At 38.5% G+C, this 144,179-nt stretch overlaps 2 protein-coding genes and 1 long non-coding RNA gene across 5 annotated transcripts; 2 read left to right on the forward strand and 1 right to left on the reverse strand.

The window, feature by feature from the left end:
* The first annotated feature begins 1,412 nt into the window (after positions 1 to 1,412).
* Positions 1,413 to 3,038, forward strand: LOC121906190. The gene is made up of 3 exons (XR_006098569.1): positions 1,413 to 1,606; positions 1,883 to 1,938; positions 2,207 to 3,038. It is a non-coding gene; the product is annotated as an uncharacterized LOC121906190 (long non-coding RNA).
* A 26,801-nt stretch (positions 3,039 to 29,839) lies between these two features.
* On the forward strand, positions 29,840 to 57,072 carry LOC121906422 (sodium- and chloride-dependent transporter XTRP3-like). 3 transcript variants are annotated; one of them, XM_042425296.1, is made up of 11 exons: positions 29,840 to 30,091; positions 44,074 to 44,214; positions 45,221 to 45,312; positions 45,433 to 45,660; positions 49,276 to 49,386; positions 50,425 to 50,666; positions 50,872 to 51,034; positions 53,258 to 53,459; positions 54,527 to 54,686; positions 54,856 to 55,021; positions 56,185 to 57,072. In XM_042425296.1, exons 1-11 carry the CDS (start codon positions 29,968 to 29,970, stop codon positions 56,350 to 56,352), a joined length of 1,797 nt encoding a protein of 598 aa, XP_042281230.1. In that variant the 5' UTR covers positions 29,840 to 29,967; the 3' UTR covers positions 56,353 to 57,072. The 3 variants fall into 3 exon arrangements, with proteins under 3 accessions (XP_042281230.1, XP_042281231.1, XP_042281232.1); XM_042425297.1 differs by lacking the exon at positions 29,840 to 30,091 and adding an exon at positions 43,615 to 43,665; XM_042425298.1 differs by lacking the exons at positions 29,840 to 30,091; positions 44,074 to 44,214; positions 45,221 to 45,312; positions 45,433 to 45,660 and adding an exon at positions 47,700 to 48,116 and having other exon boundaries at positions 50,513 to 50,666.
* A 7,101-nt stretch (positions 57,073 to 64,173) lies between these two features.
* On the reverse strand, positions 64,174 to 88,186 carry LOC121905571 (phosphatidylinositol-3-phosphatase SAC1-B). The gene is made up of 20 exons (XM_042423897.1): positions 87,952 to 88,186; positions 87,340 to 87,437; positions 85,789 to 85,863; positions 85,508 to 85,635; positions 80,340 to 80,489; positions 80,070 to 80,129; positions 76,261 to 76,294; positions 75,602 to 75,703; positions 74,874 to 74,959; positions 74,396 to 74,482; positions 74,239 to 74,307; positions 73,557 to 73,636; positions 73,374 to 73,472; positions 73,151 to 73,289; positions 70,220 to 70,289; positions 69,993 to 70,065; positions 69,178 to 69,271; positions 67,594 to 67,686; positions 67,452 to 67,509; positions 64,174 to 67,269 (listed from the first exon to the last, which is right to left on the reverse strand). Exons 1-20 carry the CDS (start codon positions 87,978 to 87,980, stop codon positions 67,133 to 67,135), a joined length of 1,761 nt encoding a protein of 586 aa, XP_042279831.1. The 5' UTR covers positions 87,981 to 88,186; the 3' UTR covers positions 64,174 to 67,132.
* Positions 88,187 to 144,179: the final 55,993 nt, after the last annotated feature.

Raw genomic sequence — 144,179 nt, forward strand, 5'->3', positions numbered from 1 at the left:
TGTCTGATGTTTGTTGTCCATGTTTTGACTGTAGAATGAGCAAGTGTTTTAGAGGCATAGTGGTGGGGTAATGTGGTTGGGGGGGACACCAATTCCTAATCTCGCCTAGGGCACCAAAATGACCAGAGCCGGCACTGCTAGAATGTCAATGGATGGGCCCAGCAATCTGTTTATAACCACAGGTCTGAACATGAACAGACAGACTGTGCTGATTGTGCTATGCCGATTTATCTTGACTTCCTCTGCACAAAAAACATCACGTTACCAAAATCTTACTGTCCCAACCTGAAAACGAGTGCTCTCCCTCATAGTTTGAGTTGTTATTTTAAATCTTACTGGTTTATAAAAACAAGTTGGTGTACACTATAGCTTTAGGACCAGCTGATTCATTTTCTACCTGCTTATAGCCAATTGTCTTCTTGTGGGAAACATCCAGGGGCTTGGAGGCTTGCTGTAAGAGGGCACTGGTCTATTCAGCCCTGTTTAACATCTGTGGCGCACTGGTGAAAGAAAAAAGTTGGCCAGGCGCACTGCATACAGAGACCCAACAGCCACAGTGGTAAACCACCAGAGGGCCCACAAACACTGCTCTTCCAGTTAGGCCCTTAAGACTTAAACAGTATAGCCCTATTACATTGAGAGGTTTACAGCTTATAAATCTTGGTATTTTGTGGGGCCAGCACAGGTGGGGGGGGGGGGGTGCCTATCCATTGTGATGGATCTATCACCTTAGGCTTGACAGTGGGTATTTCATATATGTAACAGTCTTCCTGGTTAAAATAGTAGTTTCAAAATGTTTTTACAGCTACAAAATCTGTTCTGTAGAATAATGCCCTTGCCTCTTGGGTTTCTCATACACTTAGGAATCAAATGCTGTTATATGCTAGCTTGACAGTGTGAATATCTTATGTACTATCACCTGCTGAGAAAGTAAGGGATGAAATTCTCTGCCGAATAATGCATCCACATTGTAATTTTATTTCTGAAGATCTATTCAGTTTATTTTATCAGCATATTTTTTGGGCCATTTGGCTCAAAGTGTGAATTTCATACATTTAATGACCTCGCTGAAGAGAGAATGTATTATTCTACAGCTACAATTAGTTCTGCCGAATCCAACCCTTAACACTAAGTAAGGATATCTAAAATCAAACTCTGATAGGAATCAAATGGTGTTTTTGTCACAGACATTTCAGTTGAATATATGTGTATTTATTTTGGATTGATCTTGTTTTATAGTATTTGCAAACATTTTGAATTATCTTTTGTGTATGTAATTTTGATTTAATTTGCATGTTAATTTGCTTTGTACATGTATTTTATGTTAACCTGCCAGTGTTCCCCACACTGATCACCCACACCTGTGAACGTGTGATTTAAATTGAAAGAACCGATCCCTGCAGAGCCGGCAAGCAGTGGACCAATGAGGCGGCTGCGGAGGCGGACCTGTCGCCCCCTTGCAAAGCATAAGTAGCCTAGCCGTCAGCGGCGGAAGGAAGGAGGGCAGAAAGAGGAAAAAAGAAAAAAAGAGGACAATAAGGGGTCTGGGAGGAAGTGGGGAACAAAAGAGCTGGGGAGTAGCACTACACTCTGGCCTGCAGTCCAGGTAAGGATCAGGTGTGCTGGGTTACTGATGGCTCTGTGTGTCTGTAAAGAGACAGCTCAGCAGCACCACACTGTGGCGGCTAGGAACTGCTACAGAAATGTTGTCGTCCATCCCCCTTAAAATCGTCAATAGAACTTTTAACTTTCTTCATTTGTCTTTCAAACTGTTTTTTTAGACATCGAAATTCTGGCATGTTTTGTATTTTAACTTGAGTTTTATCTTTTGAGTATTGTGATTTCATTTTAAAGAAGTGCAATAAATTATTCTTTTAATCAGGTGACGGTGAAAGGATGCCATGGCCTGTCACTATACGATGCCTGTATGCTGAGAAAGTAAGAGAACATGTTCCACATTGTTTTGGTCTTAAACTGGCCCCAGCTGTCCCCTTCTTTGGGGGTGAATGTCTGAAAGGCCACTATAGTGCAGAGAAGCTGTTCTGGTTTATTGAAACAGGACATAGTATTGACCTCCCTGAGAGTTGGGCCCTTTAAAATTCTGTGTCTGTTGACAAAACATGTCCCATCAGCCCCCCTCCTCCAGCCAGGCTGTTCTACACCATCCCTCTCTAGAAATGCTCTCCTCACAGATTTTTTTTTCCAGGCCTCTTATCCACCCAAGCAGAGCTGTGACGAAATCCCAAATAAACACAGCATCGGAGACAGAGGGATGTATCTAGGACGGAAAGCTGTCCTGTCTGTGGGGAACAAGGCAAAACAGATTCTTCTCTGCTGTGCAGCTGCAGATCGCATTCATAGCATCACATGGTCTCCAACAGTGCAGAGCAGAAGGCTAAACATTGAAGACAGTTTCCTGCCACACAGACCAGCAATACAGTGCAGTCAAATGTTCATTTAGAATTAGAAGTTTCCTATCTGTCATTTGATTATAATTATTTCAATAACTGCCATGAGAGGCAGCCAAACTCAGGTGAAGGGAGATCAGTGCTTCTTTTCCAGTCCCATCTAGACCACTGATATACTTGCTTTTAATTACACATTCATATGTACATAATGGCTATCCCTACTATCCTGCATATCTTTTCAGTGTTGACTATGCACATCCTCAAGAATGATCTCAACAAGTCTGCGAAATGCAATTAAGCACATGAACAGTGGGCAAATTATATCAGGATGAGAAATAAGTTCACCAGCAGACTGTAAATAACAAGATCAATGACATTACTGACTAGCACCCCACTCCTGACCATAAAACCCCTACAACGTGGACCCTCGTGGCAGCCCAGTTTATGCAGCAAGCATAAACTGGGCTATCCTTCTCCTGCCTGGTCCTTTCAGCAGCCTTCAATAAACATCCCTTTGTCTCCTTGATGTTTATTCACATCCTTAAAGTTAGGTGACTTTTGCCATCATGGCTACAATAATTAGGGGGCAATCACTGTACGTTTCTGAAAGAAATATCCCGACTCACGGTTAGAAAAATGAAACAAGCAGTGGTCTCCTCTGGCAAAGTCCACTTTTGGGTTAATGCCTCCATCCACCCCTCCTCCTCTGAATGAGGAAAATTGTCGACATACAGTGCTGCTTGAAAGTTTGTGAACCCTTTAGAATTTTCTCTATTTCTGCATAATTATGACCTAAAACATGATCAGATATTTACACAAGTCCTAAAACTAGACAAAGTGAACCCAATTAAACAAATGAGACAAAAAAAATAATTTTTTTCATCTTTTTATTTATTGAGGAAAATTATCCAATCTGACACATTTATGGGAGGCAAAAGTACGTGAACCCTTGCTTTCAGTAACTGGTGTGACCCCCTTTTGCAGCAATAACCTCAACCAAACGTTTCCAGTAACTGTTTATCAGCTCTGCACATCAGCTTGGAGGAATTTTAGCCCATTCCTCCTTACAGAACAGTCTCAACTCAGAGATGTTGTGGGCTTCTTTGCATGAACTTCCTGCTTCAGGTCCTTCCACAGCATTTCTTTAGGATTAAGGTCAGGACTTTGACTCAGCCATTCCAAAACATTATCTTTCTTCTGCTTTAACCATTCTTTGGTAGAACGACTTGTCAGTTAGTGTTGTTGTCTTACCTCATTACCCACTTTCTGTTGAGCTTCAGTTCACAGACAGATACCTTGACATTTTCCTGTAGAATTTGCTGGTACGACTCAGAACTCATAGCTTCATCAATGATTGCAAGCTGTCCTGGTTCAGAGCAGCAAAGCAGCCCAAACCATGATACTACCACCACCTTGTTTCAAAGATAGGATAAGGTTCTTATGCTGGAATGCAGTGTTTGCTCATCGCCAAACAGAATGCTTCTCATTCAAGCCAAAAAGTTCAATTTTGGTTTCATCCATCCACAGAACATTGTTCCAATCACCTTCTGGCTTATCCATGTGGTCTTGAGCGAACCATAGACGGCAGCAATGTGCTGTTTGGAGAGAAGTGGCTTTTTTCCTTGCAACTCTGCCATGCACACCATTGATGTTCAATGTTCTCCTGATGGTGGACTCATTAACATTGACTGTGGCCACTGCAAGAGACACCTTTAGTTTCCTAGATGTTACCCTGGGGTCCGTTGTGGCCTCCTGGACTATTACACACCCTGCTCTTGGTTTGATTTTTGTTGTTCAACCACTCCTGGGGAGGGCAACAATGGTGTTGGATGTCTTCAATTTGTATATGATCTGCCTGACAGCCGACTGCTGGAGTCCAAACTCTGCAGAAATGGTCTTGTAACCCTTTCCAGCTTAGTGAGCATCAACAACTCTTCTTCTAAGGTCCTCAGAAATCTCCTTTGTTTGAGCCATGACACACTTCCACAAACCTGTGTTGTGAAGCTCAGAGTTTGACAGTGAAGACCCAGATTTCTCTTCTTTAAATAAGGCAGGGTCTCCCAGACTCACACTTGATTGTCATCCCATTGATTGAAACACCCAACTCTAATTTCCCCTTCAAATGATTGATAATCTTAGGGGTTCACATACTTTTGCCACGCACAAATATGTAAAATTGGATCATTTTCCACAATAAATAAATGAACAAGTGTAAAGTTTTTGTCTCATTTGTATTGATTTGATTTATTTATTTATTGACTGGGACAGATTGCAGTTTGAAACATTGAAGATGCACTGCACCAGAGTTAGCTTGAAGCTAGTTTGCATCTGTAGTCCCCAACAAAAAACAACAGCACAACAACAAACAGTACAAAGCAAAAAAAAAGAAAATAAAAAAAAAAAGAAACAGAACACACCATACAAAATACAAAACTACACACAGCACATCACATACACCCACAATGTCAATTAGAACTTGTCAAATTTAAATCAAGACCATAGTTGGAGGTTAGACTCAAGTTTATTTGTTTAACTGATGTCTCTTTATCTAGTTTAAGGACTTGAGTGGAAATCTGATCATGTTTTAGGTCATATTTATGCAGAAATAGAGCAAATTCTAAAGGGTTCACATACTTCCAAGCAGCACTGTATGTACGTATACTAGCCGCTAGATGGCATCTGTCACTCAACATAACTATAGGCCGTTTTTGAGCAACTGGCATCACAACTTATTGTGTTGTTTTTTTTTGTGAGGACGGTCTCAGTGATTTAGGTGTGTCCTAATGCAGCAACTTATTTTCAGCATTGCTGTTGGAAAAATAGCACACAGTAAAACCACAATCACTTCTGATAGCAGAATGAAGAGACTTTATCAACAGCCTTTATTGTTGAGCCCCTATTGACCCACCACCAAACCAAACACAAGCCTGGTTATCCAGCCTTGTAAATACAGTAGGTGATCTAATTTACATACATTTTACATTCGTTTTCCTACATTTGTGATACTTAGTGGACACACAAAGTTAAGTGCCTACATCTTAAAATGTTTTTAAAAATCAAAAAAATAATTTAAACCTGCAATAAGCAATATTTTTGTATTTACAGTGAATCAAATGACTCTGTCTAATGTGAATGGTTGCTAATAGTGTTGAACCAACTGAGAACATCACCCAACTCTGCAGCTTTACACAGCTTTAAGCCCTGCAGCCCTGTTGGGATATTTGTGAAAGTTCCTGTTAAATCTCTGCTTTGAGTTCTGAAAGCTGCCACCCAGTCATAATTTGACAATGTTGAACTGTCAAGATATGTTTGTCTGAACTGGAATCAAACAGCGGGAGAAAAGTCTTCATTCTGCATGAAGAGTCTGTCAAGAGCGATTACTGAAACCCAGATAATTGAATTCTTTTAGGGCTTGCTCTGTATGTGTCTATTCAGTGGATAAAACTCTGCCTTCAACCTATTGAACCCTGATTTCCCCCTTAAATTTTGAATGATGGTGTTAAGTACAGGGTTTTCATCCACACTGTATGGCTATATTGTGTTTGGCCCATGGGGGGCCAATAGGCAAACATGGTCTCTCGTGTGGGCTGGACTCAACAACAGTTAAGTGGGACACAGCAAGAAACCACACATAGGCCATTACACAACCAGCTGCATCACCATCCGAGAGTCATGGTGACCTGTGTGGAAGAGAGTCACACAGTTTTCATTGGAACTATTTCTCCAGTAGAGAGAAGCCCTAATGAAAACAATTCATAGTGAGGTCCGTGGATTATCCAGAGCACCATAGACGTTGTTTCCAAAAAGGAATTTTGCTTTTGAGCTTTTCAAGTATTTTTTATGCTTCAAGCACTACAAAAGGAATTCCATTCACATCCATTTGAATTGTGGAGGAGGAAAAAATAAATGGATAGATACCAGTGGTGCACTGGCCATTGGGCATACTGGGACAAATCCATCAGTTGGCCGGTGGACTGTCAGAAAATCTGTTTTACTGGCCCTGTCTGTGTCTTCACCAGCCCTTTCTGTGTGCTGCATGCTGTATGCTGTGTGCTGCATGCTGCGTGGGTGTGCATCACTGGCCAATCACAGCCCCACCCCACCCACCCCCACCCTCCTTATGTTTATTTGTTGTGTGCTCCCCCTCCCCTGCTCCCCACACTGCTAGATTTTGACAATTTATTGTGGTGCTAATTTGTATTTTAAAGTTTGGAGACCTGCTTGTCATTTTAAAAAAGAATATTACTTATAAAATTTATATCTGTTTTTTTGAATCACATATCAGTCCAGTGTTTGTCGAGCATGTGTGACCTTTCTTTTTTTGAGTCCCAAAGTGGTTAAGACTCAAGAATTTCCTTGAGGTGAAATTCCCTGAGGTGGCGTAGTTGACACTGTAAAAATAACTCTCCCTACTCTTGCCACATTCTTGCCCCTTCCCACCCCTGGGCAGATAAGTCCAGGGCTGAATTTCTTTCTCAGTACACACCCCTGATAGATACCAACAGAGGGAAATTAGAAGACTTGGGTTTTTTTTGTTTGTTTGTTTTTATGAATGACTCTTTGAAAAGGTAATTTCATCCAAAAAAAAAAAAATCTTCTGATGGTATCTCTCCTTGCAGATAGTTTTGGCTTTATTTGTCCAGGTTTTGAGATATCTGACTCTGAAATCTCTGCCTCCACAACAATACACTGGAGGTGAATATAATTTCCAGAAACATCAAATGATCATCATGCTGACACAGATATGATAGTAACTTGTGTGTACTCACGAATAAAGAACTATTGTTGGATTCATCAGTATTTTCTTTCTACAAAATGTTTGTAGATAAGAATAACATTAACGAGCGGTAAGGACCACTGTCATGGCTTGTGGCAAGTTCTAGGCCATGAAACAGCAAATGAAACACAAATGATGATGGGAGGAAGTCACTATCTAAAAGTGAAGTAGTTCAAGTATCTAAGAGTTTTATTCGTGAGTCAGAGTAAAATGGAACACAGGTGTCAACAGTAATGCATACAGTGTACCAGATTGTCAAGGTGAAGAGGGTGCTGTGCCTGAAGCTCTCAATTTACCATGGAATACCACTGGGAAGACAGTGTTCTCCATCACCATCATCAAAACATCAAATGAGGGAATATTTTCTGGTTCTACACACTTCAAATCTATGACAAGACGCACTGAAATTGTTCTGGAGGCTGGTGGTAGAATAACAGCTTACCTACACACTTTATCTACAGTAGAATGTGCAAGCATATCTCTTTGATGAAGAGAAGGGTTGGGAGGGGGTCATGGGAGGAAAGGGGGAGGATGAAGTCAGATTTATTGTTTTTGACAAATTACTAAATCAAAAGTGTATAAAACAGATGGTTGGGATAGGGTCAAGCCAGCAGGTGGAGGTGGATTATTTTGTCAGTGTTGATAAAAGGGTCCAGTGTGTTTTCAGGCAGAGAGAAGGCTCCCAGACAGGAGCTCACACACATTATTCATATCCTGGTTTATGTTCAACCTGTTGTTTGTTATTTTTGAAGACGACTGCCAAGTCATCATCTTTGATTTGAAGAGGGTGTTGTCAAGAAGAATTAACTCATTAATTAATGGTTAACCAAAAGGAGCAAACCTTGACTTATGGATGTGTGGCTCTGTTCTACTCTACAGGCGCTGTGAGCAGCAACCTAGATTAGTTTACACTCAATAGTAATAGTATCTATACTGTATACTTCTGATGTTTATTGAGTGGGTGACTATACTTTCTGAAAGAACAGACTCTTTTATGGGGGACATATAATGCACATTTCCAGGTCTATATTTATATTCTGTTTTATTCTTTACTGGTTTATCTTTGCATTTATTTTATATTGGCCCTTTACGCTGCTCCTCAGTTCAGCCTCTGTCTGAAACAGGCTGTTTTAGCTCCTGTCTCTTTAAAGCCCCTCTCCCAGTAAGCCCGCTCTGTTCTGCTTGGCCAGCTCTCAGAGGCTGCCACCATGTTTTGGAACTTTGACTGTGTTAACATAGATATGCGACATATAACAGTATATTAATAACAGAAAACCACAGAAAGCATAATATGTCCCCTCTGAGTGTGTGTTTGGCCATACTTATGTTGGAAAATCTGCGCCCCCTGCTGTGCATTTAGCAGAGGTGTTTCTGGTTGACAACTATGGCTGCCCATAGTAATGATCCCTGTTTAGTGGGTAATTAATTTAAATCCTTAATTTATAATAATTCCACCTGCAGGTGGATCACAGACTTCCTGTCCGACAGGAAGCAGCATGTGAAGCTGGGGAAGCATGTCTCCCATGACTCCGTGACCATCAGCAAATCAAGGCTGCATCCTTTTTCAACATCTCTTCTCCCTGTACACCAATAGCTGCACCTTCAGTCATCAGTCTGTCAAGCTTCTGAAGATGGCACCATCCTCATTGGGCTCATTGAGATGAGACCGCCTACAGATGGGAGGTTGACTATCTGGTGACTTGGCGGAGACAAAACAGCTTGGAGCTCAGTGCTCTAAAGACAGTGGAGATAGTTGTGGATTTCAGAAGGAACACAGCCCCAGCCGCCCCCATCACCCTGTGTGACTTCTCAGTCGATACTGTGGAGTTCTTACACTTCCTGGGAACCATCATCACCCAGGACCTCAAGTGGGAGCTTAACATCAGCAACCTCACCAAGAAGGCTCAGCAGAGAATGTACTTCCTGCAGCAGCTTAAGAAGTTCAATCTGCCAAAGTAAAATGGTGCACTTCTACACCACCATCACTTAGTCCATCCTCATCTCCTCTATTGCTATCTGGTATGCTGCTGCAATTGCCAAGGATAAGGGCAGACTGCAGTGTATCATCCACTGTGCTGAGAAGGTGATCAGCTCCAAACTGCCATTCCTCCAGGACCTGCACACCTCCAGGACACTGAAGCAAGCAGGTAAGATCATGGCTGACCCCTCCCATCCTGGACATAAATCTTTTGAAACATTCCCCTCCAGCAAGAGGTTGAGCTCTGTCAAGACCAAAACCTCACACCACAAAAACAGTTTCTTCCTGTCTGCAGCTGGCCTCATCAACAAGGCCTGGGACCCCCACTGACATGGACTCTATCCCTCCCATGGATATTACACTTTATATTAACGTAAAACCCCATAACCTTATATTTGCACATCTATGATCTTGAATCTAATATCGCGCCTCACATGAATGCAACTTGTATTATCATTATTATTAGTAGTAGTAGTAGTAGTTGTAGTAGTATTGATTGCATACTGCAAATACTGTTTAATCCTGGTTAATATTTTGTACATTTTATCTCATTCTTATGTCAATATGAGTGTTAAGGAATTGCATACTAATATACTTTGGTTGGTTTCTTATTTTAGGGCTGCAGCTGTGGATCAGAGGTAGAGCAGATGGTCCACTAATCAGGAGATTGGATGTTCAATCCCCGACTCTCCCTGTCCGCATGTCAAAATGTCCTTGGGCAAGATCATGAACCCGAAATTGGTCCCCAAAGGCTGTGCCACCAGTGTGTGAGTGTGTGTGTGAATGCGCATTAGAAACTCCTCCTTGCATGGCAGCCTCTGTCATCAGTGTATGAATGTGTGAATGTTGGCATGTATTGTAAAGTGCATTGAGTGGTCGGAAGACTAGAAAGGCACTATATAAATGCGGTCCATTTACCATTTACAGTTGTTACTAATTTCTGATGTGCATAGACTAATAAATGGTAAATGGACTTTACTTGTATAGCGCCTTTCTAGTCTTCCAACCACTCAAAGCGCTTTTACACTCCGAATCACATTCACCCATATTCATACACTGAATGGGTACAGGTGCTACCATGCAAGGTCCCAACCTGCCTGTCAGAGGAAATCTAATCATTCGCACACATTCACACACTGATGGCACAGCCATCAAGAGCAATTTGGGGTTAAGAATCTTGCCCAAGGACACATCAACATAGGGACTGGAGGAGCCGGGAATCAAACCACCAATCTTCCGATTGGTGGCCGACCTGCTCTACCTCCTGAGCCACAGTTGCCCCAAAATACTGGTAGAGTTAACATTTTGAGTTCCACAACAATCCTGTTTTAATGTGTTATGTATCTTATATACATGTGTTATGCAATTCATTGTTCTTCAAATAGGCTAGTTGTCTTTTTCTTAAAAAGACAAATATACAGCTTTAATTTGAAGGATTACATTGATTGTAACAAGCAAAACATTTACTGGGAACAAGCTGGCTCAACAGAGGCCTCCAATTATTTTAAATACAGCTTTATTTGAGTGTTGCTGTTTCTTTTTGTAAATGAAAATATTATATTATATATGTCTAAAAATGAAAAACAAAACAAAAAAAGTATTATCATGGACAATGTACATTTTACTGTAGCCTACTCACAACCTATTCATACCCCTGCTTTATTAGGCTACATTCTTTTCAATACAACTTCATTTACCTGTTACTGTGTCTTTTGGCAAACACATCCACAAAATCATCAAGATTTATGGCCCTAGCCCTTATTGACTCTACACTTAACAGCCCAAATTACTCAATTGCTGGTCACTCATTGTATTTCTCAAGACAGTCTTGACTAACTTTAGCACAGATAAATGGCACTCACATGCTGCAGTGCTCACAGGTAATGCAAGTTTAATTTTGCAAAGTTTAAACATCTCATGGAACATCTTCCTATATGGCTTAAGGAAGACTGTGAGCTCTTTTAAACAGGTTGGTGTTTCCAAGCCACTAGTTTGCTTCCTATCGAGAAATTGCTTAAGCTGAGAGATCTCATATTCTAGATCCTCAGTGCTGCAGTTGTATTGTGAGGCAAATGGAAAGACAACATTTTCTCACAAAATGTGGGACTGCAGGGATTCAAGGCTTTTATTCCTTCCAATCACCTCAGAGAGAAGCACATCAACAATTGGAATGAATGAACCCACCCGAAATGACTCCATATCTGTTTTGACCTGTCTTTGAACTATTAAAGTGAAAATGTAATACCCTTCAAGCCTAGAGCTTGGTGTGACCTGATGCCCTGGATGGCCTGGAGGTGCAACACTGATGTTTTCTTTCACATGAGCTATTATGAAAAATAAACATTATAAATTTAAATGAATAGTACCTAATGTAAAGTATCAGATAGAAGCATATTATGCATACTTGGAGGCCTGATGACCAAAACTTTGCTCTGCGCACCATATGAGTAGTTAACATTATGGATATGATTTGGATTGTAACATAAAAAGATAAGCTAATATTAAATGGATCATGATCCTGTCATGATATTGTTGCACAAAGCACAGATACTCTGACTTACACTTTAAAAGGGGAACCGTGGTTTGAATAGAGGGGACACTGGGCTATTAAATAGGATTTTTTTTTAAAAATCAAATGTTTATTCATGTAACTCTATTGCTTCCATAAGTCCATATTAACAGTCTGATTATTTCAAAGGGCCATCAGACACTGAGCCATGCTCAAGTTGATCATTCAAAATCTTCAGTTCTAATTAAAAACATCATTAATAATATTCTAAACAGAAAATACATTATTTTAAAAAATGCAATAAATGTACTATTGCTACTACTAATAATGATAATGATAAGAGGAAGAAGAAGAATGTTATTATTATTGAGAAGGATATCATGGACATCATTGCCAATATGAGAGATTCGGCAGCTGGTCATGGTGAGATCTGGTCATGTTTGGTCATTAAAATTAGCTCCTCAATTATCAAGCCATTTGACCTATATATTTACCAAATCTCAAGGAACTGGAATAATACCTAAAGACCTTAAACTTACTGAAGTAGTTCCTGTGTTTAAATCTGGAGACTGAAGTTCATTTAACAGTTACCGCCCTATTTCTGTCCTTCCATGCTTTTCAAAGATTTTGAAAGTTGGTTTATAACAGAATGATGAAACATTCGCAGGAGTGGAACATCCAGTATGAACACCAATATGGATTTAGGAGAAATTATTCTACAGAAATGGTTGTGCTTCAACTGGTTGACAAAATTCATACTGCTTTGAATAACAATGAATATGCTTTAGGAATATTTCTTGACTTACCTAAAGCTTTTGACACTGTTAATCATGACATCTTACTCCAAAAACAGTTACACTATGGTTTTACTGGAATCACTTATAAATGGTTTTACAATTATATTCATAATTGACAACTGTTTGTTATCATGAATGGTCATCGGATAGTGCCATTTTAGCATGTGGGGTCCCACAGGGATCGATTCTAGGACCATTCCTATTTCTTATTTATATTAATGACCTGGCTGCAGCATTGTCCTTGTTCGCAGTACTTTTTGCCAATGATGCTAATTTATTTCTCTCACATACTAATTTCTCCGTACTTATGGCCAAAGCAAATTCTGATTTAGGAAATATTTCCAAATGGTTCAAATTAAACAAATTATCTATCAATGTCAAAACATCCAATTTTATCATATTTACATCAAAAAATAAAAAAATATTGTAAATCTAATTATTGTCTCTCCATTGGAAATAACTCAATTACCCAGGTCTCATCCACAAGTTTCCTTGGAAATGACTTTTGTATTTGCTTATAATGTGTAATGAGGTGAGATTACTACCATAAACCTCTAGGGGTTTTCTAAATCTCATCTGCACAATTTGTTTTTCTTTTGTTGTTGTGTTTATGGTACTTTGTTTTTACTGTGCAATAAAATTTAAAAAATAAATAAATAAATAAAAATTGAGTGAAGTTGTGATGGGAAAAAGTTGTGTAAACATAAGTTTAAACATGGGTTTACTGTGTTCTTATTGAATTGTTGCCTGTCATTTTGTCTGCATATGTTTGGTAATTGCAGTGTTTGGTTGATATTCTAGTGTCAGCCACTTGGTGGCGCTGTTCAGACAGCAGGTGGTTTTGTGGAGTTGAGAATACGTAGAGACAGAAAAACAGAGAGAGAGGAGAGAATTTGGGGATCAAAAGAAATGTAATGGCAGCATATTGCGTTCTGTGTTCGGACTTTGCTAAAAAGTTATGAGGAAAACTCAAAACATATTGAAATGTTTTATTCCCTCTCATACACCTGCATCACTTACATTATTATTATTATTATTATTATTGTTGTTGTTGTTGTTGTTGTTGTTGTTGTTTTAAAGGTAATAAAAAATGTACAGTAAAGGTGTGTTTATTCACCCATAAATAGTTCACAATAATCAAATTCAGACAACAATAAGTAACTTTATAACTCAAGTTATAACTGCAAAACACACTTAAAATGGACAATGGCACATTTAAATTGAGAGATCAATGCTTAAAATTAAAATGCTTAAATTCCTAAACTCCAGTGAAAGCAACTTGCGCAAGTCCTATTTAGACAAATGAAATGCTCAGGCTGTGGCACAAAGCCTACTGAAATATACCACCAAATAAATCCCCCAAATAATTTCATTAAACAAACTTATTGTAAAAGGTACAAAAATGCAAAAAAAAAAAAATTAAAAAAGGTTTTGAAAAAATATTGTTTTAAAAAAACAATAACGATTTGATTCCACTGGGCCAGAGCTGATCACAGCCACTCTAGACAACGCTTGTGATTTCACCAGACACGCCACAGCACATTTCAGAAGCATCCCAAAAGTGGCTCTCCTATCTATTTTTGATGTCAAGCTGCACAGAGCAGAGCAGGAACAGGGCAGGAAGTCACAGAAACAGCATAGAGCATCCGGTCAATTCAGAATAAAACACCCTCTGCAGACTACCAATCATACATCAACAATAAACACAATTAAGACAGACAAATAAAGAAACCATTTAACTGTGCAGCCTACTTACCCATAGTTGGGGCGGCTGTGGCTCAGGAGGTAGAGCAGGTCGTCCACTAATTGGAAGATCAGCGGTTCGATTCCTGGCTCGTCCAGTCCACATGTCGATGTGTCCTTGGGCAAGACACTTAACCCCGAATTGCTCCTGATGGCTGTGCCATCAGTGTATGGATGTGTATGAATGATTAGATTTCCACTGATGGGCAGGTTGGGACCTTGCATGGTAGCCCCTGTACCATTCAGCGTATGAATATGAGTGAATGTGATTTGTAGTGTAAAAGCGCTTTGAGTGGTCGGAAGACTAGAAAGGCGCTATACAAGTACAGTCCATTTACAAAAGTCAAGGAAAAATGACCAAATCAACAAAATCTGAGCAAGTCAACAAAATCAGGCAGTTCAGTTGCACTGCTACTGTAGTAATTACATTAGCTTAAAGGTATTTGTTCAGCTTTGCCTTTAGGCTACTGTAATTATTGTAGTAGCAGCGCATCTGGATTTAAAAGGCAGCTAGCTTGTCTGCAGCCAAAACACTCCACTTCTGAGGTGCTCCTGGTGGGAAATTAAGCTGTCCGGAGGATAGAACAAAACCGCGTCGCAGCCGGAACGCATCAGCATTGGAATGTGACGTAGCAGAAGGAGCTGGAAAGAGAGGGGTGGGGTTTTACCAAGTCACCACTGCACTCCCTGTTGACACCCTCTCTCAATGGAAAAACCAAACCAGAACAGAGCTAATAAAGTCAGTTAATGTGCTGGGGCGAACCCTGAAAGTGGAACTGCAGAGCAGTGTACACATACCTGTGCCCCCGACACCCCCACCTCTGTCCACATTGGGATGACCACAGTCATCCTATCTGCCTCCACTGCGGCCAGCTTGGACATTTTTGTAGAGAGTGCCCTCAGTGCCAACCAAGTCAGCTTCTGTTAAACTGCCAAACCTGGCCACTGTAGGGGAAGTGGAAGGGGAACCAGCAACTGAAGTAACACAAAAGCCCTCCTTTGTTGTAAATTGTCCAGCTGTGGAAGTGATAGCTGGAGGAGTGACCATTCCCTGCCCATTAGATGCTAGATCGCAAGTGACTATTTTTAGAGAAGCTTTTCTAAAGAATCTTTTTAAAATTCACCATACTGAAGAAAGGCCAATATAAGCTGGCTAAAACTAAAAGCAGCCAATGGTCTGCATATCCCTCATGTTCATTCTGTGATGTTGGATTTTAAAGTTGGGGGGATCAAGGTTCCCCAGGGGGAGGTCCTAATTGTGTCTGATGACTGCATGGGGGTCACACGAGGGGCTGCTGGGAATGAATGTCACTAGGCCTGTGTGGGAGAATGTTACTGGTGGTGGACATCCAGGTCTACAGGCTTTCAAGTCCATCATCTATAAGGACTCACATAAGGAATGGGAGAGAGCGTTTGCTTGCTGTCAGAGGGTCATGACCACAGGATCCTCAGAGGATCAACCCATCGCTGCCCAGCTGACCAAACAGCAGCCTGTGATAGTGTCCTCGCAGAGTGAGATGATGCTGTGGATACAGGTTCTTGGGGATTTGGGTAAAGCAAAATTTACTGCTTTGGTGGAGTGAATGGACACAGAAACCGAGTGAAAGTAGCCCATATGGTGGTCAAGGTTACTGAAAATAGGGTAAGGGTGCAGGTGGGAATCCCCCATCACCAGTCATTAGCTAAGGTGTGTCAGAAATGACCTGAGCAAATCCATGCAAATGAACTTGTGTTGCAGGAGCTGTCAGATGGGGAGCTGGAGATGGTGGAGCTGGAAGTCCAGGTACTAGCAGAGGACAACACTGCAGGAGGCCGTCCTCAGTGTGACAACCTCACTAAAACACAACAGGAGAGAGCAGCCCAGCTTCTGGCTAAATGAAGATGTGTCTTCTCCCAAGATGAGGATTTTGGTTGCACCACTGCTGTGTTACATCAGATACCCACAGATACACCCAACCTTCTAGAGAAAGATATTGGCCTGTTCCACCTAGTCTTTACCAAGAGATGAGATCAAGACACATACAGAGTATGCTAGAAAAAGGGGTAATTAGGGAGAACAGCAGTCCATGGGCAGCCCCAGTTGTATTGGTTAGGAAGAAATGTGGGTTCTGGAGAGCGGAGTGGTATTCAACCTTAGACCTTGGCAAGTAGAGGGACCCTGCAGACAAGAAAAAGGGGTGCATTTACCAGCCCCTTAAGGGCTCCATGAGTTCAAGAGGATGTCTGTTTGGACTCTGTAATGCCCCAGCAACCTTCCAGAGATTGATGAAGTGCTGCCTTGGATCTCAGGTAAATGGCTGATATCATCGTATATTCTGAAAGTTTTTACATGCATCTGATTCACCTGGAGAGTGTTTAAGAAACTTCGTGAACATGGACTGAAGCTTCATCCCAGCTCCCCTACATGCCCTCATCCATTGGCACTAAGCAGTTGAGCTGCAAGAACCAGCCAGCCAATTGACTGGGACTCAAGTTGCCAAGAAGCCTTGGAGAGACTAAAAAATGTTGGTGAGTGCCCCAGTCTTGGCCTATATTGACTTTAGATTACCATTCAGGCTTTACTGATGCCTGTTTTGAAAGTCTTGGTGCAGTTCTTCCTCAGGTGCAGGGTAGTGAGGAGTGTAATGACAAGAACTATGGCTCCCTTAAATTAGAACTTGCTTTGAAATGGGAACAGTAATGAGAACAGTAATGCTGACGCTATGTCACAGAGACCACTGGAAGAGCCCCTGTCTGGAGTGATGGTTGCCACAGAAGATGTAAAGGACCAAGAGGAGGCCTGAAGATTGGGCACACACAAACACGAGGATTCCACATTAAGATTTGCAATGATTATGGTACGACAGGGTAAACAAACATGATATACACAGGGGCATGGGACAAAACTGTTGAAGCTTTATGCTAGATGTTGGGCCCAGCTATGTGTAAAGAGGAATCTCCTCTTGAGAATATGGGAAAAAAGAGGTTAAATTAACTGTTTGAATAGATTGTGGTACCACCTGGATGGAGGAAGCTGGTCTGGAAGAAATATCAAGAGGCTGCTGGCTATCTAGCAGGAGCAAAAACTGTTTGCTGCAGCAAAGATTCTATTGGTCAGGACAGGCAATGATATCCATCAATAGTCTACCAACTGCTGTTATTTTCTGTCCCAACAGTCACGTTTCCTCTAGAACTAGTGGCAGTGGATTACTTGTCCCTGGGGAAGCATACAGACACACACTCCTATGTCTTGGTTGCTGTAGATTTATTCTCCAGGTTTGCATGGGCTGTCCCTACAAAAGACCAAATGGCTACATCAACCTCTAAAATGCTGTGGCAAAATGTGTCAAGTGGCAACTAAGCAGGTGAACCCAAGTACGAACAATGACAGGCCAGAGACAGGATTGGAATGAAACAGTGTTTATTTTCAGAATGGCAGGGCTAGTTAGCCAGGTGAGGCCCAGGGAATGGTTCACAGCAGAGCCAGGTGGAGATCCCAAGGTGAAGAATGGAGCTTGGTGGGTCCAGGTTAGGAGAATGAGGCAGACAAGATGAGGCAAGGTCCAGGAGACAGGGGCCAGAGGGTGGAGCAGATGGAACTGCAGGGAAGAGGGAATAAGATTCAGATTGTATATAAGCAACAAACAACTATCAAATAAGCTTAGGCACAAACAGCTGAGAGCACAGTACTGAGTCAGTACTGTGAGTGAGTGGATGTGGCAGAGCTGAGAATATATAGGCAGGGTTGATTGCAGGATGAGGTGCAGCTGGTGGTGCTCTGCCCTGACTCCGGCACACCTGTCTCCACTCAAACAATCAGACACACACACACACACACACACACACACACACAAGGAGAAGAGGGAGAGAGCCACTGGAGAAGTGACAGTTAGGAAGACATGGAAGTAGATGTGTACGGAGTGTCAGGGGAGACAGTAGGCGCAGATGTAACACCATGTGATACAGCCTTTTGGTTGCACAGAGAGAGAACATTCTGATCATGGAGATGCGTTTGAATATGCTGTTGTTTCAGAATTGTGTCACCTGTTTGGAACCTGAGAGAGCCATACTACCCCTTATCATATCCAGGGTAATGGCTCAATGGAGATGTTTAACCATACCTTGTTGACCATTTTGAGACCCTTTGTTATGCACATTTGAGCTAATGAGACAGTGGCAAGGCACACCCAGATGGTCCTCATTAGAAACTTTTGTTGGAGGGCCCAAGGGAAGTTAGTGCCCAGGTGGGTCAGGAAACCATTTGTTGTAATTTCTACTTCTTTTTCTTGACAGCCCTGACAACCTGAGACCTTATCCATATTCCTCTGGACAATAAACACAAGAGGTAGAACCTCCACAGCCTTGCACAGAGGTGAGTGGGTATTCCACTGACACTCTCTATTAGGCCCCTAGGGATCCCAGTGCAGCCACAGCCAACAGTGGATCCATCAATTACAGGTCCTGGAGAGTCACCTCATTTGTTGTACCACCTGAACCTGGTGAGTCATCCCAGGAAGCTGTATCAGCCATCGCCTGTGCCCCAGCTCCTGATCAAAGTCTTAAAAATCAGTCCATTCCACAAATCAACTTGTGTGAACTTTGGGGTCAAGCCTGCCCGGTATTGTATTGAATAGAAAATGTTGTCTGGACAACAACTGATAAAGTTAGGGGGAGTGTCACAAAGTGCAATAGAGACTTTTATTATGTTTATTATATTTGATCTTTTTGGCTTGGTTTGCTTCTATTTTATCTGTTTTAGGTTGCTGTGTTCTTCTCTTTAGGCAGCACGTACATTCCTTCACTGAAGGACACTGATTGATCCACACCTGTAGATAGTTTCAATCAGTGTGCTCCACCCAAAAGAGCGGATTGAGCAGTAAAGTAAGCAGGCAAAAGCTGACACAGTGGAGAGTGGACATAAGGGACTGAAGAGCTGACAAGGGGACTACAGCGGGGCAGTGGGCATGGAGTCCAAACCAGAGAGAGCAAAGGAGACAACGGCACCAGACAGCCAAGACATTGAGAAAGGTGCTAGCCCACAGGGCTACAAGGCAAGTGCAACTTCCACTTCACATGCCATATACTACACGTGCCACACTGGGGTCCGTCTGACTGAGACGGTGTAGGAGGAGGCATCGACGCTATGGACAGATGCAGTGCCAATTGTGAGAGAAAGCCATATTAATAGAGTGACACATACTGAAAACAGTCAGTTTTAGATTTTTCTTTGCTCAATGCATTGTCGATTGCCACATTCAAATTGTGGCCAAAGCACTTGAGCCGTGGCCAGTATAGGTCTGATAACAGTGTCTGCAGTGATGTTGGCCTTGTTGTCTGTCGGATGCTTTTTTTTCTCCTCTATTCCCAAGGCTTGCAGTCCCTCTTGGAGCACTCCAGCAAGTACGTCAGCAGTGTGACTCTCCAGGGCAAAAGTGATCCCAAGGCATTTGGAATTTGATGTGCGTCCTCAGAAACATAGTGAGCTGTTATGGGCATATAGGGAGACATATTAATGCTGGACCACATGTCTGTAGTCAGAGCAATAAAGTGGGTCTCTTTTAAGTCACTGGCAATATCCACTGTCAGCTTGTTGTAGAGATCAGGGATGGCGGTGTTTGAGAAGTATTTTCATGCTGGCAGCTTGTACTGCCTGTTCAACAAAAAAAAAAAAAATGTTTGTTTCAACACCTCAAAGTCTCTAGCACTCTGGTACTCAATTACCTATTTCCCGTGACTCAATATCTGGTTGGTTTGAACTGAGTTTTAATTGTTTTATCGTTTTAATCAGCTTTTGCTTATTTTAACCAGTTTTCATTTTGAAAACAAAGACCTAAACACTAATGACATAACGAGACGGCACTCTCTAAGTCAGTGTCAGACAGCCTGCTGACAGCTTGGCAATCACCACTCCAGCAGTAACACAGAGACTTGTCACTGGAGTTTGGACAGCAGGATTTACTATTATTCCAAGAAGCTGACTCAGGCTGAAACTTACCAGAGCTGATACATCCGCAGCAGGCCAGTACTAGGCCCTCAATGGTAAGTTTCTCTTCCCGGATTGGAAATCCACCATTTCACTGCTGCAGGCCACTACGGAGCTCACATGAGTACGTTTTCTCACTGCTCCTCTGGTGTACTTACTGCAGTTGAAAGTTTCGCGCGGCTCTCTGTCTGTCCCTGTTGTTTGCTGGCTATGGTCTCTTTTACAGCTCAAACAGGGTGTGAAGCACACACATCCAAAAAACTTTCACAGATCAAAAATCACACTAAAGGCAAGAATCAGACAAAAAATCGGCACACTGTACTAGTAGCTCCCAGCAATTTTAATTGAGCAGCATTTCAATCTACCAGAGATCTTCATCAGGCATTGTCAAATCAGCATCATAAAGCAAGACAAGCAATATGTCAAATTTTTAAAAATGAGACAAATTTTTTTTTCGTTTATTTATTGAGGAAAATTAGCCAGTCACATATTTGTATGAGGCAAAAGTATGTGAACCCCTGCTTTTAAGTAATTGTTGTGACCCCCTTTTGCAGCGATAACCTCCTCCAAACATTTCCAGTAACTGCTTATCAGCCATGCATATCAGCTTGGAGGAATTTTAGCCCATTCCTCCTTACAGAACAGTCTCAACTCAGGGATGTTAGTGGGCTTCTTTGCATGAACTTCCTGCTTCAGGTCCTTCCACAGCATTTCTATAGGATTAAGGTCAGGAGTTTAACATGGCCATTCCAAAACATTAACTGTCTTTTGCTTTAACCATTCTTTCGTAGAGCAACTTGTGTGTTAAGGCTCGTTTTACTGCATTATCCACTTTCTGTTGAGCTTCAGTTCACAAATGGATACCTCCAAAATTTTCCTGTAGAATTTGCTGGTACAATTCAGAACTCATAGCTCCATCAATGATTATAAGCCGTCCTGGTCCAGAGGCAGCAAAGCAGGCCCAAACCATGATAATGTCACCACCATGTTTCACTGATGGGATAAGGTTTTTATGCTGGAATGCAGTGTTTGCTCATCGCCAAACATAACGGTTCTCATTCAAACCAAAAAGTTTGATTTTGGTCTCATCCATCCACAGAATTTTTCCAATTTCCTTCTGGCTTATCCACATGGTCTTGAGCAAACCGTAGATGGCAGCAATGTTCTTTTTGGAGAGAAGTGGCTTTTTTCCTTGCAACCCTGCCATGCACACCACTGATGTTCAATGTTCTCCTGATGGTGGACTCATGAACATTGACTGTAGCCACTGCAAAAGAGGCCTTTAGTTTATGTTACCCTTGGGTCCCCTGTGGCCTCCTCCCCCTTGTGGACTATTACACACCTTGCTCTTGGTGTGATCTTCGTTGTTCGACCACTCCTGGGGAGGGTAACAATGGTGTTGGATATCTTCCATTTCTACATGATCTGCCTACAGTCGACTGGTTGAGTCCAACCTCTTTAGAAATGGTTTTGTAACCCTTTCCAGCCTGGTGAGTATCAGCAATTCTTCTTCTAAGGTGCTCAGAAATCTCCTTTGTCCGAGCAATGACACACTTCCACAAACCTGTATTGTGAGAGTTCTTGTATCACTAGAACCATAAGGTCAAAAGAGCACTTGTTGGTGATTTCACACCACTTGTCACAGAATGTGGGATTAGTCAGACCGGCATTCAGGGACTTCTGAATCCGGAGGCCACAGGAGATCCTTTTTTGTCACAAATAGTCACTTAATGTGACTGCATGTAGAAAAGTCTTGTTTCACAGTTGTATAGGTTCTTCAAGATCTTCTTTGCATCTTCTTTGTCCATGAGGATGTAGTTGTATCCTCAGAGAGAGACTCTTTGAAGATAATTTTCTCATAGTCTCTCATAAATTGAAGTGTTGCTTTGCAATGTCATATTCAATACTAATAAGGGACTATGCAGTATTTATGAGAAGGAGGAGGGTGGTGCAAAACGGGGAGGCACGTCAAATTATTTTTTAAGCCCTGGGCAGGGACATATGTTTTTTATTTTGGCTTAGGGGAATGACATACAACTTTAAATGGCTGCATTTTGTATTTATTTTAAATACGTTTTTCTTTTCAAAATAGTGTGGAAAAAAAGTGTCTTACTGCTGTATGGTGATGGGACTCAGAAAACATATATAAATTTACAGAGGGCCAAGTAATTCAAATGACAGTTGAATTGACCAATCATAACCATATCTTCCCTTCAAATGGGTGGGCTTTGTTGTCACTATTTTATGACAAGTTCAGCCTGCTGTGTAAATGGGTCCACACCATTACCATACTGGTACATTTGTGGTGCACCGAGTAGGCAGAGTCTGCACACCATTGGACGGTTATTGTACTCGGCAGATACGCCAGATCTGCCACCAAATTTCAGTGGCGAGAGTGGTGTTCATGTCACCACAACTACATGGCCCATACAAACACAAAAAATCAAGGGAGACTGATAAGACAGGGAACTGATTAATGTCATTTAGGCTTACATAAAATCATATTGTGAATGTTACTGTCCATGCTGGCAATTATTTGTCAGCTAGGAAAGCTACCATGGCTTTTGCCCTGTAGACCTACATTGTTGTTTGTTTTGTCAGCTGATATTTACGTGGTTGCTACCGCTGGATGACAGATTACACTCCATTTGAACACATAGTTTAAACAGTTTTCCTGGCCTTCACCATTATGTGTTGAGCAGTGCACCAGCGCACTGAAATGGAGTGGACACAATCACAAACGGTAGAGTGGGTTGTGCACTAATCCGAAGATCGGCTGTATGATTCCCGGCTCCTCCAGTCCGCATGTCGAAGTGTCCTTGGCAAGATACTGAACCCCAAATTGCTCCTGATGGCTGTGCCATCTGTGTGTGAATGGTTAGTTCCCTCTGATGGACAGGTTGGGACCTTGCATGGTAGCACCTGTACCCATTCAGCGTATGAATGTGTGTGAATGGGTGAATGTGATTTGTAGTGTAAAAGCGCTTTGAGTGGTTGGAAGACTAGAAAGGCGCTATACAAGTAAAGTCCATTTACCATTTATTAGTCTATGCACATCAGATAATTAGTAACAACTGTAAATGGTAAATGGACCGCATTTATATAGCGCCTTTCTAGTCTTCCGACCACTCAATGCACTTTACAATATATGCCAACATTCACCCATTCACACGTACATTCATACACCGATGACAGAGGCTGCCATGCAAGGAGGAGTTTCTAATGCGCATTCATTCATTTAGTGTAAAGAAGCTTTGAGTGGTCAGAAGACTAGAAAGGTGCTATACAAGTACAGTTCATTTACCATTTAATAATGACAAACCAGGGGGAAAAAAACAGATCAACAAGCCGGGAGTAACCACGGCTATTGAGGATTATCCATGTCTTTTTCAAGATTAACTTTTATGAAAAATTGGAGTTAATCGGCAAAGGAAGACCTACACCAGAGATAATTTGGTGCAGAAAACCAAGACTTTCTTCAACTCCAGGATTTTGTTTTCAAGTAACTTCCGGTAATGCGATCATCAAAGGGTACGTTATTAAAGTCTAATAATGGCCGCCGTGCCAACTGATATTTTTCTGGCCGCTGCTATTTATTTATTTATTACGGTTAATTTGGGAAAACGGTCATTAATATGCACATGTTGCTAATGTTGGCTGTGTGCACACTGTGATGTATGTGTGTGTGTGTGTGTATAGGCTTATTAAATTTTGTTAGTTTTGTTTGGTAGGAGGGGTGGCTGTGATGCACCCATATTCTGGTGAAGTGCACACACAGCTTGTGTGATGATACGATTATTTGTAAGGAGGATTTGCATTTTGCTTAAAAAATTAGCTGTGCGTTTTGGTGATAACTCTCACTCCCTCCATTTGCTCATTCCATTGGTGTCCTATTTTTGTGTCAGAGCTGGAATTGTCATGGGTAACTTTTGCAGTGCTATAGGAGAGGCCACAGTAAGTTGGGCTGGTAGTCTGCTTTTTTTCTGACGAGGGAATAGGCGTCAGAGGGCCATGGTTTAAGAGTCATGGTTTGCTATTAAACATACCCTCATACCTTTTGTATGAATATAATAAAATATGGTTATTTATAGTGGAAGGAGGGGTCTGCATTTCCCCCCAGTCACTCACTTGTTTTCTGCTGGCCGCCCAAAAGCAGCAGCCCCAGAGCTCACTGCTAACCCATGCCCAGCAGCAACACTTCATTACCAGCCCATGGCCTGGAAGTAGCCGCCCCACGCCCCAGCAATAGCAGCAGCAGCCTGGCACCCAGCTTGCAGCCCTGTAGTGGCCAGCCTGTGGCACAGTAACAGCAGCTTCAAGGCCAGTTTGCGAGTTGTTTGCTGTTTATTCAATACCAAAGACTAACACCACGGTCAGCATAATGGTGTCAGCCATTGAGCTCATCCATATCAAATCTGAGTTGCAATAAATAAAAATTTTGATTGATGAACTCCCTCAACGTAAGGCTCAGCTGTGCTCCACATTAGCTGACATCCAAATAGACTTAACTGAGGAACCAGTGAAACCGGTATGATGGCCCTGGACCTTCTCACAGCCTTACAATATGGTCCTCAGTGGTAAAGGGAGAGAGAAGACTCTCCATCCCCCTTTTCGACCCTGAGACTGAACTCCCCCTGAGAAACACATTCACTCCTCTGGCTGAGCTTGATAGCTCATTTCCTCCACTTGCAGCTAGTAGTGCTAGTAACCAATTCATATCATCTATGAGGAAATGTCCTGCCTCCCCTCCTTCATCCAGTGGTACAGGCTCTCCACCTGACCCATGGCCTGAGGCCAAGCGTCCCCAGGTAGATCATCCTGCCCGTAAGCCCAGCATAACACCTCCACATAGCTCTCCTGCACCTCTGTCTTCCCAGCCTGCATCTGCCCTATTACCATCTACTGTAGAGGATGAGGGACCTGATACAGCTGCTAATGCTGTGACAGTTCTTGTAAATCATCCTAGCAACCTAGTCATCTATGGTGGGGGATGTCTCAACGGTCAGCCTGAGATCTTTTTGATCGGCAATTCTATCATTAGGTTTGTCAAACTTCCTGGTAGCATTACCTACTGTTTCTCTGGATTTAAAGTATTTGATGTCATTGAACAAATTTCTGCTATACTTGATCTTTACTTTGTCCACATTGTTATGTGCACGTTGGAGCTAATGATGTAATGTTTAGACAATTGACCAAACTTCAGTCTGACTTTGAGTCTCTGACAATAACTATAGAGAGCCTTGGGAAAACTATATCCTGTCTGGCCCCATCCCATCCTTAGGAAAGGGTTCAGGGCATTTTAGACACTTTTTTAGCCTGCATTGCTGGTTACAGAACTTCTGTATTGCTACAGGATATTGTTTCATAAGTGACTTCGATTTATCCTGGCCCAGGGAGGACCTGTACAAAAAGGATGGTATTCATCCAAATGGACTGAGGGTAAAACAACTGACTTTCAGGGTGTATTAATTCTATAACATCACTGGCCTGACAATTACCTACTTCTGAAAACAGTTTGTCAAATCGTCATTGCCCTGTCTTTGATCCCCTTATATAACTGAATCTGTGCCTGCTGACTTTCTGAGCCTTAATTCTGTTGTCATTCCCTGTAATTCTGATCCTTCTCTGACAGACTGAAGCCTACCCCAGTACCAGAAACTTGATCATGTGAATTTATTAGTCTCTCAAGCAGACTCTCTTTCAGAGACACGGCTTAAGAATGGCATTAGTGTTTGTGAGGTAGCCTTAGATGATTATAATCTTTTTAGAATTGGAAGAAGTGGCGGGGTGGCCATTTATGTCAAATCTTGTTTTTCTGTGTCTATTCTACATGCTGTTACCATGCACAAATGTTTTGAATTCATTGCCCTAAACACAAATAGTATGTCTAATAATTCAATTGTTGTAATTCAGATTTATAGACCTCCTTCAGCTTATGCGAGGTCTATTGATTATCTGAGTTACTCTCTCAGTATACCAACTGAGAAATGATAGTTCTGGGAAATTTTAATATTGATTGGTTGAGTGTTGCTTCTTAACTTAAACATGGTTAAAGCAAGACTATGTTGTGCTGGTAGTTACAGGACACTGGCACATTCAACTCTGTTTATATCTAACTACTGATACTTCTAAAGAGAGGGAAACGCAGTTTGATTGGGAGTGGACTATGATACAAGAACAGGACAGAGAGGGACAGAAACATGTCTTCAGAAAGTGTGAAACATTCAGCCCCTTATTAATGATTCATAATCATTTATAACTGCAGGACTGATGACTTACCAATGACTGTGACTATTAAGTAATTATTAACTATTTACAACACCCAATATCTTACAACTAAATCTACTTTTGAGTGAAGCTAGAAGACAAAAAGGCAAAATAGCACATTGAATGTTTTCAGTTAGCTAAAGTAAAACATCTGTAATAGTACCGATCTAGTATTACCACAACAACAATTATAAATAGTTTTTTTTAACAGGGTGCAAAATGCTGAGACTGCATTCACAGTTCCTGTGCAAATGACCAAATGGACCATCATAACTGATTATGAATCATTTAATAAACGTGTTCTAAATTATCAGGCTTACAGTTACTTATTAATTTAATAAGCCAGTAATGAAAATAATTAGAGTCTGCATTTATAACTGGTCATAAATTGTTAATAAATATATCTTTATCTGAATGCCCTGCAGCCCTTTCTTTCTTCTTTGTGCAAGAGCAGCAAGAATTTCATTGTATGACATTCCAAGGTGAAAATAAAATTTGATAAGCTGAGTTCTCTTCAATATATGGTGGCTGTCTGTATCTGAAGTTGGCAGACTGTATGTTAGATAAGCATATGAATTTTATTGTAAATTATCATGTTCACACAAGATCCATAACTTGTTTGCACAACATAATAACTTGTTCAAACAAGATGAAAAGGTATCACCTTTCAGGACTTTATAGGCCTCTGTAGATAACTTTGTTGCATGTCAGTATGGTATGGAGATGCCACTGGAGTATGCCACCAGAAAAAAGTACTGATTATCACAGTGATGTGTAGTACAAACCTAAATTACGAACATATTGTCTCATACTCTGCAGTGTAGAGCATGTGATACAGAGTTTAACAAAAAGTCAAAGATCTCAGTTACGTCGGGTACATCATTAGCTATCTGTTGCACATAGGCAATACTACATAAGTGAAATATTAATTTGATTTGATTTATTGAACAGGACAGTATGCAGTATTAAACATAAATGATGCACTGCACTGGAGTTAGCTCGAAGCTAATTTGCATCCGTAGTCCATTATAATCAAAACATAAGCAAAACAAACAAACCACAACAACAAAAAACCCCACAAAGAACACACCATACAAAATACAAAGCTACACACAACAGCACATCACATACACCCACAATGTCAATTAAAAATGAATAATGTAAACTAGTCTCAGTGGTCACACAGCTGATTCGTCCTTAGTTGATTTTTTTATTTGGCCTTGAATGCATTGATAGAACTGCAGTTCTTCATATCATCAGGTAGGGCATTCCACTGAGTGGTGGCTTTCACACAGAAAGCTGAATGCCCAAATGCAGTGTGACGAAATGGTATGGTACAATCTTGTATAGAGGATATTCTGGAGGATCTAATAGAACTTACTGAGTGAGTGTACACAAAGTCACATAGTGGAGGAGGGGCCAAACCATTTAAAATTTTATAAACTAGGCACAAATTGAGAATAATCTAAAATTGTCAAAGCTCAGTAAATTGTATTTCTCCAGTACCCTACAGTGATGGAAATGCATTGGCTTTTTGTCCAGAGTTTTTAGAGTTTGTTTGTATAAGGACTCAAGAGGTTTTATGGCTGTTTCTCCAGCCTGCCCCCAACATGTGATACAATAAGACATATGGGAAAGAATGCAGCAATACATTTACCAGAGGGCAACTGAAATGGATATATATTTTCATGAATATTGGACATTGCTTGTAGGAGATAACTATCACTTCCTGTGTCCACTATTTGGCGCTAGAGGACACCCACTAATTATATGTCATATTGCTGTATATCATGTGTAGTCCACACCATCTAAATTTTATGTGAATCGAATTATGTTTGTCACATAAGGCTGATTTCCTGTTGCCAGTAGGTGGAGCAATGACTATGACTCAATATTGACACGTAGATGTGTTCAGGCCTGAACTCTCATCAAGCATGAGAAATGTGGGGCAGATTGCAGTGTTACAACAACTTCCTGTTCAATGCCCCAAACATGTTTTGGGCAAAATTAATGGCACATCACGCTGAGTGGGTTCCTTGAAAACTAAAAAGCTTCATAATTTAGCATTGCAAAGGTCTTTCGATATCACCTTGCAAATTTGAAGTCGCTAAAAGTCGCTAAAGTCGTCAAATTTTCTAGGAGGAGCTCCTTAAAGTACAACACCTTTAAATTACTTCACTTTCCAAAAAAAATGCAAAGTAGATTCAAAATGGCTGACTTCCTGTTGGACTTTGGGTATAGCTCCAAGAGGCTTTTTTTAAAGAGATGTTATATCTGCCTACCAAATTCCATACATCTATGTCAAATTTAAAGGTGGGGGCTTTGACTTTGAAATTTTCTAGGGGGCGCCCTTGAGCCATTTTACCACACTCAAACCCAAGACCCACATCATATATCAAGTTACGCCACTTCTGATGCATGTGCAAAGTTTCATGAGTTTTCGAGCACCCCTGGAATTTGAAAAATGCTAAAAGTAATTAGGGGACGCTATGGGGCCGAAATGCTATGCCCAAGCCCAATTGTGACACTAATTGATACTAATTGATTTAGCGCATCCTAAAGGTCTCAAACGTGTTTGTAAAATGAAAATTGACACAGGAAAGCCAAAATGGCTGGCTTCCTGTTGGGCAAAAAAAAAGAAAAAATATGTATTATGTCAAAAATGATGAGAGCTATGAACCCACCGAATTTCATGAATATCAAAGAAACTTTGTTTCTTTGTTTGAGTTTTCAAGCATCCCAAGCCCCTCAAAAATGCAATGGCGTGGGGGTATATTAGTAATAATAATAATAATAATAATAATAATAACCTTTACAAAAGCAATAGGTTCCTTGCATTTTCAGTGCTTTTGTGTTCAGGCTCTAAAAAAGTCTGCTTCAGCATCAAAGCTGTAGAGAGGTGGGTTAGTTAATGAAAAAGTCTCTTTTTTTTGTCAGCTCAGGCTCTGGTGCAGACAAGGGTAAACTGGGACTTTCCACAGAAGACGGAGTGCTGTTGCGCTGTGCAATTAAACATTCACCTGGATTATCTCGCCATGTCCCACCCACCTCAGGGTCACTGTGACAGGCAACACGCTCCGTCTTAAAGTGGAGTTATTTTTGCAAAGAGAAATAAATCCATAAGCATAAATGTAAAATGTGGTACTGAGACATTATCTCCATATCAAAGCTAAACACGTCTCTGCAAACATATTTACAATGAATACTAGGATATGTACTGTAGCCTTCTTGACAGTGATTTTTGAATAGCTTTTCATTTGAACAGATATATCAATAGGGACTACACGTCCCAAGAAGCTTTGACAGCGCTCTTAAGTAACAGACTCATGGGCGGTGTAGTTATTTGGAAATACAGAAAATAATCATTTTCCTGTTGGAAGACCCTCCTCCAGCGAGTGACCACGTTACAATCACGGTGAGCTTATAAAAGGCTGACAGGACGCACGGTAACACACTGCGCACTGACTCCACGACGTTATTGTTTTATTGACTCGTTGAGAAACAATCTGGAAACGTTCACGCAGACATGGAAAAAGATGCAAGGCCCAACTGGGACAACCCCATGCAGTTTATGCTGGCATGTGTATCATATGCAGTCGGACTGGGAAATGTGTGGCGGTTTCCATATCTCTGTCAAATGCACGGTGGAGGTAAGTCACTCTAGACCACTTACATAACGGTCGTTTTTAACCAGATCTGTGCCTTCAAATAGCGTGCTTGTGAGGCGCCAACAGATATAGCCTACACAAAGTCCATTTTAAATAGGGAGACTATTTCATCATGGTTGATTCTGTTAGACAGCTGGACCTGCATTACAAGCATTTTCCATTCACTTTTATATTCCACGCATTTAGGGTTATCTTATTATACGGGTGTATTTTATTGTATTGTGTCAGTGTAAATAATGTAGTATTATCCTCGGGTAGTTTCTGCTTTTACATGAAAAAATTCTTTTTCCAAAGCGCTATTTACATGATAAAATAGAATATATAGAATACTGTTTATTGACTTGTTTCCTATATCATACAGATCATACAGATGGGCTGTAAATTTCCAAACGAACCTTATCAGACTGAATGAGTTATTGTTAAACAGTCAGTTGACTCAAAGTTGAAACTGGCAATAAACTAATTGCAGGTCATAAACTAGAATGAATGAGTAGAGAGTTATACAGTCTGTAGCCTCTGTACAGGCTTTACACTTACTGCTCCTAAAACACCATGTAGTAGAGTGAAGTGATAAGAGACAATACACACTTGTAACACAATAACAAAATATCATTAAAGGCAACACAAACATGACAAGAGAAAAATTATGTACGAAAAATAAAACTGAAAAAGGAAAATGATAGTCTGTGATTAGAATTCTGGTTTTCTGGAGATTCAGCAGTAAATTTGGTCTGGCAAAGATTATCTGCTTGTACACCTCAAGGATGGCAGCTTTGTTTATTAATTAAAACACAATATTTTGAATACAATATTTGTATTTTAATATAGTCACCTGCTTGACTATATTGAACTATAATATTATACTATATTAAACTATAAAGTTTAATTATTTCTCCACAAGGAGGAATACATTAAACTAAACTTGTTGCACAATTGTTCACCACAAAGATGTTCATTGCTATTTACACAATGAGAGTTGATGATATTATTGTCCTATGTTCTAACCACTTCTTTGAAAATTTGATTTTGTTTCTTTAAAGCACTATTTGTTCCAAATTACACTCATAGTACAATACTGGTATTTTACTTTTTATCCAAAAAAAAGTACAAAAGGTGCCAAAGTAATATTTTGTTAGTTCTGCTCTCAGTACATGTGTACCAAGAAGGATAACACAAGTAAATACAGCTGATAAAGGGCAGATATGCTGTACCTGTTGATCACAAAAAAATAATATTTTATATAAATGACAATGAAGTTCTTTTATACTTTTTCCTCCCCATTCCTTCGTGGCAGAACCATAAAGATAAAAACAGTAAGATAAACGGGGGCTTTGGCAGAGATCTTGATGAAACAAATCATAAAATTGTACAAAGTAGATATAATGTGGGTCGATGGGAGAATTGTTATGTCTTTATTTTTCCTATGTACAGATCACTTAACAATGAGCACACATCTACTGTGATTACTGTCCTGCAGGGCTGGACTGGGACAAAAATTCAGGCCGGGAATCTCACACCTACCCAGGCCACCTCATAGACTAGGGTTACTCAATAGGCAGACTCTGGTCCGGATCCGGACCCAAACACAAATAATCCCGACCGAGACATAAACCTGCATGATTATTATTAACCTTCCACATATGTAGGCTACTTTTTAAATTAGCATACACAGTTAAGTTTCCACACTGCTAAATCTTCAAAGTGGATCATGAAAGTGCTCTTTTTTCATCTCCCAGTTACAACAGCAACATCACAACTACAAAATTAAAATGACTGACATCATCATATTAAGCTACATGCAGAATAATACTTGAGTCAGCAACACAGCAAGAGCAGGCATAAAAAAAAGAAATTTTGATGTTATTTGACCAAAAACTATGCATTTTCATATCATTCTAAAATAATATTATTACTATATATTTATATATTTTTTTGTTTTGTTTTGTTTTGTTTTTATGGTGCACTGTGTGCCTGACACCTATAGAGTAGGGATGGGTATAGTTAGAATTTTATCTTTATCTTTTATCTTTATCAATACTTTTAATGGTTCTTTTTAATCACTAAAGATTTTTTTTTAATTATCATTTTTTAAAAATAATACATTCAGAACAGGATTACAAGTGATTTATATTTTAAATAAAACTAGATATTCTTTCTAGAGCAGCAACAGTAATGTTTACAACAATATCTCACTGGAAACAAATCTAACATGTCAGCAAAAAAAAAATATTCCTGACATCAAAATACTGAGTGAACTTTAGAAAGGATGAAGAACACAGACATCAGTCAGTATCAGTCTTTCCTCCTGTCCTCTGTCTTCCTCCCTCTGCTGTTGATGTGATTCGCTGCTGCAGGTACCACTGGTAGAGAGAGGAGAGGTGCTGTCTCTGCCAGTAGCTAAGTTTACAAGAATTTGACAAATTTTAATATAACACCACATTACAAACTAAACTTAACAGCTAGACTATATACAGACAGTTTTCGTTTTAGCTTGTTCATAACAATTAGCTATGAGCATGACCAGCTTACTTTGGTTGTATAAAACATACTGGCAGTGGGTGGGACACTGCGGGCAAAACAGTTGAAAATATCACGTTTCTATATATTTATGCTTGTTGAGCAGGTGGTTTGATTAATTACATATTGGCTTCTTACTTGTGATGGTTTTATTGTGCTTACAGTAATAAGCGTAACTGTCGTCAACTCAAGTAAAATGTGATCTTCACTTCACTGTGTTTGTGTGTGTGTGTGTGTGTGTGTGTGAGCCCCACCCTCGGTCAAACACAGAGAGCAGAGGAGAGGACAGAGAAGCTAGTGTAACCATAACTTACACCAGAACGTGGTAGAGAATTCTCAGCATAGTTTTTGTGCGTTCATTTGGCTTAGGTACTGGAAAAAAACACTTAGGTGCTGTGCCAAAGTGTTATAATACTAGGAAAAACCCTGCATCACTGTGTTCTGTGCACAGACTGGAAAGTTTGCAGTCGATGATGTTGTTGATGCAGGAGGATACGTGCGTTGGACCAATCATGTGTCACAATATGCATGGATCTTACCATCAGGTCAAAAGAGATGAAAGGGAGGGGGGACTGCATGCCTACAGATGTGAATGAATGTGGTTGTCTTGTGTTGTTTTTGCTATGATTTACCTTATTAATTTTGTGTTTTGACACTGGCCTGACACCCCAGGCCAATCAGCAGACGAATCAGGCAGGCCATCGAAAATTGTCCCGATGCTTCCAATGGTCAGCCCAGGCCTGCTGTCCTGGATGTGTAACTTTCAAGCAGGAAGGCAGTGACAACATGTGACAGCCTGCTCTCACAGTTGGATGGGGACAACTAAACAAACAAAAAGTCAAATCATTTTGTGCACAGAAACAGCAAGTGAAAAATACTGTAATATGACAAGCTATATTCAGCAATTGCTCACATGAGGCTTTGACAGTGGCTGGGGTTCATGGAAAATACTACAACAAAATAATGATCATTTTAAACTGTTGAGGTTTTCAAATTTTACTGACCAATGATAAAATATGTTCACAATACCATAGAGCTCCAAGGGAAATGTTTTTAATTATAAAGCGCATATTAACGATGTTCACCTCCAGTTATTGAAGGTAAAACACCTAAATTTGTTGCTGGGTAATAATTAGTCTGCAGCCCAAATAAAAAGAAAAAAATCAATGTTCAGCAGTAGTCTAATACTTTATTTTACGGGTCTGTAATTTTCTAGTCATTTCCTGTGACATTTCCTGTAAAAATCTATGTAACTTCTACATTTAAACCCAAGTAAATATTCAGCCATCATTCATTTACTATTGGAATTTTCCATATACTGTATATATGTATGTACTGTACTGAACTATATGCTGCCTGTTGAAATGATCACATTTTTCATGTTGACCTGACCTGCTTTGTACTGACTAAAAGGCTAGCATTTAGTTGAATGAATGGAATTAATTAATTGGAGGTGTGTTCATTGAATATTGTCTCCATTTTCTCTATGCAAACTACCAAATTACAGAAAATGTCCAGGAAGTCTCTTGACAGTTATTTGGAAATTACAGACTGGTAAAAAAAAGTGTCCCTATCACTGGATATCGAAAACTATTGTACTGACTATAGTATATGTAGTAAAGGTGGCACCGAATGTGTGGTCAGATCAGCTAGTTCCTGATTTAAATAATAATTTTTAAGATTTTAGACCACCTTAAATTTAGACAAAGTCCTTGTATATATTTTTTTCTACTGTTTAGCATTTCTTCTAAAACAAGTGATCAGTATTGATCAAATGTTACATTTTATCAATTTCAGTTATATCATTTCTTTTTCTTCTTCTTCCTCTAGTTTTCCGCATACTACACTTTTTAATGCCATTAGTATTATCTTTCAGTATTATGCAAAATGAGATTAAACATCCTGAGTGTAGATTAGGGTAAACACACATGCCAGTTCAGGAAGGGAATGGCATTCGCACAGGGTGTCGATCAGAAAGCAAAATAATCCACGCATTGGATAGGGTCAGTGTCTTTTATTTTCAATGAGGATTATGTTTCTGAAACATATAATAAACAATAACATAATACATTCAACTCTTTTTTTCCTTAATTCCATTAATATATAATAACCAATGTTAAATACTATTGCTCAGAAAATACTCGCATTTATACACAATATGACTGATAGCAAGTGCAAATAAACATATTTATTACAATTCTCAGAACAGAACAGAACATCTGATTAACTAAATACTGCATATTATGAACCATATAGGTCATCTCCACTCCACACAGACCAGATGAAACAGTCTTTTGCAGTCCTATGTTGCCACCTAGTTGTTAAAGGAAACACAACATTCTGCATGGTCCTCCATGTTAGAATTAAAACATAAAAAAGAAATCTCAGCATTTATGCTGGTCAATTGATTCCTAACCAGAAAGACTCAATATCCTGTCCCAACTTCCAGTAGGTCTGTGTACGCCTCAGCCAAATAGAACCCAGAACTCTTAACAAGCCATCAACTCAACCAGCCAAACTGTCCTCCAATGTAACAACTGTAATACACGTTGGGGGCCTTTTCTACACTCAGTGTGGCAATAGTTTACTTTGCTTTAGGTTTTATGGAGGTATCTTTGAATGCTGTATGAACATACAATGCAAAATGTATGAGACATACTCTTTGTTAATCAAGTCATGTGATTAACAGTGTAGTATAGTATTTTCATTACATGTTTTACTTGCATGGGATTTAATGTCTACGTATAAGTACCACATGTTTGTACAGATGGGTGACAAATCAAAGGAAAAACCAACATAAAGTGTCTTAGTAAGGTGTTAGGTTACTTCATGCCACCAGGACAGCTTCAGTGCACCTTGGCATTGATTCTGCAAGTCTCTGGAACTCCTCTGGAGGGATGAAACACCATTCTTGCAAAAGATATTCCCTCATTTGGTGTTTTGATGATGGCGGTAGAGAGCAATGTTGTAGTCTAGTCACTAAGTCTCGAGTCCAAGTCGAGTCCGAGTTGAGTCCCCATTACCTGAGTCCGAGTCCGAGTCATTAAGGTTGAGTCTGAGTCGAGTTCCAAGATGGGCTTTCTGTGCGCTGTGTGCGCGACTGCATGTTGTGTGTGTGTGGCTACAATGTCTGCGCCGCAGCTGCTGCTGTGTGTGTGACATGAACCAAAGTGTGGCTATGTGAAAATTTGACCAGCAAAAAATCGGATATATATTACTTCTTTATCAATTAACAAGTCTCGTCCTCGTCTTCAACTTCCGAGTCCGAATGCAGTCAATGCTCAAGTTCGAGTCCGTGTCATCAGTGCGCAAGTCTGAGTCATCAGTGTGCGAGCCCAAGTCGAGTCACGAGTCCTGGAAATCAGGACTTGGTCCGCTAGTGGAAACAGTCTTTTGCAGTCCTATGTTGCCATCTAGTTGCCAAAGGAAATGCAATATTCTGCATGGTCCTCCATGTTAGAATTAAAACATAAAAAAGAAATCTCAGCACTTATGCTGGTCAGTTGATTCATAACCACAAAGAACTCAATATCCAGTCCCAACTTCCAGTAGGTCTGTGCATGCCTCAGCCAAACAGAACCCAGAACTCCTAACAAGCCATCAACTAAGCCAGCCAAACTTAGTTCACACTTAATAGATCTTTAGTTAAGGAATGTTAATTCACAGTTACTTCATACATTAATTGATGCGACCAAATTACCTGGATTCCTCTTACTAAAAGTTTATTTGAGGACCATGCATATGCTAAGCCTCTCTGATAAAAAAAAACATAGCTCCATATTTCTATGAGAATAGATCCAATGGTATTTTTCACACATTTATAACATAGTTATTGGGTTTTTTTTATTATTACTATTATTATATTTGTGTTGTTGTTGAAAGTAGTGGAGTGCAGCACGGTAGAGAAAGATGCACTAAAACCAAAATCATTTAGCAGGTAAATTGACAATTGACAAATTAGAGGAGAATGATCAGACATGTTTAAGCTCAACAGAAGTGCCTCAGACCTACCCAATAAATTGACAACTGAGTGTAAAAGACACGTGAAATGTTCCTCATTACTTAATCATTACACCATACATGAGGTCACCATTACTTACCTGACTTGTCTCCCCCCAAATAAAGTCATGTTGTGATTTTCATTTGTAAATGGTAACATTCACTAAAAGGAAGTTTTTGTTTTAAAATTTTCACATATTAATTCTTGATTCATCATTAAGTCTATTATTTCATCATTTGTTCACTAATTTGTATTCCTTTGAAAACTGAATATTCAACAAAAGAAATCAAATGTCAACCAAATAAAACACATTTTTTTCAAAATGATGCATTTTATTAACAAATAGCTAGTGGCCTGTTCTATTTATCAACATAAAAACAAAAAATCACTTACACTTTACTGTACTGTATGTACTGTAAGGTAAGGCCAGAAACAAAATGCCAGCAATCGCATATTGCTGGCTTTATGCGATGAAAAAAAAAAAATTATGTACATTATATCAAAAAGAAAATCTTTCTTTTTTTGATCCTCATTGAGGCTTGTCTCGGGTTCCCCAACACAAAAAGAGTAGCAAAGCTTAGCAAAAGAAGCAAGACTGTTATGGACGGCTATGTCTCAGGAGGAAGAGCAAGTCATCCACTAATCGGAAGATTGGTGGTTTGATGGTCTGCATGTAGAAGTTCCTTGAAGTCCTTGGGCAAGATACTGAACCCCAAATGGCTCCTGATGGCTGTGCTATCAGTGTGTGAATGATTAGATTCCCTCTGATTGGCAGGTTGGGACCTTGCATGTTAGCCCCTACCATCAGCGTATGAATGTGTGTGAATGGGTAAATGTGACTTATAGCTCTTTGAGTGGTCGGAAGACTAGAAAGGCGCTATACAAGTACAGTCCATTTACCATTCTTGTTTAGTGTTTTTCTTATATCATATTCTTATATCTTATATAATTTTTCTCTGGGTTTACAGCAGCAAGTTCTGCAATAGGTGCTTGATTCACTATGGTGTTACAGTCGACATGCATGATCCAGTTAAATGGTAAATGGACTGTACTTTTATAGCTTCCGACCACTCAAAGCGCTTTTACACTACAAATCACATTCACCCATTCATACACTGATGGCACAGCCATCAGGAGCAATTTGGTTAAGTATCTTGCCCAAGGACACATCAGCATGTGGACTGGAGGAGCCGGGAATCGAACCACCGATCTTCCGATTAGTGGACAACCCACTCTACCTCCTGAGCCACAGCCGCCCCACAAGTTACCCTCTGTCTTGCTTTTACCTGATCTAAGTGAGTGATTTACTATGTGTACTTGTTGCCTTGTCCTCATGCTTCTGAATTATTAGGCACTAATAAATGTATAAATACATTTAAAAGGTTTTGTATAATTTTGTATGCACATGAACCTTTAGAACTGCCAAAATCACTAAAATAATTTAAACTTTTCTGCTTTAAAGGGGACTATTAGGTTTTTCCTTATTTTCAGTCATATATATAATGATACAATGTCGGATATTCATATTAAACGCAGCCAAAGTGTCAAATAATGAGGTAAAAGTATGTAGAAGTAATCTCTGTGAGCAAGAAGCACCAGCTTTAGACTGCTCTGAACGCTGAGTTTCCAACAATCCAACAAGCTGACATCAACTTGTGATGGATTTCCTTATATGGTCATCTGCTCCACACACAGTACGCAAGTTCACTGCTCTGTGCTAACATTATGGCATTTTTCCATTGTTTTCTGAGTAGTCACACAGAGCCATGACATGAGTGGAGCTGGCACGCTGTGAGTTTTTCCATTACAATGCACGGCAAAGTAAAGTAAGTAATTAACCTGTTGGAGGTGTGCTGGTCATCTCCAGCTCTTCATCAAACACCTCACTGTGGCTGTTTCTGCTTGTACTATACCCCCCCTTTCTAACTTTCTAACCGCTAAACAAATAGCTCCAAATATCTCCATATCTCCTTGTTCCAACTGGTGTTTAGCACCACTAACAAAGCTCTGTGAATTTAGTGAGGAGCATGTTTAATTTCCTGTAAATTCTTCACAGTAAAAGTCTCCCATTATTTAGTCATTTAAAAGCTTTTAATATGAAACAGTAACCCAGGAAATGTTATGTTATCATCAGCAGTAACTTAACATGACTCTGATACGACTGCCCCTCAGTAGGCTTCTGAAAAGCTGGCCAATTAGTATCATACCAGAGGCTTAAAATTATCGTATTTTGAGGAAAATTATTGTACACAAGTCATAATCAAAAGAACAAATAGGTGTAAATGTGTAATTTCAGAAAACATGTATTTATTTAGACAAATTACTTTTTGACACTACCTATAAATCTAGCCACATTGTTTTAATAAAAAATTTAAATTGCTGACATAGTTATGTGATGCGTGGAGGGGGGTAGTCTTTCAGGACTCATTCAAATAAAAATGTTCCAACATTGAAATCAAAAGCATAGCTCGTGCAAACTCTCTTCAAATAAGCAAGTCAGCCAATCATGCTTGTTGTGATGATGAACAAGCATGTGAGAAGAGATGCATAAACACAGATGTAGGATCCATATTTTACTATCCTGATGTGTTGGGAAATGAATTAAAATGAGATAGCCTAGACTGATTACAACTACTACGACTAAGTGTCACAAAATGATCAAATTATGGTACATTATGGGACTTTTGGCATCATTGATCGTACATTATACAGAGGGAAAAATAATCATAAAAATATGATAATTATTTTACATCTGGCAACACTGTGGTCAATCAGAACAGATTGGGCTCATCAGGAGGGGGGCCTTAAAGAGACAGGAGCTAAGACTGCCTGTTAAGAGACAGAGACTGAACTGAGGTGCTGCATAAAGATAAAAAAAGAGTTTTTTAAACTGCGAATGATGCAGCGATACTCTAGTAGACTCCCAGAATAAAAATACAGAACTGGAAGTGAGCAAAATAGGCCCCCTTTAAGTTTAATGATTACTTCTGATAAAAACAACAGAAATAAAAATAAAATAAAATCATTTGAAAATTAGGAGGTCAAAAGGTACATGTATGACACAAATGTTTTTTTTTTCCTTCCCCTCTATTATGTAAATGAGAGGTCAGTCAGTAACAGGCATGATACAATTTGGACTAGTCTAGCTCAAATTGTACCACTGTAGTTGAGGTCATTATACAATTATAATGGTCTCATGACATTATAATGGTCTCAATGGTCTTTTGACAGTCAATGTCAAAACCAACCACATATGACAGTTTAATGTCATATGTTAAAGCTATGATATGTAACTACTCTGCCTTAAAATGTCTAAAAACAACTAGACCTATGTTATATATTTTGTTGAGCTATGTACTCAAATTATCCCAAATGTTTCCAACAATTTTCAAACCCAGAGAAATCTGTAATTTTAATCAAGGTAACAGTCTGTTTCATTTGGTTGCCTGTAAATGGCATCATACCCCCTCTACCAAAGAGTATTTGTGCACAAGATGCATGCATTGGCGTTGTGTCTGTCCACCACAATTGCGTCTACCAAAGAGAATACACCCATAAGATAATACATCAGCTTTGTGGCTGTTTGCCACAATGGCGTCTACCAAAGATCATACACCTACATACACGTCTAGGGAGAGACAGACATAGTGGAAACACATATTACTGATCATCTACATGTGAAAAAAATGCAATCTCAAGCACACATCAAGAATTGAAAATTGAAATGGGTTAGCTATTTCTGTCTCAACATTTAGAGCAGGGGTCGCTCTTTGCAGAGGCTACACTAATATTAGCAATTAAGCTAACACTAACTGCAGATATGAACCACAGGTAAACACATACGTGGTTGTGTTGATCACTCTGGCACAAACAGCACGCCCAAGCTGAGTGTTCGATGGGGTTGAGGTCAGGACTGCTGGCAGGCCATTCCATCCTCTCCACTCCCAAATTCTGGAGGTAGTCTCTGATAAACCCCGCTCTGTGGGGGTGAGTGTTGTCATCTTGGAGGATAGAGTTCGGTCCCAGACTGTGGAGATATGGGATTGCCAATGGTTGCAGAATCTCTGCATTGAGATTGCCTCCAATGATGACATGCCTCATTTTTCCAGTGAGGGAGATGCCGCCCCACACCATCACACTGCCTCCACCAAAGGATGTTACTCTATCGGTGCAGCAATCAGCATAGTGTTCTCCGTGTCTTTGCCACACTTTGACCCTATGATCCAACTGCCATAGGCAGAATCTGGACTCATTGCTGAGCATAATGTTCCTCCACATGTTCAGGTTCCAGTGCACGTGTTGCCGAGACCAGCGCAAACGGGCCTGACGGTGAAGGGCAGTCATGGCAGGCCTCCTGGTAGCCCTATCATGACCAGAGATTGGCTGCGTGCAGTCTGTTCCAGATTGTCTGGGCAGAGAGCTGTCAGCAATATCGTCCTGCAAACCTTGACTGCAAATCTGTAGAAGACAGCCCATGGTACCTAAGTGCTGACAGGGCGAGGAAATGGTCTTCTTGGGGTGTCGTCTTCTTGGGATGCCCACTTCACGGCCAGTCTCTGACATTCCCCGATATATGGAACTTGGCCTTCACTTTGGAGATGGTACTAGGGCTCACTCCAAATAATGCCGCAACTTGGTTTTGCAGAACACCAGCTTGAAGTTGCCCTATCGCATGGGCCCTATCCAGATCAGTGGCATGCAATTCTTGGAGCAGACACCTACTGACCACTGTCGCAGGTGCTGCCAATCAGGCACCTGATTTGCAGCTCAATACAAGAGCCAATAGCAACAGCAAAATAAGCTGTTTGGCATTGACAGAGAAGATTTGGCAAATTTTTCATGGGTGCAACCCACATACTCAGCTCTGCTGCTCATCCCACAAATGCATGTTCCTTACAAATGTGGTACCATTTAAAAGGGAAATAAACAGGCTTTCCAACTGCATAAGATTTATTGCCAAGAAGCATTGTTACAACAAAGAAATAATCTACTAAACACAAATTTCCTTACTTTTTGTGCTAAGTTTAGTTCAACAATGAGATTATACTGGATGTCATACTAACACCAAAATATAACAGCCAAGAGTTAATTAAATATATACAGATTGTGACGACCCCTCCATCAGTAAATTGTAGTGTCTACCGATAGCCTGCATCTCAGGCGTCTAGGGAGCATCAGTAAATTGTAGTGTCTACCAATAGTCTGCATGAGAGGCATTTAGGGGACAGGCACTTTTCTCTCTAGGTATTGAGAAATTGGCCCGTTCCAAACAAGCATGTTTTGAATGGGCACTGCACTAGTCTCTCTATATAAAGCAAGGAATCTCTGTCTCTGTCTTTATGTATGTATGTATGTATGTATGTATGTATGTTTGTGTGTTGTTTATGTTTTATGTTCATCCGATCTACTTCACACTTGGTGGGTGTATTGTTGGGGACACAAGGGAGTGCAATTTGGTGCAACTTGAACATATGACACATTTAATATTAATAAGCTTGGAATAAACAAGCGATCAGTGAGCCGCTTTGCTTTGCTTTGTCAGGATCACAACTGGACAACCCTGCCATGAGAGATCTGAGAGGAGGACATCTCTCTTTGTTTGATAATGTTAAATGTTAGTCTTTGTTGTGGGTTTACCAACTCATTTTAAAAAAGACGAGAAAAAGAGAGAGAGAGGGCGAGAAAGCTGAGAGGATGAGGGAGCGACAGAGAGACAGGCTGGTGAGGAGGGACAGCGGTGGAAAACTTTCTCAGAGAGAGAAATCCTGATAATGACAGAAATACGTTATTTTCTGATTGTTTCATGGCGGTTATGCTCTGAAGCACAAACAAACAAATATCAAACACTCAACATGGCAATATACTGTGGAGACAGACGCTCTTTTGCTGCAATTTGGACATGTGACACATTTAAAATTAATAAACTTTGAATAAACAAGCAAACAGCAAGCCACTCAGCTGTGTCTGTGTCTGTGTGTTGATAAACATTTGTTGTTAATAAATCATGCATCATTGCATCATTTTTTTAAAAAGTACTTTATTTGGATGACAGGCTTTTGCTGAATATTCAGTTTTCAAGGGGATACAAATTAGTGAACAGATAATGAAGTAATTTCTATGTGAAGAATTTAAAGAAGCAAAAACTTAGAACATTAGTGAATGTTCGTTAAGTAACCATTTAAAAATGAGAATCACAACATGACTTTACTTGTGGGGACATAAGTCAAGGAAGTAATGGTGACCTCATGTGAAGTAATGATTAAGTAATGATTAACACTTAATGTGTCTTTCTCACTGAGTTTATTGGGTGGGCCCACAGCACTTCTGTTGAGCTTAAACATGTCTGATCATTCCCCTCTAATTTGCCAATATACCTGCTAGATGATTTTGGTTTTAGCGCCTCTTTCTCTACCGTGCTACACTCCACAAACACAACACAAATACAATAAAAAAAATATATAAAAAAAAACAAACCCAACTGTGGCTTTGGCTCAGAAGGTAGAGTGGGTCGTCCACTAAAGATCAGTGGTTCGATTACTGGCTCCTCCAATCTGCACGTCGAAGTGTCCTTTGGCAAGATACTGAACCCCAAATGGCCCCTGATGGCTTTGCCATCTGTGTATGAATGTGTTTAAATGGTTAGTTCCCTCTGATGGGCAGGTTGGGACCATGTATGGTAGCCCCTGTACTCATTCAGCGGAATGTGTGAATGGGTGAATGTGACAGGTAGTGTAAAAAGCTCTTTGAGTGGTTGGAAGACTAGAAAGGCGCTATACAAGTACAGTCCATTTACCATTTACCAACTCATGTTCCATCCACTATGTTGTAAATGTGTCAGAAATATGATTGGGTCTATTCTCATAGAAATATAAAGCTGAACAAATGTATGGTCCAGAAATAAACTTTTATATAAGAGAAATCCAGCTAATTTGGTCGCATATCAATTAATGTATGAAGTGCATTATTAACATTCCTTAACTAATGATCTATTAAGTGTGAACTAATCACATAAAGTCAGTGACTTGATCATTTGTTAATGGTGAGCAACAGGTATTCATGAGACATCCTGCATTAATTCATGCATTAAATTATCATGAGTCAAGCATTAGTTACGCATTACTTATAGTATATAATTTGTACCCTAATTATAAAGTGTTACCGGTTTAGCTAATGAATTGGTAACTCATTGTATAATACATGTGATTTACTGAGTCTTTTAGAGAACCTGTGGGAGCTGGATACAAAATGCATTCTTTGCTCCTAAATATTTTACCCCCCATATAGAGACTAGACAAATGCTGAGGCTAGCTTCTTGGTGTAGGGCAATACTCCAGACTGCATCTTTGAGCATCTTGAAAAGCATTCTATAAATAAAAGGTATTGTTATTATTGTTATACTTGAAACTCAGAGGTTTTGATTTATTTGTGTTTTTATTTCCACCTTCAGGGGGGTTCTTGATTCCATATTTTATCATGCTGTTTCTGGAGGGGGTGCCCTTATTCTACATGGAGCTTGCCATTGGTCAGAAGATGCGTCTGGGTAGCATCAGGGCCTGGACTGCCATCAGTCCTTATTTGGGTGGTGTGGGTAAGTGCTGACTCAATGAGTGTTCAACGATCACCCGTGGCAGTTACGAAATAAATTCAAGGGGTTGTACCTCCAAGGTTGGAAACCATTTGCTTACCTTGCCAGAGATGCCAGAGTTTTAAGGTTTGTCCAAAAGTGGTAGAAAGTAATGTAAAATATTTAACCAGATAGGAAAGAACATACACACAAGATTATATTTACTTTTTGAGACTTTAATCATTGCTGTTTTTATTGTTATTCACTGAATTTGCCCTCTAAAAACTCCAACATCAGTTCAAATCTTGTTTGAACTGGTCACCAAAAAACATGATGTTGAGTCTGCTGTAGCATACAGTCATATGTATTACACCATTTGTGGTTCAGAGTGAAAATTGTATTGACTTCAGTGATCAGCCCTTTCCTCTTTCACCACCAGCAGGTTAAAGTTTTCACGTACTCAGTGATGCATCTCAACATCTGTGGATTGGCACAAAATTTGTACAGACATTAATGGTTCCCAGGCGATGATTTCCAAAGACTTGGTTATATTGTTTTTTTTTATATTATTATTTGATAGAGTTGATGGACTCTACAAACAATTGGATAAATTGCCATGGCATTTGCAACAGATATAATGACTTTGATGATCCCTTGACTTTTCATCAAGGACCAGTACTTGTCCAGTACTAGTTTTATAACTAAATACCTGCGAATTAATTAAATTACCATCAGCCTCAGCTGCAATTAGTGTTTAGTGCCAATTAGTCAATGTTAGCATGCTAACATATTAAACTTTGCTAATGCTAATCAATTAAACATTGTTGCCTTCATCTGGAATCTTTCTCTTTTTACTTGAATTTTTTGGACTAACTCAAAAACATGGGACTTGATTTCTAGGTCATAGAGCTTTGACTCACATATGACTTGGCAGCATTACAGATTAAAAGGTGGATGTAGGATATGTAAAATGGGAAACACATTTCGTAATGCTTTTTAATGTATTTTTTGTATAATCCTCTTGTTTTAGGTCTTGCTAGTGTTGTGACATCCCTCTATCTGTGTCTCTATTACAACATCATCAATGCATGGAGTTTCTGGTACCTCTTTCATTCATTTCAAGTGAGCTGCTTATTAACAAATTACTGGAATTTTTTCAAAAGCAGATATATATACACAAAATATTGGACCTCATTTGAACACTAAGATGACAAACCTATACTGTATTGTGTTCATTTTTAGTCAGTCCTTCCCTGGGCAGAGTGCCCGATCAATTCCAACCGGACAGCACCTATAGAGGAGTGTCAAAGGGCTACACCCACTCAGTACTTCTTCTACAGGGAAACACTGGACATCTCCTCTTCTATTGAAGAGAATGGAGGCATTCATACAGGCCAGGCATTGTGCCTCCTGCTTGCCTGGGTGATTACCTACCTGTTCATTGTCCGAGGAGTGAAGTCAACTGGTAAGGTAAGAGAGGGAAAAATTAAAGGGGGCAATATATAATTAAATATATAAATCAGAACAAACTTTTGATATGATAACAGATACATTTTATCAATATTTTTTGGAATGTAAATATCATGGATGCCGGGTTATGTTTTAAAATGGGGGAGCAAACTTGGAAAGATACATAATTGGCAGAGGGGTCTGGGGGTCCTCCCCCAGAAAAAATAATAAATACAATTTCCTGAATTTCTACTAGGGGTGTGCCCGAATCCAAATATTTTATTCAGCAAAGTACAAATAGTGGATTTTTTATGAACATTTATTTTGTACAAATATTTCAAAAATGATGTGTTTTCAGGAAGAAAAATAAAATATGTCAAATACCAGCGTGCAGGTCGGTTACATCGCTATCTCAGGCTCTCTTATCTGCTCCGCTGTTAGGTGTATCAGAAGGTCTCAACAAGGGGAGTCACATCCACCTGCTACATGACACACATTTCCTTTGGACATCACTCCCGGAGTTGGGGGTGTTCCCCAGAGATAAAGCTGAGCTACTGACACAAGCAAAGTGCTCTCATGGGACTACCCATAAGCTGTTGTTCCCCTTCTCCTGTGAGGGTGTAAAAAATAGGCAGTAAATGGAAAGTGTAAAGCAAGAATCGCCTTCGAAGTTCTTCTCTACACATTACACGCTGTGCTGTCTCTGTGTTATAAGTGTATAAATAAGTAGAGGTCTGTCTGCATGTTGGTAATGCATTCAGTTTAACTCAGTAGTCAGCGCAGTGATCTATGATCTTGGAGACTCAAGTTCGAGACCCGGAGACTTCATAAGCTAGTGTATTCATAAACACTTTTTTAAACACTTTAATATCCTAAAATTAAAAGAGTAATAAAAGCACCTATTACATTACACCTATTTCCACTTTTAATCAAATACAAATACATATATAAATAATTTTGCTGCCTCAACAAATATAGATACAAATACAAATACTGGACTCTGTGCACATCCCTAATTTCTACACCACCTAACCTCTTGGATTAAGTCAAGAAACAGCCTCCTGCACTAGTCTAGATTAGTTAGATTGAAGGTGCTAAAATGCATTAAGAACAGTATATAATTGGGTGGATCAGGACAGGAAGAATGGCTATTTCATATTTAAAATTATATTTATAAAAACATTATTTATCTTAAAATGTCTATTGCAAGAAAGTTTCAGAGCAACAGAGACACAGAGCTTCTCCGTAACCATAGTAATTTACTCTCACTCCTGCCTGCATTTACATGGTGCAAGAGGAGGGAGGGATGCTGTGTTGCTGACTGAGATTACTCTGAGCAGCATGCATGGGAATAAATTACAACATAAGAGATTTGTGTATATTTCTCACTTTCCCCCTGATGGTCTGAATATCTTGCTGCTGCATAGTGCTGCTGTTGCGCTGTGCTGCTCTGTCTTCTCTGCCCGTGCGCTGTCAATGACCTCTTTTCCTTCTCTCTGTCTTTGACAATTTGTTTTTTACTGTGTGAGAAAATGGATGTGTGCATGACGCCTTGTGAAAAGTGTCAATTGCATGAGTCTCATGGTCAGTGCATGAGAGTTAGCAGTCATGTTAAGAGCCACGTGTAGTACTGAATTGTGGAGTTAGACCATTAATCTGTTTTTCATCATTTCTGTGTTCAGAGTTTTTTGGGCGTGTCTAAAATGAGGGGTGATTATCATGCCCCCCCCAAACACTATATAAGAACTAGAGCACCTTGGCATCGGCTGGTTGTGTAGTCTGTTGTTCATTAGTGGCAGCATGCAATACTTCCATTGCAAGCTTAACGTTAGCATCCTTATGTATGCTCCAGTCACAACAGTACATGTAAACTCTCTGGAAAGATAGAAAGGTCTACACTTAACTATGAGATATTCAAGGTTAGCAGAGCAGTGCCTCTCATTAACGGCATTGTCCGAGCACCAAGCTTTGTTAATATAAATGCACAGTTCCCCACACCCCTATGGTTTTACCGGAGTCATTAGCTGTTGTATCTGCCCTGAGGATGTAGCAGCCCAGTAGCTCAATGGCACTATCAGGCACGCTGGTGTTAAGCCATGTTTCCGTAAAAATCATAAGGTTGCAGCCCATAATCATAATGATAGATGCCGGTGTAGTGTTAGCTGTTACTTGTGAATGGGGCCATTTTCGGTCAACAGTAGCGTTCAAGGAGTTATTTCAAACCCAGCTGAAGCGTCCCTTGACGGGTACAGTCGGTGTTAAAGCTCCAGTCCACCAAAAAGATATTATTCATCACCCGCTGCTCATGTGGCACTGCTGTTGGAGTTGTGCCTGTGTAGGCCCTCTGCCTCTCTGTCCAGTCTCACCCTTGCTGTCTCAGGCTGCGTTGCGGATGCTACTCCGGTGCCTTTGCCGTCACTACAGACATACTCCTGCGGCTGCTATATCTTGCCCTTCGCCATCACTTTTACAAAGAAGTGAGTAACGTTGTAACCAAATTTCACTGATAAAAACAACATTTTAACATAACTATCATTGGTGATGGATTGCTTGTTAATTACTCATTTAAGTCACATTTTTACTGAAATAAGTCCACATTTACCAACAAAACAGGTGCCAAATTAAACACTGGCTCCTAGCGTTACTTTATTTTTATCCATGTTGATTGTCTTAAACCCACAAACAAGGCCTATTTTAAATTGTATATTTTTAAGGGAGTTCAGCCTGAGTGTAGTTAAGTTCAGAGGCTTTGACTGTTCAGTTGGGGGCGCAGTTTCAGCATGTTCAGCGGACATGCTCCCAGCGTTTCAGAGCTCAGCTGCTAGCAAAGTTAGCTTAGTTAAGAGTTAGATTGATGTTCAATCGGTTCGGCATTTCGGCCACAGTACAATCCTACTTTTAGCTGATTTAAAGTTTGGCTGGAGTCAGTGGGAGTCAAGCAGGTTCATTCAGTACATGCTAGCCTATCTTTTCCTATGTTTATTTTCAGTCAGTGATCACAGTTAAGCTAAATGGCATGTTTCTAACCTTTGTAAATAGTCAGACTCCTGTGTGGATCGACAACCAAAGCATGCAGTGGCAATGATCAGTGACAGGTTTGACTCAACCAATTCAAAGGGTGGTTCAAAAATGTGTGATTTGTTATTACTTATTTTTGTCAGTTGCTGAAAATAGTAAAATGATCATTGATATTGGCTGTTTAAATATAATTATCTGATTGCAGGGGCTTTTCTTTTCTTTTTTTTTTCAAGTGGGGTATCAAAACCACAACTTTGCTCCCCTTAAATTAATAATGGGGGTGCATTTGCTCCACTTGCTTCATTGCTGAGGCACCTATGGTTAATATAACATATATATTTGTTAATCATATAAAAGGTCTTTGGTCATACAATCATGTACAAACTAATTGTTTACATATTTCATGAACCTGAACACCCTGAACATCCAACCAGCTAACTGAAAATGGACATTTAAAAAATTGTGTATCATGCAGGTGTTTTTCTTTTGTCCAGACTAGAGGGCGAATTGTGGGGATATGACTGGTTGATGAAGTTGTCCAACAAACCACTCCATCATCACGAATTCACTCTTATATTTGAACTTTGACCATAATATGCTGTTTTGCTCCATCTGTAGGTGGTGTATTTCACAGCCACATTTCCCTATGTGGTCCTCTTTATCTACCTGATCCGGGGTGTCACTCTTCATGGTGCCATCAATGGTGTCAAATACATGTTCACACCCAAGGTAAGGTTGAGTTGATTTGGCAATAGCCATATGGGTGCCTAGTATTACAGCCTAGGGTTTACCTTACAAACTCCTGACTCTCTGTATTGTGTATTAATAGTAGAAGTATAAGATACTTGCCGTATGTGGTTTATGCCATGGCAAGGACCACGACTGCAGCTGGCCTCATCAACAAGACACCTACTGACATGGACTTTATCCTGCCCATGGACACTACACATTACATTGACGTAAAAATAGTATTATCTGCACATCTGTGAACCCACTACATCTAGCATGGTGGATTATATTAATGCAATACCGTATTTGTTAGTATTTGCACACTGCATATACTATTTATACTATAAACATTTTCCATTCTCTTCATTTCAAACTCTGCAGCTCTTTTCAGTTTTAAATTTATTTTACATATTCTTATTGTAAAGTTCTGTTTACTTCATTTATGAGTTTTTGACTTGTGGTACTTGTTTTTTTTCTTACTTTGTATAGGTATTTACCTTGTAGATTGTTATGCACCACAACACCAAGGCAAGTTCCTTGTATGCGCAAACTTACCTGGCAATAACCCTTATTCTGATTCTGATGCTTGATTCTGGCCATACATTATTTTTAGGCTTCTTGTGATGTCTGCACAGTGGAGTTTGTTGACATTTTCCAACATAAAGTTTCTATTTAAATAGTGTTCTGCTCCAAAGCACTAGTAAATTATTTTTCAAAACGTGGCAAGAGCCCATTTTACAAGTAGAATAATCCACTGAGTGTTTGCAGTTTCTGTCTTAAATAACATACAGACTATGAACCCTAACAGCGCATGAATCACCTTATTATGCTTATGTATGTATGCCTTACTATGACATCCAGCAGGTGCTTTTCACCTGAAAAGCCTCTGCAGAATTGTTTTGGGCTTACATGTGCCGTGTGTGTGTGTGTGTGTGTGTGTGTGTGTGTGTGTGTGTGTGTGTGTGTGTGTGTGTGTGTGTGTGTGTGTGTGTGTGTGTACCTGTGCCCATATGTGCATGTGCCTTTTTCTGATTTTAGATGGAACAGCTTGCTGACCCAACTACATGGATCAATGCAGCCACTCAGATCTTTTTCTCTCTGGGTTTGGGTTTCGGGTCACTCATAGCTTTTGCCAGCTACAACCAGTACAACAACAACTTTGAGCGACAGGCCATCGTTGTTTCCCTTATCAACAGCGGAACCTCCATCTTTGCCAGCATTGTCACCTTTGCCATCTATGGGTTCAAGGCCACCGTCAACTACGAGGACTGCCTAGAAAGGTGCGTGCGTTTTGTGCTCATGTGAATATATGAGTGCACACTAAATGCAGAGTAGCAGGACACAGGGTTAAGGTTAGATACTGATGTGGTACTGAACTATACTCAGGAAGTAGTAAAGTAATTGCAAGTGTTTAATGTTATGGGTGAAAGTCAGGGTTAATATAGTGTACTCTTCATGTAACAGTCATTTTATTTCCTCTTCCAGGACGCGCTTGCTGCTGCTGAATGCCTTTAGTCTAGCAGAGGATAGCATCACTTTGGACAATGTCTTTGAGTGGATTGAGAAACTAAACACAACATACCCGCAGCAGTTTGCTGAACTCGCCAACAAACTGGAAAACTGTGACCTAGAGAGTGAATTGGACACTGTATGTATAAAACAATACAATAAACACACACACACACACACACACACACATATATATATATATATATATATATATATATATATATATATATATATATATATTGTCATAGAGTGAGTTTTCATTGATTTATGTAAGAAAAGCACTGGAAGAAGCAAGAAGTGTAAAGCACTGTGTTAAGGAAATTCATTGTTAGAAGGCAATACAACCTAACTAGGAATTAGGTGGTTTAAGGACAAACTTCTTTTGTTGTATTTTTTGTCTGAATAAGAATTCATTTGGCATGACATGAAACAGAACAGACATGTGGGATAATGTGCAACAAATATGTTGAGTGGACTCAATAACAGCTTGTGGTCAGTGCCTTAAACCCAAACACCACCAGGGCGCCTCTTCATTTGGTTTTAATGAAACTCGAGGTTAAAATAATAACACTGGCTCAGACAGAAGAATTAAGAGATGGTGAGTGCACATATTTATCCACAAATGGCCAACGCAAACAAGAGTGGTGGCTCCTTTATTATTAAGACTTTTTGTCCACCCAAGATTTTTTTAATTTATTTTTTATTGAGACAAATAATGTAACAAAATGGATGAAAGTTCTGGATCAGTCAAAAACATATAAAAAACATAATACAGTTTTAAAAAAATGGGAAACAAATTATATATACATACAACATACCATGCACATATGCATATACAATGGGCTAGAAACCACCCCCACCCTTCGTACACGCTACTCCCCATGTAAAATGGACCAAAGCCACACACACTATGAGTTATTGTGTGTAGACTGTCGGCAAAAAAGCAAATCCAACCCACCTTGACAAAAACCATAACAAAATGTAAAAAAATAATTAAAAATGCATGCAGGCAAATACCTCCTACATGCACACATATACAACATGCACAGGTATGTACTACTTACACATACATATATACATGCATAGATGACAGAGACATGTACAATATTTATTTATTATCCATAGAACATATACAAACAGTACAAACATGTATACCCACTCACTCAGCTTAGGTGAACAAGGCCAAAAATAATGAAGACATCAATGTATTAAGGTCTTGGCCAGGCCAGACCAGGACCCCTGGGCAAAGAACCAGCACTGTGGCATGGGGAACGTAGACGGGCACTAATAGTGAGGTCTTAGAACTGAATAAGGATACTATGCAGCTTTGTTAATTATTATTTTTTGAAAATGCCAGTATTGGGTGTTTAGTATCTGTCCAGAATGCATTGAGTTGGTTGAGGTTGGTTACTCTAGCTGAAGCTGCTGCTGGGCCAACTACACAAGTGGCACACTCACTCTTCTAGTTTCATTTAATGGGCTGCTCAAGCGACCCACATAGTGATTGGGGATTTCTCCCAGTGTGCCATTGGCCAGTCCGACTCTGAATTTAAGGAGGGCTTAGCCTTCTCTAGCCCGCATTACCCACCACCCTGCACCCCACTGTAAAGTGAAACTTGTGATAGTATCTCAGTCGATGTGGTGGTAGCCAAAGTATATAGAGCATACCTTTAAGTGTCTGAATCCCCATTTCTGTAGAGTTGTGATTAATAGTTTTCTGTTGAGAGCTACAATAAGTGGAATAATTTATGAGTATTGGTGAATGAAGAATGAATTAACACTCATTCTTGTTTGTCAGAGCCTTACCACTAACAATGGGCCTTATGCAAGAAGAACTTGTCCAAACATATTTGTTCTTAAGTGGCACAGATATATATAAAACAGAAATCAACAAAAAGTAAAACATACAACTAGACAAACATAATGCAAAATTAATAATTTGTTCACCATTTCATTGTCACCATGGCTCCTACTTTACTGAGAGGTTTTTTAGATTTGATGATTTTTATTGTCATATTTCAGCACAACAGCTTCCACATTTCAGTAGTTGTTGGAAACAGCTGTTACAGCTGTTAACACAGCCCTCTAGAAAAATTATATTAAACATTATGACATTAAATTACCACCAATTTAACTTTGAGAAATGTAAAGCATGAGGCAGAGAGACTTATTTGTCCCTTGACAGTAGTCCCGGAATGTGGTTTGAGTGATGTGTGCTAACTCTTGCCATTTGTCACCTTTACTTTGTAGTAAAAGCCATCTGAATGCAGTAAACTCATGCAACAAATAGGTCAGAGTCATAATCCCTTGTATGAATGAACTCTCTCTGTCTGTGTTTCTTTCTTTGTCTCATCTGTTTCAGGCAGTAGAGGGGACAGGTCTGGCCTTCATAGTGTACAGTGAAGCCATTAAGAACATGCCGTTGTCTCAGCTGTGGTCAGTGCTGTACTTCTTCATGCTTCTGCTGCTGGGAATGGGCAGCATGTTGGGCAATATCACTGCCATCATCACCCCGCTACGAGACTTCAAGGTCATATCCCGCATGAGCAATGAGATGTTCAACGGTAAGATCCAGGATGATGTTGATTGAACATTTTGCCATCATCATCCTTGTGGACATCAGCCTGTCCCAGAGGATTATATAGGCCTTTTAAACTATAGCCATATTGGTGCTATTCATACTGGTTCTGGTTACAAACAAAATCTGATTATGTGTCCTGTTTACACACTCCACATTAAAGATCAGCACCAAATCTAACTATCCTCAATTGGAAAACTATTGAATATGAGCTTTGCTGTAATATCAGTTTCATCAGAATATAATACTAGTAAAATTATTGAATTTATATGAGCTTTGTCTTTCCTTAACTTGTAAACATCACCTGGTCAAAGATGGGAAACTATGGAGGACTGACATGTCTCTCTAGAGGAATATTTATGACTTCACTCAACTGAGTTAGCTTGTACAAAAACAGAAAGTAATAGTAATAATAATAGAATATTTACTTTACAGATTTTATCTTGTGACCAGATTAAGTTTTCAACCCCCACTTTCAAATTGAAAGGAATTTCTGTCAGAATGATTCAATTTATTCTGAACGTGCCCTTATTTGGATCGTTAGCGGAATGCATTCAAAGTTGGTACTTGGGATTCCCTAGTGGGGAAAAATGTGCAATGACTCTACACCCGCCAGGGGTCCCTGCTAGAACTCACTAGCATTTACTTTTTGAAAAGTTGCTTACAGAATCCAAAAATCTATAAAGAGGTTCTATGTTTATCAGGGGGAATTGCTTGCATTTGTGTCTGGATTTATGAGATGCTCCTTTTGGCAGAACAGGTGAATTTATCGGTTTTCTCCCATCACTGAGCCAAATTTGTGATATGTGATATTGGACTATATTAATAAAATTGATTTGACTTGACTTGTGCAGCCAGACACTAAACTGTGTACGTTCATGAGTTTTACTAGCATTTGATTAAGGTGAGAATTCCTTATGAATATCGGTCAGACGGCAGGGTTTGTCTGCAGGTCACTGCCACATAGTACGTGTTGCTATGTAGTGAATGTTAAAGGTTACTAATTGAATGAATGAATGGGTATTGTGACTGAGTACTGTGTTTTGCTTGCAGGTTTAGTGTGTTTGTTCTGTTTGCTGCTTGGCCTGGGCTTCACCACCACATCAGGGAATTACTGGTTTACCATGTTCAACGACTATGGAGCCACTTTCTCCCTGCTCTTCATCGTACTAATTGAGGTCATAACTGTCAGTTACATCTATGGAATCAAAAGGTTTGTGTATTTATGTGTGGTGGTCACCACAATTGTTTACCTTCAGGTCAGCTTTTGTCTTGGCTCTACTAGTGGCTAGTGCCAAATGTGTAAAGTATAAAATAATCAGCACTCTTATGCAAACTATATAGAATGAGATTATTGTTGTGCTTTTATCTATTCATTTTAGATTTGAAAAAGACATAGAAGACATGCTTGGTCATCGTCCCCACTGGTACTGGAAGATCATGTGGACAGGAGTTAGTCCCCTTCTCCTCATCGCCCTCTTCATCTTCTACATCATCAACTACATCCAGGGAGGGACACCCACCTACCAAGCATGGAACAAAGAGCTGGTGAGCCAGCTCAATCTCTTTCAATATCATATTACATCCAGTGTCACGCTCACATCACCTAAGCAAATGTCATGCCCAATAAGAGGATACCACAAAGCTACTCCTTATATATATATATATATATATATGTAATGTGTATGTAACAATATAATCCCTGCCATCAGACTGTTTGTAATCAGCTGACAGGCACTTAAAGAGTCTGGGATCAGACAAGACTCTTTCTTAATACTCAAACATGGTAACCAGCATCATAGAGAGCTGAAAGGGTACAAAGAGCATTAGTTCAGTCTTATTGTTACACAACATTACCTCAAGGCTATATGATTAATAACCTTAGGTAATAGAAGACCATGTTTAACTTTAAAATGTACAGGACAATGGCTATGATTACTTTTGTGGCTTTTGACGTAGCTTTAAGCCAGCAGATTGACACTGATACAAAAGTCTACATCAACAATGAAAGCCTTCCCTGACTGGTATGCATCAACAAAAACAAGCAGACAAACAAGCTATTTAATGGTTTATGTATGTGGACTTGATACTTAAATTTGTGAAGCCAAGCAGCTTTGTGTTATAAGTATTGGTGTTTGGTATTGGTGAGGAACTGTACTGGCTTAGAGACTTTGGTGATGTGACAGATCTAGATGGGCTGCGTACATTGATTATATATTATTGCTGATTAATGAGTTAAAGTGCTTCATTGTATTTTCATTTTATTTTAGTTTAGAATTTATTTATTTTACTTTTATTTTCTCTTCTGCAAAATTCTTGCCATTCCATATGTTTGTTTGTTGTGTAACGAGTCTGACAGGTGTAAGTTATCACAAGAAATTTAAATTTGATTTGTGCAACCAGATTCAGTAAATCACCAGTGTGAGCTAACTAAGATCTAAGTTTGTGGGTCAAGTGAGGACTTGTCCAACCAATCCAGGAAACCTGAACAGGCTTTAAAACTTTTTTCTTTTTTTGACACTAACAAGTTGTTTATCTGGTGATATGTTCCCTCAGAGCCTAGAACAGTGTCTCAAAATGTTCAAAACACAATGTAGTCCTAAGACACATAAATGGCTTTATGTGGTTGCAGCCCAAAGTGACTGACTGATGGGAACCAAATTCAAGAAATGATTTTTTTCTGGAGGCAGTAACTGTACCTGTTTTTTCAGGGAAAGTCAGTGGTGACCGAGTATCCTGTTTTTGGTCAAGTCTTCATTGGGCTGCTGCTGGTGTCGTCAGTCAGCTGTGTTCCCCTCACAGCTCTGTCTGTGTACTGCAGGAAGAGGAAACATGGCCATCACAAGAGGCAGCGTACTGTCAGCACAGTATCTGCTTAGTGAGCAGGTTATGACAGAGCACACATTTACTGAGACTAACCTCTGACCATCACTTGCCTTCCTGGGCACACATCTCTGTCCTCCAGTTGAACACACAACACTCCTTCACTTCTCACTTATAACAAGGGACAATGGAAAATAGTTGTCTTTGTCCACGCTTTCACACACACACACACACACACACACACACTCACACACACACACACAAAACTTGAAGACAGGGATATCAAATCCACATAAAAATCAGGTCAAACCTTTTTGCTCCTTTTTTAATGTGGGTTTTTTCAGTGAAAACCATTAAAAAACAAAAAATCATGAGCCTTAACAATACTCTTACACGTATATGTATTGTATAATTTCTCTCAGTGTTTAAGTCACATCAATACTCTGTACATTGAAAGAGATTCCTCACATTCCACATAGAGTGAAAATAATTCAGATCGCATTTTCCACAGTTCAACTGTGGAACATGTTATTAGTGTAGATATAGTTTGTTTAATTTCCAAACATTTACAGCAAATATGGTTGTCATAATATGTCGTATGACACTAGTTTACTAAACGGTCATAATATGATGAATGTATGTAGATACGTAGTTTACTCAATGAGTTATGAGAAGTAGTGTTTATGTCTGTAATTATTTTCATATCTTATACACTGCAAAAATGCCTTAGTTGTTTCATGTTCAGCCTTAAATATTAATATGTATTAATATGTTCAGTGTGTGTGTGTGTGTGTGTGTGGGGGGGGGGGGGGGGGGGGGGGGGGGGGGGTAATTCAGGGTAAAGTCAAGTCAAGTTTTTTTGTAGAAATACAAAATCCCACAATGGGATTATAGTCCAGAAATAGGATTATAGAAAGTCCAGCACTACTGGGACTAGTAGCACTTGTTATTGCAGTTTCCCCTGTGTTTAGGAATTTTCTAAAAATGAGTGTCAGTATTTTGAAACATGAGAAAAGGAGGCAGTTTAAATCAGTAGTAGGCTACTGACAAATTCTAGAAAAAGAAATTCTAAAATTCAAGTTTGCAAAAAAATATCAAACCACATTGGCAGATTTTTTGGGGGGGAGAAAATAAGATGTTGGACTTAATAATAGACTGATGAATTGAAGATGTAGGTTGTTAAATAGTCATCTAATAATTGCTTGTTTTGAGTTGTCTGGTCAGTGGATTTATATGTGTGCTCTTTGTAAGAAGGCTGTACAAATTCAGTTTTTCCTACATATAAAGTATTTTTGATAACTAGGTTTATATCTGTTTTAAAGGGCTGGCGCCTGCTATCATACTTCCTCTATAAGAGATGTATTTTAAACAGAGAGCACATAATGACACTTGTATGAACCAGCAGCAGATCTATTGTGCCAAATATAATTTTAATACTGATATCTGTGCTTGTATGCCCTCAAATATGTAATATAAAATGTGTACATACTGTAGATATGTGTGTCATCTGATGATCACTCAAGAAATATATGACTTTTGTTTCTTTGTGCCATTGGTGAAATGATCTATTAGTAACCTCCGACTACCATAGACACTGCATGCCATTAACAAGATGCCATTAAATCTAGTTTGATATCAAATTAAAATCTAATGAAAAGTGTCATCATTTGTATCTAACCTATCATTAGTAGTAATCTAACTCTGTGTGTGTTTGTCGGTGGTCTATGCCACAGAGTAAAACTGTGAAATAATAAATGTGTATTTTCTAGCGAATAGATCCTGTCCCACTGTACCTTTTACCTATATACTCAGGTTTTCCTTGGTGAGCTACCTGTTAAATATACAAATAATCAAACAATTGCTTACAATTATCACTGCATATAATATTCCTATTATTTTCTCCCCTGTTTGAAGCTAACTTGTATGTGGGATATTTTAAACCTTGATGACTCTGCCTGACATCTGGTATTAGTACATGGCTGACACTTTCACCAAACCACACTGCTCCAGTATTAACGGCTTCATCCAACACATCAATAACATCAACCCACACATCAAGGGACTGGGAAAATGTCAAAGACCAGTTTGGTCATGGACCAGTTTTCAGTGGAAAGCCAGAGAAAGACCAAGGAAGATATTCACGTCCGACGCCCGAGACCAGAGACAGGAGCTCTGATCCCACCATAGTTTCATACTGATGAGACAACTCCATTCCAGACTGATATGTAGTTGAAAGCTTTGTAAAACATTTGTTAGTGGACCTTGAGTTGAGATTATTTTGTCAAACTGCAGTAAACTAGGCTGATTCGACAGACATAGAAAGTACAGTCAGTATTTGTTTTGTGCTTTCATGCACATCTTACCATGATTTTTTATTTGAAATTGTCAGTCATGAATGAGTAATACCCACATTTTTGGTTTATGTGCTGTTTTTGGTCTACTAAAACCCTTTACTGATAGCTGCTGCAGCATCCCAATTCCCCCATAGGCTTTAATAAAATTCTATTCTTTTTATGACAACATTTGGATATAGTCCTTTATTGAATGGAGTGAAATTCCTTCATGTCTTGCAGGTTTGACCTGTGGCAGCTCACCCAGCAGGTCTCTCTCTTCCTGCTCACGGAGGCTAATCTGAACCGGCATTTTAAGCTTGTTGTTTCCTCATCATCTGATCCCCATCCCAGCAAATAATCCTGCAAAACATTATGGTATTGCCAATGGTAGAAAAAGTACTCAGATTCTTTACATGAGTACAAGAATTAACGCCACAGTGAACTAAAAGACATGCATTCAGTTTATATAAGTAAACAGGTATTAAGTATTATAAGCAAAGGAGTATTACCGGTCAAATATACCACATCATAAGTAAAAGTACCACTTGTGAGGAATGGTTCACAGTTATTGATGCATTAAGCCATTGAAGTATACTCTATACTACTATACTATAAATTGCTGGTCTTATTGCCTATAAAAGCCAAGTGGCTTGCGCAGGGGGGTTGGTGTGGAGGTGTACAAAAAGAAAGATTAGAAAATTATATCTGTCATTGGCTGGTTTAACTGTGCATCACATTTGAAGAGTTTCACAAAAGTAAATAATTAAAGGAAGCTGATATCTTCCAAAGTTGGCAGTGTTTTAGTACAAGATGAATATCAGGGGCCATAGCAACAGACATCCTGATTGGTTGCAGTTCAGTTCAGTCAGTTCAGTTCAGATCTTTATTGTCCCACAAGAGGAAATTCTTTTTGCAGCAGGGCAGCATAAAACACAAAATCATTCAAACATGAACACAATAAAAACACAAGATAATAGAAGACATTAAAAGTGCCAGTGCTATACACACAATTCAGACAATAAGGATGTATGTTAAGGAAAACAGGAAAACAGCAACAAGGAGAATAAAGGTAAGGAAGATAAAGTGCATGAGCTGTAAAAGCACTTATTGCACATGGGATAAATGAAAAATTGAACCTGTTGCACCTACTTTTTGGAAACCTGTATCTCTGACCACAGGCTTACGTGATGACTCATTTCCACAAAGTAGGCAGACAACAACTGTGTCATCTGCAAATTTAAGAGTGCGCCTGTCCTTGTACTGACTTCTGCAGTCGTTGGTGTAGAGAATGAACATTTGGGGACAGGATACAACACTGTGGGGAGCCTGTAGAGGACAAATGCTGCCTAGAACACCATTTATTCTGATCTACTGAGGTCTGCAAGGAAGTCCATGCAGTGGGTCCAAAACTCCTGCACTCCCCCAAGACAGGAGAACCACAAGTCCAAACCTTGTGTCGCTCCACATGGAGGCAGATATGAGACATCCTCTGAAACTTGTCAGTTGGCTTCTTTCAATATGAAGGAGCTTCCTCCAGATGTCTGAGCTCCTAGGCTGAGTCCAACCACCCTGTTAAGAAAATTGGAACTGAAAGATTGCAGATATAAAAGGCTGAAACTAAAGATCCACAAGGTCCAAAGCTCATGGTAAATGGAGAGACAGCATCGTCTTTACCACCAAAGATTGCACTAATCCAGCAGTCAATCACCTGCCTATCTCTGGTACCCTATTGAAATCATGAACACCTCTTAGGGCTGCTTCACACCTGGCTGCAAATAGCTCCAGTGCACACTGTAAATCACAATCTGGTGAAGCCAGCAGAACCACATCACCTGCAAAAAGCGTAGATTGAAACCTACTCCCACTGAGATGAGAATACAAAGACAGCTCTCTGGTTATTAAAGGACTGAATGGATTGCAGTGGCTCAACCAACCCATACTCGCACAGTACCTCCCACAAGATACCCTGGGGGAGATGGTCATGCGATACCATTACCACTGTAAGTGGAGCACACCCTCCAGTCCCCTTTTTTTGAAATGAGAACCACCACTTATGTCAGCCAGTCCTTAACCATTGTTCCCTACCACCAATCAACACTGCAAAGGGGTTTCTAAGACAGCTAAACAATACCCAGAACTTTCAGCATCTGCATCAGGGCAAAACTTATCAACTCTGGCACCTTGTCACTGCAGAGCTTTTTGGCTATCGCTGCCAAAAAAGGAGACAAGGCTTCCACTGAGACCACCAACTCTGCCTCCTCCAAGAAAAGAGTGCCAATCAAGTTCAGGAGTTCCACCCCACCATCCTTATGTTTAGTCTTGCAGGTGATGGGCCCACAAGATTGCTGCCCATGTCGCTGTTTTAGGATGAGCCTGCCTGAGCCTCTAGTCCTGACTCCAGGAGGGGTTTGGCATTCTCTAATCCCAGCAAGGTAGCTTTGTGCCCCTCCAAAAAGGTTCTTAAAATGGCTTGTAGTCTGACCCTTCACCAGGGGCCAGCTTGCCTTGGGAGACCCAACCAGGAACTACTGACCAGAGCAACACAGCTCAGAGTCACTGAAGAGAGCAAACCTCTCAACCATATTAAGGTGGCAATTTTCAGAGAAGTATGGAATTAGAAAGATTTATTTCTTATTTCATTTTTGATGGAGTAAGGGTTCAGATTCCATCTTCAACACGATCACTGGTCTTCAACCTTCAGCTGGGTCATTTAAATAGGCATCATATAATAGTCTAATGATAAACAGTTTTTATAGCAGACATTGCTACAAAGTACAAAAGATAAAAAATTTCAAGAGACTTAAAAAACATTAACAATAAATGTCATAAAAGAAATAAAAACAATATCATAAAATACCTGATACAGATACAGAGAAGTGAACAGACTCAGAAGCAATAAGTGTACAATAAAACCATAAACAGAGGAAACAATATTGTGCATCATATACTGTAAGATCAAGGCTGAGCAAAGTACTGCTGTCATTGCTGTTAATCTGATAACTAACATAATTGTTAACAGCTTATATCTGGTAGAACATAACATAACAGCTGTATTTCTATATTTACTTCACATTACTATCAAACAACACACCAAATTCCAATCCTCATGAAAGTAGTGCCAGTTTCAGCACTGACTTTGATTTCCTGACATTGTACAGGTACTGGTACTTTCTTGGTCAGCTGTGGAAAGTATTTTGATGTAAGTAAGCAGCTGGGTGTGTAAATAGGTATTTGTTTGTCAACACATTCACTATAACAAGGTGATATGTCAGATGTTGCTTGTCAGCTTGTTCTTCTGCCCCCATGTGGCCAAAAATAACCCCAAACAATTAATGTTTATTAAGTATGAGTAAATGCTTACACTCCACCTCTGAGCTGACAATTTTCCACATCATGATGACAACAGAGGACAAAGAAAAACTAGGACATTACAGTAATCATCTGCTCAGTTTATTACTGCACTACTACAGCTGTCAAAGGAAGCATGCCATTGGCAGTCCGGACAGTTTTTTAGTGACAAAAACATCAGGCAACAAGATAAGCACTCATATAATTACATAATACCTTTTTACATTCAGTTCTCAGTTCTGTAGAGGTCATACTGCAGAGGTCATAATGACAATAAAGAGGAGCTTAAAGGGGCAGCTGTAAATGATTATATACAGTCAGACAAATGTTCCCTCATTAAGGCAGCAGTCTGGCCTAATGGATAAAAGACAAGCAAAAGCAAAGCTGTCTGGAGGGGCAGTGAGTAAAGAAAAATGCGAAAAGGAAGGGTGAAAGCACATATACAGTATATGCAGACAGTCTCCTACAACAATCAAAGCAGGGTCCAGTGGTGCCTCAGTGGAAGCAAACTGATGCTTCCCTCCACACATAAAGTATAGTCAAAAGTCTAAATTCCTCCACACCAACATGATGTGATCTCAACAGAAACACTGTTGGTTTGCTTCAATTCTGATCCTTTTAGCTGTGTTCGGGGTTTTTTTTTTCACCCATGGCATATTCCATTATTGTGCTTTTTTTATATGAAACTGTTTGGCTGACACTTCCACTGTTTGTGCTCACACAAGTGGTCTCTTTGGTGCTCTCATATTTGAAAATTGACATATTAAAGTGCTGCTTGCCAGGTCTCTCTCTGTTATCTAGTATAATGTACATAATGTTAACCTTTAAATATAACATATTGCCAACAAGTATGAGTAAACAATATATATATTTTATATTTGTTACAAAACACTCAATGCATTGTGTTTTATTTTTGGATAAATGCACAGCTCCTCCTGAATTATCCATTTTAATAATGGTTGTACTGTCATTAAAGGATCAGTCTGGTGATTTTATATTTTTCTTGTTGTTAACAAATCCTCTGTAAAGACCCAAACCAACAATGAACTGATCTACTTACTACTACTTAAGTATTGTGAATCAAAGCCTGATATATCTTATTCCTCTGTGTCATAGAGCTCCATTGTTGTCCAGAAACTATTAAAAACACATCAATGAGTCACAGTGTCAGACTGGGTGACATGTTCCATCATTACCATGAACACATACACTGTAGTTCATTTATTTATTTATTTTACTTAATCCCACACACACTGTCCTGCTACCAGAAATACGTACTAGCACACCAAATGTGAATGCTGCTGTTGAAAACAGGCTTCAACAAATGCACTATTTCCTCCTGTTTGAGTTATTTGAGAATTTTTTATAAATGAAACTACGTATTTGTGATCTGTTTTTAAAGACTCATGTCTTCAGAAGGAACCAATGGACTTGGGGCTCAGACACGGAAGGTAGAGAAGAGGCTATTATTGTTATTATTATTACTAGTCATATCTCTATTATTATTGTTGGTATTGTTATTGTTATTATTATGCTTGTCTGTGTCTCTCCCTCCTCTCCCCCTCCCTACTTCCTTCTTTCTCTCTCAACCCAAATGGTCAAGGCAGATGGCCGCCCACCTAGAGTCCGGTTCTGCTTAAGGTTTCTTCCCGTTAAAGGGGAGTTTTTCCTTGCAGCTGTCGCCAAGTGCTGCTCATGGGGGAGCTGTCGGGTCTCTGTAAATTAAAGAGTATGGTCTAAACCCACTCTATGTGAAAAATAACCTGAGAAAAATTTTGTTATGATTTGGCACTATATAAATAAAACTGAGTTGAATTGAATAGGTAAGTATTGAGAGACTAAGACATTGTTGATTTAGGGTTTTTTCATGATTTGTTGACAAAAACAAAATATAGAATGACACCAGACTGATCCTTCATATTCGATATTTAAGACAAACACCAAATGATCCTGTAGAATGAAGATTTCTCAGATTTACCCAGAGGGCCTGAAACCATAATCTTCATTCTTGACACTTAACTGATTTGACATTTTAAACCTTTTAAATCTGTATAGTAGCTTTTACTGGAATAGATCACATATGTAGTATAGTCATATATGAAGTGTACTGTTAATATAGAGAACTACTTCTCAAAGATGCACAGTGAAAATTAGGATCCTCACCTGATATATTATTTCAGAGTAGTTACACTCAGATAATATGGGGAAATTACCAAAAAACTTTTAATCAACATGTCAGACATACTCATAAACACATTCACATTAAAAGCTAAAACAAGCTGAATGTCTTTGCTCCCAAAATCTGATATTACTATTTTTCCAGAAATAGACCAATCAAAAGTGCTGAGGAAATTTCCTTTACGTAACTCATAAGAATATGAATATATAATTTACTCAATTACTATAGTTATATGGCACTGACATTGTTGAAAACCTGATTCATATTTCTCTACAGCAGAATACAGAGTCTCCAACATGCTAAATGTACTGTTTTTAGCATTTTACCATAATCCACAATACATAGATATAACAACCATACAGTAAATACCAAAAAACTGTTTGGTTTCAGCCACTCCTTACAAAGCCAGACTCCATGTAACAATCTAAACACCTCTTAAACAACTGATGGAGATAGAAAATGAAGCTTGGCTCAGAAACTACATGGACCACTGCATGCTGTCACAACCAAATGCCTACTGAACCCTACAAGACCAGAATGACAGAGGACAACACTGCAGAGTTCCCACTCAAGAGTAAGGGGGAATATTATAGTCCAAATGGCCCCAATCCAGGTGTTGCCTCCTATAGTAACCTTCAGAGGACTGAAGCCTTGTGGCCTGGACCTGCACCTCATGAGCTACGACTTAGGGCAGTTTTATGCTTCTCCATACAGGTGTTGCTGTCTTGTTGCTCTCGATCACAAAGTGAATGAAAGAATTTATGCATAAATACTATGGAAAAATAACAAATACACATTACCAACCATCTGTGTTGCAGTGGTGGTACAGCGATGAATGGGTACCTCCACACACTGAACTGCAAATCAGATTGTACACTGCAGGTATCACCATCCGGAGATCATTCTTCGGGATCATATTAATAAAGATACATAAATCTACTTTTTAAGAGACAAAAGTTAATGATGTGCTCCTCCTCAACTCAAAAAGTTGAACATTCTTACCACCAGAATAACATCATTTAACAGGCAAAAATCTGAGGTATATCCACAAAACAAAAACCCATTAAATCAATCAGTCATTTAGATCAGATTTTCTGTTACTGACCAGTAACAACGTCCAGTGTAGCATCACATCTGTATTCAAGAGGGTTGACAGGACAAGGACAATGTGATAACCAACATTATTATGTAGGAAATACATTAATGTTAAAACTTTGTTAACAATATTGTTTAACGATATGTTCTGCTTATTCATGCCCACAAGTCATTCACAAATTAAGTAAACAGAGAAGACAAATTATTTTTCTGCACACAAATTTACTTTTTGTGGAAAATAAATAGGTGTAAACTCCAATTGGTGAGTTCCATGATACCTAGATTTACAGTAGCCTATGAGTTGTAATGATACACTTTAACACATGATGATTGACTGGCATGACATGTTTCCAGGTTATTGGTGAATAGACGAGGGACGTGTGGAGTAACTATCAGAAAATGTACTGTAGATTTACTAAAGTATCGAGTCGTGCCTCTTACTGTTTAATGAGCTGAGGTACAGGTGTGTGAGCGGACTGCCCATAAGGGTGCCTATTACAGTTGAGGGCTACAAAACTTCTGCTTTCAACAGTAAATAACATTTGTTATATAAAACATTTGCTTGAATTGTTAGATATGTCCAACACACATTTATGTTGCTGGAAGCTGGAAGTTGTGCCACTGTTTGCTGTGTTTAATACTTTGCTGTTGTACATTTTGTCTGGCAAATCATTGAATAGCGTGAGACAGGAGTGGCAGCAATTTTAAACAAAATCACTATTTTGTATTAGGTAATTTATAAATAACTGTTTGCTTAATCAAATCTTAAATTTCCAATGTACTCTGATTTTGCATTGAATATAGGTCATGTCAGTAGATAAAAAAACAAACATTTTATCACAGAAGAACATCCACTGTATTTTGTAAATTGTGAACGATTAATTGACTATTTATTGTAAATGTGGCTGACTATCATTTAAAGAAATTGCTTAAAATTTGCATCCCTAATCCAAATATTCTAAAAGCTGTACATGTATTGCTGAACAGGCTACTAATAGGAACAAACAGTGGAGTTTATACCTGCCTTCACAGTATGATTTACATTCTGCAATGGCTTTTTCATTGATCCACTTCATATGATGGGTCTACCAGTGACTGATGACCACCTCATCGCAAACGCCTTCACATTACATGTTATTAATACAACTTGGTCACCTAATATATTTCCTATATATGACAATATGAAGTGATAAAGACTGCTCAAATGCAGTTTTCCAGTTATACATTCCAGGATACTGAGGATTTCCAATGATACACTGTTGTTATTTTAATTCTGGCTAAATACGGCAGTACTTCTCTGAGCCTTATCGACCCATTCGTGGTCGTCAGAAGCAGATAGGTAGCGTCTGACTTAGGACAGAGCTACTGTACATAGATAACCAAATCTTGGCAACGGCAAACCAGAAGAAAAAGAAAAAAGGCAAATTAACAGTACATACTGTAATTCATTTACAGCTGTCCTGTGACATCACAGCAGCTGTTCTGAATCTGATCCCAATGCATCCCATTCAGGGAATGCAGTGGGACATGTGAAATCTTACATAGGTCCCACAGAATTCCTCTGAAATCAAGAACGATGACATCCAGTTAGAGCAAACTCCAGAGGTTCAGTGTACAGAAAAACCTATGGACAGACAGTCCTGTCCACATGAGTGTCGCTGCAGTGTGGACAGCAGCAGGCCTGTGCACTTCCAGTCTCTGTCTTTCCACCTTTCTTGTACACAAGGCCAACCCTGCTACCCCCCACCCTCCACCACTCCACCCTCTCTGCTAGTAAAGGCTCCAGGCCTGTTGATACTGATGGTGGGGGTAAAGTGATGAAGAGGTAGATGATGAGGTGGTGAGCTCACCAGGGCCTAGCTGCTTTCCACACACACACATTCAGTCCAGCTTCTCCTTCTGGACCAGCTTGGGAGCATCTACGAAGTCCCGTCCATTAAAGAGGATGAGGCCACTCGTCACCACACTCGCTATTCCCCAGAACAGGACATATGCCAGAGTCTCCGTCCATGTGTCACCTGATGTGGAACAGAAAGTCATAATGAGTATTGAGGGAACTTTCCAAAAATAGTAATGAGTTCATACATTTTTTGAGCCTGATATGAATTAACCTTTAGGATAATTAACCCCTGATGCTGTTATGTTGTTATCTGTAAAAATGCCTGTTTATTAGAGTTTATTCATTTCCAGTTTATCTTACCAGCCATTAGCAGGCAGATGATACACATGGAGAACGCTACCACCATGATGATAGGCAACTAGAAAAAGAAAAGACAACTGATCACATTAAAGACATGGGACAAAGAAAAACATACTAATCTATCTTCTTGAGCCCTTCTTACCGTCAGAAACTTCCAGTCTTTTAGGTCATGCAGTGGAGTGGTCCAATCAGCTTCATCCACAGCATAGTTCCCCAGGAACAGATCGATGGAGTCCTGCATTTAAACCAACCATGTGGTTCAAACTCTTCCAACATTTACTTTCTGCATTGATGATATTAAATACTTCTGATACTCAAATCAGTTCTGATGACTGATGTTTGAGTTGGATGTATGAATGAGAAAGAGAAATGCAGAGGAGGAAAATAAAACTGAAACTTAAGAGCGTCTGTCTCCACAGTAAATCATCTGCTGAGTGTTTGACAGTTATTTATTTCTTCTTAAGGCAAGGCAAGTTCATTTGTATAGCACATTTCAGCAACAGGGCAATTCAAAATACTTAACATAAAACATTAAAGCATTGAGATAAAGTGCAAAATAAATACCATAAAAGGACATTTAAGTACAATTAAAAACAGTCATTAAAGAGCTAAGAGAATAGAAAACAAAAACAAGCTAAAATAGAATAAGACTAGTATAAAATATGAGAATAAAAGTTACAGTGCAGTGTAAGAAATTACTAATTATTTGATTTAATAAAAGGCAGCGGCAAACAGAAAAGTCTACAGCTTTGATTTAAAAGAACTGAAAGTTGCAGCTGATCTGGGATCTGGGAATTTATTCCAGAAACGTTTTGTATAAAACCTGAATGCTGCTTCTCCATGTTTAGCTTTGACTCTGGGGACAGAAAGACGACCTGTCCCAGACCACCTGAGAGGTCTGGAAGGTTCATAAAGCGGCAGAAGATGAGAAATGTATTTTGGCCCTAAACCACTCAGTGCTTTATAAACCAACAGTATTCTAAAATCAATTCTTTGACAGACAGGAAGCCAGTGTAAAGATCTGAGAACTGGAGTGAAATGATCCAGTTTCTTGGTCATAGTGGACTTGAGCAGCAGCGTTCTGAATCAGCTGCATCTGTCTGATCTTTAGAATGTAACCGCCATGAATCGCTCGCACTCTCCCTTGTTCTCTCACTCTTTTTGAAGTCTGGAAGTTAACAACAAAACCTAACTTTACTTTTAACATTAAACAATGTGGTACACAAGTTGAAGCAGCCACAGTTTCTGTGTTTAACCAATCAGCGGTGGCCAGCCCTACAAACCACGTCCCCAAAGTTCCTGTACTTTTGGAACGTAAACCCCCCTGAAATGTTCAGTGAAATCCTGCAGTGCATTGAAAAACTGTTGGTTGGTCAAAGTTGAACCATGAAGTAGCTCTATAGAGGTTGTTGCAGAAAACAACAAACAATTACAACAGAAAATCTGAGTACTGACTTCAAAGATACACTCCCTGATTTTATCATAGTGCCCTGTAGAGCCTCAAAATGACAACTTAATATGGTGGACTCATTTGTAGTTTGGTTACCATGTGGACCATGTTGGGATGGTGAAGTCACCCCAACAGCAGACCTGTCCTTTCAATCCAAGGTTTATTTAACCTTGCACTGGCTAACATGCCCCTAATACTTTATATATTCATTGTATTAATATAACTATAAAGCACTGATCACTAATCCACACAAGTACTTTGAAGGTTTGGACCCACCTGTCTAAAACCATCAGAGAAGTTGTTTTTGTAATATCGGATCACAGAGTTCCAGCCGTCCATCAGCAGCCCCCACTGAGTCCTCTTCCCTGTCCTGAAAGATCAACATGTAGTTGAACCACAAAAATAAATAAATAAATAAATAAATCACTAATGTCCCCACATGATGAATCAAAGGAATTTTGTGATCCCTGAGCTTTCCTCTTATACACCATACAAAATAATCAAAATCTAATGGATTACATCAGAACATGCTCTTCAGAGAATAAATAACCCACTCCATTCTGGACACTTCATGAGTTTTCAATTTACACTACACTCAGGCCAAAATGTCAGCGTAACACTGTACAATCATAATCTTGACATATATCCTCCATATTGACTATTATTCCCTGTAAACCTGCTTATTTTACACTAACTTCACACTACAGCTTGCTCTGGTTGAAGCAAAAACTGGGTCCAAGAGGCTCGATACATTATGCCAATAGTGACTGGTCAGGGCACAATCAAATTGGAAAATGGCTCGAAAGATGGCAGTGTCAATTTCAAGCAGAAAAGTTGCAAATGAACTTGGACGGAACAAATCCCCATTTGATTTTGGTATTTCTTGTTTATATGTTTTTCCAGCTGGATCACCAAAAATCTCAGGATTCATGTCGTATGAACCATGATATCCACAGCACATCTTATAGGAATCTGGACATTATTTGTTAAGCTATATCAGCGTCTGGACAACATCTCCAACTCTTCTGTCATTAGCAGGTAGATAGTGTATGTTTAACTGTAGGATAGCTGTTTGCTGTGTAAAAACTGACCTGGTGAAGTCAGTCTTCAAGGCACCAGTACCAGCATATTGCTTGGCACAGGCATCTGCATTATCTGCCCAAGCTGCATGTGAATGAAACAAGGGGAGGGACAGAATATAAAAGAATTAGAACAAGAGGAAACAGATCATATTAGCATCCATGACCTGAAATGTGGCTGTGCCAGGAGTCCTTTCAAAGAAACTACTGAGGTTATTGTTGTGTGAGGGAGAGCCCACCGTTTTTGTACATCTTCTCAAAGTCTGCCTGCTCTTCAATCTGCTGGCTCATGTGGAGGACTCCCATTTTCTGCAGGCACACACACATTTGAGTTGAGAGGTAAGTCCAAAATGAACTATTCGACTCCTTTGTCAAAAGCTGAGAAATATTTTCTGGTGAGAGTCGTTTGGTACATTTTTCACATACTGTAAATTCATAATAGTATAGGTATAACAATTTTCCAAATCCACGGTTCAGTACAAACCAAGATTTTTGAGCCACGGTTTGGTTCACACCTGTGTTTTTTTGAGGTGGGGGGGGGGGGGGGGGGGGGGGGGTAACGAGAAAAAACACTATGAAGGCAGATTAGTAAAACTAAATTACCGTATTTCCTCCAATACCGTCTCAGGCCTTTATTGGAAGCAGGCTTATATTAAAGAGAGGCCTATATTTCTAATTCCCTCTTTTTGATTAGTATATTTGCTCGGAATTTAGTACAAAGCCTCCTTGTTTTCTGATCTGCTTCCGTTTTCTCTGTTAATTTTTTGTTACTGTGTTACCAGTAATTATGGCAATCTTCACCAACGACTGCCACCAAAAGAGACAGCTAACTTCCGGTTAGCCCTATGCTAACTTGAATGGGGATAAAATAATTTAATTGTGCGGCTCTTATAGACTTTCCAAATTTTATTGGACCGAATGGATCAAATTCTAATAGTGAAACAAGTTATTTCGCAGGGGTTGTGTGAGCTTTGTTACATTAGTAACGTAATGAGAGTTTGACCACGGGGGGAGACTGTGACTCCTATGACGAAACCCTGTCTCTTGTTTCAGGATCGTGGACATTTGTGTCACCTTTTCGGTCTCAGTTTCAGAACCGTTACACTCATAATAAATAGTGACCCTCACAGAGAACCAGGACTTTATTTAAAACAGGTTTATATTTGAAACATGCCTTTATTCCAATTTTCACCTGACTTAAGAGTTCATCTCATCATAATTTAGTAAGAAGCCTCCATGTTTTCTGATCCAATCCATTAGCTGTTTACCTGTTATAAATGAACTCAGTATGATGTACATTTCCACAGCACTAATTTTATTAGTAGAACATCAGAGTCATGTCATACTTACCAGTCTGCTGCTAAGTATCTTTTTAACACAAATACTGTTTTCCTTCATTCAGTTACAAAGTGTGGTAAAGTGGACAAGGCTGCAGGAGTGGTTAGAGACATTTCTGTGTTTTATACTTCTTCCTCATGGTGAAAACATATCACCACTGGAATTGTAACTCAAGCTGAGCACAGCCACTGTTCTCTATGGAGAACAAATTACCAACAGTTCAACGACCATTGTTCATTTTTTTTTTTTATTATTGTGTCCACCTCCTGTGTGATTTGTTCATGAACTGCTGTTTTGAAGGCACGAGTTTGGAGATTTGACCATCGCCATCGTGGATTTGACCATCGCCATGTTTGCTTTTTGGAGCCAGAAGTGGCTCAGTTAACACAGTGCATTTACAATCTGGTGACAGGACTCACAAAACATTTCTGAGGAAATAAACTATTCAAACCTGCCTATTAAGTTTGTGTTGGAATGTGACTGATTCATGAAAGAAGCCCCTTTTGTCAGGATTATCAGGATTTTGCATCTCCACAGTTGCTGGGGAGAAAATACTGCTTTCAGCTCTGTGATTGGTGGTCCAGTTATAATGTACATACATACAGAGGGCCCACTAATTCAAATGATAGTAAAGTTGACCAATCATAACCATAACTTCCCTCTAAACGGGCTTGTTGTCACTACTTTAGGACAAATTCAGCCCTCTGTGTGCTGTCTGACTGGGTCTGCACCATTACCACGCTGGTGCACCTGTGGTGCGCTGGGTAGGCAGAGTCTGTACACCATTGGACAGTTATCGTAGCCAGCAGATACACCAGACCCACTGCCAAATTTCAGGGGCGAGAGCAGTGTTTACATCACCATGACTACATGGCCCATACAAACACAAGTCAAGGGAGATTGATGAGACAGAGAACTGATGAATGTCATTCAGGCTTACATAAAATCATATTGTGAGCATTACTGTCCATGCTGGCAATTATTTGTCAGTTAGGAAAGCTAACTTGGCCTTGCCCTGTAGGTCGACATTGCTGTTTGTTTTGTCAGCTGACAATTATGTAGTTGCTGCCACTGGCTGAGAGATTACACTCCATTTAAACAGTATTCCCAGCCTTCGCCATTAGATGAAAGGGTGCACTGGCGTACTGAAATGGAGTGGACACTTTTTCAAGATTAACTTTTAATGAAAAGTTGGAGTTAATCTGCAAAGGCAGACCTAGACCAGAGCTAATTTGGTGCAGAAAACCAAGGCTTTTTTCAATTCCAGGATTTTGTTTTCAAGTAACTTTCGTTAATGCGATCATCAAAGGGTAAGTTCTTAAAATCTAATAACAGCAACCATGCCAACTGATATTATTCTGGTGCTGCTGCCATTGTGGTGTATGTTACGGTTTATTTGGGGAAATGGTCATTCAAGATTTAGTTTACTGTCATTTTCTTCACTGAAAACACACTGAAATAGCAGCAGCTACACCTATACTCTGTGAATCTGAGGTTACACCATGGTTACATTACATAATCAATGTTGTCGCAGTGGTAGCGACTTGTCAATCACAACATCTATTTTACTCTAAATGGGACCATAATTTATAAAATGAACATCATGATGTATTGAAGAAGACTTAATACTAGCGCTTGAGACCATGAACTCATTAGGAAAGTGTTTACTGAAATAATAAATCAAGTGAGAAGTAGGGTCATTTTCTCATAGACTTCGATACGATCTCACTTCTTTTTGTAGCCCCCTGCTGGTCATTAGAAAGAATGCCAGTTTAAGGCACTTCCGCATTGGCTTCACTTTTAAGACCGGGAGCTACCCGCTTGCATCCTACCCGTAGCTGTGACTGCAGCGAGCATCGGGCCAGCAAGCTCTGGATGACATTGGTACGGTCCAGACAGTCCATGCAGTTACTGCGAAATGTCCCCTCCTGGTTTGACAGCACCTTCCCATCTGCATCCACCAGGAAATACCTGCATCCACATACACAACATTACTTCTGATGTTGGGTATGAAGAGACATATTGGCACACACACAACGCAGAAAACACACTGACCCAAACTCATCCTGCATTTCAGCAACCATGTCCAATAAGATCTGCAGCCGGTGCCACCTCATCCGACTGCATTCCTTATGGAAGTCAAACGCTATGTACCTACAGAGAAGCAAGCCTTTAGGAACTGAAAGAGAAATGCCATATGTGAGGGGTAAAAGATGGTGGTGATGGTAGTAATCTTACTTGATCATGCCATTTCCCAAGCTGGTCACCATCTTGTCAAATGCTAGCTCCAGTGGCTTTTCTGAGCCATTTTGGTTGATCTGTGAAAAAAGGATGAAAAGAACTCAGGGCCAGAAAATTCCCTGCCTCTAAAAAGCAGGGGTAAACAGAGTGCAAATGGGATGTACAAGAGACACAAGGTTGTGGTGGGGAAAAGAAATGTGTATTACAGTTAATATAGGCTGCTCCGACCCTTTTGTCTTCTCCTTTTCATTTTCCATGAACACGCTTAATTCTCCCTAATTAATATTTATATGCTAAAGATTATATCATCATATTTTTTGGGTAATAGCCCCGGTTTATCGCTGGTGGAGTTGAACCACAACCAAAGTCTATATTTTGCAATGAAGACCACATATCATTTATTTTCTGATCTTATGATCTAATAGAAATCCCACTTCTGAATCGCATCTATGAGCTCTCATTCACTCAAATGAGGGAATCCCAGGGCACATTTGTATGGCACATTTGCACAATTTCATTTTCTAAGTAAATTTGGCTGTCAGTGTACTTATCTAAAAATACTGCAAACAATTATAAATGAGTATCCTACATTGTCATATTGGCACACTGATTTCATAAAGTGAAAGTAATAAAGATAGAATCAATAGATGTGATAAATAATAAAGTTTTTCCATCTTACCAGGTTCAAAATTACTTGTCTTCCATAGAGAATAATCTGTGAGTCAAAGTGTCTCTGGAATCCATCCAACTAAAGAGATAAACAGAGAAAATAGGAAAACTGCATGAGAAAATGAAGATAAATAAACGTGTCTAATGTAAGTGTAAAGACAGCTTACATGGTTGACTGTTTTGCTGATCTGTGGCTTTGGCTTGTACTTGAGATTGGGCCTTTGGGACCAGTAGAAGGGGATGGAGCCTCTTGTCTGTGAAGAAAAGCAGTATAATGCATAAAAATAACTTAATCCAGCTTTCATACACTCATTTTTTGTACTCCATTACAACTGTCACAGTCATATAGCCAAGTCCATGTTGGAGTCTACATTCTAATGTAGATCTCATCACTGGGCCACAACAGGAATGTGGACTGTGAGGAAACTGTGCATGAAAGTGGTAGGTATACATAATGTAAAATTAATTTAAGAAGAATTTTATTTCGAGGGTTAATGCTGTATAGTATTTACAGTGTGTGGTGTTAAGATTGAGAATTTTGGACTTACTGTTCCTCCACTGAATTGAATGATGATTCATTTCTTCCTTATGGCCAGTAAGAACATCACACAAAATCTGTCCTGCAGCATTATTGCTTTTGCTCACCTGAACAAATGAAGCCTTGGCACTGTTGTACTGCACTATCTGTTCTGTTTCCACATAGTTAGCAGCATGCCCTTCTGAATCAATGCCTTTAGACAAAAAGACAAATAACTGTTTGAAAAGTTAGAAATGTGATGGCTTGAAAGTCCCAGTGACAGCTTTTCATTGACTTAATGTCCACTGGATGTGGCTGCATATCGTTCTGGTCTTGTGTTGAAAAACTTCACAGCAGCTGCTGGAGACAATCTGCTGTCATTCCAGCCAGTGTGCCAGTGCCATTGAATACATCGGTGGAACATCCTAATCGCAGATCATGTAATGCTCTTCTCTCTACTAGACTATCTTTACACATTGGGTCAATTTTTGCGCGTCATGAAATTCACACATGAATGCATAAAAATGCCTACATTTACTGTCAACTGCCATGAAACTAATATGTATCTATGCATTTCATTTGTCACTGATTTTCTCTTTCTATACGTATAACATAACTAGTTTTTCTGTCATAAATGAGCTGCAAATGTGTTCTCAATTTGTTTGTAGAACACAAAAAATATTGGCAAATCATCACTGAACAATATTGGAAATGTGTCTGTTGAAGAACAGACTGAAGACACTTCAGAAATATTTCCAGTGGACGTGTGAGCTGTGATGGACACGTGAGCAATCGGAATGTGATTCAGTCACAACCAGTGGACATGAGGGGTCAGCTGAGTGGACAGCAGTGTTACCTCGGACATGGTAGCGGACACCAGCTCTGAAACAGCTCCTCCTGGAGATAATACTCCAATCAAACACCTTTCCATTGATGCAGCTTGACTTCATGATAATGACTAGTCAACAAATGTGTTAAGAAACCAGAACTGGCATGGAAGTTGAGAGTCAGCACTACACACAGTAACAAATAAGAATATATACAAAAAGTTCTATGCACTGTAATGTGCTTTAAAGATAAACAAAATATTATTCTGCTATACATTTACTGATATGCTTTAACTGCTGCCAAACATACCTGAGGCCAGCTGATTCAAAGTCTTTGTTCTGTTGGATCAGTGTCATAAAATCTTTATAATACTATAGTTCCTTTGTACACTGTGCTGTAGACTTGTTTTTCCTCATCTAGGGAATTAACAGTCATCCTGGTAAAGCACAAGACAACATTCCTCTGTCAACACATTTAATAATATAAAGCACATGGGACAATTTTAAAAGTCATAAATCTAAATATAAAGCCATAAAGGTTTCAATAAACCAGACACACCTTATTCAATTATTTAATGCTTCAGACAGATAACATGTTGAGATGGGCCCAACATTAAAGGTCTTACACTAAACACTTTCTGAGAGGAGGAATAAACAGTGGCAGTCAGACAACAATAGGAAAGGATACAGCCATGGACAACAGGATACACAAACTTGTGTAACTGTAAGATGAAAGCAGTGTTAGATTATGAAATGCTTTACTGATGCAGGTTTAGCATTCCGTGTACAATTCTTCTGAAAGAAAACTTTAGGTTACCTAGGAGAATGGGATGTCTCACAGTCAGATAGCCTGTCAAAAGTTTGGACACACTTTCTCATTCAAGAGTTTGACTGGTATTGTACATGCCACCATATTGGTCCTGGGCAGTAGCCCCTCTGAATGCATGCAAGTATATTGTGGGAAGAGGTTTATCCACTGCTACACCTTTTGTGTAATACAGAATACTTTGTCTATCATAAATGATGTTTTCACACCAAAATACCTCTGTTTAATGCAATGTAATAGTAAGGTAATATGGCCTATATGTGTATATATCTATGAGTTACACTCAAGCGGGTAACACCCAGTCTGAAAGGTGAAGCCAATGTGGAAGTGCCTTAAACCTGCATTCTTTGTAAAGGCCAGCAGGGGGACTCCACTAGCTACAAAAAGAAGTAAGATTGTATGGAAGTCTATGAGAAAATGACCCTACTTCTCACTTGATTTATTACCTCATGAAACACTTTCCTGATGAGTTTATGGTCTCAATCACTAGTATCAAGTATTCTTCAATGCATCATGATGTTCATTTTGTAAATTATGGCCCAACTTAGAGTGAAACAGACAATAAAGCAGCATATGCTTTAGGGCGTGGCTACGTTGTGATTGACAAGTTGCTACCACAGCAACAACGTTGATTATGTAACATAACTGTGGCATAACCCCAGAGTTACAAAGTATAGGCGTAGCTATTGATATTTCACAGTGTGTTTTCAGTTTACGAAAGTTAATTGTAACATTTTGGTCGCCTAAAAAAGTATTGTTCAGCATTTGGTTGTGATAAACGACCCTCTAAGGAGTCAGATGTTCAGTTTTTCCGGTTAGGACATTTTGTTTTAATGGTTTTAACCTGTTTTTTGCTGGCAGAAATTAGCATTAGCATTATCACTGTTAAGCATAGATTGTAAATGCACTGTGCTAACCAATCTAGCAGCTAGCACTATGGTCAACTCCACCCTCTGGTCCAAATATGGTCACTTCAGGAAAAATCAAACATGGAGATGGTCCAATCCAATTTGGCAATAGTCAAATTGCTAAACTCAAGGCTTCAAAACAGCAGTTCACAAACCCATGGGTGACATTACGGTGACTATGTCCATATTTTTTTTTACAGTCTACGGTTACATCCCTGAAAAAAGGCTGTTCTGATGAGACATCTAAATCATGATACTCACAGCACCATAGGGCTGTGCGATATGACGATATATATTATGTGACTAGAGAAAAATCGTCTATCAAAAATCTATCGTTTAATTTATTGCTCTATCGTTTATATCGTTGTGACGCAAATCCCACTCTTTACAGTAATTTTTTTGTCATTTGCAGTCTGTCCATCTTTTGCACAGATTACATTAATAAATTACTCTTCTTGGCTTTTTACTCACGCAGCTTTTATTGCACTTACAGTAACATAACGAGTTTAGTTGTTGTCAACTCTCTGCCGCTGTCTGTCTCTAGAGACTGTCTTTATTTGTGTTATTTACCAAATTTATGTACGCTCTTTTAATTTCAGCTTAGTGTATGAGAGTCTCTGCTACAGCCGCAGTGTTGAGCGGAGGTGTGTTGGGGTGTGGGCGTGTTTGTGCTTTAGAATGTAACCACTGTCAAAAAAATCTGAAAATAACATTTTATTGATCTGATTCACCGGCTTTCTCACTACCAGCACTCCCTAGCTCACTTGACCACAGCTGCTCTCTCACTCTTTTTCTCTCGTCTTTTTTATAATGAGTCGGGAAGCCAACAAAAAAAGTCTAACTTAACTTTTAATGTTATCAAACGAAGAGAAATGTCCTCCCCTCCTCCTAGTAACGTCTTTGTCCTCCCTCATGGCAGAGTTTACAGCTCTGATCAGTCTGATCTCCATCACACCTCTGAATCCCGAACACTTGCATGCTATGTAAAACACACGGAAGCGGCTTTATGCCAGCAAGGGGACCCAGAGGGGATGGACCAACTATTTATTCAGTGAATTAAAATGTGCTATATCGGTATAGATATCATTATCTGGATATGAAATAACCTATATCGGGATATGAGATTTTGGTCATATTGCCCCGCCCTACAGCACCAGGGTTATACAAGCAACCTAAAGCTCTTGTTCACAGAATTCTTTTAAGTGTACTACTGTGAGATAGGGGGAATCCCATATTGGTGGACAAGCTTATCTTCAAGAGTGACAGCTAGCCCCCTCCACCAATTACTGCAGATACCACCCTTGGGAAAGTCTGAGAAGGGCCTTAAGTAGTGGCACCATCAGCTGAAAGGAGTTTTTTTGCCTAGGCACTTAAATATATTGTATACTTAATAATCATCGCAATAATCCAAATAATCCAAAAAAACAGAATGGAATTTAAAATTATTATACTCACCTACAAAACCTCAATGGTCAGGCAACATCATATCTTAATAAACTCATAGTACCCTATTACCTCACTAGAACACTGCGCTCCCAGAATGCAGGCTTACTTGTGGTTCCAAGAGTCTCCAAAAGTAGAATGGGAGGCAGAGCCTCCGGATATCAGGCTCCTCTCCTGTGGAACCATCTTTCAGTCTGGGAGGCAGACACCTCCAACATTTCTACGTTTAAGAGTAGGCTTAAAACTTTTCATAAAGCTTAGCTAGGGCCATCACAAGCTGCCATAGACCAGCCCCTAGTTATGCTGCTATAGGCCTACACTGCCAAGGGACTTCCAATGATCCACTGAGCTCCTCTCTCTCCCTTTTCCTCTCCATCTGCACACATTCATGTACCATTGATGCATATTACTAACTTGACATCTTGCACAGAGTTTTGTGCTTTCTCGTCTCACAGGTGACCTTCGGTTGTGGACCGCCTGCTGCCTGGGGCTGCAGACTACCTACTGTCCCCTTGGTCCAGCTTGATGCCCACTGCTACTACTATTATTATTAGTCATATTTCTATTATTATTGTTGTTTTTGTTATTATTGTTGTCTGTGTATCTCTCTCCCACTTTCTCTTTCAACTCAACCGGGCAAGGCAGATGGCTGCCCACCTAGAGTGCGGTTCTGTTTGAGGTTTCTTCATGTTAAAGGGGAGTGTTTCCTTGCCACTGTCACCAAGTGCAATTTAAGAGTACAGTCTAGAACTGCTCTATGTGAAAAGTGCCCTGAGATAACTTCTGTTGTGAATTAGTGCTATATAAAAAAATCTGACCTGACTTGACAATAGTATCATACTTGTGCATGTGTGACATGGAACTGACAAAGCTAAAAGGTTCAGTAATCATTCTATCTAACTGTATTAAGGACTGGGGATGCTTGAAACAAATAATTTATACCATGTGTCGTCCAAACACGTCTAGATGCAAAAGTGTGCTGTCACAGATAGAAGCAGTGAACTGCTCAAATGAGGAAAATGTCACACAATTAAGTCTCTCCTCGAAAGACATTCCTGCTCAAGAGGAAGCTTGAGAGAGAACCAACCATCAAACCCTGCCCACTTTCACTCCTCCACAAACTCAGCCAATTACTGCGGAAAGTGAGCATGATTGTCTGATTGTCTGTATTTGGAAAACATAAAAATGGCCACAGCTCCTCCAATTCAAGTCAAGTATCCTTCCTATGGAGAAGGCAGCTGAACCCGAAGACAGCTCCACATATCCAATAGTTAGAAGTCAAAACAAATGCTATGAAAGAGAAGAGAAGTTTTGTCTTACCTCTGGCTGTGCAATGAATTCCCTCAACAGGTGGCCGTTCCAGACAAAACGCTGATCTGCCTAGAACACGGACAGTTACCATGTTAATGCATAGCCAAATACATGGACTAGGTCACAAAATACTTAAAATAAAGTGTTTCTAGATATAAGAAATACAACGGTACATTTGGAATTATTAGTTGAGATAGGAGATGTTTCTACTTGTATGTACATTAAAATTGAAGTAACTATTCAATTGTTTATGTGTTATGTATGAGGTGCTCCCCTTACCCTCTCTAGAAGGCTCATCTCCTGAAATTCTGGGCTGGTGTTGGCCAGGCGCTGCAGAGTGTGGGTCAGGTCATAGTCTGTTGCAAAGTAGAAGCCATCTGTATGAAGCACATTTTTGATCATGGACAGGAAAGTCTTGTTGTCTTGCATCTGAAACAAGAGACAAAGATGAGAGATAAAGAAAACTTTCAGACAGCAGATGCACATATGACACAGGTCCACTCAAAGTGTGTTGGACCTGCGTTGGACCCATTTATGAGACAGCTGTCACCCTGCTTCACATTGTTAGCTGAGACTGCAGTCTGCTGTGTAGTTCACACGGATTCTCTGCTTTTTCACCAGGAGTCGGTGGATGATCAGAGAAAGGTCAAGAAGAACATTTACATCTGATGACAGAGACCATCTTTGACCAGAGAGAGGTTACCATCTCCCCCCCATATACAGCCACCTGTATCATGTGAGTTTCATATTTAGATCACTTGATGACACCTAAGCGAGTTTTATTCCCTGATAAAGACTGTGAGATGCAGTTGAAAGTTCCCGAAAAGCTAGCAAGTGAACTTCTGAGTGGAGATTATTTTGTCCCCAGGTCAAGAAGTCTGTTTACAAACAATACAAATTTTGATTGTCTGTGAGCATTTGAGTCACAGTGATAACCAGGCAGTCAGCCAGAAGCAAATATCTTGCAAATTTTAACCGTATTTTCAGAAAATCTGAAAAAAATGTGAATTCATGCACATTTCCATCCACTACTGTTATGCGAATATCAGGAGTTGGTTCATAGAGATAAGCAGCAGTTGGTGCGCTAATTCTCCAGTCAGGTGCCATAATACCACTGCAGAAGAAGAGGGTGCAACAAAATACACAAGTGCCAGTCAAACCTCAAACGGTGAATGATAAAATAGAAAACATGATGGAAATATGGCTATCTTTATAATCTTTAATTCAAACTGTCAACATATACAGTATCAAAAGGAAACACAATCACACTCATACCATAGGCTCATACAGAGGAAACATCAGTCATGTGAGTAAAATGTTCGCTACATTAAAACTTACTTGATGAAGGTGTTTCCATCTACCATTTAGTGCATTAACACTTTTCTGAAAAAGGCAAAAACCACCACAAGAGAGCGTAAAAACTTTTGAGAATTTTTTTGAGGTTTTTTTTAATTTTGCCATTTCTATCAATCTTTTCTAATGCGTACTTCAAAATGTGTAGGAATATGTGCACTCAAAGAGTTTTTATGATTTTAAGGGGAGTTATTATTGTACCGAACTCTAACATGAAATTATTCATCCAGCAACATAACTCATATAAAAGTAGACATAATTGGGAAATAGTCCTCCTTGTTGCCCCACAAGGGAGGTCAGTTAGAATTATGATTGCTATTAATCATAATTATGATTTTGTGAGGGTATAGGTCTTTTAAGTTTAAGTGACTGAGCAAACACAAGGAAACACCAACAAGTTCCCTTTAGTTACATACACATTTATTACTAATACTACAGCAACAAGTACTAAACACTACAACATTTTACAAACAAGACACCTAAGTGAAAGGGATGGCTAGTGAATGAATGAAATGAATGATGCAGAGTTATCTATTGTGTAGTTTATATGAGAGACCTGATCAGATGGAGTCAAATCAACAGTACAAGAGCTAAGTTCTGAGTTGCCAGTTGAAGTTACAAATTATGAGAGCACTAGGGCTTACGCAAGTTGATTAAGGTTTTGCAGATAACTTGCTTGCTCCTGGCTTTTTGCGGAGAATGGAGTTTGATGTGCTGGGGTGAGAAGCTGGACTCTGGATCTTGTAATGATGAGTAAGCCGGCCAGTCCAGATTTAAAAGTTCCCATTGGAAGAGAGCTCCTGGTTTAGGCTCTCCTAGTCTTGATCCTTAACTCATGACTCTAGCTTCTGAGGTTTCACTTCCTTTTGTTCTGAATCACATCTTCAGACTAGCAAAATGCAAGCTTTCCACCAGCATGGCAAAAAGCAAGAAGAAACCAGCAAGAAATACCAGCCTGAAGTCTCAGATAAGAGACTGTTTTTAAAGTTTCGGTCTGCCTGCCCCGAAGGTGCATCCTGACCCATCCCAGGGAATCAGTCCCCTCCTGTCCACGGACAGGCGGGTACAATTCCTGAATGCGGTTATTCTTTTAAATCAAAGTATTTACAATTTAGCAATTGCATGATTCCTAATTTTCTAATTTTGCATTTTTGATAGTAGCTTTAGTATTCTGGGAGTGAAACAAGCAGAATGGTACTAAACAAGAGGTTAGTGTTATCAAGGATGATGGAATTATGTTAGTGGTAAATTTCTTGGCTTAAACGCAGTGGAATAAAAGTCTAACTGAAGCACATGATAACACATATATGATATACACACATATCAACATATAATATTAATTGTCTTTACATAAGTCTACATTTTAGAGTTTGTGTGTGTGTGTGTGGGGGGGGGGGGGGGTTGTTCTGGTAAATGTCTGTATGTGTCTGTATGTCACTGGGACATGTTGCGCAGCAAGTTCTCCCTGTTGTTGATGGTGTTGACTTGCAAGCTGTCTGGTGTTCTTCACAGTGGGATTAAAGTTGGTGCCAGTTCATCTTTGTGTTACTGGCTCTTGGAGGTGAGTTATGATAGCCAATGGTGAGGGTCTTTTATCCTCACCATTGGCTAAGGTGGTTTGGGTCAGTGGTCTGGTTTAGTGACCATGGGGACCAGGGGTTCCTTATCTGATCCTTTCTGTTTGCAGAATGTTGTTTAGATGGTCTGGTCAGTGAGGAGTTTGGAACTCTCACTTTTGTGTTATTGGCAAGAATTCCTGGGGAGTTGAAGAAAGAGCTGGGGCCTGTTTCAGAAAGCAAGTTAAGCAAACTCTGAGTCTAACCCTGAACTCTGAGTTGATGAACCCAAGATGAGAAACTCAGAGTTTTCGGTTTCAGAACAGCTGATCAGAGTCAGTTCAATCAACTCTGAGTATGTTCACTCTGAGTTAAGCGTGTGTGTGATGAATGAAAAAAGCCATCATCAATGGAGCTCAGATACTACGAGTCACTATGGCAACAGGTAAATAAAAGGCAGAGTCTCCATTTTAATCCAGTGGCGAGAGATATTAATGCATGTGTGTGCGGACGCTGCACATTTACCTTTTTAAAAAAAGAGCCTGAGTCAGAGCGGGAAAAGTGTCAATAAGTTAACAGAATAAGGTTTTATTCAGTGTTGTCCATTAATTCATCATTTACCGAGCTTACATTTCCTTAATGATGATAAAGTGGAATCTGACTGACTGTGTATCAGGGTGCAGCTACATTACATTTTCAATATATTTGTTCAACTTTAATCCGACGGACAAAACACAGGAGGCAGAACTGAAGATGAAAATATAGTCAAAGATTTAAAACATATATAGATCAAAGACATAGAGACATGACTGTAAGCTCACAGTCTGATCCAGTAATAATGTGTTTGGTGATTTGCACTTGAAAAGGTGTCGAGGTTAAAATACAGAATATTCTAAATTTTTAGACATCAATTTGTATCTCGGCTCAACAGCATTCAGTGACTTTATTTCAGCTACTTCAACAAATGTAGTAAATTCAAACATTGTCACTGAAATGCTGTTAAAACATGTTAAGATTATGCTCCCTATTTAACAATCTCACTTTCAAACTACATTCTGCAGCTTCATCAAAATCCTGCTCACTAAGCATATTAACATATAATCTCCAATATTATAGGAATTATGTTCCATCAGTGTGACATTCATTGATCCTATGTGTCTAAAGCTTCATACTGATTGTTTAAATTTAAACTGAGATAACACATTATGTGCGATAAACATTTCAGTGCAAGAGCTGCTCTAACAAACTGAAACCTGTGTTGTGTGAATTCAGGCTGTGTAACATTTGAATGTAAGAGAAAAAAAAATGCTGTTCAAAAAAGAAGAAACAACGATAACTTTAGATAGTCCTGAGTAACAAACTAATATCCAACCAGGATTTAGATTCTGACAGATAGTAAACCTCTGCTAATTAATGCACTTTCATACGGATCGAATGAATGAGGAAATGAAACAGCACCTTGGGCTCTGTAAGAGGGAGGAGACAGAGAGAAACTTAAGGTTTGTTGAAGAAAACCTGCCAGCGAGCAGGTTAGCTTCAGAGTCAGTTACTGCAGTAACTGACCCCAAGTTTAAGTTAGCTCTCTTTCTGGAACTGAAAACCCAGTTCCCTCATCCCTCATCTCAGGGTGAACAAACTCAGAGTTTTCACTAAACCCACTTTCTGAAACAGGCCCCAGGTCTGTTGTTTGAGGCTTGTACTGTCTGCCTTCAAAACATGCAGGGACCATACAGCATAAAAATACATTGATGGAAATGTGGCTAGTGTGTATCAGGCAGAAACACTGCAACAAACAGGTATTGTGAATTTGTAAATTAAACATTCTCATTATATTCTGGATTATTACACAATGAAGGTTAGTCATTTCTGCTAAATCACTACTGAATCATGATGATATGCTCATATGGCATAATCATTTTAGAAAATGTTTTGTGTGACGAGTTCTGTCTGATATAATACATAACAGTAAATCACATTTGACATTTATTTGATTATCTTATGTGTGATTTTGCATATATTTGCCATACTGTAAAATACGTATATCAGTACTGGCAAACATTTATTATATTGTTGATATTGCTTTCAACTGTAGTGCCCAACCCTACTATATTTTCACCTTGAAACATTTAATGTGACCCAACTTCAATAAAACAGCCTTATTGAGTTCATGGATGAAGAGCTGCTCCTGGTGTCTAATATAGTTGGACTGTCTGAGCATGTGAAAACTCAGCTGAGCATTCTTCATTGTGTAGTCTTCATTTGTAGCAATTTAATTTATAGGTTTGGAACCATGTAATTTATAGCCAAAACTAAAGAGTTTTGGCTATAAAGAGTGAGATAGCGGAGCAGAGTTTTTAGCTTTGGGTACACGTGAATACAACACCTGTAGAAAAGGTGTTCAGAAGCAGAGCTTTTGGATGATGGACAGACAAACGTTGCATTTTGAGGCCCCACTGAAAGCCAGGAGATTATCAGGTAGAGACTTTCCCTGCCACAAGTACAATCAGGAGCCATAGCAGTAAAAGACAGAAGGTCTACCTGGTTGTCTGTCAGGTGTAGTATTGTCTTCTTATAGGAGATTATGTCAAAGTCCAGAGCCTTCCACACAGCGTGGCCCAGCAGATCCCCCACCTTCTTCTTCTTTGTGATGACAACCAGGTACACACCTAATATACAGGTGATTGGAAATGACAATGCACAGCAGAGCACTAGTATAGCTATACATAGCTAGAATCCCTCAGTTCTCTAATAGCTGATGGTTCCCATACTTCCCAGGTCTTGCTGAAACGTAAACTTCCTGCATTACATACTGAACCTACCTGCCACCAAACGTATGGTCCCCATGAGTCCACAAATCGGCCTGGTCTCAGCAGATGCAGGGATGTCCCTCCTCACTGAGGACCATAGAGGGAACATAACACTGGTTAGTGACAGTGTGCTCTAAAGACAAACGGCTGTAGAATCATCTGAACTACAGCTGGAGCTAATGGCACTATTTTTGTTATTGATGAATCTCTAAATTATTTTATTAATTAATTGTCTATTTGCACTCCTGATAAACTTTGATAAAGAGTTGTCAGAGACTAAAGTGATGCCTTAAAACTTTTTTAATATGAGCTAAAAATCAGATGAAACAGAGAAAAGCAAGCAAAGTCCTCACATAACTGAATAACTAGATCTAGTACATGTCTGGCATTTTTACTCACTAAAGGACAAACACAATTAATCAGAATTGTGACAATCCCAGCATGTGTCAGCATGCATGAGGAGGCTTTATACCTATAAAACAATATTACGCAGAACTCTCTCCCAGTCCGAGAGTTTAAGAGCAAAAGCAGTGTTTCCCCTAGGTTGACTGCTTTGGCCTGGATGCGGTGCCAGGGGGGTGGGGCGGAACACATTTCTCCATTCTCTATTTCTCTGTTTAGTGTCGTCAGGTTAGGCTAATCCTTTGTTGCTAGCTTCGGGGTTAACCCCCTTCACTTTTCCAGCAGTTGGGGAAAAAACAGACATGACTTTTCTTGGTCTTGAGAAGCTGCAGTATTTATTAACTGACACATTGTATCCTGTACTGTACATTTACTGCCAGATTGACACCTTACTGCTAACCGCTTCCTCTGCTCCGCTTCTTTGATGTTGTACAGTGTCCTGTATAGTATCTGAGCAGACGAGTGCGGCAGGAAACTTTGGACAAGAGTCAGCCTCTCTTCACTTCCTGCGTGAACTATATACTGATGTTCAGCTGCAGTTTTTGAACCAATGGCAGCACCTGAGAGTTCTGATTCACCTTCAAATTGTGACTGCATCAGTCTTTCAGTCTGTCAGGACTCTAACATGCCTGTGCCCAGTGGCCCATTGTCTCATAATCTGCCTGTGTACATCTGCGATTGGAGTGGGAAAACTGCAATGCTGGATGAACAACTGAGCAACTCAAACCTAACATCAAAATCCAGTTTGATGACCTTCATTGTTTCTGCTGATCAGTGTTGTTACTTTGTAACATGTTATTCCCCAAACTGCTGATGTTGTGCTTTTGTGACATGTTGCATATTCCTCACTGAGCTTGTGTTTAATCAAACTACAGCACAGCATGAGACACACTGCACCAAGGGGGGAAGAACAGGCATAATAGAGGCCCAACAGTTCATTTTTGCCCCAGGCCCCCAAACAGGTCAATCCAGCCATGTTACTGTACCTTTATCTATACATTTTAGGTTGTCTGGAGGAACATACGTACCTTTACAGTTTCTTTACATGCAGCTGAGCTGACTACTGTTACACTACTTTGAGCATGGAGCAGTGCCTTTATATCTGATCAGCATGTTCTTACTACACATGTACTGGAGCTCAGTCACCTAACCTGTGCTTACCTGTGAGAGTCATCTCAGTTGACACCCTGTCAATAGCCAGGACATCCACAGAGCCATCATCACAAGCCTCTATGTAAAATTTTTCTGGTGTGGTGCGCCTGGTCAGACAAAGACAAGAGCTGTTTCAAAAGCAGGTTGACAGAAACCAAAGCCGTTTTTGTAATCACATCAATCAAACAAAATAATGTGATCATGAGCCAGAGACAGCTGGAAGGAGGTAACAGAACTGACAGGAAATACATATTAACGTTAGCTATTTCAGCTAATGTGACACTGCTGAAGCAGCTGGTCACTGTTTAGCACTGCAAATGCATCGAAACTGAGTTGTTGTGCAGACTTCCATTCATTGAGTCTCCTGAAACCTAGCTTCACTCAGAGGAACAGGATCCCGTTAAATAAAGTAATGTGAACCATGCCATGCTATCATAAACTGTGTGGAAGCAAACGTAGCGTTAGCTGCAGGACAGTAACACGATGCAGCGTTGACATGTTTAGCTGATGTACCGTTCAGACTGTTCATATGAAATCCTTACAAACACTCCTCGCTATTTCATTCTGTAGCAACACAAATCAAAGCGATGTGATGTTACTATATTGTTTCACAAGACTTACAAGTTGAAACTATCATAGGTGCTCGCCATCTTTCCTCCTGTATGACCTCCGTGACGTGTCAGAGTCAACGTCAGGCAACGTCAAACACCGGCTTCTTCTGGCTTCAGACAAGAGCCTCCTCCTCATGGATGTATTATAAGAACTGGATACCGGACCAAAAATGGCGCCCGTTCAGTCCAATAAGAACTGCTTGCCTGCTTGTCATACGCCAAAAAATGTTTCTAGCTTCCGGGTTTGCTTCCGCGTTGTGCGGCCCACTGAATGTGCGCGGTAGTGTTTCCCCCGGTCAGCCCATAGACTTTACATTGTGATGACGTAACGGATTTTAAATCACTTTTCTAGGCTTGAGGAAAGTTTTACAAATATAAAACCTCCATGAATCAATAGTTCATAATAGAAAGAGTCACAACTGACGTTGTTTGCAGTTCGAGGTGTCCTGTTAACAGTTTTACAGACGTCTGTTTTACAATGTCCTCTGTCTTAATACTACAGAGGACTCTTATGTTAACTTTAGTCCCTCCCAAATTGATAATCTTGTTGATAGTGCTGCAGGCTCATTTCGAATAACACTCAACTCCATCGCCCTCTTAAAAAGGAAAATAATAAAACATAAGAGGTTAACTCCATGGTATAACTCCCAAACCTGCAAATTAAAGCAAACATTGCGAAAATTGGAAAGGATTTGGTGTTCCACCAAAGTGGAAGAATCTCACTTAGTCTGGCAAGATAGTCTTAAAACATAAAAGAAGGCCCTCTGTAATGCCAGAGTCGCCTATTACTAAGCATTAATAGAAGAGAATAAAAACAGCCCTAGGTTTTCAGCACTTTGGCCAGGCTGACGAAGAGTCATAACTCTATTGATCCATGTATTCTTATAGCTCCCAGTAGTAATGACTTTATGAGCTTCTTTAATGATAAAATTCTAACTATTAGAGACAAAATTAACCACCACCTGCCCTCAACAGGCACCGTTTTCTCCCCAAACACAGGCACCTTAGAAACAGCTGTAAATCCTGACATATATTTGGACTGTTTTTCTCCACTCTACTTTTCTGAACTAACTTCAATGATTTGCTCAGCTAAACCATCAACCTGTCTCTTAGACCCCATCCCAACTAGGTTGCTTAAGGAAGCCTTACCCTTAGTTAGCACTTCTTTACTAGATATGATCAATCTGTCTTTAGTAACAGGCTATTTACCACAGTCCTTTAAAATAGCTGTAATTAAACCTCTTCTTAAGAAGCCTACTCTTGATTCAAGCATTTTAGCCAATTATAGACCTATATCTAACCTTCCATTTCTCTCTAAGATCCTTGAGAAAGAAGTCTCTAATCAGTTATGTGACTTTCTACATAACAATAGTTTATTTGAGGATTTTCAGTCAGGATTTAGAGCGCATCATGGCACAGAGACAGCACTGGTGAAAGTCACAAATGACCTCCTTACTGCATCGGACAAAGGATTTGTCTCTATACTTGTCCTGTTAGATCTTAGTGCCGCATTCGACACAATTGACCATCAAATCCTTTTGCAGAGATTGGAACATTTAATTGGCATTAAAGGAACTGCATTAAGCTGGTTTAAGTCCTATTTATCAGACCGATTTCAGTTTGTACATGTTAATGATGAATCCTCCGTGAAGGCAAAAGTTAGACATGGAGTTCCACAAGGTTCTGTACTTGGAACAATTCTATTCACCTTGTATATGCTTCCTTTAGGTAATATTATTAGGAAACGCTCCATAAATTTTCATTGTTATGCAGATGATACCCAATTATATTTATCAATGAAGCCTGATGAAATCAATCAGTTAAACGAACTCCAAGCATGCCTTAAGGACATAAAGACCTGGATGACTTGTTACTTCTGGGCTGGATTATTGCAATTCCTTATTATCAGTGTGCTCTGACAAGTCTCTAAAGACTCTCCAGCTGGTCCAGAATGCAGCTGCATGTGTACTGACTAAAACTAGAAAAAGAGATCACATTTCTCCCATTTTAGCTTCGCTACATTGGCTTCCTCTAAAATCTAGAATAGAATTTAAAATCCTTCTCCTAACTTACAAAGCCCTTAATGGTCAGGCACCATCGTATCTTGAAGAGCTCATAGTACCGTATTATCCCACTAGAACACTGCGCTCCCAGAATGCAGGCTTACTGGTGGTTCCTACAGTCTAAAAGTAGAATGGGAGGTAGAGCCTTCAGCTATCAATCAATCAATCAATCAGGCTCCTCTCTTGTGGAACCATCTTCAAGATTCAGTCCGGGGTGCAGACACCCTCTCTATGTTTAAGAGTAGGCTTAAAACTTTCCTTTTTGATAAAGCTTATAGTTAGGGCCGACCAGGCTCACCTTGGATCAGCCCGTAGTTATGCTGCTATAGGCCCAGGCTGCTAGGGGACCTTTGCAGTCCTGTTGGCATCCTTCCCTGGCTATTGCTACTGCTGTTGCTGCTGTTATTGTTTTTGTTATTGTTATGTTTGTTGTTATTCTGTAACTCTCCCCCCCCCCCCCCCCCCTTCCCTCTTTCTTTCTCTCTCTCAACCTAACCAGTTAAAGCAGATGGCACCAAGAGCCAGGTTCTGCTTGAGGTTTCTACCCGTTAAAGGGGAGTTTTTCCGCTGTTGCCAAGTGCTTGCTCATGGGGGAATCGTTGGGTCTCTGTAAATTAAAAAGTATGGTCTTGACCTGCTCTATGTGAAAAGTGCCCTGAGATGACTTGTTGTGATTTGGCGCTATATAAATAAAAATTGATTGGTTGATTGATTGAAAATCTAGTTTCCTTTTTGTAATTTTTTTCCTAAGTCATGTACAGACTCACATAAAAAATTATTAAAGACAGAAGCAACAGTAAGATGATCTTCATTTAATTTTCCTTGTACTTTGAGTTTAAAATCTCCTAAAAAAATTGGTCCCTCCTTGTGAGATTATCAACGTTTTTCCAGATTAATTTACTGTTGCCTTTTGCCTCATTCAATATATTGAGATAAAAACGAGATTTAGCTTCTCTTAGCTCTTGGATAACTTTGTTCTTTAAACCTTTATAGATCAGCATGTCAGTGTCTCTTCTAGTTTTAATTGCCTTCCTTAGTGCAGCATCTCTAGATTTCATTAGTTTCCACAAATTTTCATTAAACAACATAAAATTGTTTTTATTTTTAGATTTTATCTTTATCCTCAAATTAAATCTTTCCCTCACAGAGTTGATTCTGTGAGTAAAAGTATCATAGCCGTAGTCCAGGTCATCAGAGGACAGACCATCATCCCAGTTCAAGCTGTTAATTTAACTGACAAATTCATCTCACTTAGCTCTGGGTATGCATTGAAGGATCATTGTCTTAGTTGCCGTGGTCCTAAATCTATTTTTAGTCAGTTTTCTCGCACATAGGGTTAGGTTATGATCTGATAAGCCACTGATTAAATTATAACTTTTAGTTATTCTTTCTTGTTTGTTAGTAAATATCAGGTCAATTTGTGTACTAGAGCATTTTGCAATCCTAGTTGGGCCTTTTACCAGTTGTTCTAGTTGGAATTTCTCTGTGATCATTTTTAGTTTTTTTCCTCTTCGATTTATCCTCCCAGTTCACATTAAAATCACCCATAAGTGATAATTCCTTGTTGAGTTTGCACTCTTTCAAGACTCCTGTGAGTTGATCATAGAAAGTGTCATCTGCAGAAAGGGGCCTATAGACACCTATGATGTTAAAAGACATTTGTTGGGATAACATTATTTTTATCTCAACATATTCTAAAGTGTTAGCCGCATTGTAAACCACACGCTCACATTTGATGTTGTCTCTCACATAAAAAAGCACCCCTTCTCCTCTTCCATCAGGTCTGTCTCTTTTGAAACATTGGTATCTGGACACCGTAAACACACTCGCAGGAGTTATTTGTTTCAACCATGTTTCAGTCAGACAGAAAGTCCAGATTTGAGTCAGACAGAAGATGAGTTAGCTGATTGATCTTTTTAGTAATGCCTCTGATGTTAAAATGTCCACCAAACAGCCCCCTCAGTTTCAGCTTTGGGTCCCATAAGACTTTTGTATGATTGACAGTTTGGAAGGTTTTCAATAACCTCTGCCTCCTGCAGGGTTTCGACACACAGTGGTGTCAGCAGCAGGTTTTGTGAGAGAGACACTGGACCTATCAAGGTCTTCACAGCCCAGTAGTGAAAAGTTATTCATTGAGACATCATGCCTGGTGTTAACAAAGTTTAGTCTGTTAAGGGAGAAGCCCAGCTCAGAAAGTTGCTGCTCACTCATCACTGGCACCAGAGGAGTCCCAGACACACTCAGGAACAAATCAGCACCGAAGTTCTGCAGCGCTCTGAAATGGGGTGGCAGATGACCAGTCCACTGGATTGGTGATTCGTTCTAGTACCTGGGCTCATCCATGCCGCAGGACAGAGGAATAGATTGCAAAATATCCCAGTAAGTTATGATGAACACTCACTGTAGGAGCGTCAACTGGCCATGAGCCAGCATTTGTCCCAAGCTCAATCATTCAGTATCCCAGCTGTTTTCCATCAACGTTGATTGCTCTGGCCAGATAGACATGTATAGGCAATACAGCAGTGAGTACCAACAGTAGTCCGAAAAGCACTCCATGAAACACAGCCCAGGTCTTTTTGCTGATTAAACACTGCTTTGAACTTAAAGCAGTTTTTGACAGTCCTATGCAGCAATCCCATCCAGGATCCCGGTGACCCAAGGGTAGAAACTTCTCTTAAGCCCCTCAGCACTGGCCCGGTGCATCCAGAACCTCCTTATGACCTCAGCAGGGAGAAAAGGGTAGAAACTTCTCTTAAGCCCCTCAGCACTGGCCCGGTGCATCCAGAACCTCCTTATGACCTCAGCAGGGAGAAAAGGCCGCCATCCGGGCGGTTAGGATCCCCTGAAGATACATGTGGCCAGGACCGTTTCCTTCGATGTTGAAATGGATGTACAAGTGGTCTTGCTTGATGTTTAATCTGATGTCTACATTTGAAAACCTGGACTGGCCTCATAGCAGAGTTGGCAGGGGGGTGAGCCTACCACCTCCCCATTCCATCACTCTCCAATAAGTCCAATATCATTCACAAAAAGTTTACAGAAGAAGTTTAGCGAAGCTGAGAGAGAGGCGACTGGATAGGTTCGTGCCTTCTTACCATCCCGGGACATCCAGCTGACCAACAGGTTTAATGCCCTGGATAAACAGGAGTGTCCTCCACTTAAGGAATGCCCCCAGTCTCCCCTATCTGTGGACACCGCAGGATAATCAGCTGGTCCGGCACCCTGGAGGAAGCCTGCCTTCCCCCCGGCAGTCACTCCGGCTCCACGAAGGAACTCCAGGGTGTCGGTTAATTCACTAAATCCAAATCCACTGGATATTACCAGCAGAATCCCAGACATAAGATGGGACCATCCGTAGTTGGATTGTACTGTGGTCCATGTGGGAGTGAATGACATCACGAAACAGCAGTTGGAACTGCTAAAGCTGGACTTCATTCACCTGTTGAAAGTCCTGGAGTCTCAGGACTGCCATGCTTTTGTCTCTGAACCTATCCCCTCTCTCGGCCATGGAGTGGGTCACTTCAGTCGCCTACACACGGGGGCACGTACCTGATATTATAGCCCCCTCTTCTATTTCCCCACATTCCATAGGTTTATGCCTGAACTCTGCAGCTAGCTATCCTCTGAATGATCATGGTGTTTCTGATTCCCCTTCACTGGTGTCAACTATTCCAGTGCGTTATACAGCAAGGCTACCCAAAAAATGAACTGGCAGGCACAAAAGGGTCCCCATCTGACCTAATTTCTAGTAAGACTCAGTCAATTTAAGGTCTATCACCAATAAGTCTTTTATTGTCAATGATTTTATTTCTTCTAATGATTTAGATTTTATCTCTCTGGTTGAAACTTGGGCAGACATCGATGTCCCTCTCATTGAGGCATGTCCCCCCAGATATACATTTTGGAATAGTCCTAGATTAACTGGATGGGGGGGGGGGGGGGGGGGGGGGGGGGGGGGGGGGGACTTGCTGTCATTTATAAAGCTGACCACAAATGTACACCAACTGCTATTGGCAATTTTATCTCATTTGAGTTATTCTCATTCACCACTTCCCACCATACAATCTTTTTTGGGTTGTTATATCATCCTCCTAACTCAAAGGGCTACTTTCTTTTGGGAAAAATTTTTTATTGGGATTGACTTAAATATTCACAGTGATAACCAAAGTGACAAACGTGCATCTGAATTCTTTGATCTTGTCAGTACTTTTGACTGTATTCAGCATGTCTCTGGCTCTACTCATCAACATGGTCATACTCCAGAGCATTAGAAGGGCATGTAGGCATGCTGAACGGAAATGGAAAGTTTCCAAATTAAGATGTGATTTTAATGCCATGAAAGAGCTTTTAAAAGGAAGCGTTTAAAAGAAAGAGTTTAATTACACTATAAAAGACGAAAGATCAAAATTCCTCTCTCATTGCCGCAAATCCTCACAACCCCAAGTTACTTTTCAGGACCATTAACTCCCTTATCCACCGCCCTCCCAATTCCATAGAAGTCTCTTCAATTGAAAGGTGTGAGAGTTTTTGTTCTTTTTTCAATAAAGTTTCCAACATTAGAGCCCAAATCATACCATCTCTGCTTATTTTACCACACTGTGAGGTGTATCAGTTTTTTAATTCTTTTTATCTGATATCCCAGTCAGATTTACTGAGGATGATCAATGGCATGAAATCTTCAACTTCTCCCTCTGATGTCTTACCCACTAGATTTTTATAAGAGGTTTCTGCCTTTTTATCCTCAGATATTTTAGCAATTTCTAACAAATTTCTAACAAATCTTTATCTTCAGGGATTGTACCTCCGATTTTTAAACCCCCTTCTGGAAGAATCAAATCTTGACACCACTAATCTGAATAATTTTAGACTCGTATCCAAATTACCTTTTCTTGCCAAAGTGCTGGAGAAAGTGGTTTACTCTCAGCTTATTTATTTTATGAATGACCGCTCTCTCTTTGAAAAGTTTCAGTCTGGTTTTCGCACCCATCATAGCACAGAAACTTTTAAAATTTTGAAAGTTTCCCAGGGTTTGCAGTGCACCCATGAGGCCAGAAATCTGGGTCTAATCTTTGATCCAGACTTGAATTTTGTAATTTTTGTAAATGCATTGTGTATTTTGTTTTATGTCTGTGAAGCACTTTGTAAACTTGTTTTTGAAAAGTGCTATATAAATAAAGTTTATTATTATTATTATTATAATTGAGTCCAGGGTGCATAGAGAGGCTGCAGTATGCGTGGGTTACATTACCAGCAAGGATCCTTTAAGTTTTCCTCTTGTTTTCATAAAATAACTCTTCTGTTAGCTGCATATTCTTCTTCTTCTTCTTCTTCCTCTGATGTTTTTGGCCATTGGCAAACAGCTTGTTGGTGCATTACCGACACCTTCTGAATTGGACTGTGAATCGGAATGGGTACCATATTCTTCTGTTAAGTCCAGTCTTTTCCAAAAATGTATATATAGATCTTCACTGCAGCTGGTTTGGGACCCAACAGCTTTTTGGATTAACTACGTTATCTTTCTTTTCTTTTTTTACTTTAAAGGATTTCCTTTTTAAGAGTGCTTGTTTTCTTGTCTGTTTTTGCTTGGTGTAAAGTTGTCAGATGGTCTCATAGATGGATATATTGGACTTTCTGACATCCTACAGCTTGCTAACTGTACCAGTTAACATTAGACTGCAGAATACACCCTGCTGAAAGAAACAGCTTAGATCGACAAGGCTGGCCGACTAGCCTGTTTTGGTCAATCAGCCTGACCTGCCCTGGTCAACCAGCCTGACCAGCCTTGTCAACCTTGTCAATCTGCGGCTGCGGTCAAAAAGTACTACTACTTTTCCTTGACCTCGATGGGTGATTAATCTCAGCTAAATACCTGTGAACACAACAAATTAATCAGCAACCAAACATTGAAATGAAGAAATATGTTCATGCATTGAGGGCTTTATGTACTAAAACTTTTTTCAAAAGGTTGATAGGTGAATTGAGTGCTTAAATACAGCTAATAATGGACTTACATTTGTTAGGTGAACAGAAAGGTGACTCCAAGCAAATGATGATGTCAAACTCATGTTTCAGAACAGCGCTGCACTGAGGACCCCAAATGCTATTGATTTCCAAATGAATGGTGTTATTTTGGGCATTAAAAAATGTTTTTTGGCAGGTGTTCTTGTTGGCCTGGGAGCCTGCCAGGCCTGTACAATTATAGGGAAAACACTGTAAAGGATAAATGTTTTTCAACTGATGTCTTAACTTCCTTGTTTTACGTTCTTTCCAAGATGCTTTGAATTCAATTCAGTTCAATTTATTTATATAAAGCCAAATCATAACAAGAGTCATCTCAGGGCACTTTTCACATAGAGCAGGTCTAGACCGTACTCTGTTATTTACAGAGAACCAACAATTCCCCCATGAGCAAGCACTTGGCGAAAGCGGCAAGGAAAAACATCCCTTTAACGGGAAGAAATCTCAAACAGAACCAGGCTCTAGGTGGGCAGCCATCTGCCGTGACCGGTTGGGTTCAGAGAGAAAGAGGGGGGGCAGAGAAGCAGAATAATAACAATAATAACAATGACAACAATTATAACAATAAAAATATGACTAGTAATAATAATACTTTTGTGCACGTCAGGATCTGGTGCAGTCAAAGGGCTTTTATTTCAGGCATGTGGATGTCTTCAAGCATGGGCTCTTACTGTACATTGCACGAAGGAGTTAAATATCACTTCCTATGTCCACTATGTGGCACTAGAAAACACCCACTAATTGTATGTCATGTTGCTATATGTCATGTGTAGACCGCACCATGTAAATTCCATGTAAATCGAATTCCTCTTCTTCTATTTCTTCCTCTTCTGTTTCTTCTTTCTTCTTCTTCTGTTTCTTGTTTCTTCTTCTTCTTCTTTTTCTTCTTCTATTTCTTCTCCTAATTCTTCTTCTAATTTTTCTTTTTTTTCTTCTATTTCTTCTTCTATTTCTTCTTCTGTTTATTCTTCTGTGTTTTCTTTCTTCTTTTAATCCTTCTTCTTTTTCTTCTTCTATTTCTTCTTCTATTTCTTCTTCCGTTTCATCTTCTGTCTTCTAGTTCTTTTTCTTCTGTTTCTTCTTTCTGTTTCTTCTTCTTCTGTTTCTTCTTCTGTTCTTCTTCTATTTCTTCTTCTGTTTCTTTCTATTTCTTCTTCTTCTGTTTCTTCTTCTGTTCTTCTTCTTCTATTTCTTCTTCTGTTTCTTCTTCTGTTTCTTCTATTTCTTCTTCTATTTCTTCTTCTATTTCTTCTATTTCTTTTTCTATTTTTTACGTCTTCTTTTGCTCTTCTTCCTCTTCTGTTTCTTCTTCTTCTTCTTCTTCTTCTTCTTCTTCTTCTTCTTCTATTTCTTCCTCTTCTGTTTCTTCTCCTTCTTCTAATTCTTCTTCTGGTTCTTCTAATTATTCTTTTTCTTCTTCTATTTCTTCTTCTATTTCTTGTGTTTCATCTTCTGTCTTCTTCTATTTCTTCTATTTCTTCTTCTGTTTCTTCCTCTTCTGTTTCTTGTTCTATCTTCTGTTTCTCCTTCTTCTGTTTCTTCTGTTTCATCTTCTATTTCTTCTTCTTTTTTCTTCTTCTTTTTCTTCTTCTATTTCTTCTTCTTATTATATTTCTTCTGTTTCTTCTTCTGTTTCTTCCTCTTCTGATTCTTCTACTTCTATTTCTTCTTCTCTTCTTCTTCTTCTTCTTTTTCTTCTTCTATTTCTTCTTCTTATTATATTTCTTCTGTTTCTTCTTCTGTTTCTTCCTCTTCTGATTCTTCTACTTCTATTTCTTCTTCTCTTCTTCTTCTTCTCCTTCCTCTTTTTCTTCTTCTATTCCTTCTTCTATTTCTTTTTCTGTTTTTCTATTTCGTCTTTTGTTCTTCTTCCTCTTCTTTCTTCTGTTTCATCTTCTATTTCTTCATCTTGTCTCTTCTTCTTTTTCTTTTTTAATTTCTTCTTCTTCTATTTCTTCTTTTTCTTCTTGTTTCTTCCTCTTCTGTTTTTTCTTCTACTTCTATTTCTTCTTCTTCTGTTTCTTCTTCTATTTCTTCTTCTTCTCTTTCTTCTCCTTCTGTGTCTTCTATATCTTCTTCTTCTATTTCTTCTTACTCTATTTCTTCTTCTTCTTCTACCTCCTTTTCTTTACCTCCTTCTTTTACCTCCTCTTCCTCTTCTTCTACCTCCTTCTTCTTCTTCTTTCTTCTTCTTCTGTTTCTTGTTTCTTCTTCTTTCTTCTTCTTCTGTTTCTTGTTTCTTCTTCTTCTGTTTCTTCTTCTTTTTCTTCTTCTTTCTTCTTCTAATTCTTCTTCTGTTTCTTCTGTGTTTTCTTTCTTCTTTTAATCCTTCTTCTTTTTCTTCTTCTATTTCTTCTTCCGTTTCATCTTCTGTCCTTTAGTTCTTTTTCTTCTCTTTCTTCTTCTGTTTCTTCTTCTGTTTCTTCTTCTTCTGTTTCTTCTTCAGTTTCCTAATTCTTATTTTAATTCTTCTTTTTCTTCTTCTTATTCTTCTATTTCTTCTTCTTCTTCTGTTTCTTCTGTTTCTTCCTGCTCTGTTTCTTCTTCTATCTTCTTCTGTTTCTTCTTCTAGCTTCTTCTATTTCTTCTTCTCTTTCTTCTTCTCTTTCTTCCTCTTCTGTTCTGCTTCTTCTATTTCTTCCTCTTCTGTTTCTTCTCCTTTTTCTTCTTCTTCTAATTCTTTTTTTCTTATATTTCTTCTTATATTTCTTCTTCTTCTGTTTCTTCTTTTACTTCTTCTTTTGTTTCATCTTCTGTCTTCTTCTATTCCTTCTTCTATTTCTTCTTCTTCTGTTTCTCCTTCTGTTTCGTCTTCTATTCTTCTATTTCTTTTTCTTCTTGCTTTTCTATTTCTTCCTTTTCTGTTTCTTCTGTTTCTTCTTCTTCTGTTCTTCTGTTCTTCTTCTACTATTTCTTTTTTATTTCGTCTTCTGTTTCTTCTTCTCCTTGTTCTTCTATTTCTATTTCTATTCTACCTCCTCTTCTTCTTCTACTTCTACTTCCTCCTCCTTCTTCTTCTCCTCCTGCTCCTTCTTCTTCTTTTTCTTCTTCTATTTCTTCTTCTAATTCTTCCTTTTCTTCTTCCATTTCTCTGTCTTCTTCTATTCTTCTTCTGTTTCTTCTTCTTCTGTTCTTCCGTTCTTCTTCTATTTTCTTCTATTTCTTCTTCTATTTTTTCTTCTTCTTTTTCTTCTTCTATTTCTTCATCTTCTTCTATTTCTTCTTCTTCTGTTTATTCTGTTTCCTCTTCTCTTCTTCCGTTCTTCTATTTCTTTTTCTTCTATTTGTTCTTCTAATTCTTCTTCTAATTCTTCTTTTTCTTCTTCTGTTTCTTCTTATTCTTCTATTCTTCTATTTCTTCTTCTTCTGTTTCTTCTTCTTCATTTATTCTTCTTCTATTTCTTCCCCTTCTGTTTCTTCTTCTTTTTCTTCTTCTATTCCATCTTCTTCTTTTTCTTCTGTTTCTTCCTCTTCTGTGTCTTCTCTCTTCTTCTATCTTCTTATTCTACTTTTGTAACAAGTATCATTTTATTAAAGACAACAGAATTGAAGAAAATTCATGTTATAATTACTTTACTATGGGTAGAATTATATCAAATGTTACACACTGATGCAGTGTGGCTTTATGTACAACATTCCCAAATTTGGTTGCAATCCAATTTAGCATTGAAAGGTTCTGGCCAGTTAAGGGCATCATCCACACTTTCAAAAGCTAGGCAACCAATTACAAACGGTAAGCGATACCCAGAAATGAACTCATAAGTCTTTATATTTTTGTGAAAAGTGTTTTCAGACACTAAAAAGTCTAAAGTTATGACTTAATACTGTGGTATGTGAATGCTGGTGAATATAGTATCTTGTGGTGAAGGGCATGGTGCTACAATATACATTTTGAACTCAATATTATTTGCATATCGAGGTGAAGAAAATGTAGACCCCCCCCCACCCTTCAGCTTCTTGACCACTTTTTAGCATTTTTCAAAATAATGCAGTGGGTGGGGTTAAGCTCAGTTTCCTCATTTGCATATCAGCAGTTCCGTCTTTTGATACATCAAGAATGTTGATGATGTCACACACATCTACACTCTGAATGTTCTTAACTTGAAGAACTCAAGCACATTCTCACTCATTTGGTATCTAATCGCTCAGCTGTCCAAACCCTCTGAACTGACGTATTCGTTCATTGCATTTGACAAACCTGTTTACTGATTGGTTACTTTACTGATTGATTGTTTTTTTCTCTCTGTGGAAAACTGACATCTCTTAAAAATGGACGCCAACACTGTCTTTAAACGAGTCCAACAAATGAGACCATCCTCTTTCTCTGAAGAAGAGCGATGCCGCTACCAAGCAGAAGTAAGTCACTGTCAAATGTGAAGGTGCACTGTTCAATTTAATGTTACATTTGAGTATAATATGGTGTTTCTGTGAGCTGATTGTTCGCTGAATCTGTCTTGCAGAAAATAATGCTCAGGCAGTTCATGCTCCTGAAGCAGCAGGATCAAGTCCCTGATCATGTAACTCTCACACAGATGAAGACCTGGCTGCTGACAGGAAGGAACTTTGTGGGGGAGTGAGTCAAACTGACCATTTATTTGACTCATACACTGATAGAAAACTGACATATTATATTACAGCTTTTTTACAAACATGTAACAGTTGTAGAAAATAACACAGTATTTTTTTATTAGGAGGAGCTGGACGAGGAGAAGCGGCTTTCACAGCTGCTGAACAGTAAGGTCACACTGGAGGGCCTTCAGATGTTTGTTACAGTCTTCCGACCAAAAGCAGAGAAGGCTGTGCAAACATATCTACCGTCACTGTTCAGCAAGCTGCTGAAATATTTTGGTGGATCTCGCATTCCTCCTGTCTCTTCAGGGGATGCAAAGCCAGGAGAGCTCTTAGAGCTCCAGCAGAGCACTGCACCAGTCATCAGGAGGTAATAAATACCACTCTGAAGTTCCTCCTGGAGGAACCAGTCTGCAGACCAAATTGAAGCAGCCAACATTGAGGTTGGGAGACTGTTTCTTCTTCTATCTTCTTCTTCTATTTCTTCCTCTTCTGTTTCTTCTTCTTTTTCTTCTTCTGTTTCTTCTTCTGTTTCTTCCACTTCTGTTTCTTCTTCTATCTTCTATTTCTTCTTCTTCTGTTTGTTCTCCAGTCATCTTCTATTTCTTCATCTTGTTTCTTCTTCTTTTTCTTCTTCTATTTCTTCTTCTTCTCCTATTTCTTCTGTTTCTTCCTCTTCTGTTTCTTCTTCTACGTCTATTTCTTCTTCTTCTGTTTCTTCTTCTGTCTCTTCTTCTTCTGTTTCTTCTCCTTCTGTGTCTTCTATTTCTTCTTTTTCTGTTTCTTCTTCTATATCTTCTTCTATTTCTTCTTCTTCCTATATTTCTTCTTCTTCTACCTCATTTTCTTACTCTACCTCCTTCTTTTACCTCCTCTTCCTCTTCTTCTACCTCCTCCTCTTCTTCTTCTTCTTCTTCTTCTCCTGCTCCTTCTTCTTATTTCCTCTTCTGTTTCTTCTTTCTAATTCTTCTTCTAATTCTTTTTTCTTCTGTCTTCTTCAATTTCTTTTTCTATTTTTCTATTTCTTCTTTTGTTCTTCTTCCTCTTCTGTTTCTTCCTCTTCGTCTTCTATTTCTTCCTCTCTGTTTCTTCATCTTCTTCTATTTCTTCTTCTGATTCTTGTAATTATTCTTTTTCTTCTTCTATTTCTTCTTCTTCTATTTCTTCTGTTTCATCTTCTGTCTTCTTCTATTTCTTCTATTTCTTCTTCTGTTTCTTCCTCTTCTGTTTCTTCTTCTATCTTCTATTTCTTCCTCTTCTGTTTCTTCTTCTTTTTCTTCCTCTATTTCTTCTTCTTCTGTTTCTTCTGTTTCTTCTTCTGTTTCTTCCTCTTCTGTTTCTTCTTCTATTTCTTCTTCTTCTGTTCTTCTTCTTCTTCTATTTCTTCTTCTATTTCTTTTTCTATTTTTCTATTTCTTCTTTTGTTCTTCTTCCTCTTCTGTTCTTCTTCTTCTTCTTCTTCTACTTCTACCTCTTCTGTTTCTTCTTCTATTTCTTCTGATTCATCTAATTATTCTTTTTCTTCTTCTATTTCTTCTTCTTCTATTTCTTCTGTTTCATCTTCTGTCTTCTTCTATTTCTTCTATTTCTTCTTCTGTTTCTTCCTCTTCTGTTTCTTCTTCTATCTTCTATTTCTTCCTCTTCTGTTTCATCTTCTTTTTCTTCCTCTATTTCTTCTTCTTCTGTTTCTTCTGTTTCTTCTTCTGTTTCTTCCTCTTCTGTTTCTTCTTCTTTTTCTTCTTCTTCTGTTCTTCTTCTTCTTCTATTTCTTCTTCTATTTATTTTTCTATTTTTTCTTTTGTTCTTCTTCCTCTTCTGTTCTTCTTCTTCTTCTTCTTCTACTTCTACCTCTTCTGTTTCTTCTTCTATTTCTTCTGATTCATCTAATTATTCTTTTTCTTCTTCTATTTCTTCTTCTTCTATTTCTTCTGTTTCATCTTCTGTCTTCTTCTATTTCTTCTATTTCGTCTTCTGTTTCTTCCACCTGTTTCTTCTTCTATCTTCTATTTCTTCTTCTTCTGTTTCTTCTTCAGTTTCATCTTCTATTTCTTCATCTTGTTCTTCTTTTTCTTCTTCTATTTCTTCTTCTTCTCCTATTTCTTCTGTTTCTTCCTCTTCTGTTTCTTCTTCTACGTCTATTTCTTCTTCTGTTTCTTCTTCTGTCTCTTCTTCTTCTGTTTCTTCTCCTTCTGTGTCTTCTATTTCTTCTTTTTATGTTTCTTCTTCTCTATCTTCTTCTATTTCTTCTTCTTCCTATATTTCTTCTTCTTCTACCTCCTTTACTTACTCTACCTCCTTCTTTTACCTCCTCTTCCTCTTCTTCTACTTCTTCTTCTTCTTCTTCTTCTTCTTCTTCTTCTTCTTCTTCTCCTGCTCCTTCTTCTTCTTTCCTCTTCTGTTTCTTCTTTCTAATTCTTCTTCTAATGCTTTTTTTCTTCTATGTCTTCTTCAATTTCTTTTTCTATTTTTCTATTTTTTCTTTTGTTCTTCTTCCTCTTCTGTTCTTCTTCTTCTTCTTCTTCTTCTTCTACTTCTACCTCTTCTGTTTCTTCTTCTATTTCTTCTGATTCATCTAATTATTCTTTTTCTTCTTCTATTTCTTCTTCTTCTATTTCTTCTGTTTCATCTTCTGTCTTCTTCTATTTCTTCTATTTCGTCTTCTGTTTCTTCCACCTGTTTCTTCTTCTATCTTCTATTTCTTCTTCTTCTGTTTCTTCTTCAGTTTCATCTTCTATTTCTTCATCTTGTTCTTCTTTCTCTTCTTCTATTTCTTCTTCTTCTCCTATTTCTTCTGTTTCTTCCTCTTCTGTTTCTTCTTCTACGTCTATTTCTTCTTCTGTTTCTTCTTCTGTCTCTTCTTCTGTTTCTTCTCCTTCTGTGTCTTCTATTTCTTCTTTTTATGTTTCTTCTTCTCTATCTTCTTCTATTTCTTCTTCTTCCTATATTTCTTCTACTACTTCTACCTCCTTTTCTTACTCTACCTCCTTCTTTTACCTCGTCTTCCTCTTCTTCTACCTCTTCTTCTTCTTCTTCTTCTTCTTCTTCTTCTCCTGCTCCTTCTTCTTCTTTCCTCTTCTGTTTCTTCTTTCTAATTCTTCTTCTAATGCTTTTTTTTCTTCTATGTCTTCTTCAATTTCTTTTTCTATTTTTCTATTTCTTCTTTTGTTCTTCTTCCTCTTCTGTTTCTTCCTCTTCTTCTATTTCTTCCTCTCTGTTTCATCTTCTTCTATTTCTTCTTCTGATTCTTGTAATTATTCTTTTTCTTCTTCTATTTCTTGTTCTTCTATTTCTTCTATTTCTTCTTCTGTTTCTTCCTCTTCTGTTTCTTCTTCTATCTTCTATTTCTTCTCTTTCTTCTTCTGTTTCTTCCTCTTCTGTTTCTTCTTCTATTTCTTCTTCCTCTGTTCTTCTTCTTCTTCTATTTCTTCGTCTTGTTTCTTCTTCTTCTTCTATTTCTTCCTCTTGTTTCTTCTTCTTCTTTTTCTTCTTCTATTTCTTCTTCTATTTCTTTTTCGATTTTTCTATTTCTTCTTTTGTTCTTTTTCCTCTTCTGTTCTTCTTCTTCTTCCTCTTCTTCTTCTTCTTCTTCTTCTTCTATTTCTACCTCTTCTGTTTCTTCTTCTATTTCGTCTGATTCTTCTAATTATTCTTTTTCTCCTTCTATTTCTTCTTCTTCTATTTCTTCTGTTTCATCTTCTGTCTTCTTCTATTTCTTCTTCTGTTTCTTCCACTTCTGTTTCTTCTTCTATCCTCTATTACTTCTTCTTCTGTTTCTTCTGTTTCATCTTCTATTTCTTCATCTTGTTTCTTCTTCTTTTTCTTCTTCTATTTCTTCTTCTTCTATTTCTTCTATTTCTTCTTCTGTTTCTTCCTCTTCTGTTTCTTCTTCTACTTCTATTTCTTCTTCTTCTGTTCTTCTTCTTCTTTTTCTATTTCTTTCTCTTGTTTCTTCTTCTGTTTCTTCTTCTATTTCTTCTGTTCTTCTTCTATTTCTTCCTCTTCTGTTTCTTCTTCTTTTTCTCCTTCTATTTCTTCTTCTAATTCTTCTTCTAATTCTTCTTCTTTTTCTTCTTCTATTTCTTCTTCTTCTATTTCTTCTGTTTCATCTTCTGTCTTCTTCTATTTCTTCTATTTCGTCTTCTGTTTCTTCCACCTGTTTCTTCTTCTATCCTCTATTTCTTCTTCTTCTGTTTCTTCTTCAGTTTCATCTTCTATTTCTTCATCTTGTTCTTCTTTTTCTTCTTCTATTTCTTCTTCTTCTCCTATTTCTTCTGTTTCTTCCTCTTCTGTTTCTTCTTCTACGTCTATTTCTTCTTCTGTTTCTTCTTCTGTCTCTTCTTCTTCTGTTTCTTCTCCTTCTGTGTCTTCTATTTCTTCTTTTTCTGTTTCTTCTTCTCTATCTTCTTCTATTTCTTCTTCTTCCTATATTTCTTCTACTACTTCTACCTCCTTTTCTTACTCTACCTCCTTCTTTTACCTCGTCTTCCTCTTCTTCTACCTCTTCTTCTTCTTCTTCTTCTTCTTCTTCTTCTCCTGCTCCTTCTTCTTCTTTCCTCTTCTGTTTCTTCTTTCTAATTCTTCTTCTAATGCTTTTTTTTCTTCTATGTCTTCTTCAATTTCTTTTTCTATTTTTCTATTTCTTCTTTTGTTCTTCTTCCTCTTCTGTTTCTTCCTCTTCTTCTTCTATTTCTTCCTCTCTGTTTCATCTTCTTCTATTTCTTCTTCTGATTCTTGTAATTATTCTTTTTCTTCTTCTATTTCTTCTTCTTCTATTTCTTCTATTTCGTCTTCTGTTTCTTCCACCTGTTTCTTCTTCTATCCTCTATTTCTTCTTCTTCTGTTTCTTCTTCAGTTTCATCTTCTATTTCTTCATCTTGTTCTTCTTTTTCTTCTTCTATTTCTTCTTCTTCTCCTATTTCTTCTGTTTCTTCCTCTTCTGTTTCTTCTTCTACGTCTATTTCTTCTTCTGTTTCTTCTTCTGTCTCTTCTTCTTCTGTCTCTTCTTCTTCTGTTTCTTCTCCTTCTGTGTCTTCTATTTCTTTTTCTGTTTCTTCTTCTCTATCTTCTTCTATTTCTTCTTCTTCCTATATTTCTTCTACTACTTCTACCTCCTTTTCTTACTCTACCTCCTTCTTTTACCTCGTCTTCCTCTTCTTCTACCTCTTCTTCTTCTTCTTCTTCTTCTTCTTCTTCTTCTTCTCCTGCTCCTTCTTCTTCTTTCCTCTTCTGTTTCTTCTTTCTAATTCTTCTTCTAATGCTTTTTTTTCTTCTATGTCTTCTTCAATTTCTTTTTCTATTTTTCTATTTCTTCTTTTGTTCTTCTTCCTCTTCTGTTTCTTCCTCTTCTTCTTCTATTTCTTCCTCTCTGTTTCATCTTCTTCTATTTCTTCTTCTGATTCTTGTAATTATTCTTTTTCTTCTTCTATTTCTTCTTCTTCTATTTCTTCTATTTCTTCTTCTGTTTCTTCCTCTTCTGTTTCTTCTTCTATCTTCTATTTCTTCTCTTTCTTCTTCTGTTTCTTCCTCTTCTGTTTCTTCTTCTATTTCTTCTTCCTCTGTTCTTCTTCTTCTTCTATTTCTTCGTCTTGTTTCTTCTTCTTCTATTTCTTCGTCTTGTTTCTTCTTCTTCTTCTATTTCCTCCTCTTGTTTCTTCTTCTTCTTTTTCTTCTTCTATTTCTTCTTCTATTTCTTTTTCGATTTTTCTATTTCTTCTTTTGTTCTTTTTCCTCTTCTGTTCTTCTTCTTCTTCTTCCTCTTCTTCTTCTTCTTCTTCTATTTCTACCTCTTCTGTTTCTTCTTCTATTTCGTCTGATTCTTCTAATTATTCTTTTTCTCCTTCTATTTCTTCTTCTTCTATTTCTTCTGTTTCATCTTCTGTCTTCTTTTTCTTCTTCTGTTTCTTCCACTTCTATTTCTTCTTCTATCTTCTATTACTTCTTCTTCTGTTTCTTCTTCTGTTTCATCTTCTATTTCTTCATCTTGTTTCTTCTTCTTTTTCTTCTTCTATTTCTTCTTCTTCTATTTCTTCTATTTCTTCTTCTAATTCTTCTGATTCCTCTTCTTTTTCTTCTTTTATTCCTTCTTCTATTATTCTTCTTTCATCTTCTGTCTTCTGGTTCTTCTTCTTCTTCTTTTTCTTCTGTTTCTTCCTCTTCTGTTTCTTCTTCTACTTCTATTTCTTCTTCTGTTTCTTCTTCTTCTGTTCTTCTTCTTCTTCTTCTTCTTCTATTTCTTCCTTTTCTGTTTCTTCTCCTTCTTCTATTTCTTCTTCTGGTTCTTCTAATTATTCTTTTTCTTCTACTATTTCTTCTATTTCTTGTGTTTCATCTTCTGTCTTCTTCTATTTCTTCTATTTCTTCTTCTGTTTCTTCCTCTTCTGTTTCTTGTTATATTTTCTGTTTCTTCTTCTTCTGTTTCTTCTTCTTCTCTTCTTCTTCTTCTTCTTCTTCTTCTTTTTCTATTTCTTCCTCTTCTGTTTCTTCTCCTTCTTCTATTTCTTCTTCTGGTTCTTCTAATTTTTCTTTTTCTTCTTCTATTTCTTCTTCTATTTCTTGTGTTTCATCTTCTGTCTTCTTCTGTTTCTTCTATTTCTTCTTCTGTCTCTTCCTCTTCTGTTTTCTTGTTCTATTTTCTGTTTCGTCTTCTTCTGTTTCTTCTGTTTCATCTTCTATTTCTTCTTCTTCTTTCTTCTTCTTTTTCTTCTTCTATTTCTTCTTCTTCTTCTTCTATTTCTTCTGTTTCTTCTTCTGTTTCTTCCTCTTCTGATTCTTCTACTTCTATTTCTTCTTCTCTTCTTCTTCTTCTTCTTCTGTTTTTTCTTCTTCTTTTTCTTCTTCTATTCCTTCTTCTATTTCTTTTTCTATATTTCTATTTCTTCATCCTCTTCTTTCTTCTGTTTCATCTTCTATTTCTTCATCTTGTTTCTTCTTTTTCTTCTGCTATTTCTTCTTCCGTTTCATCTTCTCTCTTCTAGTTCTTTTTCTTCTCTTTCTTCTTTCTGTTTCTTCCTCTTCTGTTTCTTCTGTTCTTCTTCTTCTATTTCTTCTTCTGTTTCTTCTTCTTTTTCTTCTATTTCTTCTTCTATTTCTTCTGATTCCTCTTCTTTTTCTTCTTTTATTCCTTCTTCTATTATTCTTCTGTTTCATCTTCTGTCTTCTGGTTCTTCTACTTCTTCTTTTTCTTCTGTTTCTTCCTCTTCTGTTTCTTCTTCTACTTCTATTTCTTCTTCTTCTGTTTCTTCTTCTTATGTTCTTCTTCTTCTTCTTCTTCTATTTCTTCCTCTTCTGTTTCTTCTCCTTCTTCTATTTCTTCTTCTGGTTCTTCTAATTATTCTTCTTCTTCTTCTATTTCTTCTATTTCTTGTGTTTCATCTTCTGTCTTCTTCTATTTCTTCTATTTCTTCTTCTGTTTCTTCCTCTTCTGTTTCTTGTTATATTTTCTGTTTCTTCTTTTTCTGTTTCTTCTGTTTCATCTTCTATTTCTTCCTCTTGTTTCTTCTTCTATTTCTTTTTCTATTTTTCTATTTCTTCTTTTGTTCTTCCTCTTCTGTTTCTTCTTCTTCTTCTTCTTCTTCTTCTTTTTCTTCTTCTATTTCTTCCTCTTTTGTTTCTTCTTCTTCTATTTCTTCTTCTGATTCTTCTAATTATTCTTTTTCTTCTTCTTCTATTTCTTGTGTTTCATCTTCTGTCCTTCTATTTCTTCTTCTGTTTTTTCCTCTTCGGTTTCTTCTTCTATCTTCTATTTCTTCTTTTTCTATTCCTTCTTCCGTTTCATCTTCTGTCTTCTAGTTCTTGTTCTTGTATTTCTCCTTTCTATTTCTTCTATTTCTTCTTCTGTTCTTCTTCTTCTGTTTCTTCTTCTGTTTCTCCTTCTGTTTCTTCTTCTGTTTCTTCTATGTCTTCTTCTATTTCTTCTTCTATTTCTTTTTCTATTTTTTTATGTCTTCTTTTGCTCTTCTTCCTCTTCTATTTCTTGTTCGTCTTCTTCTTCTTCTTCTTCTTCTTCTATTTCTTCCTCTTCTGTTTATTCTCCTTCTTCTAATTCTTCTTCTGGTTCTTCTAATTATTCTTTTTCTTCTTCTTCGATTTCTTGTGTTTCATCTTCTGTCTTCTTCTATTTAGGGCCCGAGCACCGACCGGTGCGAAGCCCTATTGAAACTGAAGGAGTTATTATTATTATTCCTCCGAAACAAACGCATTTTTGAGGGCCTAAACATGCACGAAAACTCATGAAAATTTGCACAGATGTCAGGACTGGCGAAAATTTCGATATTTTATGGGTCTCGAAATAAAGCGGGACAAAATGGCTCGACAGCGCCACCTAGAATTGAGCCCCTCGATACAGATTGTCGTAGGAGAACGAAATTCGGTATGCATATGTATCATGACCAGACGCACCAAAAAGTCTCAAGGACACATAGCCTAACTCCAACAGGAAGTCGGCCATTTTGTATCAAAGTTGAAATTTTGCACCGATTTTGTCATTTCCAGCCCGCATACTTTAACGAACTCCTCCTAGAGATTTGACCCCAGGACTTTCAAATTCGGTCCGTATCATCTACAGGCATAGGAGATTAAAAGTTGTTAAAACAATTCTCATTAGTCTTTCCTAGGGGGCGTGGCTGGGCGGCGAATTTCGATCCTTCGCCATGAAAAATGAAACGGCTATAACTCCGGCATACATGATCCTAAGAGAGCCAAACCTTTTGTGCTTCATAAGAGTCCCGCCCTGAACGGGTCCATGTGACAATACAGGATATGAGTCATAGCGCCACCTCCTGGCAACAGGAAGTTACATGTTTTACGCTCTGACGCCCTGTGGGCAGCACGGTGATCGAATCCAGCTGAAATTTACTGAGAATAGCCTCAAGACCTTGGAGATCTTATATTATGAAGTTGGTGACCCTTCGTTGAAAGGTGTTGCCATGGCGACGCGGCGAATTTCGATGTGACGCCATGAAATTTCAATGCCTTATAACTTGACTCCACGTGGTCTGATCTTTTCCAAATTTCATATGCTTGTTAAGAGTCCCAATCTGAACACATGTTCAGTCTCATATTTAGCGAAAGTCATAGCGCCACCTACTGGCAACAGGAAGTATCATGCGTCGTTCCTTGTTGTATTACTCCTAGGAAATTTGGCCGATGCACCTGAAATTGACTCAGCTAAGATGTAAGACCTTGGTGATGTTACATTTAGCAGGTCATGACCCATGACCAAATGCCGTTGCCATGGCGACAGATCCTTCGCCATGAAATACGATGCTGTATTTTAGGGACAAGGGATGGGTGTACAGTCACAAAACTTGGCACACATGTCTGGAGCGACACCAGTTAAAATCCTGGATAGGTCATTTGCATAGACGTGACAATATGGCTCAACAGCGCCCCCTTGAAAATTTCAAATTTGTAGCCCCGCCTTCCAGATTAACCTAGGAAAATGAAATTCGGGAGGTATATGTATCATGTCAAGACGCAAAAAAAAGCCTCTTGGAGCCATATTGTAAATCCTACAGGAAGTCGGCCATCTTGATAAAAGTGGTCATTTTTCGCGTTTTTTTGGCCATTTCGCATACCTTGTATTTAACGAACTCCTCCTACAGAATTCATCGTAATGACTTCAAAATCAGTGTGTGTCATCTACACTAGTGTGTGATCAAAAGTTATCAAAAGATTTAGTTATCATTGAAGCGTGTGGCCGTGGCGTGGCGTTGAGTTTTGATGTTTCGCCATGACAGGCGAAATTGCTATAACTTTACTGTAAATGCTCGAGTCTACACCAAACTTTACATGTTTGATAAGACTCCCAGCCTGAACACGTCTAAATATCAATATTCAGTCAGTGATGAAAACTGGCTCCATAGCGCACCCTACGACATTTCAATGCAGCAGCCCCTGCAGCAGGAAGAGTAGGTGATTGAGGATGTGACGTTAATCTCCCCTTGCACTGTCTGAAAACAGCCCAGGTCTGGGGACATCTACATGCCCCTGACAGAAGCTCTTCACCAGCGCTGAGCCCCGACATACGCAAGGACGCGAGGGCCCGATCATCGCTGCTTGCAGCTTTAATTCTTCTATTTCTTCTTCTGTTTCTTGTTCTATCTTCTCTTTCTTCTTCTTCTCTTTCTTCTGTTTCATCTTCTATTTCTTCTTCTTGTTTCTTCTTCTTTTTTTCCTTCTTATTATATTTCTTCTGTTTCTTCTTCTGTTTCTTCCTCTTCTGATTCTTCTACTTCTTTTTCTTCTTCTCTTTCTTCTTCTATTCCTTCCTCTATTTCTTTTTTTCTATTTCTTCTTTTGTTCATCTTCCTCTTCTTTCTTCTGTTTCATCTTCTATTTCTTCATCTTGTCTCTCCTTCTTTTTCTTTTTCTATTTCTTCTTCTTCTTCTATTTCTTCTTTTTCTTCTTGTTTCTTCCTCTTCTGTTTTTTCTTCTACTTCTATTTCTTCTTCTTCTGTTTCTTCCTCTTCTATTTCTTCTCCTTCTTCTATTTCTTCTGGTTCTTCTAATTATTCTTTTTCTTTTTCTATTTCTTCTTCTATTTCTTATGTTTCATCTTCTGTCTTCTTGTATTTCTTCTATTTCATCTTCTGTCTCTTCTTCTGTTTCTTCTGTTTCATCTTCTACTTCTTCTTATTAGGGCCCGAGCACCGACCGGTGCGAAGCCCTATTGAAACTGAAGGAGTTATTATTATTCCTCCGAAACAAACGCATTTTTGAGGGCCTAAACATGCACGAAAACTCATGAAAATTTGCACAGATGTCAGGACTGGCGAAAATTTCGATATTTTATGGGTCTCGAAATAAAGCGGGACAAAATGGCTCGACAGCGCCACCTAGAAAGTCAAGAAAATTGAGCCCCTCGATACAGATTGTCGTAGGAGAACGAAATTCGGTATGCATATGTATCATGACCAGACGCACCAAAAAGTCTCAAGGACACATAGCCTAACTCCAACAGGAAGTCGGCCATTTTGTATCAAAGTTGAAATTTTGCACCGATTTTGTCATTTCCAGCCCGCATACTTTAACGAACTCCTCCTAGAGATTTGACCCCAGGACTTTCAAATTCGGTCCGTATCATCTACAGGCATAGGAGATTAAAAGTTGCTAAAACAATTCTCATTAGTCTTTCCTAGGGGGCGTGGCTGGGCGGCGAATTTCGATCCTTCGCCATGAAAAATGAAACGGCTATAACTCCAGCATACATGATCCTAAGAGAGCCAAACCTTTTGTGCTTCATAAGAGTCCCGCCCTGAACGGGTCCATGTGACAATACAGGATATGAGTCATAGCGCCACCTCCTGGCAACAGGAAGTTACATGTTTTACGCTCTGACGCCCTGTGGGCAGCACGGTGATCGAATCCAGCTGAAATTTACTGAGAATAGCCTCAAGACCTTGGAGATCTTATATTATGAAGTTGGTGACCCTTCGTTGAAAGGTGTTGCCATGGCGACGCGGCGAATTTCGATGTGACGCCATGAAATTTCAATGCCTTATAACTTGACTCCACGTGGTCTGATCTTTTCCAAATTTCATATGCTTGTTAAGAGTCCCAATCTGAACACATGTTCAGTCTCATATTTAGCGAAAGTCATAGCGCCACCTACTGGCAACAGGAAGTATCATGCGTCGTTCCTTGTTGTATTACTCCTAGGAAATTTGGCCGATGCACCTGAAATTGACTCAGCTAAGATGTAAGACCTTGGTGATGTTACATTTAGCAGGTCATGACCCATGACCAAATGCCGTTGCCATGGCGACAGATCCTTCGCCATGAAATACGATGCTGTATTTTAGGGACAAGGGATGGGTGTACAGTCACAAAACTTGGCACACATGTCTGGAGCGACACCAGTTAAAATCCTGGATAGGTCATTTGCATAGACGTGACAATATGGCTCAACAGCGCCCCCTTGAAAATTTCAAATTTGTAGCCCCGCCTTCCAGATTAACCTAGGAAAATGAAATTCGGGAGGTATATGTATCATGTCAAGACGCAAAAAAAAGCCTCTTGGAGCCATATTGTAAATCCTACAGGAAGTCGGCCATCTTGATAAAAGTGGTCATTTTTCGCGTTTTTTTGGCCATTTCGCATACCTTGTATTTAACGAACTCCTCCTACAGAATTCATCGTAATGACTTCAAAATCAGTGTGTGTCATCTACACTAGTGTGTGATCAAAAGTTATCAAAAGATTTAGTTATCATTGAAGCGTGTGGCCGTGGCGTGGCGTTGAGTTTTGATGTTTCGCCATGACAGGCGAAATTGCTATAACTTTACTGTAAATGCTCGAGTCTACACCAAACTTTACATGTTTGATAAGACTCCCAGCCTGAACACGTCTAAATATCAATATTCAGTCAGTGATGAAAACTGGCTCCATAGCGCACCCTACGACATTTCAATGCAGCAGCCCCTGCAGCAGGAAGAGTAGGTGATTGAGGATGTGACGTTAATCTCCCCTTGCACTGTCTGAAAACAGCCCAGGTCTGGGGACATCTACATGCCCCTGACAGAAGCTCTTCACCAGCGCTGAGCCCCGACATACGCAAGGACGCGAGGGCCCGATCATCGCTGCTTGCAGCTTTAATTCTTCTATTTCTTCTTCTGTTTCTTGTTCTATCTTCTCTTTCTTCTTCTTCTCTTTCTTCTGTTTCATCTTCTATTTCTTCTTCTTGTTTCTTCTTCTTTTTTTCCTTCTTATTATATTTCTTCTGTTTCTTCTTCTGTTTCTTCCTCTTCTGATTCTTCTACTTCTTTTTCTTCTTCTCTTTCTTCTTCTATTCCTTCCTCTATTTCTTTTTTTCTATTTCTTCTTTTGTTCATCTTCCTCTTCTTTCTTCTGTTTCATCTTCTATTTCTTCATCTTGTCTCTCCTTCTTTTTCTTTTTCTATTTCTTCTTCTTCTTCTATTTCTTCTTTTTCTTCTTGTTTCTTCCTCTTCTGTTTTTTCTTCTACTTCTATTTCTTCTTCTTCTGTTTCTTCCTCTTCTATTTCTTCTCCTTCTTCTATTTCTTCTGGTTCTTCTAATTATTCTTTTTCTTTTTCTATTTCTTCTTCTATTTCTTATGTTTCATCTTCTGTCTTCTTGTATTTCTTCTATTTCATCTTCTGTCTCTTCTTCTGTTTCTTCTGTTTCATCTTCTACTTCTTCTTATTAGGGCCCGAGCACCGACCGGTGCGAAGCCCTATTGAAACTGAAGGAGTTATTATTATTCCTCCGAAACAAACGCATTTTTGAGGGCCTAAACATGCACGAAAACTCATGAAAATTTGCACAGATGTCAGGACTGGCGAAAATTTCGATATTTTATGGGTCTCGAAATAAAGCGGGACAAAATGGCTCGACAGCGCCACCTAGAAAGTCAAGAAAATTGAGCCCCTCGATACAGATTGTCGTAGGAGAACGAAATTCGGTATGCATATGTATCATGACCAGACGCACCAAAAAGTCTCAAGGACACATAGCCTAACTCCAACAGGAAGTCGGCCATTTTGTATCAAAGTTGAAATTTTGCACCGATTTTGTCATTTCCAGCCCGCATACTTTAACGAACTCCTCCTAGAGATTTGACCCCAGGACTTTCAAATTCGGTCCGTATCATCTACAGGCATAGGAGATTAAAAGTTGCTAAAACAATTCTCATTAGTCTTTCCTAGGGGGCGTGGCTGGGCGGCGAATTTCGATCCTTCGCCATGAAAAATGAAACGGCTATAACTCCAGCATACATGATCCTAAGAGAGCCAAACCTTTTGTGCTTCATAAGAGTCCCGCCCTGAACGGGTCCATGTGACAATACAGGATATGAGTCATAGCGCCACCTCCTGGCAACAGGAAGTTACATGTTTTACGCTCTGACGCCCTGTGGGCAGCACGGTGATCGAATCCAGCTGAAATTTACTGAGAATAGCCTCAAGACCTTGGAGATCTTATATTATGAAGTTGGTGACCCTTCGTTGAAAGGTGTTGCCATGGCGACGCGGCGAATTTCGATGTGACGCCATGAAATTTCAATGCCTTATAACTTGACTCCACGTGGTCTGATCTTTTCCAAATTTCATATGCTTGTTAAGAGTCCCAATCTGAACACATGTTCAGTCTCATATTTAGCGAAAGTCATAGCGCCACCTACTGGCAACAGGAAGTATCATGCGTCGTACTTTGTCTAATTACTCCTAGGAAATTTGGCTGATGCACCTGAAATTAAGTCAGCTAATAAACAAGACCTTGGTGATGCTACATTTGGCAGCTCATGACCCAAAACTGAATGCTGTTACCATGGCGACACATCCTTCGCCATGAAATATGATACTGTTTTTCAGGGAGAAGGGATTGCTCTACAGTCATGAAACTTGACACACATGTCTAGAGTGATGTCAGCTAAAATCCTATGTGGTCGCTTTGAATGGGCGTGGCAAAATGGCTCAACAGCGCCCCCTTTAAAATTTCAAAATTGCAGCCCCGCCTTCCAGATTAACGTAGAAAGATGAAATTCACAGGGCACATGTATAATGTCAACACGCACAAAAAAGCCTCTTGAAGCCTTATTGTAAGTTGAACAGGAAGTCGGCCATCTTGAAAAACTGGTCAATTTTCGCCTTTTTTTGGCCATTTCGTATACCTTGTATTTTAACGCACTCCTCCTACAGATTTCATCGTAAGGACTTCAAAATCAGTGTGTGTCATCTAGAGTAGTGTATGATCATGATGGTTTGGCCGTGGCGTGGCGTTGAGTTTTGATGTTTCGCCATGACAGAGGAAATTGATATAACTTGAGTGTACATGGTTGGATCTGCCTCAAACTTTACACAACAAGTCACTGACAAAAGCCCTTCGACTGAGCGTCACTTCGACATGCGCTGGGGTGCGAGGGCCCGATCATCGCTGCTTGCAGCTTTAATTGTTTCTTCTTCTTTTTCTTCTTCTATTTCTTCTTCTTCTATTTCTTCTGTTTCTTCTTCTGTTTCTTCCTCTTCTGATTCTTCTACTTCTATTTCTTCTTCTCTTCTTCTTCTTCCTCTGTTTCTTCTTCTTCTTTTTCTCCTTCTATTCCTTCTTCTATTTCTTTTTCTATTTTTCTATTTCTTCTTTTTTCTTCTTCCTCGTCTTTCTTCTTCTTCTTCTTCTTCTTCTTCTCCTATTTCTTCCTCTTATGTTTCTTCTATTTCTTCTGATTCTTCTAATTATTATTCTTCTATTTCTTCTTCTTCTATTTCTTCTGTTTCATCTTCTGTCTTCTTCTGTTTCTTCTTTCTTCTTCTGTTTCTTCCTCTTCTGTTTCTTCTTCTGTTTCATCTTCTATTTCTTCATCTTGTTCCTTCTTTTTCTTTTTCTATTTCTTCTATTTCTTCTGTTTCTTCTTTTTTCTTCCTCTTCTGTTTTTTCTTCTACGTCTATTTCTTCTTCTTCTTCTTCTTCTTCTTCTACTTCTTCTTCTATTTCTTCCTCTTCTGTTTCTTCTCCTTCTTCTATTTCTTCTTCTGGTTCTTCTAATTATTCATTTTCTTCTTCTATTTCTTCTTCTATTTCTTGTGTTTCATCTTCTGTCTTCTTCTATTTCTTCTATTTCTTCTTCTGTTTCTTCCTCTTCTTTTTCTTGTTCTATCTTCTATTTCTTCTTCTTCTGTTTCTTCTGTTTCATCTTCTATTTCTTCTTCTTGTTTCTTCTTCTTTTTCTTCTTCTATTTCTTCTTCTTCTTCTATTTCTTCTGTTTCTTCTTCTAATTCTTCTTCTAATTCTTCTTCTATTTCTTCTTCTATTTCTTTTTCTATTTCTCTATGTCTTCTGTTGTTCTTCTTCCTCTTCTGTTTCTTCTTCTTCTTCTTCTTCTTCTTCTTCTTCTTCTTCTTCTCCTTCTATTTCTTCCTCTTCTGTTTCTTCTTCTTCTGGTTCTTCTAATTATTCTTTTTCTTCTTCTATTTCTTCTTCTTCTATTTCTTCTGTTTCTTCTTCTATTTCCTCCTCTTCTGTTTGTTCTTCTTCTATTTCATCTTCTATTTCTTTTTCTATTTTTCTATTTCTGTTGTTCTTCTTCCTCTTCTGTTTCTTCTTCTTCTGGTTCTTCTAATTATTCTTTTTCTTCTTCTATTTCTTCTTTATTTCTTCTGTTTCATCTCTCTTCTTCTATTTCTTCTATTTCTTCTTCTATTTCTTCCTCTTCTGTTTCTCTTTCAATCTTCTATTTCTTCTTCTGTTTTATCTTCAGTTTCATCTTCTATTTCTTCATATTGTTTCTTTTTCTTCTTCTATTTCTTCTTCTTCTATTTCTTCTGTTTCGTCTGTTCTTCTTCTATTTCTTCCTCTTCTGTTTCTTCTTCTTTTTCTTCTTCTAATTCTTCTTCTAATTCTTCTTCTTTTTCTTCTTCTATTTCTTCTTCTATTTCTTCTGTTTCTTCTGTTCTTCTTCTATTTCTTCTTCTTCTGTTTCTTCTTCTTTTTATTCTTCTATTTCTTCTTCTAATTCTTCTTCTAATTCTTCTTCTTTTTCTTCTTCTATTTCTTCTTCCATTTATTCTTCTATTTCTTCTTCTAATTCTTCTTTTTCTTCTTCTGTTTCTTCTTCTTTCTTCCTCTTGTTCTTCTTCTTTTTCTTGTGTTTCATCTTCTGTCTTCTTCTATTTCTTCTTCTGTTTCTTCCTCTTCTGTTTCTTGTTATATCTTCTGTTTCTTCTGTTTCATCTTCTATTTCTTCTTCTTGTTTCTTCTTCTTTTTCTTCTTATTATTATATTTCTTCTTTTACTTCTTCTGTTTCTTCCTCTTCTGATTCTTCTATTTCTTCTTCTCTTCTTCTTCTTCTTCTTCTGTTTCTTCCTCTTTTTCTTCTTCTATTTCTTCTTCTTATTATATTTCTTCTATTTCTTCTTCTGTTTCTTCCTCTTCTGTTTCTTGTTCTATCTTCTGTCTCTTCTTCTGTTTCTTCTGTTTCATCTTCTATTTCTTCTTATTGTTTCTTCTTCTTTTTCTTCTTCTATTTCTTCTTCTTCTTCTATTTCTTCTGTTTCTTCTTCTTTTTCTTCCTCTTCTGATTCTTCTACTTCTATTTCTTCTTTTCTTCTTCTTCTTCTTCTGTTTCTTCTTCTTCTTTTTCTTCTTCTATTCCTTCTTCTATTTCTTTTTCTATTTTTCTATTTCTTCTTTTTTCTTCTTCCTCTTCTTTCTTCTTCTTCTTCTTCTTCTTCTCCTATTTCTTTCTCTTATGTTTCTTCTTCTATTTCTTCTGATTCTTCTAATTATTCTTCTATTTCTTCCTCTTCTATTTCTTGTGTTTCATCTTCTGTCTTCTTCTATTTCTTCTATTTCTTCTTCTGTTTCTTCCTCTTCTTTTTCTTGTTCTATCTTCTATTTCTTCTTATTCTGTTTCTTCTGTTTCATCTTCTATTTCTTCTTCTTGTTTCTTCTTCTTTTTCTTCTTCTATTTCTTCTTCTTCTTCTATTTCTTCTGTTTCATCTTCTGTCTTCTTCTGTTTCTTCTTCTGTTTCTTCTTCTTCTGTTTCTTCTGTTTCTTCTTCTTCTTTCTTCTCCTTCTGTGTCTTCTATTTCTTCTTTTTCTGTTTCTTCTTCTATATCTTCTTCTATTTCTTCTTCCTCTATTTCTTCTTCTTCTTCTACCTCCTTTTCTTTACCTCCTTCTTTTTCCTCTTCTTCCTCTTCTTCTACCTCCTCCTCTTCTTCTTCTTCTTCTTCTTCTCCTCCTCCTTCTTCTTCTTCTTTCTTCTGTTTCTTGTTTCTTCTTCTTCTTTTTGTTCTTCTATTTCTCCTAATTCTTCTTCTAATTTTTCCTTTTTTTCTTCTATTTCTGCTTCTGTTTATTCTTCATTCTTCTTTCTTCTTTTAATCCTTCTTCTTTTTCTTCTTCTATTTCTTCTTCCGTTTCATCTTCTGTCTTCTAGTTCTTTTTCTTGTATTTCTCCTTTCTATTTCTTCTATTTCTTCTTCTGTTCCTCTTCTATTATTTCTTCTTCTGTTTCTTCTTCTGTTTCTTCTTCTGTTTCTTCTTCTGTTTCTTCTATTTCTTCTTCTATTTCTTCTTCTGTTTCTTCTTCTGTTTCTTCTATTTCTTCTTCTATTTCTTCTTCTATTTCTTTTTCTATTTTTTTATGTCTTCTTTTGCTCTTCTTCCTCTTCTATTTCTTGTTCGTCTTCTTCTTCTTCTCCTTCTTCTTCTTCTTCTATTTCTTCCTCTTCTGTTTACTCTCCTTCTTCTAATTCTTCTTCTGGTTCTTCTAATTATTCTTTTTCTTCTTCTTCGATTTCTTGTGTTTCATCTTCTGTCTTCTTCTATTTCTTCTATTTCTTCTTCTGTTTCTTGTTCTATCTTCTGTTTCTTCTTCTTCTGTTTCTTCTGTTTCATCTTCTATTTCTTCTTCTTGTTTCTTCTTCTTTTTCTTCTTCTTATTATATTTCTTCTGTTTCTTCTTCTGTTTCTTCCTCTTCTGATTCTTCTATTTCTTCTTCTCTTCTTCTTCTTCTGTTTCTTCTTCTTGTTATATTTCTTCTGTTTCTTCTTCTGTTTCTTCCTCTTCTGATTCTTCTACTTCTTCTTCTTCTTCTTTTTCTTCTTCTATTCCTTCTTCTATTTCTTTTTCTATTTTCCTATTTCTTCTTTTGTTCATCTTCCTCTTCTTTCTTCTGTTTCATCTTCTATTTCTTGTTCTTCTGTTCTTCTATTTCGTCTTCTTCTGTTTCTTCTTCTATTCTTCATATTTTTCTTTTTTCTTCTTCTATTTCTGCCTGTTTCTTCTTCTGTTTCTTCTATTTCTTTTTCTGATTCTTCTTCTAATTCTTTTATTTCTTCTTGTTCTTCTGTTTCTTCTTCTTCTTTTACTTCTTCTTTTTCTTCTTCTAAGTCTTCTTCTAATTCTTCTTTTTCTTCTTCTTTTTCTTCTGATTCATCTGTCTTCTATTTCTTCTTCTTCATTTCTTGTTCTATTTCTTCTGTTTCTTCTTCTTTTTCTTCTTCTTCTATTTCTTCTTCTTCTTCTGTTTCTTCTGTTACTTCCTCTTCTGTTTCTTCTTCTATCTTCTTCTATCTTCTTCTTCTTCTGTTTCTTCTTCTGTTTCTTCTTCTTCTGTTCTTCTTCTTCTATTTCTTCCTCTTCTTTTTCTTCTATTTCTTCTTCTGATTCTTCTTTTTCTTCTCTTCTTCTATTTCTTCTCCTGTTTCTTCTCTTGTTTCATCTTCTGACTTCTTCTATTTCTTCTTCTATTTCTTCTTCTTCTGTTTCTTCTTCTATTTATTCCTCTTCTGCTTCTTCTTCTGATTCTTCTCCTGTGTCTTCTTCTATTTCTTCTTCTGTTTCTTCTTCTATTCTTCTTCTTCTCTTTCTTCTTCTTCTATTTCTTCTTCTGTTTCTTCTTCTATTCTTCTTCTTCTCTTTCTTCTTCTTCTATTTCTGCTTCTGTTTCTTCTTCTGTTTCTTCTATTTCTTTTTCTGATTCTTCTTCTAATTCTTTTATTTCTTCTTGTTCTTCTGTTTCTTCTTCTTTTGTTCTTCTTCTATTTCTTCCTCTTCTGCTTTTTCTGTTTCTTCTTCTAGCTTCTTCTATTTCTTCCTCTTCTGTTTCTTCTTCTTCTTCTAATTCTTCTTTTTCTTCTTCTTTTTCTTCTGATCATCTGTCTTCTATTTCTTCTTCTTCTTCATTTCTTGTTCTATTTCTTCTGTTTCTTCTTCTTTTTCTTCTTCTTCTGTTTCTTCTTCTTCTTCTTCTGTTTCTTCTGTTTCTTCCTATTCTGTTTCTACTTCTATGTTCTTCTATTTTTTCTGTTTCATCTTCTGTTTCTTCCTCTTCTGTTTCTTCTTCTATCTTCTTCTATTTCTTCTTCTTCAGTTTCTTCTTCTGTTTCCTCTGTTTTTTCTTCTGTTTCTTCTATTTCTTCTTCTTCAGTTTCTTCTTCTTTTTCTGCTTTTTCTTATTCTGTTTCTTCTTCTTCTATTTCTTCTTCTTTTTCTGTTTCTTCTGTTACTTCCTCTTCCGTTCTTCTTCTGTTCTTCTTCTTCTATTTATTCCTCTTCTGTTTCTTCTTCTGTTTCTTCTATTTAATCTTCTAATTCTTCTAATTCTTCTTTTTCTTCTTTTTCTTCTCCTATTTCTTCCTCTTCTGTTTCTTCTTCTTTTTCTTCTTCTTCTATTTCTTCTTCTGTTTCATCTTCTGTCTTCTACTTCTTCATTTCTTCTTCTATTTCTTCCTCTTCTGTTTCTTCTTCTTTTTCTCCTTCTATTTCTTCTTCTAATTCTTCTTTTTCTTCTTCTATTTCTTCTATTTCTTCTTCTTCTTCTGTTTCTTCTGTTTCTTCCTCTTCTGTTTCTACTTCTGTTTCTTCTTCTGTTTCATTTTCTGTTTCTTCTTCTTCTGTTTCTTCCTCTTCTGTTTCTTCTTCTATCTTCTTCTATTTCTTCTTCTTCTGTTTCTTCTTCTGTTTCTTCTGTTTCTTCTTCTGATTCTTCTATTTCTTCTTATAATTCTTCTAATTCTTCTTTTTCTTCTTTTTCTTCTTCTGTTTTTTCTTCTTCTATTTCTTCTTCTTCTGTTTCTTCTGTTACTTCCTCTTCTGTTTCTTCTTCTAATTCTTCTTTTTCTTCTTCTTTTTCTTATATGTCTTCTTCTTCTTCTGTTTCTTCTTCTTTTGTTCTTCTTCTATTTCTTCCTCTTCTGTTTCTTCTGTTTCTTCTTCTTCTGTTCTGTTCTTCTTCTTTTTCTTTTTCTATTTCTTCTTCTGTTCTTCTCTTCTTCTATTTCTTCCTCTTCTGTTTCTTCTTCTGTTTCTTCTATTTAATCTTCTAATTCTTCTAATTCTTTTTCTCCTTCTATGTCTTCTTCTTCTTCTTCTATTTCTTCTTCTTCTATTTCTTCTTCTAATTCTTCTTTTTCTTCTTCCATTTCTCTTCTATTCTTCTTCTGTTTCTTCTTCTGTTTCTTCTGTTTCATCTTCTGTCTTCTATTTCTTCTTCTTCTTCATTTCTTGTTCTATTTCTTCCTCTTCTGTTTCTTCTTCTCTTTCTTCTCTTGTGTCTTCTTCTATTTCTTCTTCTGTTTCTTCTTCTATTCTTCTTCTTCTCTTTCTTCTTCTTCGATTTCTGCTTCTGTTTCTTCTTCTGTTTCTTCTATTTCTTTTTCTGATTCTTCTTCTAATTCTTCTATTTCTTCTTCTTCTTTTGTTCTTCTTCTTCTATTTCTTCCTCTTCTGCTTCTTCTGTGTCTTCTTCTAGCTTCTTCTATTTCTTCTTCTATTTCTTCCTCTTCTGTTTCTTCTTCTTCTTTTACTCCTTCTATTTCTTCTTCTAAATCTTCTTCTACTTCTTCTTTTTCTTTTTCTATTTCTTCTGATTCATCTGTCTTCTATTTCTTCTTCTTCTTCATTTCTTGTTCTATTTCTTCCTCTTCTGTTTCTTCTTCTTTTTCTTCTTCTTCTATTCTTCTTCTTCTTCTGTTTCTTCTATTTCTTCCTATTCTGTTTCTACTTCTATGTTCTTCTATTTTTTCTGTTTCATCTTCTGTTTCTTCTTCTAATTCTTCTTCTGTTTCATCTTCTGTTTCTTCTTCTTCTGTTTCTTCCTCCTCTGTTTCTTCTTCTATCTTCTTCTATTTCTTCTTCTTCAGTTTCTTCTTCTGTTTCTTCTGTTTCTTCTTCTGATTCTTCTATTTCTTCTTCTAATTCTTCTAATTCTTCTTTTTCTTCTTTTTCTTCTTCTGTTTTTTCTTCTTCTATTTCTTCTTCTTCTGTTTCTTCTGTTACTTCCTCTTCTGTTTCTTCTTCTAATTCTTCTTTTTCTTCTTCTTTTTCTTATGTCTTCTTCTTCTCCTATTTCTTCTTCTTTTGTTCTTCTTCTATTTCTTCATCTTCTTCTATTTCTTCCTCTTCTGTTTCTTCTGTTTCTTCTTCTTCTGTTCTGTTCTTCTTCTTTTTCTTTTTCTATTTCTTCTTCTGTTCTTCTGTTCTTCTATTTCTTCCTCATCTGTTTCTTCTTCTGTTTCTTCTATTTAATCTTCTAATTCCTCTAATTCTTTTTCTCCTTATATTTCTTCTTCTTCTTCTATTTCTTCTTCTTCTTCTATTTCTTCTTCTAATTCTTCTTTTTCTTCTTCCATTTCTCTTCTATTCTTCTTCTGTTTCTTCTTCTGTTTCCTCTGTTTCATCTTCTGTCTTCTATTTCTTCTTCTTCTATTTCTTTCTCTTCTGTTTCTTCTTCTTTTTCTTCTTCTAGTTCTTCTTTTTCTTTTTCTGTTTCTTCTGATTCATCTGTCTTCTATTTCTTCTTCTTCTTCATTTCTTGTTCTATTTCTTCCTCTTCTGTTTCTTCTTCTTTTTCTTCTTCTTCTATTTCTTCCTCTTCTTCTTCTGTTTCTTCTATTTCTTCCTATTCTGTTTCTACTTCTATGTTCTTCTATTTTTTCTGTTTCATCTTCTGTTTCTTCTTCTATTTCTTCCTCTTCTGCTTCTTCTGTTTCTTCTTCTAACTTCTTCTATTTCTTCTTCTATTTCTTCCTCTTCTGTTTCTTCTTCTTTTTCTTCCTCTATTTCTTCTTCTTCTGTTTCTTCTGTTTCTTCTTCTGTTTCTTCCTCTTCTGTTTCTTCTTCTATTTCTTCTTCTTCTGTTCTTCTTCTTCTTCTTTTTCTTCTTCTATTTCTTCTTCTATTTCTTCTTCTAATTCTTCCTTTTCTTCTTCCATTTGTCTGTCTTCTTCTATTCTTCTTCTGTTTCTTCTGTGTCTTCTTCTGTTCTTCTGTTCTTCTTCTATTTTCTTCTTCTATTTCTTCTTCTATTTTTTCTTCTTCTTTTTCTTCTTCTATTTCTTCTTCTTCTATTTCTTCTTCTAATTCTTCTAATTATTTTTCCTCTTCTATTTCTCCTCCTTTCAGTGTCCAGAGGGGGGTCAGGCAGGGCTGCTCTCTGTCCGGCATGCTCTACTCTCTGGCCATCGAGCCTCTGCTCCACAAACTGAGGAATGATCTGACTGGTGTTTGTTTTCCTGACTGTGATGCCTCTTTTAAACTGTCGGCGTACGCTGATGATGTCATTGTCCTGGTTAACACACAGAGAGATATTGATGTGTTGGTGAACACTGTTAATCTGTTTGGTTGCATATCCTCTGCTAAAGTAAACTGGGGGAAGAGTGAGGCTGTCATGGTGGGGGATCGGCTGGTGGATCAACTCAGGTTACCTGGAGGTCTGGTCTGGAAAAAAGGAGGGCTAAAATACCTGGGAGTTTTTCTGGGCAATGAAATGTTCTTACAGAAAAACTGGGACAATGTCTTAGAAAAGGTCAAAGGTCGGCTCATGAAATGGAAATAGCTTCTACCTAAAATGTCCTACAGAGGTCGTGTTCTCGTGATTAACAATCTGGTCTCTTCTGCTCTGTGGCACCGGTTGGCCTGCGTTGATCCTCCAGCTTCTCTTTTATTACAGATCCAAAGGGTTTTGGTTGATTTTTTTTGGGACAGGTTGCACTGGGTACCTCAGAGTGTGCTGTTTCTTCCCAAGGAGGAGGGTGGACAAGGTCTGGTCCATCTGGCCAGCAGGGGCGCTGCCTTCTGCCTTCAGTTCATTCAGAGACTGCTCACTGGGCCCACAGACCTGGTGTGGAGGACTTTATCCTGCTGCATCCTGCAGCGGTTTGGTGGTCTGGGACTGGGTTTGTCTTTGTTTCTAATAGACTCCAAGAGGTTGGACGCTTTGTCCCTGCCAGCCTTTTATAGAAGTGTCTTCTCAGTGTGGACTTTGCTGAGGAAGCAGAGGCAGGAGCGGGATGACTCTCTGTACTGGCTTTGGAGGACGCCTCAGGAAAGACGCTGTATAAGTTGATGGTTAAAACCTTGAACCAGAACAAACTGAATGGACGCAGTGACACCCCGTGGAGGACGTATCTGGACTTAGACCCTGACGTCAAACCAGCATGGAGGTCTTTGTATAAACCTCCTTTAACAAAGAAACATGCAGACCTGCAGTGGAGGATCCTACATGGCATTGTAGCAGTGAACTCTTTTATCTCTGTTATTAATGCTGCTGTGGAGGAGAAATGCCCCTTCTGCAGCCAAAGAGAGACGGTGTTTCACTGTTTCTCAGAGTGCTCTCGTCTGACGGCTCTGTTTGTGTTGTTGGAAACCATTTTTAGCAGATATGGAGAAATTTTTATGAAGCAGGTTTTTATTTGTGGTTTTAAATACACTCGCCAACAGAAGAACAAGTGTCAGATATTGAACTTTGTTTTGGGACAGGCAAAGATGGCGGTGTATGTGAGCCGCAGGAGGAAGGTGGAGGAAGAGCTGAATGTTGATGTGGTTCCTGTTTTTGTCAGAATGGTGAAGTCCAGACTGCTGGTAGAGTTTAGTTTTTGCAGGGCTGCTCATGACCTGGAGACTTTCCAGCTGATTTGGGGTTATGGGGGGGTGCTCTGCTCTGTAGTAGATGGACAGTTGAGTTTTGGACATGTGCTGATGTAACTTTGATACCTGATATGTAATTATATTATGTATGTGTTAATGTAGTGTATTACGTTTTTTTACAGTGTACATAGTGGTTAATAAATGTTGAGTTTAAAAATCAAATCTGTTTCTTCTTCTGTCTCTTTTCCTTCTGTTCTTCTTCTTCTTCTATTTCTTCCTCTTCTGTTTCTTTTTCTTTTTCTTCCTCTTGTTTCTTCTTTTTCTAATTCTTCTATTTCTTCTAATTCTTATTTTCTTCTATTTCTTCTTCTTCTATTTCTTCTTCTACTGTTTCTTCTTCTGTTTCTTCTTCTAGCTTCTTCTATTTCTTCCTCTTCTGTTTCTTCTTCTCTTTCTTCTTCTGTTCTTCTTCTATTTCTTCCTCTTCTGCTTCTTTCTTCTTCTATTTCTTCTTCTATTCCTTCTTCTTCTGTTTCTTCTATTTCTTCCTCTGTTTCTTCTATTTCTTCTGTTTCATCTTCTGTCTTCTATTTCTTCTTCTGTTTTTTCTTCAGTTTCCTAATTCTTCTTTTTCTTCTTATTCTTATGTTTCTTCTGTTTCTTCCTCCTCTGTTTCTTCTTCCAGCTTCTTCTATTTCTTCTTCTGTTCCTCTGTTCTTCTTCTACTATTTCTTTTTCTATTTCGTCTTCTGTTTCTTCTTCTTCTTTTTCTTCTATTTTTTCTTCTAATTCTTATTCTAATTCTTTTTCTTCTTCTGTTTCGTCTTCTATTTTTTCTTCTTCTCTTTCTTCTGTTTCTTTTTCTTCTGTTCTTGTTCTTCTTCTATTTCTTCCTCTTCTGTTTCTTCTGTTTCTTCTTCTTCTGTTCTTCTGTTCTTCTTCTTCTATTTCTTTTTCTATGTCTTCTTCTCTTTCTTATTCTGTTCTTCTTCTTCTTCTTTTTCCTCCTCTTCTGTTTCTTCTTTTTCTAATTCTTTTTCTTCTTCTATTTCTTCTTCTGTTTCTTCTTCTATATCTTCTTCTGTTTCTTTTCTATTTATTCTTCCATTTCTTCTTCTATTTCTTCTTCTTCCTCTATTTCTTCTTCTTCTTCTACCTCCTCTTCTTATTCTACCTCCTCTCCTTCTTTTACCTCTTCTTCTTCTTCTACTTCCTCCTCTTCTTCTTCTTCTTCTTCTTCTTCTCCTCCTGTTCCCTTTTCTTCTTCTTCTGTTCCATCTGTTTCTTCCTCTTCTGTTTCTTCTTCTATCTTCTATTTCTTCTTCTTCTGTTTCTTCTTCTGTTTCTTCTCCTTCTGTGTCTTCTTCTTCTGTTTCTTCTTCTATATCTTCTTCTGTTTCTTCTTCTATTTCTTCTTCCATTTCTTCTCCTTCTATTTCTTCTATTTCTATTTCTTCTTCTTCTTCTACCTCCTCTTCTTCTTTTACCTCTTCTCCTTCTTCTACTTCCTCCTCCTTCTTCTTCTCCTCCTGCTCCTTCTTCTTCTTTTTCTTCTTCTTCTAATTCTTCTTTTTCTTCTCCCATTTCTCTGTCTTCTATTCTTCTTCTGTTTCTTCTTTTTCTGTTTCTTCTTCTATATCTTCTTCTGTTTCTTTTTATATTTCTTCTCCCATTTCTTCCTTTATTTCTTCTTCTTCCTCTATTTCTTCTTCTTCTTTTACCTCTTCTTCTACCTCCTCCTCTTCTTCTTCTTCTTCTCCTCCTGCTCCCTCCTTCTTCTTCTTTCTTCTTCTTCTTCTTCTGTTCCATCTGTTTCTTCCTCTTCTGTTTCTTCTTCTATCTTCTTCTATTTCTTCTTCTGTTTCTTCTTCTCTTTCTTCTTCTTCTGTTCTGCTTCTTCTATTTCTTCCTCTTCTGTTTCTTCTTCTTTTTCTTCTTCTATTTCTTCTTCTTCTATTTTTTTTCTTCTTATATTTCTTCTTATATTTCTTCTTCTTCTGTTTCTTCTTCCGTTTCTACTATTTCTTCTTCTAATTCTTCTTCTGTTTCTTCTTCTTCTGTTTCTTCTTTTATTTCTTCTTTTGTTTCATCTTCTGTCTTCTTCTATTCCTTCTTCTATTTCTTCTTCTTCTGTTTCTTCTTCTATTTTTCTTCCATCCTTCTATTTCTTCTTCTTCTGTTTCTTCTTCTGTTTCGTCTTCTATTCTTCTTCTGTTTCTTCTTCCGTTTCGTCTTCTATTCTTCTTCTGTTTCTTTTTCTTCTTGCTTTTCTATTTCTTCCTTTTCTGTTTCTTCTGTTTCTTTTTCTTCTGTTCTTCTGTTCTTCTTCTACTATTTCTTTTTTATTTCGTCTTCCGTTTCTTCTTAAATCGGATAATGTTTGTCATATAAGGCTGACTTCCTGTTGTCGGTAGGTCAGCACCTACCAAACCTTACCTACCAAATTTTGACCTTGTACATCAAATTTAAATGTGGGGGCTTTTACTTTGAAATTTTCTAGGGGGCGCCCCTGAGTCATTTTTCAACACCCAAGCCCAAGAGCCATATCAGACAACTAAATACAACCCTTCTGATAGGTGTGCCAAGTTTCGTGAGTTTTCAAGCATCCCTACCCCTCAAAAACAGCTTCCTGTTTCATGGTGAATAATGCATCGCCATGGCAACAGCTTTTGATGAAAATTCAAAAGCTTCACCATTTAGCATCATCAACGTCTTACACTTTATCTGACAAAATTTTAAGTGGATCTGGTTAACCTGCTAAGAGTAGTTAGTAAAAGTATGGGGCCTGTAACTTCCTGTTGCCAGTAGGTGGCGCAATCAGTATGATTCAAAATCGGCTTGCACATGTGTTCAGACCAGGACTCTTATCAAACATGAAATTTAGAAAAGATCTGACCATGTGGAGTTGAGTTATAACACTTTGTTTTGCAATGGTGAAACATCGAAATTTGCTGCGTCACAACAGCAACAGCATTCAATGAAAACTCACAATCTTGACAATATGCCATCATTAAGGTCTTGAGGGTTTTCTAACCAAATTTGAGGTGGATCAGTTCAACCTGCTAAACAGAGATTGTACAGCACCTGTAACTTCCTTTTGCTAGCAGGTGGCACTATGAGTATGACTCAGTATTTACATTTAGATGTGTTTGGTTGAGGACCCTTATGAAGCATGAGAAATTTGGGGCAGATTGAACGATGTACTTTTGAGTTATGACAACTTCCTGTTTCATGGCGTAACAACGAAATTCGCCACATAGCCACAGCAATGGTGTTCAGTGAACACTCAAGATTTTGATAACTTTTCATCACAAAAGGCTTTAGATGACACTGACCAAAGTTATAGTCGGTGGGATTAAATCTCTAGGAGGAGTTATACAGTGAAAATACAGTGCCTGGAAATGGCAAAATCTGCACAAAAATTGAAATTAAATTCAAAATGGCTGACTTCCTGTTGAATTTAGGGTATGGCTCAAAGAGGCTTTTGTGTGCGTCTGGACATGTTACATGTGCCTACCAAATTTCATTAATCTACATGAAATTGAAAAGAGGGGTTTGAAATTTGAGATTTTGTAGAGGGCACTCTCGAGCCATTTTGACACGCCTATCCCAAAGACCCATAACATATTACATTTTTCACCACTTCTGACGAATGTGCAGTTTCATGAGTTTTCAAGCATATTTAGGCCCTCAAAAATGTGTTTCTTTAAGAAGAAGAAGAAGAATTAAAGCTGCAAGCAGCGATGATCGGGCCCTCGCACCTTCACGCATGTCGGGGTGTGCTGCAGTCGAAGTGCTGTTATTGCCGAACAACATGATGCAGCATTTACTAGAGGGCATGGTACATGGATATGCATTTTCCTGAATATTGGACATTGTATATAGGAGATAACTATCATTCCCTATGTCCACTATGCGGTGATAGAAAACACAAAATACACATTTTTAGACCTTTTCCATACATGTGTTGGCTTGGCTTGTCTTGGTTTGACTTGGCGCATCAGTGCAGCACAGCAGAGATTTCGATTTCCATTACAACAGGGCTACCCTCTTTAAGGTGTGTCTTTTATCTGACAAGGTGCTGTATCAGCTGTAAAACGGTGGATAGACAAATTTCATTTCCCATAAATTCTATCCAAAAAGACTAGAATATTTTATTATTTAAATGCTTCTAATATGCAGCAGCAGCATCAGGAAATGTTTTCATTTGCCATAACTTAATATGTCTCTGATACAGCTGAAGGCCATCAGGAAACGGTAAAATCAAGGAAATTTCTGAAAGTACGAACAGGGACACGGGAGAGAAACTAATCACAGAGTTTCAGTTGAAAGCTACAAAAGTAGTGAGAGCTGAACAAACACAGGCTTTTAAAAAGCATCTTTCTCTCGTCTCCAACACAGACGTCTTGAGTCTCGCAACACAGCTTGTTTTAGGGGGAGAAGTGGGGAGAAGAGAGGTTGTCATGGGTTGACCGCAGTCGGAGAGTCATCATTGCTACCTGCCTGGAGTCGGGTCAGGCATGCTTTGGCTCCACTCCGGAATTGGCCAATCTTGGGCACAACTCTGCGGTGTAAAACCAGTAATGGAAACGCAAATCAATGTGGCATGGTTTGAGTCAGTGTAGCTACAAATTGCTGATGCAAAAAACCCTACATTTTGATGTATATCAAATGTACACCACACGCTTTTAATTTCATGTGAATCAAAGGAACTTTGTCACATAAGGCTTGCTTCTTGTTGCCAGCAGACAGTGCTACACAAGTGCGTCATTCATGCAGCAATACCATTAGTGAAGGTCGCCTAACATGCGTATGCAGTGTGATGAATATGTAACGTTGCACAAAGGAGTTAAATACCACTTCCTGTGTCCACTATGTGGTGCTAGAGAGCACTCACTGATTATATGTCAATTTGCCATATATCATGCGTAGACCACACCTTGTAAATTCCCTGTAGATCAGATGTTGTTTGTCATATAACACTGACTTCCTGTTCTCTGTAGGTGGCACTATGACTATGACTCAATATTGACATCTATTGATTGTAGATGTGTTCAGCTCTGGACTTCAATCAAGCATATGAAATATGGGGCAGAATGGATAAAGTCCAGTGGAGTTACAACAATTTCCTGTTTCATGGTGAGACATGCAAATTGACCGGCAAGCCACATCAGGGGCTTTCCACAGAAACTCATGATTTTGATAACTTTTCATCATAAAGGTCTTAAGATGACGCTAACCAAGTTTGAAGGTAGGTCGGTTCAAATCCCGAGGAGGAGTTTGTTAAAATACGGCGCCTGCAAATGGCAAAAATGGAGCAAAAATTGCAACATTAATTCAAAATGGCTGACTTCCTGTTGGACTTAGGGTATGGCTCCAAGAGGCTTTTTTTATGCATTTGGACATGATAAATGTGCCTGCCAAATTTCATTCACCTACGTCAAATTTAAAGGTGGGGGCTTTGACTTTGAAATATTCTAGGGGGTGCCCTTGAGCCATTTTGCCATGTTCAACCCCAAGACCCATATAAGATATTATGTTTCCCTACTTCTGTGCCAAGTTTCATGAGTTTTGCAGCATCTCTAGCCCCTCAAAAACAGCTTCCTGTTTCATGACGAACAATGCATCGCCATGGCAACAGCTTTTGGTGAAAACTCAAAAGCTTCAGTATTTAGCATCATCAAGGTCTTACAACTTGACTGACCAAATTTTAGGTGGATCTGGTTAAGCTGATAGGAGTAGTTAGTAAAAGAATGGTGCTTATGACTTCCTGTTGTCAGTAGGTGGCACTGTGATTATGATTCAATATTGGCCTGTGCATATCGTCAAACTGGGACTCTTATCAAGCATGTGGAATTTGGGGAGGATCTGATGACATGGAGTTGAGTTACAGCAGTTTGTATTTTCATGTCAAAACATCGAATTTCGCTGCATCACCGTGGCAATGGTGCTCCATGAAAACTCATAAGATTCACAATATAGCATCACCAAGGTCTTAAGGCTTTTCTGACCAAATTTGACGTGGATCTGGTCAAGGTCCTGGGCAGAGCTCATGAAAATACAGAGACTGTAACTTCCTGTTGCCAGTATGCGGCGCAATGACTATGACTCTATCCGGTCTTTAAGTCATGACGTAACACCTTGTCAAAATACTATTTCCGGGTCCAAGCCTCATCGTTTCAATATGCCGCAGTGCTGTGTTCCTTGTTCAAACAGATCTCAGTCAAAAAAAACGATCTCATTGTCATTCTACTGCTTTCCTAGCGACAAGAAAGAGAAGAGGAAATGGCTGCAGTTGATAAGGTGAGTTAACAAGTTACAATTCTTAAGCAAATGAAGAAAAACAGTTTTGCAGATATCCCTGATGAATGTTATGGGTTTTTTATGGTGTTTTTGTTCGAACCAGGGATGTCGCGAGGCCTATTTTAGGGGGGCTTTACCCTCTCTAAAATCTTCTTTAGCCCCCCCAAAATAAATGTACATTATTAGTTTAAATCATCAATAGTTTGTTCTCATTCATTTTTCATTAAAGTCGATCGAACTGTCTCACTGCATCTCCAAATTCACAATGTACCTAAAACGCCAGGCGCTAGTACCTAGGAGAGGCTGCTGCTGCTCTAATCCAGCGTTTCCATTGGCTGTGCTGCCCACTCAGATCCCACAGTAAAGACTGTAACGGTAGTTGGAAACCACTGAAATTGTGACAAGATGTTGGTGAAGACTTTATCAAGATAAACATCATACATACAGAGTCAAATAGTAAGTAGTTACAGAGTGAAGATACCAAGCTCTAATATAAATTTGTGGCAAATGATGGTCAATGTAGTGAGCTATCAAGTTGTTACTCGTTTGTTTCTTGCTTAACGTTAGCTAACTTTAGGTTTAAGTGAGGAAGAGACAAGAGGATAGGCAATATAACACTAATATTATACAATGGAAACCGCTTATATAATCACAGTTACAGTGATCAACTGCTTATATGAATCAAAAAGCTCAGGACAGAATCATCCCTATACAAATGCTATTTAAATAATTTGCTTATAGTAATCAATAGTCTGTTTACAGTGTTCATTTTGGGTCTTTTCATACATGAAAACATGGGGGAAAAATAAAATTATGGTAACTATTTTTATTTTTACAGCTACAGTAAATAGCAAAGCTGGCCATTTCATTACTTTTTTATTCGTGTAATAAATATACAAATGTCAATTAGATGGTAATCTGCATGAGAAATAAAGAAAAATACAAATAAATTGTTTATAATAATCATCCGCCTGTTGTGATTAATTTGACCCAGACGGACGTAATCACTATAAGCGGTTTCCACTGTACTGTTATTTGATTAAATTTCAACCATTTAACCATTTCAACATGATCATCCACATTTAAACATGAATTGCATATGTACGACATGTTACTTAAATGTTCATCTATAATATAATCACCATCACAATACCTGAGTTAAAACCTTTGATTACGTTCAAATTAAAATGTAGTCTTTGTTGGCTATACATCCGTCAACAGGGTCTCACACAAAAATTGACAATCATCAGTGCAGCTTAATTAAAACATACTATAGTTATTTAGGAAACTTACTTCTCATATTAGCTAACATACTTTATAACTACTAGTGTTAATCCTTTACTTATCAAAGTAATCCTTCATACATAACAAATTCCTACTAAGTCATATAGAGTTTAATGGCAATTTAATAGATATCACAATAAGAAAACATTATACATTATACATTGGCAGAAGTCTTTCTTCAACATTCAACCTCAATGAGAGTTGTCTTGTTACTATGTAATAATTAAAATAGATATCTCTATTTCATCTATACTTTGTCACAGAAAGTTCAGAGTTGGACTGGTTTGACAGGCATTACCTTGCGACTAATAATATATAGATTACAAGATGGTTATATGCTTAAGAAACATTGAATCAAACTTCTGGCTTTAAAGAACACAGGAATTAAAGCTAAGGCTTCACTGAATTTACAACACACGTCTGGAATATCTTTATCTGAAGTCACACCAGAGTGAAAAACAACAGGGGAGGATGTGCTTTGGAATGTGGGTGTGTGTGTATGTATGAGATTAGAAGGTGAAAAGAGGATTTGAAATAGATAGAGTTGTTCCAACTCATCAAACAAACTGATAGGTTTCATTATGATAAACAGTCTCTCTGCATTTTTCCAAGGGAAGGTCCTTTAATCCGTTATCCTCTGAAACTTGAGTTGATAAAGATTGTAGGAGTTCTTAGTTGGTGTCATAAATTTCACTTGGTGGGGGAGAATCTGGAGGTGAGGAGATGGTTCTGTGAGGAGTCAAAACTGACACTTTAATGTGAAGGGTTCTCAGTTTACCTGAAGGCATTTCCAGACGAAGTTGAATATACATCCATATCCTTGAGGTTAGAGGTTATTGTTAATCAAGCCCAGACGTTCTTTGGACTATTTTTGAGATTGCATGAAACACAAAGATTAATACTGGTTCTCCTACAATGTTTGCCTAAACTTGATCTAGCTTGCCAGTTAACTATAGCTAACATTCATCAGCTAACATAATTAAATGCTTTCAGGATTTTCTCTATGAATTCTCTAGGTAAGCAAACTGGGTTATCGTGATACCCTGCTACAGTAACTCAGTTATTTGTCTTGTATAATCATTTAGAATCATTGTTAAAGCAATAGTGCGGGACTTTTACATATAAATGAACGTCCATTACATTCAAGCCCTTGCCAAACGAGTTCACACAGTACTGATTAAGCCTATCACCGCCAGGAAAATCTCTGTATTTTGCAGTAATTTATACAAAGTTTTTAATCCGGGGTCTGTTATGACTTTCCCACTGCCCATTTGAATGCATACTGTGAGACTTCCAACGGTGTAACGGATTAACTGGTGATATTCCCCTGCATGAGGCTGTGGTAGGTGACTGTGTCAATGCCTGCTCAAAACACTGCAAATATCAACAGCATTATGGCGTATACAAAATGTTCTTGTTGTCGGTCTTATATTTCATCATTAATCTGATGTCAACTGTTAATTCTCATTTTGCAAATATCAACAGAAATTGGATAATTTTTACGCACAGGTGTAGAAAACTAAAATTACTATGGGGGTGCAACAGCCTATATAAATTTGGTTAATATGTTGCAACTTTGTGGGTTTTTTGAAAGCCTGTCTGTGGATGTAACACTGACTAATGTTCTGCAGCTGTCCTGCTGATGATGCCAGCTGATACTGTATGCTCAAAGGCCTTCTATTAGTTTTCAGTTAGAGATTAATTTGCACTAACCTAACCATCCACCAATGTTTGTCTGTATAGATTGCTCAGTGTCCACAGTGCCAGTCCAAGAGAGACAATATTAAAGAAAAGAGGGAGTAACTGCAAATGTCAGTAAATCTTTTACAAAATATTCTTGTTGACAGTCTCATATTTGTATCAATTATCGTTATTAATCTGATGTCTAGTGAACTTGAGAGCATACTTTCATACAGCCTTTAACATACAGTCTGGAGCATGTTTACACCCAGCTCGAATGCAGCATGGAGCTGTGGCATAGCGTGATACATCCAGATTAACTTGTAATATAACTTGTGACATCTGTATATACCATCAATCATACTTTATATTAAAAGCTATACACATTTATGAACACACACAATTCACTCACATTTTAGATGCATTCAGGTTTTATTATTATGACATGTTTATGTGACTATCACCTCTCTTCTTTTGATGTTTCTGTGGCATAACGTTACTTGGGAGGGCATCAGTGGGACCATACTGACCAAAATTAATGTTCCAGCAAACTGTTTCTATTGTAATGTCTCAAAAGATCAACAAATTAATGTGACAGAGAAGCAAAGTAATCGGAATGTTTATTTCCTGGTTAGTCAACAAGGGGTCCTCAAAAGCCACACCTACGAAACTTCTGCCTCTATCACCAGTTAATTCAGTCACCACTTAAGCTGACACACTGGCCGAGTCGGCTGACTTGAATGTGGATAAGATCATTTAATAGTGCGACTCTTTTAGACTTTCCAAATCTTATCAGACTGAATGGATTAAATTCTGATGGTGAAATGAGTCATTTCGCTAAGGGTGTGTGATGCTCGAAAAAAAAATATCCACAGTTTTACAGTCGCAACTGTATGATGTGAGCATGTGTTGACAGTGTTTTTGTAATTACTCTCACTGCTAGAAGTTAGAGATAAAAGTCCCGTACTGCAGGTTTAAAGTAATGTCTAAAAAAAAGGGAGCACATCCCAACTTTTCTTGTCAAGGAGGACAAAATACTAACATTTCACTTGTTTATTTGGCTCACATCACATTAGAAAAACGCTTATGCGTTTGGGCACAGAGCCTTCTTCAGAGTGTTTTACTTTTCACTTTCAAGGGCAAAAGTTTCACTTTTCTTATCCTGTGGTTCCAGATACAGGGACTAATCACAAGTATACAATGAAATCTGATTTAAACCCCATTACAAACAAAATGAAACTTCACAAAACACTGTTACTGACCATCATTGATTCCCTATTAAGAACATACACTAGATGGCAATAGAGGGACATATAGATTACAAATTGTTTTAACCTAAAAAGAATTGTAAACTGAAGTCATTATTAAATCCATTTGGTGTCATAGTGTTGAATGTGCATATCCAAAACATTTCTCTCTGGGCCAGTTTCTCCAGAACATCACTTCCTTCAGTAGGCATCATGACTTTCTCAATCTCATAGAATTTTAATGAAGAGGGTGAACCGTGATTTGCTTCAGCAATTGCAATTGCAATTGCAATTGCGTAATCCATATTGCCTGTACAGATTGCAGTTTTGTGCTTCAATATTCCTTGTTTAAGAGGTCGTTTGGTTTGTCCAATGTACACTAGACCACAGGGACATAACAGCATGTGAATCACATGAGTCGACTTACAGTTTATAAATTCCCTAATGGGAATTTTCCTCCCAGTCTGGGCATGATTTCATATTGGTTGTATTGTTGCAGCAGGCACAGTTACCACATCTATACACGACTATTTAAAAACTCACTTGGATTACCCTGAAAATGCATTCTCACAAAGCTGAAAACAGGACTGTTTTTCTGAGCTTGTTGACTTTTTAGAGATTCATGGTTCTTACAGGACAGCAATGCTACAAACATGATGATCTTATAGATTATGATGCATTACTGTAGATCAAGCTGACCAACAGTGTATAAAGTAGCTAAAATTAGCACAACCTTAAATAACTACAGCAGTAAAATGCACATTGAAATGCAGTAGTAATATTAATCCAAAAGCATCATATATAATAGTAAGACACTGACAGGAAGCTTTTTCTGTATAGTGTGTTCTTTTACTTTTGATACTATAAGTAAATTTTGCTGATAATACTTACCGCTGTGCTTATAAGTTTACAGAATTCGTAAGATGTGTACTATTCATAGTGTTTAAGGATGTGACCATAAAGTTCAATTTTGGTCCAGAAGTTTTGAGGCTTGTCTAAGTGCTGTTTGGCATATTGTAAGTGGGCTGTTGTATGGTGTTGTCGCAGTATCTGTTGTGGTTTGCAATGTGGACCCAAACTTAGACACAGACTGGAATGAAGGTGAATGAAATAAGGCTTTATTGCCAGGGAAATGGGGAATGGAGGTGGATGGAATGGGGATGAAGCGGGCTGAGGCAGAGGACTGGAGGCTGAGATGAGTGAGGGAGAATGGCAAGGGCTGGCAGAAGGGAGCAGGTGGCAGTGGGCTGGAGAAGCAAGCTGGCAGGCTGGCAGGTGGGCAGGCAGGCAGGTGAGAGGTGGTCCAGGAGCACTGGAGAGAGAGACAGTAGTTAGCAACAATACCAAACTTAGAGAAATCACTATACAAGTGAGAGACCTGAAGCATAAGCTACCACTGGAGTAGATACAATGATCTGGCGATGAGTGGATGAGGAGCCGGGGTAGATACACTGCAAGCTGATGAACTGATGAGAGGCTGGTGAGCAGACTGGGAGAGGTGATAAGCTGATTGCTGACAGGAGTGTAGAGCTGGGAGCCAGGAAATCCACACCCAGGCCAACACACACACACACACACACACACACACACACACAAATAAAACATAAACACAGAGAGAGACAGACAGGGAGCACTGGAAACACAGGGAAGGGAAAAACAGGGAAACACAAGGGAATCTTCAGGTACCATAACACATAGCTATTTTATTAGTAGTGTACCTTTAACAGTTCATTTGTTTATATAGTTTGTATTGTGCATTGTTACATTGTTTGAGGGAACTATAACATTAGGTAACTGCATATGAGTGGACACAACCATCACTAATGCTAACGTAGCTCCTCAGGGATTGAAGATGTTATTTTTCTAATTTTGACAATCTAAGCTGTGACAACACAGTAGTTAAGGTTTTAAGAACTATGACTGTTGGTAGTTGTTGTTGATTTTGTTTAAATATGCCAAATTATAATTTTATGGGTTATTGTTGTTTGGAAGATTAAGCTAAGCTAGCTAATATATGAACAAATAAACTGTGCAGCTGATGCAATGATGAAAACACAGGTTATACAAACCTGTGTATAACCTGTTGTTGTTGCTCTCTGGAAACATCACAGTATACTGTATATAACTACCACACAAAAATCTAAAATACAAACAAATAAATCAACTTAATCTTTCAAGTACTTATTTCTTAAACCTCCTGGTTTAATCTAACGAATAAACTGTGTGTCTGCATTATAGAGCAACTCATGAAATTCAAAGCTCATAGCTTTGCGGGAGTCCTACAGGCCCAGAACTGTAACAAAATAAAATTTAAAAATTCATGCTAATACTCAACTGTGTAGCTGATACAATAATGAAAACAGGTTGTACAAACCTGTTGTATAAGTGCTCTCTGGAAACATCACAGTATACCATATATAACTAGCACACAAAAATCTAAAAAACAAACAAAACATTTAACCTTTCAAGTACTTCATTCAGGTCGTACAAACCTGTTGTATGGGCTCCATCTGGAAATTATACATGGTGAGGAAGACTACATCTTTTTGCTGTGTTTACACCACATATGCACAGTGTGTCTCCTACAAATATCATCTTTCTCTCTTTTAGTCCTACAGGCCCAGAGCTGTAATAAAATAAAATAAAAAATCCATGCTTATACACAACTGAAATAACAACACAACTATTAGGCCATACCAGATTCAGGTGTAAGTGGGGGAGTTGGGGCTATAGCTCAGAGGTGGGAGATTACACCTAGATGATGTCTATCACCCACAATTTTGAATCAAGGAGCACTGTGAATTCCTCTACTATCTCCAAGTAAGGGGTATAAGTGTTGAGGAGCTCCAGAAAACACCCACAAGTGTGGGATTGCGTGCTTATTACAAATTCACTTCTTGGTTCCACAAACTGTACATAGATGACAAGTACATTGGCACCTGTTTCAAATAAATAGAACACAATAAGAAAACGTTGCTAGCTAGTGTAATAAAGCAATTATTGCATAAGACCTCCACAGAAACACTTAACACCATTATTTCCTGGGCTGATGGATTGAATGACCATAGAGGTCACTTACCTGTACAAAAGCAGAGGAATTGTCTCAGCTGTTCTTCTTTGCAGTTTCTGATGCACTTTTTCAGATAGTCAGAGATTTTTTGCTCCGTCTTTGTTATGACTTTGTCATGTTTCAGTGCTGCATTCACTTTTCTGTTGGTAGGCTTAAGGCTTCTTTTTTTTAAATAATATTTTTATTATGATTTTTTCATAAACATACAAAAACAAACACTACAAACAATGGCCACAAAAGTTACACATCTTACTGAAATCTTTGACATGAGATATACATAGCCCACCACCTACTCGGAAAAATAATTGCACACAGTTGTACAGGCATACAGTGGGAGGCGTCATAGCACCTATATAAACATATACACGCTCAATCCATTACAATTGATAGTGATACAACAACTAACAGTCTTGAGAGAATTACAAATTAAAGTACTTAAAATTTCCAACAACTTTAGTAAGACAAAATAATAATAATAAATACCTGACATTTGATCACCAAGCAAATAGAAATCTGACCTTATGACCCGAAGATATAATTTTGCCAGTTAATCGTGTTGCAATCGATCATTCCCTTTAAGACAATATTTGTGAGTCTTTCACCAACATACTTGAAGAAGGGTGTCCAAATCTTAAAGAAAACTGCTGTTTTACATGTGAATCTGTAAGTTAAATATTCCATTGGTATTAACTCAAATATCAGTTTATGCCATCCTATAATTGTAGGAGGCGTATTGTCAATCCATTTAAGCAGTATATTTTTCCGAGCAGCAAATGTGAGGATATTGAACAGCCTTCTTCGACAAGAGCCTTTAATATGAGGGCTAGGCAAGCCAAGCAGCAGAACCTCAGGCCCCGGGTCAAGGTGATCATCAAAAATCAAATTGATTTTATCAGTAATTTTACCCCAGTACTCCTTGATATGCATACATGACCAAACACAGTGCCTATAAGTTCCCACCTCCACATGACACTTCGAGCACATTTCTGACAAATTTGGGTTCATCCTATGTCTCAGCTGAGGGGTAATCTGTAAATGATGCAATATCCTAAACTGGTTCTCTCTGCTTCTGTGGCATATAGAGATCTCCTTTGCAAATCACCAAATTTCAGCCCATGTTGTTTTGTCAATTGTGAGATCGAGATCATTGTTCCACACATGTCGCAGATAGTCTGTAGTCATATCACTTGCAAGGTTGAGTTCAGCATACCCCTGACCAAGGACTGATTTCTTGCCTTTATTGAGAAGTAAACATTCTATGTTCGAAGTCTGGCAGTCAAAGACATGGCTGCTTTGATCCTGAATAAAGCTACGAATTTGAAAAAATCTGAAGCAATTATTTGGGGGTAGGTCATACTTCTTTTCGATTTCTGTAAATGGGAGCATCATTCATTTATTAAATAAATGCCCCAGAGTTTGAATCCCTCTATCTCTCCAGATGTTAAACCCACCATCTGAACAAGCTGGGGCAAAATCAATGTTACCATGTACGGGAGCCAGGGGAGACAGTGTATTTGGATGACCTTCCAGCTTTTTTATTGCTTGCCAGGCTTGCAGACTTGTTTTAATTATAATATTATTAACTGTTACACTCTTAATTTTCTTTAAGTCTAGGGCAAATAACAGACTTGGTAAAGGACTACCTGCATTAAGTGTTTCTAGATCTAGCCACACTGATTCCGGGTCAGCATTTATCCAATCAGCTATGTAATGAAGCTGTGCAGCCAGCTGATAAAATCTGATATTAGGGACAGCTAAGCCGCCATCTTTAATCGTGGTTTCTTTTTGTTCCAAATAAATGTGCTGAAAAAGTTGTTCACCCACCTAATGGTTTTATTTATTAAGTAAGATAGGGACCATCTGAAAATGATAAGGAAGTCTCGGCAAAATATTCATTTTGAGCAAGGCGACTCTCCCCAACATAGACAATGGTAGAGATACCAACACACTATCTAAGTCGTCCTTAATGCGTTTTAGGAGAGGTTCAAAATTAGCCTTGTACAGTGCATCTAGTGACCAGGTAATTGAGATCCCCAGGTAAGTGAAACCTTGGGGTGACCATTTAAATGGAGATGAAGTAGGGCAATGTGGGTTGCCCAAAGGCATAGCCTCAGATTTTGAGAAATTAATTTTGTACCCCGAGAATTCACTAAACTGACGTATTACTTCCAAAACAACTGGTACAGATGTCTGTGGATTCGTTATAAAAAGCAAAATATCATCAGCGTATAAGGCTATTTTGTGATCTTTTCCACCAGCAGAGATTCCGGTAATATCTGGGCTGTTCCTTATAGCTTCCGCCAGGGGCTCTATAACTGTCGCGAACAACAGTGGGGACAACGGGCACCCCTGCCTGGTCCCCCTGCCCAGGGAAAAGTAAGAAGAGGTCTGCCCATTAATCCGAACAGCTGCGAGTGGTCTGTTATGTAATAATTTAACCCAACTGCAAAATGTGTCTCCTAGCCTGAAAGTGTCAAGAACGGAAAAAAGAAAAGGCCACTCGACTCGGTCAAAGGCCTTTTCTGCGTCTAGACTTATTACCATGTTGGTGAGTTTTTGCTGATGTGATAGTTGAATAACATTTAACAGCCTTCTCATTTAAGCCTTCTCATAACAAATCCTGTCTGATCGACATTAATAATGGAGGGAAGAGCTTTCTCAAGGCGTTGTGCTAGTACTTTGGAAGGTATTTTAAAATCGACATTTAAAAGGCTAATAGGACAATACATCACATTCATACATGGACATTCATCAGCTGGCTTCCCTTTTTTAAGTATGAGACTGATAGTAGCTTCAGTAAGGGACCTAGGTAAGGATCCTTTAAGGAACGCTTCATTCAGCATCTCCAGAAAAGGGTCCATAAGTTCTGATTTAAATTCTTTATAAAATTCACAGCTAAGGCCATCAGGGCCAGGGGCCTTGCCTGACTGTAGAGTCTGCAGTGCCTCCAGAACCTCTAGTTTCATAATCGGTTTATTTAGTTCTTGTCTTTGTTCATCTGTTAATTTAGGTAGAGTGAGTTTAGACATGAATTTATCAATCAGATCCTGTACTCCTGGGGGCTCCTCACTAGCATAGAGCTTACTATAAAAATCCCTAAACACTCTATTAATATTGTTTGTGTCAAATTTGCTAATTCCATTTGTGTCTTTAATAGATGAAATTGTCTGAGAATCACTCTTTCTGTTTACTAGTCGTGCAATGTATTTATTTGGTTTATTGCCACCCTCATATAGTCTTTGTTTAGTGAATCTTAGGAGATAATTAAGCCCCTAGCATACACTTAACTATTCTTAACTATTTTTCCCACAGTACTGAGGGAGATACATCTGGAGTTTTATTTACTGAGTAAAAGATTTCAAATTGTGACTTAAAGTATGAGCTAAATTTGGGGTCACTGAGTAGGGTTAAACTTCCAAGAGTTAGTGAAACTTTGCTTTTCATTAGACAGCAATTGTAAAAATACTGGACTATGATCAGAAATAGAAATACTTCCTATTTCACAAGACACCACGGAAGATAACATTAACTTGGGGATAAAGAAGTAATCTATTCTAGAGCTAGTTTTCGGAGCATTGGAAAAAAAAGTGAATTCTATCAAATCAGGATGCACAGTTCTGCAAATGTCAACAAATCCAAACTGTAGCTGCAAATGCTCTAGCTCTTTTTGAAGGGGCCCCAGTTTCTGTGGGCAGTCTATCCATCAATGGATTCAAATGACAGTTAAAATCGCCACCTACTATAGAACATTCAGTTTCAAGTTCAGCAAACTCCAAAAATGCCTTTGTAACAAAATCAGTAGGGTGATTGGGTGGAGCGTATATGTTGAGAAATGAGATATATTTTCCATAAAGTAGCCCTTTAATTATACCATAGCGTCCATTACTGTCTTTAACACAAGATTCAAGTTTAAAGGGCAATTTCTTATCAATTAAAATACAGACTCCTCTACTGTTTGAGGTGTAGGATGAAAAAAATGTATTGCCGACCCAGTCTTGTTTAAGTTTAAGGTGTTCCTGATCCTCCAGATGGGTTTCTTGTAATAATGAAATCTCAACACCTTCTTTTTTAAGAGAGGTGAGAATCTTCTTTCTCTTTACTGGGTGATGAATACCTTGTACATTCCAAGTACAGAGTTTGATACTAGAAATATTCATAACCAAATTAAATAGACTTTAGCATGTCTGAAGTTGTTGCTAATCCTCACTGTCATACACATTAATACACTAAACAGAGTGAGCACGTTGCAATCTTGTAAAAAAAACAGTGGCCAACCCTGAAACAAAACTTTTTACAAACACAAACACTAGGTCCTTCGCCGCCCATACCAAGACCTTTAAACTTAAGAGCAAACAAAATGTAAGCTCAAACCCTTCTTCAGGGTGAAAGACCCCTCGCCTATCCCTAAATGCAAGCATCCTTCTTATTGAGCTGGCACAGTTAGTTAAATGAAAGTGCCTGATGGCAGGTAAAAAAATTAAATAAATGAAATAAGATAACAGAGGAGTAAAGGGACAAAATTAAACAGAAATCCCTTGAAAAAGGAAAAAAGGAAAGCAGAGCAATTGCTATTGCTTAGCTGGCAGTGAGTAAACATTGCATATCACTACCTGTATGTCTCTAATCACTGAAACTTATTAGATAAGAAATGCCAGGGTGCCCATAGTCAACTCAAAGACCCTAAGCAAAATGTGCTTTTTAAGTGGAACAGTTGCCCCATAACTAGCATCTCACCCTAAATGAAAAAAATGATATTACCAGCTTCAGTCACATATTTTCTGTCCATTAGAGAGAATCAACAAACGCAGAGGCTTGCTCTGGAGAGTGAAAAGTTTTAACAGCAGCCCAAGTCTGCTTCCACGCTAGCACACGGAGAACTAGCTTCAGCTGCCAGTTTAGCATCGTCGACAGGAGAGGCTGCCAGTGCATCTTTCTTCTTAGCAATGGTTTTTGGAGGCATTTTTCCGGCAGCTTTGCTCCACAACTTAACCAGGGACATCCCATGGAGCATATGCTCTGCTATGCTTAAGTTTTAAACGCCAACAAAAATAATTAAACAGGATAGTGTGCCGGAGCTCCGACAAAGCGTGGCTACCCAGGTGTCTGCATCTGGTCTTGCCCCCGGCTTGAGAGTATCTAATACCATGTTCAAACCACTAAGTGGAAGTTTAAGCTTCTCCAGATCCGGACTCCGATACGGACTCCGATACGGACAGACACTCACTGATGTACGCTGGATCCTGTATGATCTTTTTGTGTGCTACTTCTAAGAGGGTTTTACCTCAGTTTTCTTTGGTCACAAGAGTCCGGACATCATGTGCCTCAAGGAAATCAGGCCAATCTTCTCTTTCTTTCACAGCCGAGAAGTCTTTCATAGATTCTTCAATGATATTCTTCTCCTAATTCGATAGTGAGTGCAGAAATGATGCACGGAGTTCCTCTGTTTCATACTCTTGTCCAACACAATTTTGCAAGAATGGACTTGATAAATCAATTGGAAAGTAGCCAATCATGTTATACCCATGTACCATTACCTTTGCAACGTCCTCTCATAAGTCCTTCATGTCATGGCGAGTCATCGGGATCTTCACTGTGTTGCCACTGTGTTGTGCATTTTACCATGAACGTGTCTCAGTATTCACTAAGGGCATCTCTCAGTACTCTCCCGTT

This window comes from Thunnus maccoyii, chromosome 10, assembly GCF_910596095.1.
Source record: "Thunnus maccoyii chromosome 10, fThuMac1.1, whole genome shotgun sequence".
NCBI lineage: Eukaryota > Metazoa > Chordata > Actinopteri > Scombriformes > Scombridae > Thunnus > Thunnus maccoyii.

Bases quoted from the DNA above. Each gene is read 5' to 3' on its own strand.
- LOC121905571 (XM_042423897.1), bottom strand. From the start codon at position 87,980: ATGGCGAGCACCTATGATAGTTTCAACTT. The intron at 73,290-73,373 runs GTCAGTGTGTTT...ATGTGGATGCAG, and splicing joins GAAATGCAGGATGAGTTTGG to GTATTTCCTGGTGGATGCAG. The intron at 70,066-70,219 runs GTGGGCTCTCCC...ATTCACATGCAG, and splicing joins TGAGAAGATGTACAAAAACG to CTTGGGCAGATAATGCAGAT.
- LOC121906422 (XM_042425296.1), top strand. From the start codon at position 29,968: ATGGAAAAAGATGCAAGGCCCAACTGGGACAACCCCATGCAGTTTATG. The intron at 30,092-44,073 runs GTAAGTCACTCT...TTCCACCTTCAG, and splicing joins CTGTCAAATGCACGGTGGAG to GGGGGTTCTTGATTCCATAT. The intron at 51,035-53,257 runs GTATGTATAAAA...CATCTGTTTCAG, and splicing joins TAGAGAGTGAATTGGACACT to GCAGTAGAGGGGACAGGTCT.